Below are 144,179 nucleotides of genomic sequence, written 5' to 3' on the forward strand. Positions count from 1 at the left end.
ATCTGTAAGGTGGCTTATCAATTGGCTTAGAGTTGGGCTCCAAATCAATAGGGTGATCTACTGCTCTCTTGGGAGGCAATGTAGGCACCTCAAACAAATCCCTATACTCCTTAAGAAGAGTTGTTAAGGTTGGATGCTGAAATAATGGACCAATCTTCCATCTCTTTATTCAAATGCAAAATAAATATATGTAAGTGCCTCTTGTATTCCCTTTTAAGTTGTTGAATGGTGATAAGCTAAAAATCTGATCTACTAGGAATTCCCTATAAACGGATGAGCTATCCATTGAATATAAACTCCATATAAATCCATAGTGATTTTGCCTAATGTCATCAACCAATCACAATTGAGTACAATATCTATAGGCCCCAGTTTTTAGCCAGATGTAAAGAAACCTGTGGGCATATTTGTGTGCTAATTTATTCTTCACCATTGGCCACTTGAACTCTTATGGGATGTTGTAAATCACTAGGAAGACAATTCAGCTTGTCCATAATGGACTTATTCACAAAACTATGTTTATAGCCACTATCTATCAGAATGAACACATCCTTTCCATGAATGTTACCCTTCATATAGAGTGTATTAGGGCTCTTAGAACCTGTCCAAGCATCCATAGAAATAGAACAACTAGTGGCAAAAGTGGCTCATGATAAGTTCCACCTGGGTCAAAAGAAATACTCCCACCTGGATCAAAAGGAAAAGAGATGGTTGGATCATAAAAATACACATGCCCAACTTCTTCCTCGAGATCATCATTTTCAACATTAGATTCGATTGCATTAGGTTCTATTGCATTAGCTTCATCAATCTCATCTTCAGGATCCTCAAAGACTAACATACTTTGAAGTTTGGATTTGGCATTTTTGTATACGCACTTTGTGGCATGATCAAGTGTATACTTCACCCCACACTTGAAACATAAGCCTTTTTCCTTTCTTTCTTTACACAGGTCCATAGGGATAGACTTAGGATTCATGTTGGCTAAAATGGATTTAGGCTTGCTATCCTGAAATTACTTTGAGGACTTGAAGCATTGAATGGTGGATAAGTTGGCACTCTTAAGCCTCCAATTGGCACATAATTGCTGCCATAAATGTTACCAACTTGCCCTTGTTTTAAAACAATCATTGTTGTCCAAAACCTGGCTGAAATGAAGACTCTCTTCTATATTTCGTTCCATAGCACTCCGCAAGCTCAATAGCTTTAAAAAGAGAAGTAGGGTTTTGTGCCATGACAATTGCTGATATGGATGGCTCTAAGCCATACATGTACTTGTGGAGCTTAGCCTTATCATTAATGCTCTCTACATACATGGTTAGGTTGAGAAATTGGTTAGTGTAATCTCTTACACTTAGGCCTCTTTGTTCTAAACCATACCATCTCCATGACAATTTCTCTTTTTCAAGAGGAGAGACAAAGACTTCAGCCATAAGTGTCTTGAAAGCTTCCCAATTCTCTACAAGTATGTTTTCCTTTTTAATATACATCCACCAAGTATGCGCAAATCCCTCCAAATGCAAGGAATCAAAATGAATCTTCATGTCATTAGTTTTAGAAAATATGTCAAAGTAAGATTCCATATTGGAGGTCCACTCCTCTAAATCAGATGGTGAAGATGACTGACCATTGAACTTGGCCAAAATGATATTGTCTTTCAGTTCTCTTTCATGGAAGGGTTGCTATCCCAAAATAGACTGATCATGAGTGCGAGGCATTGAACCCTCAAAATGAGATGGAAATCTCCCAATAGGTGGTTGAGAACCACAATGAAATCTTCCCGTTCGTAGAGGACCTCTAGGAAGTTGAGTATTCAACCCAAAAGCTTAGGAGTTGGCACCATTCAAACTGCCCAAATAGTCATCATACCTTTATGAAGTCTCGCCTACTTCCTATTGACTATTTGGAATACCTCTTCGTCCCATAATACCATGACCTTGACCATTTTGGTTAGGTGGCTAAAGTGGGACTAAGGGCTCACTGTTTGAATAAGCTTTCTCCTTGGCTTCTTTAGATCCCATTTGCATTTGCATCCATTGGGAGAATTGAGCCATTAGTTGAGCATTGGATTCCACTAACTTTTCAATAGAAGCCTTTGTTTGAGTTGTTGAATCCACTAATTTCTCAATAGAAGACTTCGTTTGATTAGTAGATAAAACCATCTGCTCCACTCTTGATAATAGGTCCTCGTGATGTTGTTGATGCCTTTGTTCATGTGCACACAAGGTATTATTAAGTGCATTGATTTCTCCAAGTTGTTGAGGCTCTTCAAGGTTCTCTTGGGATACATTCTCTAATATAGAATCTCTAATTTGTTGAGCATAATCATCCTGGACCTTATTTTTGCCTTTATGCCTTGCCATAATAGTGTAGTCCTGCAGTACTCCCCATCAAAAAAATGGCTATAACTTGGGCGAGAAAACTCCGATTCCAAATTTTTTTGGCTCAAATCGAAGCCAAGAATGCCTTCTTCAAGATGAGCTATAGCACGCTATAACAAATTTAGGATAGAAAATTCCGCAATTCAATATTTTATTCTGAATTGTCCAGGCATGCACCTTGTTTTAACCAATGAATGCCCTATTTACACCCTGTAAGGTGAAATAGTAACCCCATATGGCTACCAAACCTTGTAGAAGGCTGAGTAGGACCTGTGAGCACCCTGTAGTACCTACACTTGTATTTCAATAATGAAGTTTGTACCAGTAAGAACCTGTAAATGCCTTGCAGTGTCCTATAAAGTCCCTATTTTACCATATTTTTATCTTAAGATACTTGAGCCTTTGAAAACACTTCAATCTTCAATTCTCCACTCGTTGTACATGTGTGAAGGATAAAATGGCAGGACATGCTCCCTACACGGGCTCGAAATCACAGGGAGGTGAGCAAAGTTCCCCCTGGGTCGGTTGGTTGCACCCCTTCGGGATCTTGAATAGTGAGGGAGGGTCACCTCTCTTTTGTCCCACTATCTCCCTCGACATTCACCTTTTTTCTCGATGGGTATATCAACATGGTAGTAGCATTCTATTCTAATCAACCAGCATGAAATGCATTGTTGAAATATTCATTCAGCCCCTTTCATGAGATGTAATTGGATGAAATCTTGAAAATTTTGATAGAAAGAGGGTCTTACCAATGCAATTCAGTGACTCACTGATTACTAGTACTTACCCTTTTACAATATTTTAGCTTGGGCAAAGGAATTTCAGCCAATCAAATCAAGGTTATGCATCAAACTTGGTAAATAATATCTATGATGAAATATGATTGAATCAATGTTGAAATTCAATTAAATGGGCTCTGATTAATAGGAAAAACACTAATCTCTAATCTATTGATCAATTCAGAGAATTAATCGATAAATAATCTCTCATCAACAAGTGGAAAAGCATAAGCAAGTGGATTATTGAGAGATTTCAGAGATTAAGTAAGAAAAATACATTGATTAAGCTTGAAGAGGATGGTAAATGTCAACTCTAACCCAATTAATGGAAGAATTCTCCATAATCCACCATAAAGCTTGAAAGATCCATGAAATCGGTCCATATAAGCTCCAATATGATCAAATCCGTGAAGACTCAAAGCCTTGAGCTTGCTTGAATACTTGAATACCAAAGATTCAAGCCTCTTGAAGAAAAGCCCCAAAATAAACCTTGAATATGAGCTCCAATATCCTCCACGAGCTGAAATCTTTGCAATTTGTTGAAGAATCCTTACTACATTGATCCCACGGGCTGAATTGATGAAGAATCTTCAAGAAATTGTTGAGAAATGAAAGCTTGGACTGAAGCTTTCATGATTGCCATGGACTATTCATCTAGGGTTTACAGGAAGGCTGAATGTTCACAAATGGAGTACAATCTTGATGTTTATTGTAGGTTTCCTCTTGCTGAAGATTGGAGCAGTCAAGATTTCATGTAAATTAGTTAGAGAGAAGAGAGATGAAGCTTGATGTAGCCCAAAATTTGCATTATAATTTTCGGGACTGTTTTGACCTGTTTGGGTAGCAATGATCCTTCACAATGGTTGTTGACTTGAAGCTAGAGAGTTGAAGCAACCGATTCTCAGCTTGGATGAAGTCTTGAGCACAGATTTGTGTGGTAGGAAGAGATCTTGGCTAGGAGCTCCATGAAACCTCCAAGAAGCTCCAAGAAAGGGGAAAGAGAACCCTCTCTTTTCAAAGTAACCACAGTTTGTTTCCAAACTAAGCCCGGTTAACTCCCATTTAACCTAGTTACCTCCAAATTGCATCCAATTTTGATGATGACCTACTACTTTAGCCTCCCATCGCCATATCTGACCTTGAAGATCTCTAGATGCAATCTCCTGCTAACTATAGATGGTCTGCAACCCTCTACTAGCCATTATCTTTGTCCAAGTACTTGTCCGAAATTGATTTTGATGAAGAAAAATTGGATGGAAATAGAAGGAAAAATGGACCAAAGACCAAGGCTCTAATACCACTTATTAAGAAGTGGACTGGAGAGAGAGAAAGAGGAGAGAGAATACTGTAGAAGAGAAAAGAAAGTGCAGAAGAGAGAGAAATAGAGTGACGAGGAGAGAGAAAGACTAGAATAGGAGAGAAAGATAGGAAAGTGAAAGAAACCATTGAAGATGTGAGCCAGGTGAGAGAAGAAGGACAATAATGTATTAATGTGTCAAAAGATAGGAAAAATTACATGTCCTCTCCTTTTATACCAATGTCAGTGTGATAGGACATAACATCAATATTATTTGCATACTAAATCCTTATTCTTCCCATCTTCTTACATTGAATCCCATCTTTGGTTAAATCGGGCTATGCTATAGCACTCCCAAATCTTAAGCCCCTACCTATAGCTATCCAATCTATTCTTGCATGTTTTTAAGGTCTAGATTTTCATAAGACACTTGTTGATTTTGAAGCCATTACTCTTGAGAATAAATATTTATTTGTGGTAAAATTTGCTTCAATTAATTATTGGATTGGTTTGTTGGTAAAGGTGAGAAAATAACCGAGAAATTTGGTTGAAGGGCTTACTAGATTGTTGGTTTCTCTCCCTCCTTAATTGTGAAGAAGCTAGTGACCTTGATTTTTATATATCTTCCCTTCTTGGAGTTGTGAACAAATTATATTAGATTAGTTCACTTCCTTAAATCCCTCTTCGAGTTAATGTGGTCAAAACTCAAGAAAATCCTATAATTAATCTAGATCTTATTGATCCATAAGAGGAAAAAGCCATTAAATCTTTGACTAGTAATATGTTGAAAAAATATTCTACTAAGATTATCTCATGATTTGCCTTTGCCACATTTAGTCCTTTATTACCTCCGAGATAACTCGAGCTTTATGCTACTAGATTGGAGCATAAGCTTTGGGACTTTGAGATGTTTAACCATTGTATCACTTTTTCCATCCAATCCCTTGCACTTATTTGTAGTCTTTCTTCTAATGCAGTTGATCAATGTCATTCCTCAACATTACAAGCTAAGGAACTCTTGTCTACTGAATTTGTTTTTGACCTTCAACATATTAAACTTTCAGATCTTGATCATACAAAGTGTAGTAATCAGTCTCTTTGATTACCAAAACTAAAGGACCCATCAATTATAATAAGACAACAAAACTAGAAAAGTATACACTTAAACCCTTCTTTAAATGCCAATGTGGATCTTATAATACTTCTTGTTCAGCCTCTATCATTTGGGTTGATCATTTATTGTGGTGTATGTTCCAAAACTTACCAAAAATTTGAGTAGCAATAGGTACTCTATCCCCAAGTTGATTAGATAATGAAAATCACAAAGTGGAAACTTCCAATTCAATAGGAAGCACTGAACTACAAAGCTTGTTGGAGAAGATGCCAAGTTTGCAAACCTAATGGAGTAGCTCACAATAGTAGCTTATCACAAATACAATCACTAGATATCCCATTGTGGCACATAACCTTGCTAGCTTCATGACCTACAAGATGAGATCAAGGCTCTTAAGGAGTCTTAATCGGTAGCAAAAATATGCATAACTCAAGAAGCTTATGCATGAGGAGGCCAAGGTTGCACATGAGGAAATGGTGGGATAAAGCTTTGCCATTATATAGTTATTAAACACCTTGGAGCATGAGCTTCGCATCACTCTTCTATAAAACACTCAACATGCATTAGAAGATGTCATTGGTGACATCCTACCTTCTTGGTCTGTCTACCCTACCATTGACAAACCCATCAAGTACGCACGCCTAATGGAACATCTCACAATAGTTGATGACAAATGCAATCACTAGATATCCCTTTGTGGCATCCAACCTTGCTAGCTCCATGACCTAAAAGATCAAGGCATGGCTTTTAATGAGTCTTCATTCTTTGTTGTGGTAGCAAAAATATGCCTAAGTCAAGAAAGTTATGCATAGGGAGGCCAAGGTTGCACAAGAGGAAGTAGTGGAACAAACCATTGCCATTGCATACTTATTGAACACATCAGAGCATGAGCTTCACATCACCCACCTTCACCACACCCTTCTAGAAAATACTCAACATGCAATGGCAAATATTCTTGATGGCACAATAGTTCCTTGGTCTATCTACCCTACCATTCAATAAGAGACCCATCAAGGATGCAAGAGGCCACTTGACTAAGCACAAAAGCACAACAAAAAATTGACAAGTGGCAACACCTAGAAACCTACACCATCCAATGCCATAAGGCCCTTCTCATCTTAAATTCTTAGTTTTTGTGTTTCCATGAGATCTAGCAACTATGACCTTGGCATCCCTAACAACCAAGCCCCTTCGGAGAAACTCCTCTACCATGCCTCGCTACAAAATAGAGACATTGCTAAATTGGTGACCACAATAAGAGACCACTTGCTATTATAAAATACACCCCTTAACCTACATTTGTTGTCCTCTACAACTATTCTTATGTCTTCACTCAAGCCTCTGACCTCCACAACACCATCCCTCACCCCACTACCATTTCCACCCCTCATTCCCCATGGAATTCATGACCATATCACATTTAACGAAGCACTGAGTTTGATACTACACTTTCTATCATTTGTGCTGCCTATCACTATCTCCTCGTGTTTGTACCTTTGACAAAATATAATCATTGTCAATTTCCCCCCTTGCTCACAATGTGCAACAAGCTATAGTTTGTGCCAACCTTGCCTCGTCCAATAGCAAGAGATCATCTTCATGCTAAGACTAAAGTTGCATTTGAGGAAGATATGGACACCTACACTATAGACCTTAGTTTGCCCTAATATTACTATTCCAAAGTGTTCATGAAAAAGACCATAGGTATCAGTGTCTTCCAATGATGATGGAGCTAGATTCCTTGCACATGGGGTTAAATATGTCATTTAGCTAGGGTTTAGTTAATCAAAGTTTAGTCCATTACATGACATCCAAACTCATAAAATCATCCACAAAGAGTAATAATGTATTTTGCAATTCAAACCATAACATCTTAGATTCTATGGCATATTATATTTTAAATAGCCCATCCACATCCACTCCTCCTATAAAGTTCGTCTTGTTTTACCAATCACCTGTAATGTGAAGGCTTTGGATAGGCAAAGTGTTGTTAAATACTCACCGAAGTTTGGCATTAAGCTGCTCTAGTATGCTTATCTTTGCTTTCATGGTGCTATAGTGTGGGTGTGCCTACTTTTAAAGAGCTTTGCAAGTTGTATGGCCTTTATCAAGCCCTAAAATGGGTCATAAATTTCAGCAACACAAATGCACTTTTGTCATTACCAAATGAGTTCTCCATCATTAGTAGTTATGGTTTTCCCATTCATGGGGGAAGGAGCTAGTGATGTCATCATGTAAGGTTCATAAACAAGTGTACATTAGGGAGAGAAGGTATCATGCCATCACAATTTTGGGTGTTTTGATGGGTGCGTAACTCCCTCAAAGACAATGCCATGCCCAAAGACGTGACTATACTTTCAAGAGTCTAGCAAGTAATAAGTAAATGTTGGGTCACATAAGGGTCAATGGAGCTTTATAAGAGTTTTGGATATCTTGGATACATTTAGGTTGTGTGAGGGTTGCTATTCATCAAAGCTCATGGCATTAAGATAGGCTCTCCCATTTGATTGGCTTGTCATTCGTGTTAGTAGCTTCTTAGAGAATGTGATGGGATAACACTCTTACGTTTGAATTATAACACCCCTTTTCTAGAAGGGTAAGCAAGGTTAGTGTGAGAGGAAAGACATCCCACTACCCATAGTTACCTTGTGTGATAGGGTTATGGTGGGTTGACCTACTTCCACTCCCCTTGCTAAAAACATAATGTGACCTAGCTCTAAGAAGGGCTAGAATGTGCCACATCGTGTTCACTTTACTTTTAAGACTCCTACAAATTCTAGTAAGAGCTAATGGGCCTATGGTGTGACACTAGAAGGATGCCATCCAACGTTAACAAACAACATTTTTGGGAGCAAGATACAAAGACCTTTAACTCAAAATTTCGAAAGTTTATTTGAATGAACTTATATGTATTTACTGTTTTTCAAACAAGATATTGTAAATTTCAAAGCTTTACTTATTCTTTTTAATAATTCAAAGGTATTTTCAAAATTCTTGCAATTCATTTCATATTAAACCTTGATCTCTTATAAACACTAACATTGCCATCGTGGTTAGGTGACATCATCTTTTTTTAAATAACGTGATCATGATAAATCATTGTATTACAACATCATTGATTATATATTAGAGCTTGTTAAACACCCTCCTTGCTTTCTTGTGGATACATTAGAGCTTGCTAAAGGCAACATATGTAATTATTTGCATACGTATATAAAATTTTGTGTGTGTGTTTATAAGTACATATATAGATAATTGAAGATAATTACATATATGGATCATTGAAGATCTTGTAGATAATTGCATATACACATAATTAAAGATACATGTAAGAAGCTGGGAATAAGGATTTAATGTAAATAACATTGATATTATGCCATGTCACTGACATCGGTATAAAAGGAGAGGACATGTAAATTTTCACATCTTTTTGACACATTAATACAATTACAGTCTTTCTCTCCCATCTTGCTCACAGCTTCTATGGCTTCTCCTTCTTTCCTGTCTTTTTCTCTCTAAATCTAGTTGTTCTCTCTCCTCGTCACTCTTCTTCTCTCTTCTTGTAGTCTTTCTCTCTCTTCTGCAGTCTTCTCTCTCCTCTTTCTCTCACCCTAGTTCTATGGCTTCTCCTTCTTTGCAGTCTTTCTCTCTCTAAATCTAGTCTTTCTCTCTCCTCATCACTCTTCTTCTCTCTCTTCCTGCAATCTTTCTCTCTCTTCTGCAATATTCTCTCTCCTCTTTCTCTCACCCTAGTTCTCTCTCTGACAAGTGGTATTAGAGCATTGGTCTTTGATCCATTCTTTCCTTCTATTTTCAGTCCTATTTTCCTCTATCAAAATCAATTTCAGACAAAAATTATACAAGACTGTGACTAGTGGAGTGCTGCAGATCATCTATAGTTAGTAAGAGACTACATTTGGAGATATCCAAGGTTAGATATGGAGGAGGATGGCTTAAATGGTAGGTCGTCATCAAACTTCATGCAAAAATGGAGGTAACTAGGGTAAAGGATGGTTAACCGAGCTTAGTTAGAGGTTAAACTACAGTCCCTTTTCAAAAGAGAGCTTCTCTTTTCTCTCTTTCAAGCTTTTGGCAGAATCTTCCATGGTGGCTGCCAAGAAATCCTCAAATATCTTTCTCTACTGATCATTTCTCACTGCCAAAGAATGGGGCAAAGGTTCCTTGTTGCCTGAGCTTCAGGAGGAGTACCATGGTCAAGTGATGATGCAGGTTATGGAGTAGATAACAGCCCAAAAAATGCGTCAAAAAATGCGTTGATTTCCCTGATCTTCTTCCATGCTTGATTTGCTCCAGATCTTCCACCCATTGATCAAATGCTTTGAAGGACTTCATCTACACTTGCCTACAGCAACTCTCGGTTGGAGGAGAACTCTGATCATCCATTCCTTTGCTCAAAACCCTAAAACACAACAGGGCAGCCATAGCCACAGATCTGGAAGCTCAAATTTCTTCAAATTTTGGACTTCCCCGACCTCCAAGGCTTCTCTAATGCTATGTACAAGTCGGATAGACTCCAAGATTGAAGACATTGAGGAGATTTCAGCCAGTGCATGACATTCGAGCTCAAATGGAAAGATTGTTTTGGGGGTTTTCTTCAAGAGACTTGAATCTTTGATATTCAAGTGTTCAAGCAAGGCTGGGGCATTGATTCCTCACGGATTTCATCATATTGGAGCTTGTATGGACTGATTCTATGGAGATTTCAAGCTTTATGATGGATTTACGATGGATTATGAAGAACTTTTACATCAATGGGATTGAAGCTGACATCCACCATATTCTTTAAGCTTAATTGAGGTATTTCTTTTACTAATCTCTGAAATCTCTCAATAATCCATTTGCTATTGCTTTTCCACTTGTTGATGGGAGATTATTGATCAATTAATTCACTGAATTGATCAATAGATCGGAGATTAGTGTTAACTCTCATTGATTTCAGCCTATTCCATTGAATTTCATCTTGATTCAATCATTACTTCATCATAGATATCATTTGATCAACTTGATACATAACCTTGATTTGTTTTGGCTGAATTTTTTTAACCCAAGCTGAAATATTGTAAAAGGGTAAGTACTAGCAAAATCAGTGAGTCACTGAATTGCATTGGTAAGACCCTTTCCTTATCCAAGCTTTCAAGATTCCATTCAATTGCATCTCATTAAAGGCTAAATGAATATTTCATAAATGCATCTCATGCTGATTGATTAGAATACTAGCCTTTGCCATGTTGATATACCCACCGAGAAAAAAGGTGGATGCCGGGGGAGATAGTGGGACAAAAGAGAGGTGACCCTCCCTCACTATCAAAGATCCCGAAGGGGTGCAACCAACCGACCCGGGGGGAACTTTGCCCACCTCTCGGTGATTCGGAGCCCGTGTAGAGAGCCTATCATGCCATTTTATCCCTCACATAGGTAGAGCGAGTGGAGAATTGAAGATTGAAGACTTTCCAAAGACTCAAGTACCTACAGGTCCAAAACAGGGTAAAACAGGGAATTTATAGGGCACTTACAGGGTACTTACAGGTGGTTACACGTACACCCTTCATTACTGAGGTACAAGTGCAGGTACTATAGGGTACCCACAGGTCCTATATACCCTTTTACAGGGTTTGGTAACCATTTGGGGTTACTACCTTGTACTACAAGGTCAAAACAAGGCACTTACAGGTCTAGACAGGGTGCAGGCCTAGACAGTTCAGACTCAGAAATCTAGCTACAGAATTTTATGTCCTAAATATGTTATAGTGTGCTATAGCTCATCTCGAAGAGGGCATTCTTAGCTTCAATTTGAACTAAAAAATTTTGAAATCGGAGTTCCCTAGCAAAAGTTATAGCCGTTTTTCTGATAGGGGGTACTGCAGGACTACACTATTATGGCAGGACATAAAGGTAAAAATAAGGTCCAGGAAGATTATGCTCAGCAAATCAGGGATTCCATGTTGGATAATACACCTAAAGAGAGCCTTGAAGAGCTTCAACAACAAGGAGAAGTCAATATACTTAATAATACTTTGTGCGTCCATGAACAAAGATATAGGGAACGACATGAGGCCATCTTGTCAAGAATGGAGCAAATGGTTTTATCTGCTGATCAAACGAAGTCTTCCATTGATAAGTTGGTGGATTCAATGACTCAAACAAAGGCTTCTATTGATAAGTTAGTGGAATCTAATGCTCAACTTATAGCACAATTCTCTCAATTGATGCAAATGCAAATGGGACCAAGAGAAGCTAATGACAAAGCTTGTTCAAACAGTGGCTCTTCAGTCCCACTTCAGCTATCTAACCAAAATGGTCATGGATATGGGATTATTGGAAGAAGAGGCATTCCAAATAGCCGGTATGAAGTAGGAGAGGCTTCACAGAGGCATGATGACTATTTGGGCAGTTTGAATGTAGCCAATTCTCAAGCTTTTGGACTGAATACTCAAATTTCTAGGGGTGCTCTATCAACAGGAAGATTACATTGTAATTCTCAACCACCTGTTGGAAGATTTATGTCTCAATTTGGAGGTTCCATACATGCTAATCACGATCAGCCTATTTTGGGACAGTGACCCTTTCATGAAAGAGAGCTAAATGATAAAATTGTTCTAGCCAAATTTTATGGTCTGTCATCTTTACCATCTGATTTAGAGGAGTGGACCTCTAAGATGGAGTCCTACTTTGACATATTCCCTAAAACTGATGACATGAAGATTCATTTTGCTTCCTTGCATTTGGAGGGATTTGCTCACACCTGGTGGAGGTATATTAAAAAAGAAAACATACTTGTAGAGAATTGGGAAGCTTTCAAGGCACTTATGGCTGAAGTATTTGTTTCTCCTCTTCTCACCGGAGACGGTATCGTTTGGAACAAAGGGGCCTAAGTGTAAGAGAGTACACTAACCAGTTCCTCAACCTGGCCATGTATGTGGAAAGCATCAGTGATGAGGCTAAGCTTCATAAGTTTATGTATGGTTTGGAGCCATCTTTATCAGCTGATGTTATGGCACAAAATCCTACTTCCCTCTTTAAGGCTATTGAGCTTGTGGAGTACTATGGAAGAAAGTATAGAAGAGAATATTCATTTCAGCCTGATTTTGGACATCCAAGGACTATTTTAAAGTAGGGGCAAGTTGGTAACACTTATGGCAGTGATCATGTGCCAAATGGAAGCTTATGGGTACCAACTTATCCTTCATTCAATGCTTCTAGACCTCAAAGTAATTTTAGGACAGCAAACTGTCCAAGAGTTGATTTCAAACAGGGGGACAACAAGCCTAAATCCATTTTAGCCAATACAAATCCTAAATCTATTCTTATGGATATTTATAAAGAAAGAAAGGAGAAGGGCTTATGTTTTAAGTGTGGGGAAAAGTATACACCTGATCATGCCTCAAAGTGTGTATACAAAAATGTCAAACCCAAGCTTCAGAGTATGTTAGTTTTTTAGGATTTTGAAGATGGCATAGATGAAGCTAATGCAATGGTACTTAATGCTGAAAATGAAGATCTTGAGGAGGAAGTTGGGCAGGAGTATTTTTATGATCCAGCAGACTCTTTTCCTTTTGATCCAAGTGGAAGTGTTCCGTTTGATCCAGGTGGGACTTGTGATGAGCCGCTTGCTGCCACTAATTGTTCTATTTCTATGGATGCTTGGACAAGATCTAAGAGCCCTAATACACTCCGTATGAAGGGAAGCATATGTGGAAAGCCTATGTTCATTCTGATAGACAGTGGCAGTGCTCATAGTTTTGTGAATAAGTCCATTATGGACAAGCCAAATTGTGTTCCCACAGATTTACAGCAGCCCATTAGAGTTCAAGTGGCTAATGGTGAAGAGGAAATCAGTACATAGATATGCCCACAGGTTTCTTTACAGTTGGCTGAAAATTTTGAAGCCAAGGTAAACCTGATCACTCTGGAAATGGGGCTTATAGACATTGTACTCGGTTGTGATTGGTTGATGACACTAGGCAGGATCACTATGGATTTCTCACAGTTGTATATGGAGTTTATCTCCAATGGACAGCTTATCCATTTACAGGGAATTCCTAGTAGATCAGATTTTCAGATTATCACCATTCAACAACCCAAAAGAGAGTACAAGAAGCGCTCACAAATATTTGTTTTGCATCTGAATAAAGAAACACAGGATCAGCCCAATAATTCAACAAACCATCCAGCCTTGACAGCTCTTCTTGAGGAGTATAGAGATCTGTTTGAGGTACCTACTTCATTGCCTCCTAAGAGAGCAGTAGATCACCCCATTGATTTGGAGCCCAACTCAAAGACAATCAATAAGCCACCTTACAGATTATCAAAGTGTGAATGAGAGGAAGTAGCCAAGCAAATCAAGGAACTTTTTGAAATGGGATTCATTGAACCAAGTTCTTCACCTTATGCATCCCTAGTCCTGATAGTCAAAAAGAAAGATGGATCTTTCAAAATGTGCATTGACTATAGGGATCTTAATAAGATCACAATGAAGAACATGTATCCTATACCCATGATTGATGATTTGCTTGATGAGCTTAATAGGGCTCGATTTTTTACGAAGATTGACTTGAGGTCAGGGTACCATCAGATTCGCATGCGAGAAGGTAAAAAAGTCAAGACTGCTTTCAGGACTGATCGTGGACTCTATCATTTCTTAGTGATGCCATTTGGGCTTACAAATGCTCTAGCTACCTTCCAAAGCCTGATGAATAAGATTTTACAACCTTTCCTCTTTCAGTTTGTCTTAGTGTTCTTTGACGACATTTTGATCTACAATAAGACTTTATAGGATCACTTGGCACATATGAGGAGGGTTTTTGATGTATTGAGACATCATAGGCTTTTTACTAAGGAGAAAAAGTGTTATTTCATACAGACTGAAGTGGAATACTTGGGACATATTGTCAATGAAAAAGGAATACATGCTGATCCCAAGAAGGTGCAATGTATAAAAGATTGGCCAACACCTACTACTACTACCTCTCTTAAAGGATTCCTTGCTTTATCTTCATTCTATCGCCGATTTATTAAGCATTATATGGCAATTGCAGCTCCTTTGACTGATAGGTTGAAGAAGGAGGCTTTCTTTTGGGATGCTCTTGCAGATAGCAGCTTCAACAAGTTAAAGGAACTCCTTACCTCTGCTCCTATTTTAGTATGCCCAGACTTTTCCAAAGAATTTACTATATAGTATGATGCTAGTGGCCTTGGCATTGGGGCTGTTTTGCTTCAGGGGCATGGAGTAATTGCATTTGAGAGCCGTAAGCTTACAGATAAAAAAATGGCCATGAATGTTTATGACCAGGAGATGTTGGCTATCTTGCATGCAATCAAGAAGTGGCACCATTACTTATATGGCAGCCGATTCAGAGTACATAGTGATCACAGGGTACTTAAGTATTTCCTTACTTAGTCTAATCTTACTCCAAAGCAGCGTCATTGGGTAGCTACATTACATAATTATGATTTTGACATCACTCATACAAGGGACAAAGATAACATAGTGGCTAATTCTCTTTCTCGTATGTGGGCCTGCAAAGTTTTAGCTATGACAGAATTGCATAATGACTGGATTGAAGAATTACAGGAGGCATATCTTCTAGATGAGGAATTCAGCCAAAATTTTCAGAAATTACAGCAAGGTCTTATGGAAGAAAACTCGCATTACCAGCTTAAAAATTGTCTTATTTGGTTGAAAGGCAAGATTGTTATTCCCTCTACTTCTTCTTTTAAGCGGAAAATTATGGAGGAGCTATATTCTTCGCCTCTAGCCGGACATTTGGGAGTTTTCAAGACCTATGACAGGATCAGTAAAAGTTTTTATTGGAAAGGACTCTGGAAAGATGTCAAGGACTTTGTTATGAAGTGTATGCCTTGTCAGCAGAATAAGGACAACACCCATAAGCCAGGAGGTTTGTTACAGCCATTGCCTATTCCTACTGGTAAATGGACTCATATTACTATGGATTTCATTATTGGCTTACCTACTACCAAGAAGGGATGGAATAGTATTTATGTGGTGGTAGACAGACTCACCAAGGCAGCCTATTTTATTCCAACCAAGATTCAATTTACTGCTTCTCAACTGGCCAGCCAATTTATGGAGCAGATTTTTAGACTACATGGATTACCGCAGGTGATTGTCCATGATAGGAACTCAAAGTTTATGTGTAACTTTTGGCAGGCAGTATTTATATCTATGGGCACTAAATTGGCTCCATCTACGGCTTTCATCCTCAAACTGATGGACAGACAGAAAGAGTTAATAAATGGTTGGAGACTTATCTTCGCCATTTTTGCTATGATGTTCAAACCTCATGGGATTCTTGGTTACACTTGACTGAGTTTGCTTATAACAATTCTACTCATGCGAGAATAGGAGTTTCACCCTTTGAGGCTTTGTATGGTTACAAGGTGCCCTTACCGACAATCATCTTTAATAAAAAGATCAATCCTCATGGGAAGGAAGAGTTGGAGAGAATACATACCCTTTTTCAGCAATGTAAGGTGAATCTAAGGAAGGCTCAAGATCAAATGAAGATGTATACTGATGAGAAGAGGAGGCCTTTAGAGTTCCAAGAAGGAGAGTTGGTTTTGTTGAAGGTGCCCAAGTCCAAGTACTCTACATTAAAAGATGGATCTAGCAATAAGCTTGCCCACAAGTTTTATGGCCTTTGTCGGATCCTTAAGCGAATTGGCATACAGACTAGAGCTTCCCTCTTCTACAAAGATTCATAATGTCTTCCATGTTAGTCAGCTCAAGCCCTTTTATGGTGATCCAGTGAGTATAGTTGATGAGCTGCCACCTATTGATGAAGACGGTCTTATTGATGAGCTGCTACCTATTGATGAATACGGTCTGACGGTCTTATTCAGTACATTCTAGAGGCTGTTATAGGTCAGTGCGTGAGAAGAAGCTTCGATCACATTCTATTGTGGAATATTTAATCAAATGGAGAGGTTTACCACCTGAAGAAGCTTCTTGGAGATCTAATTCTATATTGGATGAGTTTCCTTTCTTGAGGGATACATTGGTGGCTGAAGCCTATTGCTTATGGAGCTAGTGATGATGTAGACAGGTTCAGGACAACACGCTATTTTAGGATAGTTTTTATCGTGCCTAGTTTTCAGAATTAAGCTATCTACATGGGCTTAAAGTACTCTTCAAGAGCTTTGTTTTGATATATGGTACGTCCCATTTTGACACTTCTACTAGAAGTTATGGGAGATTTGGTCCAGCAGGGTCTGTTTACATAGCAAGCTGTCTACTTTGTTTTGAGATTATTTGTTGAAGACTTTATGGCTCCATATGCTTTTGAAATACCCCAAATCATGTATATAGCTGGGGCTTACTTCCATTCTTCAATTTCAATTCATGTAGTTGGTCATACTTCATTCATTCCCCATTTGTAAAGCTGTAAAAAACAGAGTAGTACTCTGTTATATCCATCTTTTTCTAATTATTTCCAGGTTTGTTTTTGAGGGCAAAAACTTTTAGGAAGGGATGGATTGTAGGAAGCTGGGAATAAGGATTTAGTGTAAATAACATTGATATTATGCCACGTCACACTGACATTGGTATAAAAGGAGAGGACATGTAAATTTTCACATCTTTTTGACACATTAATACAATTACAGTCTTTCTCTCCCATCTTGCTCACAGCTTCTATGGCTTCTCCTTCTTTCCTGTCTTTCTCTCTCTAAATCTAGTATTTCTCTCTCCTCGTCACTCTTCTTCTCTCTCTTTCTGCAATCTTTCTCTCTCGTCTACGGTCTTCTCTCTCCTCTTTCACTCACCCTAGTTCTATCTCTGACAATACATCAAAGCTTGCTAAAGTAAAGGCAAATAATTACACCCCTCATAGGCATTCTTGATGCCATGCTTGTTGAATCTTGGTACCATGTGCAACTTTTTTTATTAATTCCCAATACATGAGACTCTCTTGTCACGTGAGCATGGATGATTGTCCATATCATCCATGCTCAATGTTCATGAAAAGAAGAGGTTTATTGTAAAATTAATAATAAAAATTTGAAAATTATTTTCAAAATTTATTATATAAGATTTAAGACTTTCAACTTTAAAAGAATTTAGTTTTAAGGATGGCAAATCTATATAATTCGACTCGAAAATCCCTTGAAAATTTTGAGTTACAGGTTTTTGTATTTGCTAACAAAAATGTTTTTTGTGAACACTAAAAGTCCATGCCGCTGGTGACCACAGTTTTCCAACTTTTCCCCTCTCGAGGCTATGGCTTTGAAAAGGAACAAATGACATCACATCATCTTAGGACTACAATGACATCATGACACATTCCCTCTTTTGTAAGAGTTCAAATTTCATATAAGCCTGGTTGAAGGCTAGCACACCTTGGAAGCTCTATGATGTGATGGGTTATGGGGGCAGGGGTTCTTATGCGTGCGATAGAAGGACTGCATCGCCATCGCCAGGTCTATTCTCGCGTAAGGAGCTCCTCCATCAGCAGCGGCGGCAAACACAGAACTACTCCCCGTCACAGCAGGGAAAACAACAGGATCCACGAGGACAGGAGCGACCTGGCCCCTCCTCTCCCCGCCAAGAAGCCTTTCTCCCGCACCGCCCATGGCGTCACGTGGGACGACCCTTACCATTGGCTCTCCAGCGCCGACGACCCTGACGTCCTCCAACACCTGGAGAGGGAGAATTCCTATACCCTGGCCACCATGAGACACACCCTCCCCCTCCAGGCACAGCTCAAGGCAGAGATGGCGTCTCGGCTCACCGAGGACCAAGCTTCTCCTCCTGAACGTTGGGGACCTTGGTATGCTTTTTCCTCCGAGCTCCTCTTATTGTTTTGTGGATGTATGTTGTGCATTTAATGTGGGTTTATGCCAAAGCCTACAAGATCTATAAATGTAATTGTTACTTTCTGGATATATGTGTGCATTTTTGTGGGCATATGCCAAGGTTTAGAAGATCTATATATGTAATTATTTGCAATTGACATCCTTCTTAAGTACCCCCAGACGCAATAGTAGACACAATAAGGAAGGCTTTAGATGTATGTAAGGTCTTGCAGTGAGTAGTTTCCAATCTTCCTTCTTAAGCAGTATTTTAGAAGAGCAAAACCCCATGATACAATAGTAGGCACAGTAAGTCCACGAAGGCTTTGGATGTATATAAGGCCTTGCAATAAGTAGTTTTCATTCTTCCTTTTCGACCTAGCTTTTTGGGTCAAGCTGTTTGAGGTTATTTATGCAAGTAATTTAATTCTAAATCCAAAGAGGAGCCCAAGCTCTCAATTGTTTCCATGGAGTTGGATGGTGACATGTACCAACTTTGAATCATTGTCCTAGATGACCTAATAAACACCATTATTCATGGTGGAGAAGATCTCAAGCAAGCCCTAGAAACCTTGATTCTATTGTGGTGGACAAATCTTTTGGAAAAAGCACTACAAGATTGGATCAAGCAAGGGTTTGCAACATGTGGCTCATTAGTAGCTTTGAGGTGAAAGTGAAAACTGCATGGAATGAGTTGAATGCATTGAATTGCAAAGACGTGGAGGAGTGCAACAAAATGTTTGAGGAGGCCTTGCTACCTATAAGCTCTTATAGGGAGGTTACCATGGAAGAACAAATAGAGAAGTATTGTTGTGGGCTGACTAAGTAGGTGCTTTGAAGGGTAAGACCTTAAATGCCCTAGGTATTAAGCCTCATGGAAATGTTGCACTCTCGAGAAGAGATGCATAGTTGGATTGCTTGGTAAGATTAAATTAGATGTAAAGATAGTTACCTTGCGATGCCATAAGTAAGTGATTGTTCATGGTGAAGAGTTGGTTTTTAAGTGATGCTGTTTGGGCTTATCAATGGTCCTGCAACATTCAATCAGATGATGGATCGGTTGGTCATTAATGGTAAGAAAAGAGAGTTCTTCTTGGAGGAGGTTGACTTCTTGGGGCAATAGTCTCTAAAGATAGTGTCATGATGAATTCAACTACAGTGAAGGGCATGTGTTGTAGTTGGCCAAATTTGTGAAACCTACATGATGTTTGTAGTTTCTGGGCTTATGTGCTTGTTATAGGACATTCATCCACAATTTTGAGAGATTGCTTCTCCTCTTCATGTTCTCTAGAAGAAGGGCCAGTTATTTTTACACCATCCCTCTTATGGTGTCTGGCCTTTCCACCAAAGTGAAGATTGATTTGGTAATGCCCCTTCAGAGATAGATAGAAATCAGTTCAAAGAGGACAAAGCATTGACTTTTGGGATTCTACTAAGGGCATCGACAATCTTATTAGTTGCACCTTTATGGAAATGAAATCTCAAAGTCAAAGTCTTGCATAAGCTTCGTCCATGTTGCCTTTTGGCCATAGAAATTAGGTTGATTGTAGAAGAATTTCAAAGAATGGTGGTTAGTCCAAGCAATGAACTGGGCATTGTATAAATAACGATGCTAACTTTTTAACTGCATGGATGATTGGCAGGACAAATACACCAAAATCTCCTATAAATAGGGTATTTTGTGGGCATTATGGTTACTTTTTCAGTCCCTCCCCCACCTATTCTCATTCAAATTAGTCTTTGTACTCTCCAACCTCCTCTCCAACTAGCTAGCACTCTCATTAATTCTATTGCCACTGCTATGTTTGGGCCTTCAACAAGCCACTATGCTATTCATGTCATCCTTCACTGCATCAACTTCTGCGTTTGTTGGTAGGCTACTTTTGCATGGAGATTGTGACATGCTCTAGCATGTAACTGCTTGTTTTGCTAGTAGGAGAGAGTGCATCTACTGGAATTTTCATCACTCACTCTCTAGTTGTTCAAGAATAGATATGACCTTGTTATACCGGTGTTTTGTATCATGGAGGTTTTTTCTTTGTTAGCAACATCATCCTTGCAGTCTTAGATCAGCTAACAACACTCAAATTTGCATTTTGGTGAGCAGCTGTTCTATGGGCAAGAGTCATCATTGGCACACTCTTCATCATCACCTATAGCTCCTAAGGATTACGTTTTGCAAAAGCTCCCTATTGCTATCTATCATGTAATGTTGTCTCTGACATCCTCTTGCGCAAGGGACTATGTTTTGTTTCCTCCACAAAGCATTGCCTTTCATAGGTGCTATTGCTTGATTAGCTAGTACAATGTAGTCATTTGCAAGCCTTGATCAACGCCATTGGCTCAACTCTACTCGTCTCATTACTGGTCCTAGAGGCATATGCCATAGAATGATGAGGCTTCTTTGTATCAACATTGCACGTGATTTATCCGTTTCATTCATTGTGTTTCTTGAGTTTTGTGTCTCATCATTTGTTGTACGCTCTTTGTTGCCTTCTAGATGCTATCATTTTTTTACATGATATTACAACATAGGTGCTCCAAGCTAAAGATCATCCTTAGAGAAGGCGAATGAAGTTGCGAGAAGTGAGAATACTCTCAAATTCCAAATTTTCTTGCATCTTGTTGCATTGTTTGGGAGATACCATTATCTTTCTCCCCCTTCTACCCTTACATTATATGTTTGACACAGTGGTTTTATGGCTTCTTTTCCAAAGGAGAAAGCTCAGATCACTGGCTACATCTATTGCTGCAAGAATGGTCATTGAAGGTTGTCATCATCAACATTTACTCTCTATGCTATTGGAATATGTGTCTCTTGTTGAGAAGTTGAGCTTTACATGAGCTGGCATCCACTATGTGTCTTGGTGATGTGGCACGTTATTATTCAGTGGGGTGTTAGGTGATGGACATGAGAATACGCCAGTGATTCTATAGCTGGACTACACCCACATAGTCCATCCTTGGTTATGGCCCATTCATTGTGCCACCTCTTCTTTCTTAGCGGGTTCACACTTAGTGACTGTGTGTACATATGCTGTGGTACTTTTATATTAGTCTTTTATCATGTTATAGACTTAGTTCTTTTGGGTAGAATAAGAAAAAAAAAGAAGAATAAGATTTTAGCTTTATCTTTTTGTGTGCTCGAGTCTCCATTGCTTTTGTGTGTGTGTTTTTCGTTTCTCCATCTCTTTTCCCTCTTGTTTGTTTTCATTGTATTAGAGTCGTCGCTGTGCAAAGCTTGATTGAAGGCTGAGGTGAAGGCATTGGAGCATGAAAGAAAGCAAGTAAGCAATGGGTAAGAAACTCTTCCACCTTGCTCGGTTTGCTTTAGATTATAGCCACAAGAGGCTTTTGAGGCTGGTAGGGTTGCAATCTCCGATTGCAGTGAAACTTGGTTGAGCAGAAAGAACGGTGTATATACTGCAGATAAGCCTTTAGGCCTTGCTCGCTATGATTTTTGGCATTTGAGATTATTTCAACGTCCATTTTGGACTTGTAAGTGGTTTTGACAATAGTTTTTGGATATACTGCATTTTTGGCTGTATTTGCTATTTACAAGTGTACGAGTTATAGATTTTGAATCTGTAAGGTTTTAGGTGTTTACTAGGTTGGAGACACAAAAGGCATTTGCATATAAATTGCAGATTGCAATTATTGTTGTGTGGCTAGTGAAAAAGGTTGTGTTTAGTTGTGGTGCATATGGTATTAGCTTACTTGTAGACTGTAATTTTTTGTAAGGTTTTCTATTTTATCAAAATGTCTTACAACTTTAATCGGATTGTTAGCAAGAAGCTTGATAACAATAATTATATTGCATGAAGTTTAGGATAACAAATTTCTTGAAGGGCAAAGGTGTTTGGAATTACGTTGAAGGAGATATTGTAGTAGTATCTGAAGTTCCTGCACGAAATGTTACTGCAAAACATGTAAATTCTAAGAAAGATTGGGAGCATACATAGAGTAAAGTCATGTATTGGTTGTCTGTCAGTGTCACAGGTAGCATGATGGGCTATTTGTAGGAATATGAAATCCCCACTATTGTATGGAAAAATTTAGCAAGGCTTTTCAAAGTACATGCAAAGTCTAGAAAGCTGCAACTCAAGTCAGAGTTAAGCCAAGTGAAAAGAGGAAACTTGTCCATTAATGATTATACCTTGAAGATCAAGAGTATTGTGAAAGCTCTTGGATCTATTAGTGTGGTAGTTGATGATGATGATGATGTGCGAGCATGCTTAGATGGACTCGAAGATGAATACAATAGCTCAGGCCATCTATGAATACAAGGGATGATATGCTTAATTTTGTAGACTTCATTTCTATGTTGATACTTGAAGAGAAGAACCTTGGCTTGGATTCCTCTTCTTCTCAAAGTAAAAATAAGTTTGAATAGGTGTTTTACTGTATTAGCAGAGGTAGAGGTTGTGGCAGAGGCCAAGGTGGTGGTCGTGGTTAAGGTTATGATGCACAATAAAATAGAGGAGGAGAGTCTCGAGGAAGGGGGAGTCAAAGAGGCCAAGTTGTAGATTCTAATAGGCAATATAATTTTGGTGATAGCAGGGAGTGTTGGCATTGTGGACAAAAATGCCACATTTCTGAAAATTGCTTCAAAAAGAAGATTGAAATTAGAAATGGAAAAATGCAGCAAGGCAATTATGCATCTAGCAAAACAGAAACAATGATGATAGAAGTGAACAATTGTTTGTTATGCAGCACTTTATAAATACTATGATTGCTAATGGTTCGTTAAAGAATGATCTATGGTATGTAAACTCAGGTGCTTCTAACCATGTGACTTCTCATGGAGAGTGGTAAAGAGAGATGCACAGTCTAGAGTCTCTAGGTTATGTGGAGACAAGGGATGATACATCTCATTCCATTACTCATGATGGAAATGTTCCTTTGAGTATGTAGGATGGCAAAACTAAGTACTTGGCTGATGTGTTGCATGTACCAAATATTACAAAAAATTTGGTTTCTGTTGGTCAGATGGTAGAATAGGGACTCCAGGTTCGGTTCACATTTGATTGTTGCTATGTAGATCTAAAAAATGATTGCAAGTTGATTGTTTACTCTTGTTGTAAATCTGCCTGAAATGGATGCTGCTATGTTTGCATAAGGTTCAGGTGTTGTGGTTGATATTGAAATATGGCATAAGAGAATTGGTCATGTGCAGTGGTTGAAAGATATGTAGTTAAAATAGATTGTGGATGGCTTACTTAAGGTAAGAGTTGATGGGATACATAAAGTATGTGAAGCATATAAGCTTGTTAAGTAAGCATGACATGCGTTTCCAAATGAAAAGTATATATGAAAGAAGCTACTTCAATTAACACATTTTGATGTGTGGGGTCTTACAAAGACTGTAACTTTGAGTGGTTACATGTATTATGTTTCCTTCATTGATGATCATACTCACAAAGTATGGGTTACTTTATGCACGAGAAAAGTAAGGTATTTACTCACTCAAAAATCTTTAAGGCTTTGGTTGAGAAGAAGATAGGGTTGCATATTAAATGCCTAAGATCGGATGGAGAAGGAGAATATCTCTCCAATGAGTTTTCTGATATTTTGCAAAAAAATGGTATACAAAGGCAGCATACATGTAGATATAATCCCCCGCAAAATGGAGTTGTTGAGTTATGTTGTGCCAATGTTTTCAAGCCCTTTCTTTATTGTTTTGGCCTCTTTTCAGGCTGATTTTTAGATCTGCCCCTTTTCTTAGCCTCAATCAACCTTTTATTGGGCTTCTCCCCACTCTGTAGAAAGCCGAATCTTTTCCACGTAGCAAAGCATCGGTTGTAGCAGCAATCTTTATGAGCTGAGATATGCTAGACACAGTGGATTTAATGCAAAAATCCTTGATTTCTTTGGGTAGTCCACAAACATATTTTTCCACTTGCTTATGAAGGGATACGGGGCGATAAGAAGTAATAAGAAGCAATACATCCTAAAAATTCGTATTATATTGCTCCAAAATCTTACATTCCTTAGCATCCAGCTTATTACAAGTTGTCATGATGTCCACCTCAAATGTACTTGTCAACCAATTCGATGCAAACATTTGCTTGAATTGTATCCATGTTGACGGTGCTCTACCTTGCATCAAAAGAGTAGACCACCACTGTAATGCATTCCCTTTCAAGAAAGTGGTTGCCTTCCAAATCTTCGAGGACTCCGTGAAGTTCCCCCTTGAATAGGCTGCATCAAACTATGGAATGAAAGTCATAGCTTTTAGCCTTATTTTGTATACCACTAAAGGACTCAAACTTGACTGGTTTTCCACCCTCATCATAGTCTTTTGCTGTCCCTTTGGGTGTTAAGTTATCATGCACTAGCCATTGCGAAAAGGGTGCATTTGCTGAATTTACATCAAAACCAACGCTGAACGGAGCATTTGCATGACTAACATTCATTCCTTGAGTCCCATAAGCATTCGAGGGTGCAGATACAGTACCAGACATGCTACTTTGTGCCCCAAGCATCAAGGCAATGCTACATAACACATAGGGTTTTGTATATTTCTAGCCATACCCGAATACATTGGGCTTTGCATACCATGCATTGGTTGCTGCATATCATAGAAATTTGTGCCATACATTCTTGTGTGTGGTCCTTGTCCAACGTTAGCATGAAAAATCGTGCTTTCACCAAAATATCCTGGTTGTCCCATCATAGGATGCATGCCCGGCTGTCCAAAATCCATTGGATTGGGACTTCCGTGATGGCCTTGCATTTGCATTTCTTGCCTTGTAGGTACCAATTGTTTTGTTTCATTAGTATCTTTGGGAGCTTCAAATGAAGGGCGGCTTGGCATTATCTTCGGTGCATCTTGCTATCCGGAAGGTGTAGAAGATGTCTTCTTCTTGCCTTTGTTGTCCTTCTTCAGAGCATTCAAAAATCGGGTAAATAGAGGATCCTTTGCCAATCCAGCAAAGAGATTTGCTATTGTCCTCATCTGATTCTTGAATTGGTCATCAAATCCCTCTTTACTTGGTTGGTTATTAGCCTCCTTATTCCTTGAAGGCCGTGCATCTTGTCCAACAACAACATTTTCAGCTTGCTGTCCATGGTCTGAGCCTTGTCCAAGGTCAAGCATTGCATTTCCTTCATTCCCATGTGAATGTTTATACTGAGAGGCATCATCATTGCTTGAGTCTATGTCACTGTATGAAGACATATTGCTGTAATTTCTCAATCGAGAGTAAAATTCAGTACTAGCATAAAGTGTTGGCTTGCAATCAGGTGCCTCGGGCCCACCAAATCAAGGGATTGAGCAGTAACCCGGCAATGAAACCGTGTAAGCAACCTTCCTTCTGTGGATAGGTGGTAATTCCTTGATTACAACTTAGTTACAACAACAACATTTATTATAAAACTGAGAAATGCAAATTAACTTACAATCTTGGACAATGGACACCTTGTTGGTCCCAGAACTGGTGTCCCTTCCGGTTTTTCTTTAACTTAATAGAAGAAGAAGTTGATGGACAATGGGATTCTCCCAATCCCTTTTGATATTCCAGCTCCCCTTGTTGTCTAAAATGACCAGCAAGTCTTTAATTTGATTCGCTCCTTGATTGGGTAGTCAATTAGCCTTCACCCACTTTGATGGAGATGGAAAATTCCCCAACTTCATTGATTTGCTGGTCCCTTCATCTCTTGAATTTGATTGAAAACAGCTTCGGCTTTGAATCCAAGTCTTAGAGCTTCCAATTTTTGTCATGCTTCTGGAGACTGTTGCTAAACCCTAATTTATGTTTTATAGATTAGGGTTTACAGCAGAGAAATCTGAAAATTTTGAGCCTCTGGTGATCTCAATGTTGTAATCTTTGGAGCAAGGCTCTAGAAAGGTTGGGAGATGAGAGAGAATGTTGAGGAGAGAGAAAATTCAGTCTTTCTTTATGAAGAACTGAAGAAAATCAGTCATTTACTGCTGTTGCCTTGTCTCAACAGCTTGTAGATGCAAAGAACTGAAGAAATCAGTCCATCGTAAAACCTCACGGAATCCACCGTGGCACGGAATCCACTGTGTAATATGCCTCCTGGCATCATGGTGCATAGATCAGATGCCGTAAGCGCGCGTAGTGAGCGTTAGAAGGTCCCCAAGAACAAAAGAACTCTACTTTTTGCATAAAACTCAATGTAGAAAGCATGCACGACAGAAAAAGAGACCAATTGGGTGCAATCTCCCCCCATGCCTTGTGTAAGCGCTCATTAATTTCAAGAGCTACTAAACCACCTTAACCGTGCCTCTTCTAGCATAGAAAAAGCTAGCTATATGCTATTTTGCCTATTTAGGGGAGGAACTACCATTCACTGCTATTGCTTTGTCTCAACAGCTTGTAGATATTGTCACTTGGTGTTGATTGGTGTTCTTCTGTCCCCAACTGTCTCAGAAGGTCCTCCAATGGTTGCAAATCAGATGAGCAACATCTCCTTCCTCTCTCTTGCAGGTTGAATGCACTAAAATGTCTCTCTTCAACCTCTAAAGACGTTTTTCAGTCTTGCATCGGCATTTTTGACAAGTGGCAGTCTTTCCAAATGGTTTTTCTAGCATTATCCATAATTAAATATTAAATTTTAGTATTTAAATACTGAAAATTAATCTAATAATTATTTCGGTGTCTAAAAAAGTAATAGGACTAGCCAATAATTAAATTGGCTAGGCAGGTTTCTTTCTCGAGTGTCTTTGCGTCATCTTTGACCATCGGATTGGCATTAGGTACCATTAAACTCCACTTCTCGAGTATCACTAATCGACAGTTATGGCCAAATGAATGACCTAGGCCAACAATTGGCACTAGATACCACCAAGTACCTGTGCGGTATAACTTATAACAACTTTTGCCTTTGACATTCCATGATTTTCTCGGGTTGCGGGCTCGTAAATTTACTCTAATCCCCCGTTACACCTCACATGTGCAACATTTACTTAACCATGTGATTAAAAATTAATCCACATGCTAAGTGAAGTTTCAAAAATACATATTCTCACGAGACAGATGGTCTATAGAATGCTATGAGCATTGAATGCTGAGATCTAGATTGATTTACAGGTTGATAAATAGGTCATTGGCTGGCTACAGTTTGTGCAACGACTTTTCTTCATGCTTATTTGGTGTATATGCAATCAGTGATGCTTGCTTTAGCATATATCAACTCTTAAATGTTGTGGGAAGTATCTAGGATGTATTGAGGGGTTGTTGGGCCGAAAATAACCGAGTTATTATAGAGTTATTTGCTGCTGGTCATAACAGGCTGCTCGCATATCATAAATGATGGAAGAGATTCAGTATATGTCAGTATGGAATTGATGCACCCACTGGTGCCTACATGTACATAGTTGATGCTAGAATGGTGTGTTAATGTTATGCAACATTTATGAGCAGATTTGAGCCTGGTTTAAACTCAGTTTGACTTAGTTTTCATTGTTGTAATATAGTTTATAGCCTATAGACATCTAAATAGGGATCCCATAAAGTGGTCTGCTATCTACTCAGATTATGGGGGAGAAGTGTGACAATAAGAACTTTGCTTTATGGAAATTTAGAATGCAAAACTTCTTGATAGGAAGAGGCTACTAGGATCTTTGCATAGGAGATGAAGTTGAACCGAGACTCCTAGAAAGGAATTCGATTGTAGAGCAAGTGAGAGCTCATAGTTTTAGGCAGTGGTCAAAAAGAGCTAGCAAAGTTTTGCATTGGTTCTCATTATGCATCTCGGATGCAATGACTATGCAGATTACTCGTTGTCAGTCCTTGAAGGATGCTTGGGGAATTCTCATGAAGAATTATGGTAATATTACTTATGCACGGAAAATACAGTTGAAGTAGCAGTTCAATAATATGGCGAGAAATGGCAAGAGCATTCAGGCTTATACGATGGAGATTAAAACTATTGCAGATCAGCTTGCTACTTGGTTCCAAAGTTGTTGATGATGACATGATTGCAGTCACCTTGAATGGTTTGGGAAAAGAATACAAGGCTTTTGATATATCAATCTTTGTAAAGACAAACCCCCTTGATTGGGATAAGTTGCTTGCTTTGTTGTTGCATGAGGAAGTTAAGCTTAGCTTGAGTACAGGTTCTAGTACCTCTCAAAGTAGAGATACTATATTTTACTGGAGTTAGCGAGCTAGAGGTGGTAGAGCTTATAGAGCTTTTCAAGGTCGTGGAGATACTCGGAATACCTATGGATAGTAGCAACAGAATGCATAGCAGAGTCAAAATGCATAAGGCTAGTGAGAATCTGGATCCTTTAAGAGGCAAGGGGAGATCACCTAAAGGTAGAGGTGGTTCTTGGCAATCTCATGATCAGTCTAATAGAGATGAAGATTGTCATTACTATGGAAAGTATGGACACATAGCAAAGGACTGCCACAAAAAGCAAGTTGACATGAAAGCTAAAGGCAGACAACATAGCAACTATGTAAACTTCCGGTAATACTCATGATGATTAGACAGACAGGCTATTTGCTATCCAACATGTTTCTAAAGATATGCCTAAGAAAGACAAGGCTAATGAACATTGGTATATAGACTCAGTTGCATCCAATCATATGATTTTGCATGGTGAATGGTTTAATGAGATGACTACAGGCTCTCATGGCTATGTATGTGCTGGTAATGATACGCAACATAATATTCAGCATACAAGTGTGGTACCATTAGTTATGCATGATGGTAAGAAGAGTCATCTGTATGATGTATTATATATGCCATCTATCACTAAGAATCTACTGTTTGTTGGAGAGCAGAATCTGCAAGTTAGATTCAAAATAGAGATGGCTGTTTCATAGAAGAGTATGTAAATGGCTGCAAACTGATTGCTAGAGGTAAAAGAGATGGTAGGATGTTCACTTTGGATGCATCTATTCTTGGGTTAAAGGCAGCCATGTTTGCCCATGATAATGGAGCTGTTAGAGAGATGAAAATTTGGCATAAACGCATTGGTTACGTAAACGTACAAATGCTGAAAACTATGTAGTAGAAGTAGATCGTACTTGGCTTGCCAAAGTTCAAATATACGGATTTAGGACACGTATATCCCGGTTGTTAGTTTGGAAAGCAAGTGAGGTTTTTGTTTGTCAAACATGTCAGAAACTATTCTAGACCTTTGCAGTTGGTGCATTCGGATGTATGGGGTTTGACCCATAATGCATCTTTTGGTGGTACTAGATATTATGTATCATTTATTGATGATTTCAACAGGTATACATGGATGTATATTTTGAAACATAAGGGTGAGGTGCTAGATATATTCAAGGATTTCAAAACACATGTTGAAAATGAACTTGGATGTTATATCTCATACTTGAGATTTGATAGAGGTGGTGAGTATGTTTCTTGGGAGTGCGACAAGTATTTGGCTAAGTATGGCATTAAAAGATAGCTTACCTATAGTTATACACCACAATAGAATGGTGTAGCGGGGAGAAAAAATCGGGTGCTTATGGAACCTGCAAGGGCCATGCTCAATGAAAAGAATTTGCCAAATGGTTATTGGGTTGAAGTAGTTGTAACTACAGTATTTGTCTTGAACAGAATATGTCCAGTTGGCATTTATGATCTTACACCGTACGAGAAATTGTATGGTCACAAGTTGGATATCAGCCATCTTAAAGTCTTTGGCTGCATTGCTTATGTACATGTGCTTGATGAGAATGTTAGCAGTCATGTTTGTCATGCCTTGTCATCTCCTGCCTGTGAGCCTCAGTCTGAGTCAGACGAGGACATTAGGAGCTCTGACATGTTTGTCATGTGTTATGACGGAGGAGGCTAGTCACAGTCTAGACTGGCTGTCAGTTAGCATTTCTATGCATTCCCTTTATTTGTCGGAGTCCAGTGTGCATTTTTAGGGCAGTTTCTGTATTTCCCAGGCTGCCCACACCTGCCAGGTATTGTCCCCCTGTTTCGGGATTTTTTGGCCCCAGATATGCCACGTCAGCATGTTGCGACTGCATTTAATGCAGTCGGACTGCATTAAATGCAGTCGGCCCATTTTTAGGGCCTCTGGGGCAGGTCGGCCAATTTTGGGCTCTTTTGGCTATATATAGCCAGCCCCCCACACTTGGCTGATCATCTCTCTTCAGCAGGTGCACACTCCGACGTCCTTCTCCTCCGTCTTTGGTGCTACCATCGTCATCAGCCTGATCTGATTCCCTTACTGACGCTTCGGGCTGCGTGCAGGGACTGATCAGTCCATTTCAGTGTATTCAGCATTCATTTCAGTCAGTGCAGATTTTCTTCCTTCATTCTTTGCTTTCTCTCCTCTCCTCTGTGTTCGTATTTCCTCTTCCGTTGCGCACTCTCGCATGGTATCATTGCCAAACTGAGAGCACGGAGGTCTTCATCGACTGGAGAGAGACCACACCTATCATCTGTTGCTGCCCCCCTTCTCTCCAACAGCCAGGCGGCCCCTCCAGGTGGTCTGAATATTTGCGTTTGCTGCATAGGTGGTCTGAATATTTGCGTTTGCTGCATCAGCCCCTTCCAGAGGCTGCCACGTCATCAACCAGCCCTGTCTCCTTGCGTTTTCAGCTGGGCGGCCTTCTCTTCAGCTGGGCGACTCCACTACAGGCTGCGTTTTGCATCCAAGGTGGTCGTATTCCCTCCTGGCGGCTCATCTCCAGTTGGCGCTTCTTTTCTTGGCTGCGTTTTGGTGCTTGGCAACTTTCCCTCCGGATTTTGTGCCCTACACAGCTGCGTTTTCACCTCCTGGTGATAGGCGACCTGATTTCCTGGAGTTTGGTGGTTTTTTTGGTGGTTGGTGACCCTTGTGGTGGTCATTCTTCGGCATCGGCACAGTTTTCTTTGGTGTTTGGTGTTTTGCAGATTGGAAGATGTCTTCTCATCAGTTTACAGGTTTTGATGACTCAGATGATGAGCTTTTGTCTCGACATTCATCTGAACGGAGGCGTGATTTCTATCACGAGGACCGTCGTCCGGAGTCTATTCCTCTTTCCCGTCCCCCTTCTATTCATGTATCTCGGCGATCCCCTTCCAGTGGGCCGAAGATGCAGCCTTTGGTACCCCCTGTACAGGTACCCGTACTTCCTCAGCTGCCCAAAGAGGACCGGTTGGATGGCTCCAACTTTTCTCTATGGTCTTGCAAGGTGGAGTGTATCTTGGACTCCTTCGATCTTTGGGAGCTTGTTTTTGTTCCTATTCCCCGGCCTCAGGTGGATCCCGCAGATGGGACATCTATGGATCGTGTAGCCTTCTGGGATCGGCTCGATTCTAGAGCCAGATCTTTCCTCTTTCTGAATTTGCAGGATTCTGTCCTTGTTCATGTTCACAGGTTGAAGACTGCAGCGGACGTGTGGCAGAAGCTAGCGTCTCTCTATCAACAGAAGACGTTTGCCCACCGGATATCTCTCGAAAAGAAGTTGCGGATGCTCGCTATTGATGATAGTCCTTCCATGAAGGACCACATCAACAGATTACAGGATATGAGGGATGAGCTTGCATCCCTCGGTCGGACGATATCTTCTGAAGACATGGCTATGATTCTTTTGACTCAGCTGCCATCGCCTCGGTTTGATGTCTTCTACACCAGCCTTCTTACATCGAGGACCCGTGAGAAGCTTCTATGGGAGGAGCTATCCCCGCTTGTCTTGGAGCATGACGAGCGACTCAGAGAGGTCAGTGCTAGTGGATCCGACTCCACTAGAGCCTTTGTTGCAGGTTCGGGAGGACAGAAGAAGAAGAAGAAGAAGAAGTCAAAGGCTAAGACGAAGGACAGTTCTTCAGGCTCTGACTTAGATTCAGAGAGACCGAAGTGCCCACACTGTGGGAAAGGGACACATCCCGAGGAGGATTGCTGGAAGAAGTACCCTCACCTTCGTCCGGGAGCGAAGGGTGGATCTACATCGGAGCCTTCTTCTACCTCTATGCCCGCTGTTACCCATGAGTCAGTGTTCCTTCATATCCATGCTTTGGAGGAGGATCCTTCTTCCGTGGCTGCAGTGTCTTCTGCGCAGCCTTGGTTAGTGGACAGTGGTGCTTCGAGTCATATGACTCCCCGAGGTGATTTGTTACAGGATCTCCGTCCATCAGAGGGTTCCGTCATTGTTGGTGACATTTTATCGGTGCCTATTAGTGGTGTTGGCACATTGCCTTTGTTTACAGACCGACCTACGAGCTCCTTTTCACAGGCCCTACATGTTCCGGATTTGGGCCTTCCCCTCCTCTCAGTTTATGGCCTTACGAGGCTTGGCACACGAGTGATCTTCACCGAGCATGCCGTTGTTATTGAGGATTCTTTTACAGGAGCTGTCTTATCTACAGGTTGGCAGGAGAGCGGGCTTTACAGGCTCCATTCCCCTTCTTTGATGCAGGGTCCTCCGAGGCAGTCTATTGCTACACCCGTTTCCGCTTGTGCACCTTCTATTCCACAGGTTTCTTCCCATCCCCCACCTTCTCCTCCGGTGGTTCCCTCGTACCCCCCATCCCTTTCAGAGGGGGACAATCTCGGTGATGCGGCTGTGGATTCCCTGGCCCCTAGTGTTTTAGAGGGGGATTTCCAGGATCGTGAGGAGCTCCTTCAGCGGCAGTCTACATCGACGGACTTCATCGACATTGGCATTCATCTTGCCGCCCCAGGATCCATTTCTTCTTCGGCCTTCAGCCACATCCAGGATCTGAGAGGGGGTGTTAGCAGTCATGTTTGTCATGCCTTGTCATCTCCTGCCTGTGAGCCTCAGTCTGAGTCAGACGAGGACATTAGGAGCTCTGACATGTCTGTCATGTGTTATGATGGAGGAGGCTAGTCACAGTCTAGACTGGCTGTCAGTTAGCATTTCTATGCATTCCCTTTATTTGTCGGGGTCCAGTGTGCATTTTTAGGGCAGTTTCTGTATTTCCCAGGCTGCCCACACTTGCGAGGTATTGTCCCCCTGTTTCGGGATTTTTTGGCCCCAGATATGCCACGTCAGCATTTTGCGACTGCATTTAATGCAGTCGGACTGCATTAAATGCAGTCGGCCCATTTTTAGGCCCCCTGGGGCAGGTCGGCCAGTTTTGGGCTCTTTTGGCTATATATAGCCAGCCCCCCACACTTGGCTGATCATCTCTCTTCAGCAGGTGCACACTCCGACGTCCTTCTCCTCCGTCTTTGGTGCTGCCATCGTCATCAGCCTGATCTGATTCCCTTACTGACGCTTCGGGCTGCATGCAGGGACTGATCAGTCCATTTCAGTGTATTCAGCATTCATTTCAGTCAGTGCAGATTTTCTTCCTTCATTCTCTGCTTTCTCTCCTCTCCTCTGTGTTCGTATTTCCTCTTCCGTTGCGCATTCTCACAGAGAAGAGGAAGAAGCTAGATCCGAAAGTTGTTAAGAGTGTCTTTTTTGGCTATGCATAGGATAGAAAAGGCTATAAGTGCTATAATTCGTCTAATTATGAGATACTAATTAGCAGGGATGTAGTATTTGATAAGTTGGCATCATGGTATGATGGTCAAAATGCAGTGGTTTTTGATGGACCAGTCAGTCATACTCATGCTGAAAATTATCCTTCTACTAGTACTACAGTGGGTGGACCTATAGGTGACGTGTCTTCTATTGTTAGTCCTTGGACAGGATAGTTGTGTAGTCATGGTTTTACGTCCACTAACACGGATATGTCAGTGAGAGGAAGATTAAATAAAGGCAAAGAGAAGATGTTTAATGATGTTATTGGTCCGCTTACATCTGGATATGAGTCACTTGGTAGTGATAGTTTTGATAGTGAATTGGGGGAGATTAGAGAAAGGCAAAGAGAAGATGTTTGATAATGTTACTGGTCCATTTATATATGGTATGAGTCATCTAGTAGTGATAGTCTTGATATTGAATTGGGTATACCATTTGTTATGATGCTTGGAGTAAGGCAAAACAAGTATGTACTACCTCATGAGAGGCAATCGCATAGTGAACTGCAGTTAAGAAGGTCAGAAAGGGTTAGAAAACTTGTTGATAGACTGACTTACAGTTGGTACTCAGCTAGACATTTTACTTACATGACTAAAGTGATGAGTCATAAAGAGTTTACGAAGTTTAGTGAGGCAGTTGGAGATGAAAATTAGTATGTTGCCATGGATGAGGAATAAGTAGCATTGGCCTAAACAACACGTGGGATTTGGTTAGTTTGCTTGAAGGCAAAACACCCATTGGCTTTAAATGGGTTTACAAAGTGAAATGCAAGGCAAATGGATCGTTGGAAAGATACAAAGCTCGGTTGGTTGCTAAGGGTTATGTGTAGCAGTATTGTTTGGATTATGAGAAAACTTTCAGCCTGGTTGCAAAGATGGCAACTATGAGAACTGTCATTGCTTTAGCAGCGTCTAAGCGATGAAAGCTTTGGCATTTCTGAATAGAGATTTGGTTAAGGTATAACAGTTCTGACAATAGAGAACTGTCATTGCTTTAGCAGCGTCTAAGGGATGAAAGCTTTGGCAGATGGATGTCAAGAATGCATTTCTGAATAGAGATTTGGTTAAGGTATAACAATTCTGACAATTGGCACCATCATTCATTGTGTTCTTGTTCTATAGGGTTATGTACACCTTGATTACCCAAATCATGTGTATAGGCTGAAAAGGCGTTGTATGGATTAAAGCAGGCATCAAGAGCATGGAATGCTTGCATTAGTATGTATTTACAACAACTTGGGTTTCGGATGGGATATGCAGACCATAATGTGTTTACAAGAAAAGACAAAGAAGGGTTATGTATTCTTGGTGATTTATGTGGATGATTTTGTTGGGATAAAGGCCTCGTTTAACCTTCTATGTATAGTATGCACATTATTTAGTTGTACACGTGAATGCACCCTTATGTGCCCTAAGTATAAATACATTTTATTCTTTGTGTACTAACACATTGTTGGTACACTCATATCGAATCCTACTTTCACTATGCTCTCTCTCTCTCTCTCTCTCTCTCTCTCTCCAGCTGTCACACTCACGCTCACTCCTCTCGAACTGCTGTCACTCTCAGTTGAGCTCTAACAACTGGTATCACAGCTTAAGGTTTTGTGCGGGCAATCCCAACGCCTCCCAATCCATAGAGGTTAGTAGCCAGCTGACGAGTGCCAGGCGATAGGCAGTCCATGGATGTCAGCAGGCAGCTGGCGGGTGCCAGGAGATAGGGTCAGGATCAGGCAGGCTACAACGGACCAATGGGGCACTGACGCAGCCCACAATTGATGGAATCAGCTAACGAGCAGGCATGACGGCGCAATAGGCCCGTGTGACGTTCAACAGGTGTACGCGGCAACGGGCAGTGATGGCTGGATCGTTGGCATACAAGTCACGCGACCCGCCTGACGGGTCAAGGGACCCCCCACGTTAGTTTAAAAAAAAAAAATCAAAATGTTTCCTTTAGTCTTTTCAATTACCACTTACGTTTGGCGGGAGTTCACGTGCTAGAAGCACATATCTTAAATTTGTGCAAATTTGAGCTCGAAAATTTGGGGTTTTTCCTAGATTTGACCTCATCCATGCCTAGTAGAGATATTCATGTCAGAAATTGCAGACATTGCATGTGGTGACCTCAATTAAATTGGGGATATTGTCAAATTTGTTAGAATTTTGCTCTTTTGAGTAAAATTTATTGACATTGGTCCCAGAAATTTGGGGCTTTTCATGTATTGACAAAATTTTGTTCGATTGGGTCAGATTGGCTGACATTTATGCAATTTCAGACTTGAAATTTTGGGGGTTTGTGTAGAATTTGGTAAATTTCTGCATTTTTGCCCGTGTGGTGGCTGGTTCATGTACAAATAGCAGAGATTTATTCTTGGTTGAGGAAGAACAATAGTATGTTTGCTGGTTCAGCTTGTGCTTTTGCATTTCAATCAAACGGTTTGATGGTCATGGCTTTGACCTTTGGAAAGACCGTATGCAAGGCATTTTGTTCAGTTCCTAAAGGATTGTGAGGATGCTTTGCAGGAAGATAAACCTGCACTAATGTCTGATGCAGATTGGGGCAGAGTAAACAAAAAGGCTGTGGCTTACATTAAGATGGGTGTCAGTGATGACATCTTGATTGACATTAAGGGTTTAGATACATGTTATGCAATATGGGAGAAGTTAAAAACTATCTATGAGATCATGATACCTGTTAATCAGGTGCATCAAATACGCAAGCTGGTGAATATGCGACTGCATGAGTCAAAGCGTGCAGTTGAGCACTTAAGTGTATTTATAGGCATTTTAAATCAGCTCAAGGATGCAAATTTGGACTTTGATGATAAGTTGAGGGCAATCTTTTTGATCATGACACTGCTTGACTCTTGGGAGACCTTGGTGGTTTCACTTAGCAATAAACCCAATCTCTCATATGATGGGGTGAGGGGTTTTATCTTGAACGAAGAAATTAGATGTATGTCTAGTGGGGAAGGCAGCAACTCAGCTTATAATGTAAGAGGCAGGGCTGAAAAGCAAAATGCAAATGCAAGACAGAGAAACAAGAGCAAGAGTAAAGGAAAGGAAAAGAGTGACATTACTTGCTATCATTGTGGTCGGAAGGGCCACAAGAAACTTGATTGCAGGTATTACAAGAAGGAACAAGAGAGAAAGAAGAATGCAGGAGATAAGAAAAAGGAGGATAAGGCAGATGCATCTAAGGTAGTCAAAGGCAAGGAAAAGGCCAATGTGGCCTCTAGTGTGGTCATAGAGGAGCTTTTAGATGATATAGAGGCTGATGTATTATGTGCAGATGATTATCATGCCCTTGTATATCACATGCAGGATATGCAGATTACCAAGGCTGATGTGATTGATGCACTTTTGTCAGTTGATGATGGTGTCACTCAGACTTGGATTGTAGAGTCTGGTGCCTCTTTCCATGTAACTCCTTGCTTGGAGTGTTTTGCTATGTTCAATGCATGCAATTATGGAAAGGTGTCTCTTGGAAATAACCATGCTTGCAGCATTGATGGGATCGGCACTATGCACTTGTCTTAAGACAATGGGCAAGAGCTTGTGTTGAAAGATGTCAGATATGTATCTGGCATTAAAAAGAGTTTACTATCTGTTGGTTAGCTTGACTTGCATGGTTACACTACTCCGTTTGGTGGTGGTTTATGGAAAGTGAAAAAGGGTTCCATGTTGATTGCAAAAGAAACCAAGAAGGGCACTTTGTATTGTTTGCACCGTAAAGCCTTGAATGGCAAGTTTCTTGTAGTTGCTGAAATTTGCAGCCACTTGGAGTTATAGCATAAGAGATTAGGCCATATGAGCCAAAAAGGACTTGATGTCCTTACCTCTCTAAAGAGGATTGATGAAAAAGGCTCTAAACTTGACTTTTGTAATGAGTGTCAGTTTGGAAAGCAAATAAAAAATTCCTTTTACTCTGGTGTCTCTCGTAAGTCCAATGTCTTGGACTTAGTGCATTTTGATGTATGTAGTATGCTCGTAAAATCATTGGGTGGTGTTGCATATTTTATCTCCTTTGTAGATGATTGTTCCAAAAGGATTTAGTTATACCTATTGAAAAAGAAAAGTGAAGTGTTTGCTGTTTTTAAAACTTTTCATGCATTTGTGACCACTCAAACAGGTAAAAAGCTGAAATGCTTGAGAACTAATAATGGGGGTGAGTTCACATCTATTGAATTCAAGTCCTTTTGTGACTTGCGTGGAATTAAGAGGGAGCTTACAGCCCCTTACAACCCTTCTTCAAATGGGGTGGTTGAAAGATATTATGGGACATGTTGTCCAGTGCTAATCTCCCTTATGAATTTTGGGGAGAGGCACTCAAAACCGTGGTTCACATTTGCAACCGCTCTCCAAACAAGACCTTAAATAATGGCATCCTTGAGGAGGTTTGGTTTGGCAGATCGGCCTCATATGATCATTTACGCATATTTGGCTGTGATGCTTTTATGCATGTTAAAGATGAGTTGAGGAACAAACTAGACCCAAAATCCACCAAAGGCATATTCATGGGCTATGGTGATAGGGTGAATTTGGCTACAGAGTGTGGTTACCTCAGTCCAAGAAAATTATTTGCAGCCGTAATGTTGTGTTTAATGAGGCAAAATTGCTGAAAGTTACTTTAGCCTCAAATGAAGATATGAAAAAGGTCAAATTTCAGAGTTTGCAGCCACCTATTACTTTTCAGAAAATGAGCCTCATGGTGCTGTACCACAGGCTGAAACTGATGATCAGCCGGCTATTTTTGAGCCAGATGATAACGGACAGCAAATAGGAGCACAAGAAGGTTATGGACAGCAAGATAGACTTGCTGATTATGAAAATGGAGGTGCTGGTAATGAAAATGAAGGTGTTGTACAGCATGAACAACATGCTGAAAATGGCTTACAGCAGCCAATAAATGCTGAAAATAATATACCTTCAGTTATAGATCAAATTTTTGAAAATGTTGATCATTGGGTACGCAGGTTTACAAGCATAAGAGGGCAACCACATAGGTTTGACCCCTCCTTGCATTATGTGATGCTTACAGATGAGGGTGAGCCTCTTACATACAAAGAGGCCAAGTCATGTGAATTCAGCAGTAAGTGGGAGCTAGCTATGCAGGAAGAGATTAAATCTCTATATGCAAATGATACTTGGGATTTTGTGTCATTGCCCGAGAGAAGGAAGCCACTTCCAAACAAATGGGTGTACAAAGTAAAGACAATTGATGGGAAACCCAAGTACAAGGCAAGACTAGCTGCCAAAGGGTATGCATAAAAGGAAGGGATTGACTTCCAAGAGGTCTTCTCACTTGTTGTGAAGATGACCACTCTACTTGTACTTTTTGCTCTCACTGCTGTATTGGACTTAGAGCTGTATCAAATGGATGTAAAAACAACTTTCTTGCATGGTGACATTGATGAGGAAATCTACATGAAACAGCCCGAGGGTTTTGTAGTTCCTAGAAAAGAGCAGATGGTGTGTAAACTAAAACGCAGCCTATATGGGCTGAAGCAAGCACCATGACAGTGGTACAAAAAGTTTGACACTTTTATGCTATCTCATGAGTTTACACACACCCATGAAGCAACCCTGCAGATGTTCTCACTAAAAGTCTAAGCAAAGCTCAGCATGAGCATTGACCAAGATCAAACACAGGATAACCCTGCAGACGTTCTCACTAAAAGTCTAATCAAAGCTCAGCACGAGCATTGCATACGACTAGTGGGAGTTGGTTAGAGGTTCACTTCGGACCTTTAAGTGGGAGGTTGTTGGAATAAAGGCCCCGTTTAACCTTTTGTCTATAGTACATATATTATTTAGCTGTACATGTGAATGCACCCTTACGTTCCCTAAGTATAAATACATTTTATTCTTTGTGTATCAACACATTGTTGGTACACTCATATCGAATTGTACTTTCACTCTACTCTCTCTCTCTCTAGCTGTCACACTCTCACGCTCACTCCTCTCCAACTTTTGTCACTCTTAGCTGAGCTCTAACAGATTTGATCATTATTGGAGATGGTGACCATGGTATTACTGAAATTAAATCCATATTACAGGCTGAGTTTAAGGTGAAAGATTTGGGAGAGTTGAAATATTTTCTTGGGATTGAGGTTGTGTCTACACTTTAAGGAATCTGGCTGCTACAAAAATAGCATGCTCACGATACGGTGCTGAAATATGGGATGATGGATTGTAAGCCCATGGAAACACCACTAGATTAGAATGTCAAACTTGTAGTTGATGTTGAAAATGAGATAGAGAATGTCACTATGCATAGACAAATGGTGGGCAGCCTAATCTATCTTACTATCACTCGTCTTGACTTTAGTTATTTAGTGGGATTGATTAGCTAGTTTACGCTAAAGCCCGATAAACCACATTTAAATGCAGTTAGGAGGACTATGCGGTACATGAAATGTACTTTTGATTATGGGCTATTTTGTGAGCATGGAAAGCCACTTGATCTGATAGGTTATATAGATGTGGATTGGGCTAGTCATACCTATCATAGAAGGTCTACCCGTGGTTATGCTTTCAGTCTAGGTAGTAGTATGATCAGGTGGAGCGGTAAAAAGCTGTCTATTGTTGCTCTTTCTAGCATAGAGGCAGAAAGTAGAGGTGCAATCTTATTTGCATGTGAAGCAATTTGGCTTAAGAAATTGCCACATGACTTGGATATACAATTGGACAGGAAAGTCACATTGCATTGTGACAACATGACTAGTGTGCTATTGGCTAGTAACCCAAGCACATAGAAGGTCATTATTATTTCATAAGGGAAATGGTACTTGTAGGACAAATTGATCTACTTTATGTGAAGATTGAAGGCCAGGTGTAGATATGCTAGGGTTTGCATTGAGGAAACACAACATGTATGACTAAGATTGAAACACAAAGACTTAGACAGAGACAAGTAAAACTCAAACCCTAAATGCGAAACACAAAACACAAAAACTCAAAACTCAAACACAGAGAGAGGAAACTCTGAAGTGAATGAATGCTGTAAATCAATGTAAGGGTCTACAAAATGCCCAAGGGTAGAGCAATGCAGTGTCAAAGAGAGTAACGTCCACGGGAGACGGATCCCAAGTGTTGTGACCACTAGTTGGAGTGCGGAAAACACTGAACCCTGATCATCAGAGTGTTGGGAAAAGTGAGGCCATATCAGGAGACGTGTTTGCTAATGTAGATGGCCTGTTGGATAGCAAAAACGCAGGTATGGCAGCAGTCACTTGGTGGGAGAGATGGCAGCAGCTAGTCGCCTAGCACCAGATGTTGAAAACGTAGATTGATGAGGTGCTCTGATGACGTAGCAGATGGAGACCTCCAAATAGCAAGGCGATGGCTGAAAACAGGTTGCCTAGGACTGGATAGTAATGGGCTATAGTTGGTGATGACTAGACAACAGATGGTAAGTGGTTGACGGTTGAAATTTATACGGTAGAGAGAGAAACTTGCACTAAAGGATAAGGTTGAATGGTGGGCAGCTTATCTATTTATAGATATTAAAGGGTGTCTTAAAAAGTTAGGATGTTGGGGGTCCATTGAAACTCTCTCGAACTGTGTACCAAATTTGCGTTTTTCATTGATTTAGTATGTTTTGGGGCTCTTTAAAGATTGCTAATCAGCTGTAAAGCATGCTATAGCTCAACACCTTCTCTCAGGCCCAGAATTGAGCCTAAAAGGGAAGGCTTGCAATGTGTACCCCAAGTGTCTGCACATTGGCTGCCCATTGGTCAACCAAGACTACATAGGCGATGGTTATCTTACCAAGGGAGTCCAAGTAGTCACCCCAAAGAGGATAGGACATCGGACAAAGGGTGCTCGTCGACTGCCCACTAGTGGCCTACCAAGCCCTACAAATGCGGATAGGACCGTGTTGGACTTTTTTTTTTTTTTTGATTTGGTGGTGGAAAGTTAATTTTAGGGGTGGTGGTCAATTAATAACAGTGACCAAGAAGACAGGAGTAGAGATGGGACATCCAACACATCACAAAATAGTACAAGGTTAACCAACCACTCGAGGATGTAGATGATGAGGAGAAGGTGATGAAGTATCATGTGAAGAAGAATCGTGGTGTAATCTATCGGTGGAAACAGTTTAGGATCCGTCTAGTGGTGCTCTGTACAATGGGATACATAGTATGCTACATGTTGAAGAATGCCACTTAGACAGTATCCCTTGTAGGGAAATTGTTCACTTGCCTAAACACCCTAGTACAAATATGTTGAAATCATGCAATGCATAGGGGAAGGTACAACGGGGGGGGGGGGGGGGGGGGCAAGGCCGATGTCGAAGACAAATGTCAAAACTTGTAGAATACCAAGAAGAATAGAAATCCCTCTCAACCTTGATGTCGATGCCGAAAGAAGAGGAGACTGGGGATGTCAGTCTTCATGTGGTGTTGAGAACCATGTGGATGAAAATGATAAAGTATTCCTATTGGAAAAGCAATGATAGAAGTCACCGGCATGATAGTATCCAAAGAGATGCTGCATGAACCACCTTGGGAGGGGAAGTGTCATAAGGACATGTATTTTTGAAACCTCACTTAACATGTGGATTAATTTTTTAATCACATGATTTAGTAAATGTTGCACATATGAGATGCAATTGGGGTTAGAGTAAATTTACGAATCCGGGATCTAAGAAAATCACGGGATGTTAAAGGCAAAAGTTGCTATAAGTTATGTTGCACATGTACTTGGTGGTATTTGGTATCGATTGTTGGCCTAGGTCATTCATTTGGCCATAAGTGTTAGTTGGTGACACTAGAGATGTGGTGTTTAATGGTACCTAACGTTGATCTAATGGTCAAAGATGGCATAGAGAGACTCGGGAGTGAAAGATGCCTAGCCAGTTTAATTATTGGCCACTTAGATTATTTTTTTGGGCATCGAAATAATTATTAGATTAATTTTCGGTAATTAAAGGCTGAAATTTAATATTTAATGATGGATAATGTTGGAAAAACCATTTGGAAAGGCTACCACTTGGCAAACTTGTCTATACAGGCTGACAAAAGGCTGAAGAAGAGGAAAAATAAGATCATTCTTGCTGTAGCAAATGTGGGAGAGCAGTGAGCAGCCATGGCCAGCCCATTTTCAGCCATTGCAGCCAGCCACTAGTGGGTTTTGAGGAGGCGATTGCAGATTTAGACCCTCCACAGGTGGGCAATTGCATCCAGGTACAAGGTGACAGTTGATTTGGATGTCTCAGCTGTAGGTGACAGCATCTAATGCTGTTGTGGTAGGGAAGCATCTACATTTGACTGATTTTCAGTCATTCTTTGCGACAAAACTTTGGATTTTCTCTCTCATCTCCAAGCCATTTCACAGCCTTGCTCTGAAGATCTCAACATTTGGACCCTTCGAGGTTGAGAAATTGCAAAATTCTCTACTGTAAACCCTAATTTACAGCAAAAATTAGGGATAAGTAGTAGCCTCGGGACGCGTGCTAGAAATTGGAAGCTCCAAGACTTGGAATTTTCAGGGCTGAAGGTGAATTTCAGCTAAATTCAGGTGGAGGACTAGCCAACCATTGAATTTGGGGCATTTCCATCGTTTATGAAGTGGGTGAAGGCCAATTAAGTGCTCGAATCAAGGGACAAATCAGATTGAAAACTTGCTGGTTACTTTGGACAGCAAGGGGAGTATGGATTGTGAAGGGGATCAGGAGAATCCCATTGTAAATCAACTTCTTCTTCAATAAAGCTAAAGAAATACCGAAAGAGCGTCAATTTTGGGGCCAATCGGGTGTGCATTGTCCAAGATCAATAGGTAAATTTGTATTTTCAGATTTGCATTTATTGTTTGTTGCTGTAATTAAGTTGTAATCAAGGATTTACCACCCATCCATAGAAGGAAGGTTGGTTTCAGGAAGCCTCCATGCTAGTAGAAGAGCAAAACTCCAAGTAGATGGAACCATGAAAGAAATGACGCACATCTCTTGTTCCCAATTTAGAAAGGATTGGTGCAAGTTTGCATGTTAGCCTTAGACTAAAATACAAAGCCTTGCAAAAGAGATCAAAATTTGCAAGCACATTTATGAATAGTGAGATGCTCCAAAAAACAAAACTAAAAATAAAATAAGAGAAAACAAAGCTAAGTGCAATGCAATGAGTATGTAAGTATGCAACGGAAGTCTAAAAAGAGAAAGGCTAAGTGTATGGCCGCCATCGCATATGATGAGGTAGGGAAATGGTCCTAGAGTGTGTAGTGGATATCCTAGAAATGGATGTGTAAAGTGCAATATGCGAGTCACTAGCAATCCAATCAGCCAATCCTTCGAGTGTTGTGAAGGAGATCGGTTGCTAAGATTGTTTGTGTGCCACCTATCCAGTAGCTGTTGAGGCACATGGAGCAAAGGATGCAATAGCAGAAGGCGTAGCCCCATTGGATTGGCCAATTGAAGTGGAGGCAGTTGCAGCAGTTTGTGGTGGTTTTCGACCTTGGGCCTTGGTATGACACTCCTTGTCCATGTTGAGATGACAAGCTCAACACATGCGGACATTGATGATGGACCATTTGGTTAGATGGGTCCACACGTCTATACTTAGCACGTCGGTGGTCATTATGACTCTCACATGGCCACTGACTCATTATTTATTATATTCAGGTTGTTACACCTATTTACAGCTGGCATAGTTATAGTGCCAGTCGACTAGTGTAGTCAGTTATGCATTGTTTGACTTAGTAGGCCACTTTCCTTTATGTTGTATCTTATCTATATTTTGTGTACATTGTAAAGAGTGTGGAAGAAGAAGAAAAAACCAGCAAGAAAACGTTTTGGCCTCCATCTCTCTTCTTGTCTCTTGAGTGAGCTTCTCCTTGTGTATTCTGTGTGTTCGGTGCAGCATCTTGAGCAAGTTCCCCCACCACGCGATGCTTGATAGTCCACATGGCCCAACCTTTGATAGTGTGTGCAAAACCTATTTTTCTTGGGAATTTGTTGCCAAAGGGGTTGTGTTTCTTTGTTTTCGTTGGAGGAAGTGGTGTCACCCTTGTTTTGGGTTGCCTTCGCATCTTGCGAGTTCTTGCCACTGTTGATGTTTTTTTCTTCCAAAGAAGAGACAACCAACCCTCACCCCTTTGAATGGAAGTGTGTGGAGGACTGCTTGTGGACTAGATCATGAAGTCTTGCATAATGCAAGAATTGATACTCCAACTCATAGAAGGTTGGTAATCTAGGTAGTGAGATAATATGTTGGATAAAATGGAAGTATTTGTTGGGCAACTTCTTGAAGAAGAACGTGATCTGATTGTTGTCTAACTTTTGGGAGCCAGTAGTAGCAAACTCAACGAGTAACTGCTGATATTCAGCCAACTTGACTTTCAAATTATCCTCTTTCTTAATGGAAAACTCCTGAAGCTCAAGGGCGGATTGGGTATAGGCATGGTAATTGCTTGTGGAGCCCAAGGTGGAGGGATAGGGCACAGGGAATAGTGGATGGAAATCCTTTTGTAGGAGTGACCTAAGGGATGTGTGACGACAGTCCATAAGCAGAGGATGGATATCCTTGCGTCTGAAAGGTCGTGTGGGGGGTTTCTGAGTTTCTGAGGGTAGTGAGGGGGATGTGCATCACTTTCCTCCCAGAGTGAAAGGATGGGGTAATGTGGGAGTAGGTGGAAGGTACAATGTTAAAGGGTGGCATTTTCCCTAATGATGCACAAGAGGTGGAGTGAATGGAGGGTAGGTAGATGTGTGGGAGGGAGAATGAGAAGGTGTTAGGAGCGGAGATCTAAGATCCAACCCCTAGTGTCCTTTGAGCAGAATTGGAATGTAATCCAAGATTTTGGAATGAAGATGTGAGTAGATCATAATGTGGAGAAGATAGTGGTGGGATGGAAGGGAGTTGAGAAGTGTGGTTTACTTGGTCAAATGAAATAGATGGTAGAGATATACTTGATGAAGGGTATCTGCTTCAAGAGCCTTCTCCATTAAAGTTAACATATTGAAAATCATTCAGCTCCCGCACACTAAAAAGAGAAACAAGAGGGTTTTGGCTCATATGACTCAAAAGGATTATACGAACCTGGCATAGGGCCTAGGTGTGATGGAGGAGATGGATCGTTAGAGGTGCCGCATGTCGTGGTCCCTCCAAGATTAGAGAGATGGCCAGTCTCACCAATTGGTCCAAACGGAGTAGTAGCACTTCTTGGAGGAGTATAAACCGAATTACATGATGCATAAGCACTTGTTAAACTCTTCATTTGTAAGATGACTAAGACAAGAAGAAGGAGATGGTAAAGGTGAAGGTGTGTCTACCTTCTCCTTGAGATCATAATGCCTTCTCAAAGCCTCCAATGATAGAGAAGCTTGATAGGGCATCATAGGATTCGAAGAAGAAGGTGCTTGAGACATTTTGAGTCAAAATAGAGTTGTGTGTGAGTCTCGCACAAAGACTAGCCTCCACAATCATTGCAGGATATCTTTAGAAGACCACTGGCTCTAATACCATGTGAAGATATGCTAGGGTTTATACTGAGAAAACACAGCATATATAACCAAGATTGAAATACAAAGGCTCAAACAGAGATAAGCAAAACTCAAACCCTAAACGCGAAATACAAAACACAAAAACTCAAAACTCAAAACTCAAACATAGAGAGAAGAAACTCTTAAGTGAATGAATGCTGTAAATGAATGTAAGAGTGTATAGAATGCCCAAGGGCAAAGCAATGCAGTGTCGGAGACTGATGTCCATTGAAGACAGATTCCAAGTGCTGTGACCACTAGTCGGAGTGTCAGAGTGTGGAAAACACCAAACGTGATCACTCTATTGGATAGCAAAAACATAGGTACTGCAGCACTCGCTTGGTGGGAGAGATGGCAGCAGCTTGTTGCTTGGTACTAGATGCTAAAAACGTAGGCTAATGAGGTGCTATGATGACACAATAGATGGAGATTTCCAAACAGCAGGGCGATGACTGAAAACAAGCTGCCTAGGGTTGGATAGTGATGGGCTGCAATTGGTGACGGCTAGACAGTAGATGGTAGGTGGCTAATGGCTGAAATTTACACGGTAGAGTGAGAAACTTGCACTAAAGGATAAGGCTGAATGGTGGGCAGCTTGTCTATTTATAGATGTTGAAGGGTGCCTCAAAAAATTAAGGTTTTGGGGGATCACTGAAACTTTCTTAAATCGTGCACTAAATTTTCATTTTTTCGTTAATTAAGTGTGTTTTGGGACTGTTTAAAAATTGCTAAGCAGTTATAAAGTGTATTTTAGCTCAACACCAAGTAGTTGACATCTTTACCAAATCACTTGGTAGAGATAAGTTTGTTCACTTCAGGGAGCTACTTGGAGTAAACCAATTAGCTTGAGCTTGAGGGGAAGTGTTGAGATTCAAGCTCAGCAGTACTTATAATTGACACTAGACAATTATAGCCTAGTTGGACTAGACGTGTGTATACATTCAATAAGTTGGGTAGGTTAACTATAGCTAGTTTACTATGGTCCGTTTTGATAGACCTAGCTCTTTATACTATTGTTACTTAGTTAGTACAATGGAATAAAGAAGGTTTGAGAGTACACCGCTCTCTCAGTTTTAGCTCCATGTCTTTGTCTATCTCTTCTTCCCCATTCTTTTGACAATCATTACTATATATGTGGGTGATTTGATCATTGTGGGTGACACTGAGTCAGAGATTGACAATGTGAAAGGGCTCCTTAAAGTTGAATTTGAGATGAAGGATTTGGGAGAGTTGCGTTATTTTCTTAGCATAGAGATAATCAAGACTCGAGAGTTGTATGGTTGTCACAAAGACAATATGCGTTGGACATGTTGAAGAAGTATAGTATGGTTGATTGCAAGCTTATTTCTATACCTTTGGATGTTGATGCTAAGCTTAGTGCACATTAGGGTGATGATTGAGGGTGTCACTATGTATTGGAAGATTGCGGGTAAGCTTATCTATTTGACGATGACTAGGCCAAACCTAAACTACACAGTTGTGTTGGAGAGTCAGTCTATGTAGCTACTACAGAAGCCACGTTTGGATGCAGTGTGGTGCACATTGTGCTATGTCAAGTCCACATTGGATTGTGCCTTGTTCTATGGTGTAGGTGTACCATTGCTAGGCTATCCTCGCATAAAATGGAGGGTGAAATGATGTGACTTTACATCTTAGCAAAGGTTTTACCAACTTGATCTACCTTGACAAAGATTTTACCAACTTGATGATGTTTTGCAGCTTTCAACAAATGTGATAGATCATAAGATTTATAAATGACTAAAGGTCGGCTATAAAAAATTGTAATAAGATGTGGCCGCAAAGAGATGTTCGTACAAAATGGCATTTTGGCCTTCAAATAAAAGGCACAACAAACTAAGTATAGATGGCTTTTTGGTCCACAAATAAAAGGCACAATAAATTGAAACCTAGCGGACAACTAAGAAAACAACCTAAGATGCCGCATTGTTACTTGTAGAAGGCATATTATGATGGAAGCACAAGTGAAGTGAACAAATAGAGCACTTTTTTAAGGCAAAGTGAAAGCTTTAGATTTAAAGGAGGAGGTTGTTATGAAAACCACATGAAAACATTGCTAGAATCTCATCCGAGCTTTGAGGAAGAAGATTATTATTGACGTTTTTGTCTTGTTTGATTGCTTTGTCACATCATGAATCATGGATTTCTTTTCTTTTTGGTGTGTCACAAACTTACATTGCTATGTGAAGATGTTTAATCCACATTGTAGCATCTTGTTAGAATGTAGTCATACTTTGAAAAAGTAGTTGAATGATTTTCTTCTTTCACACTAAAATAATTCTATCTTTGTTTTAGGCTGTATTATGCTAGGATCCCTTCAGGTGAGGAGTACCCAATTTATTTTAGGAGACATTTGATCACAAAAAGAGAAACATGGATTCAAAGTTTCAAGTCACACATATCAAAGCTTATGGGATCAAATAATGAATGCTTTGGCATAGAGCAAGTGCTTCTTGATTTGAATAAGATTGTTCAAGAACATGGCAAGCTCTCTAAACCTTTCAAAAACATTGCTTTGTGTTGTTTATTTTGTGAAGCTTGTTGGTTTTGCTTCCATAGGGAGCTTATAAATGAGTAAGGGTGAACTGGATATGGTCAAGCAGCATGATAGAATCTTCGGTACATATAGTACATAACCTAGTCATTTATTGCATTTTCATTACAGAATCACAATTATAGGATATTTGTTTTAAATAGTCACATATACTTGATGCTTTGTTCTAATAGAATACTTAAAATTTGTAAGTTGTCACGACTTTGGTGGAATGGTGAAGACATTGTAAAGTGTTTCATGGTTTCATGATTATAAGTTTTGGCTACAAGGAACAACTCCATGTTAGGCTCCCCATCCCACAGTTTGAGGAGCTTTTGGATATAAAATTGCAAATGAAACAATTGTGTATATGGGGTGATGAGGGGAGTCTTTGTAGTTGCCATGGAGACTTTTTGTGTAGCCTCAAGAGCTCTTATCAACTGGCACAAGTCCTATGGATTTTAGCTTTATTACACTTAGTAGCCAATTGAAGACCTGATGAAAGTTTTACTTGTGTCTCCCAAGACACCTCAGCAAGTCATCTGGGCATCAATATACCTCAAAGTAGCAGCTATCATCCTTACGCTTGAACATCAAGTAGAAGCTCATACATTGGGTATGATGAGACTTTCTCTAGTAGGGGTGGCTAACCAAGTTTTTTTTACCGCCATGTTATATATTGCCTCTTGTTGGGCTTCCTTGAGGTTGTTTTATACCGGCCAAGTGGAGTGCTGCATTAGGAATTTCATTTGGTCAGGTGGATACGAAAGTCTAGCAAGGGATAAATTAGAATGTGATGTTATCCTTTAATGTAGATCTAGGAGTAGTCTGGGATCATAGACCTAGATAGTCAAGATAGAGCATGGTTGGTAAAGTTGATTGTGAGGGGCCTTTTTCTAGGCGAGGAGCCATGGAAGCAGTTACCATTGTAGAGATTAGATCTATTGTTCGGTTGATGGAGGACCTTGGCAGCCCAGCATTCATTGGATTTTTTAGCAGATACGAGCTACAAGGCTTGTGAAAAGACTTGAGGTTAGATTTGTTGATGCCATTATTTAGGCTTGGGGATCAGTGTTTGTAGGGCTTCATCAGATTGCCCCAGCCATATTTAAAGGGAAGATGGGACCACCTCTTCTTTTTAATCCGTTATTGAGGACAGAGAGAGGCCACCCCATTATAGAGAAAAGGCACTTATCTTGGGAGAACTTCTCTTTGTAGTTTGCTTCTATAGTGGAGAAGTGTTTCGTCTTTCTAGGACTACCAGCCGAGTCATAGAGATAGAGGGGGTGTGGCATTAGAGGGGCCAGAAACATGATACAGAGCATTAGGGAGGTGGTCTGCCCAAGGGTGAAGTACTGACACAGATACCTCTCAGCCATGGATTGGGCACGTTTCTCTTCACTAGAAGAGACATTCTCATCGCAATTATTGATACCACCAGAGATAGTGTTCATTGTTTTAGTACATGAAGATGGTAGACTAAAGAGAGAGGATTGAGATAAGTCACAGTTTATAGGATGTTTTTGGTAAAGGATTAGGTTTGTGGCTCATTATACTAGGACTTAATATTTAGACCCGGACTTTGCGTCATGCATTGATGGATAGTTGAAGATAGTGGGCATATAGGGGAAGGCATCTTTAGAGATTATGGTGGAATCGTGGGGAGTCCATTTGGAGAGATCCATTTGCAAAGGCACCTAGGGATGCCCCTTTTTTGGATTCAGCACTAGATCAGGGAGGAGAATACATATGTGTAGGATTAGAGTGATGCAAAGTGGTGACTAAGCATTGGCTAGCATAAGGTATCATACATTCTTTCCTTGCAGACTTTTGAAGGAGATTGGAGACTAGCTTTAGACCTAGAAAGATCCCATTCTTTTTGTGGTTAGGAACATATAGGAGCATGGCAGCTGACACTTGGTTTGGCTTGGTTATGGCAGAGATCCAATTGCTTGTGTCAGATGTGGGGAATTGGAAGAGACGGAGAGACATTGCATATAGGATTGCCCTAGGGCCTAGAAGGTATGTAGGAGAGCCCTTAGGATAGTGCATAGTTTTTCCCATACACATATGATTGAAATACCAAACATTTGCGAACGTTTGGTATGGAAAACATATGAAAAACATACTTGGCTTGGCAGAAAAAAGTGACAACTGTTCTTTTTTTGTGGTTTTTTTTGGGCCCCTTAGTTGCCACTTTTGGGTCATCTTTGCTGTCATCTTGTCTCCAAACACTGCTGTACACTGTCTGGAGCCTATTGACTGTTGTTGACTGCACAAACCAGCCCATGGTTAGCTGTTCACTGCACAAACCAGCAGCCTCAAAGTTCACACAGTCCGTCTCTCTTACCTATGCAGTTGAAGCTGAAGGTAATGTCATGCTTCAGCCTGTTTTTGTCTTGTATTCAGTCTGTTGTTAAGAATGAATGCAAACAAACTCTCTTTCATCATAAAAGACTGATTCACCTACTTGCATATTTTCATCCATGATCTGTGGACATATTTTTTATTCTCTCTTGGTCTTTGAATCTGGATTTTGAAGAAGTTTCTTCTTTTCCCCTACAGATTGTGGGGATGGCAAACAAAAAAAGCAAAGAATGGGATTTTTCACCATTCTCCAAAGCCTCCGAAAGGCACATGTACATGGAAGTATTGTACACATACATGGGATGGTGGTCCATCATGCATAAGAGTGCATCTTTTGGGCCTAAAAGGGTATGGTGTAGGAGCTTGTGAAGCTCCATCACCAGATATCAAAGAAGTACACAGGAAATTACCCATGTAGATTCAACCAAGTGAGGCAAATGTGGATGCCGAGGTGGCTGATTTGGGGGAGGCACAAGAAGCTTCTATTGGTGCAGATGTGACAGGTGGGATGTCCTCTTCAATGAGTACACATGCTGTTTCATCATCAAAAGAAAGGGAAGGTTGGTACTCTAGCACTCAAGGAAGCTTGAAATAGGCATGGAATCTTTAGGCAAGAAAGAATGCAACTATTGCTGTATGCATGTTTTTCTGTGCTGAAGATATCCCACACATAAAAGTGAAATCACCTTTTTTATGGACATGGTGAGGGTAGTTGGAGAGGTGGGACCTAACTATAAGCCACCCAGATATTATCAATTGAGGGTTGGGAAATTACTTGATGAAGTTAGGTGTGTTGATGCAAAGTCATATGAAGTGCGTGAAAAATGGGCAAATTAGCAATGTCATATTATCAATTGAGGGGTGGATTCCTATTAGCAATGTCATGGCTATTTCCATTCACGGCATTGGATTATGAAATTTGTCGTCACTAGTGGTCAATACAAATTAGGGGTGGAGACCTATTAGCAATGTCATGGCTATTTCCATTCATGGCATTGGATTTATGAAATTTGTTGACACTAGTGGTCAATACAAATTAAGGGACTACATTCTTTGGCATTCGCAAAGATGTCAAAATGTAGTGCAAGTTTGCATGGACGATGTTGCAAATTGTGTTTTTTGCATCATTAATTGAGCAAGAATGGCCTTCTATCTTCTTTACAAGGTGTACGCCTTCTATCTTCTTTACCAAGTGTACTTGCCATTGTTTGGACTTGTTATTTTAGGACAGAGGTAGTTTGGCATGCGTTATTCCCATTTTGCAGCAAGGTACCAAAATTGTGAGCTTCATTACAATTTACAAAGAAGCCAAAGGTTTTGGCATAGTACAGGGAGTATAACACAAAGGAGCTATTGAAATCTGCCCCTACAAGATTTGTATATATGTGTATTGTGTTGGCAAACTTGTTGGACAACATGGCATTTAATGGGTTGAGAAGAATGGTTATTAGCGAGAGGAATGGCTGAAATTGAAGACTTTTGGCTTTGAAAAGGCTAAGGGAATGAGATCCATTTTCTTGGGAAACAACTTTTGGCCAAATGCAAAAATGATCGTGGAAATTTGTGCACTTGTCTTGAAGATCCTTTGTTTGGTTGATAGAGAAGGAGCCTATGGGTTTGATTTATGAGCTCATTTACGGTAGAGAAGCTTCAATCTCTTGATGATGTTAATGGAACCAAGGTTAATGCATTGAAGAGTCTTTCTTTGGATTGGTTAGACATGTTGCATTCATCCTTGCATTTAGTAGCCTTTGTTTTGCATCCTTTATGGAGAGGAAAGGGCCAAGAGAGTGATGGTTGAATGATAGTGTTAGAGTGATATACAAAGAATGATATTGAGTAGCAAGTGTTAGCCTACCTATGTTAGTCATGTCAGGTTGTCATCTCTTGGTTGTGAGCTCCAGTCAGAGTTTGATGGAGACATAGGAGCTTTGGTAGTTTAGGTGCATTTTCTTTATTTGTCGACTTCCTATGTGCATTCCTAGGTCAGATCTACGTTCCATGGTCTGTCTACACCTGTTGAGCATTATCATTGTCATCTGGGAAATTTTCAGGGTCCCCCCTATTTTTTGGGTATTTTTCTCTTTAGTGACCAACAGATATTTGCTGGTCAGCTAGCATTTATGGGCCCTACAAGAGAAGGTTGGCTAGTTTTTTTGTGTTTTGACTATTTATAGCCGCACCCTCCACTTGGTAGATACACACACTCTTTAGTCTTCAATCTTCCGTTTGCAGGTGCACACTCTGACACTTCGACTCTCTGTGGTTGGTGATGCCATCGTCATTAGCTTGATCTAGTGCCCTCACTGACGCTTTGGGCTACGTGTAGGGATTGTTCAGTCCATTCTCATTGCATCATCATTCTTCTTCAGTCAATACAGTATTCTTTCTTTATTTTTTGCTTTCTCTCTCTTTGTGTTTCTCTCTATGTTTATCTCTCTCTTCCCTTGTGCACTCACGTGGTATCATGGCCTATGTGAGGACATTGTCTGCAAATTTCTTGTAGAAGAGCAGGTTTTCATCATGGAGGAGCAGCCGACACAAATTTGTAGAGGAGCAACAAACACAAATTTGCGTTTTGTAGGCGGCAGTTTTTTTGGCTCAAGCAACAACTTTTTGGCATAGGTGAGAGCTTCCTAGTATAGGCGACACCCTTTTGGTGGTAGGGGACAATCTTTTTGGGTGATTGCACAATCGAAGATGTCTTACTAGTTCACTCGCTTTGATGACTCAGAGGAGGAGCTTCTTTCGAGACACTATCTAAACAGAGACACGATTATTGTGATTGTACTCGGTGAGAGGAGTCCCCCGTTTGCACCCATCTCCCTTCTATTAATCTATCATAGAAAGTTCCGTCCTCAGTGAAGATGCCATTCTTGATACCCTTGGTGCAGGTGCTTGTTTTACCTTCACTACCCAAAAAAGACAAACTTCAAGTATGAATTTAGTCTCCAAAAACGTCTAGCTCCTCTAGCAATGACCTTTCATCCAAAGGAGGAGCTATTCGGCTTGTGAGGGACTTAAATACTGTATAGAAATATCTCTTTGACCCTTTCCAACAATGGGTACATCTCATAGTAACATGGAACGGGAAACGGGAATGGAGACGGGGACGGGGTTGGGGACGGGGGACAGCTAAAAGCAAGGAACGGGGACGGGGGGTGGACGCGGGAGGGAACGGCATACATAAATAGCATTTGAAAATGTATGCATATGATGTGGTGGATGGATGTGTGGGCATAGTAATAGGGGATGCCCATTTTGTAGCTTCCCGTCTCAGTCCCATCCCCATGTTAGAGCCCCCTTTCATGGTAACAGGGGATTACTATTTATTATTCTTGTACCCGTGGGCCCATCCCTATTCCCATCCCTACCCCAAAACCGGTCCCATGTTACTGTGTGTGTGGGTGAATGTATACTACCAAAAACATACAAAAAAAACCACCCTTTAAAAGATACCCACTCTCGGGGGGACGGGACAAGGAACGTCCCCATCCCATTTTGGCGTCCCCATTTGGCCCATTCGTTCGAGACGGCATTCTCGTGTTTCGGGGCCTCGGGATGGCCATTCCCTATTACTATGGTACATCTCCTCTAGAGTAGCAAACACTCTTTTTGAAAACATGTTGAGAGGATTTTTAGTTAACACCTCTTATATTCTTCAAAAAATTCAGAACTTAAAAAGTTTTGCACTTATAATCTCAGATCTCTTGAAATTGTAGAGACGTGTGATAATGTGGTTATTAGCTAGAAAGGTTATCGTGCTATCTCTAGATTATGGTTTAAGAACCTTAAATGCAATAGGATAAGTGCATTTGGGTTACCTTGAGCGGATATAGTAGATGGGAGTTCTATGGACCAAGCAACCTTGTGCAATCGGCTCAACTCTTGAGCTTGGTTTTTTCTCTTTATGGTCTTGTAGGATTCTGTACTTGTGCATGTTCGTAAGTTGAAGACCGTGGTAGAAGTGTGGAAGAAGCTTGCATCTATGTATCAGCATAAGACGTTCGCCCACAAGATTTCCCTTGAGAAGAAGTTGCGGATGCTCAGTCTCGATGACTTCTCATCTTTGAAGGAGCACATTATGAAGATGGAGGACTTGAGGGGTGAGCTTGCCTCTCTTGGTTAGATAATATCCTTTGAAGACATGACTATGATTCTTTTGACTTAGTTGCCATCTCCTCGGCTCGATGTCTTCTATATTAGCCTTTTCACATCGAGGACTTGCGAGACACTCTTGTGGGAGGAGCTTTCACCACTTGTTTTGGAGCATGACAAGTTTTGGAGCATGACAAGTGACTCAGAGAGATTGGGGCTAGTGGTTGTGCCTCCATGTATTGAGCTAAAACATCCGCTGTTTGGCATTTTTAAACAAGCCCAAAACACGCTTAATTAATGAAAAATACAAATTTGGTGCGTGGTTCAAGAGTTTGAGTGGTCGTCCAAAACCCTAATTTTTTGGGGCACCCTTCAACATCTATAAATAGACAGGTTGTCCACCATTCATTGACAGGCTGCTCACTCATTGTTTACTGAACCACTCTTGCACTTCATTGACGTCCATACTCTATTTTACTTCCGCTCGTACTCTTCAGAAGTAAGAGGTCAAGAAGGATGAGGAGGAGAAGAAGCTTAAGTGCCCACACTGTGGAAAGGGCACTTATCCTGAGGAGAAGTGTTGGCAAAAGCACCCTCATTTGAAGCCAAAGGAGAAGGATTTGAAGGATAAGAAGGTTACCCTTGCGATGATAGAGTTTGTCTTTGTGCATGCATTTGCCAAGGAGGATACAACTCTTGCTTCTTCCACTCGGGAGAAGCCTTGGTTCATTGATAGTGGGGCCTCCTCTCACATGATCTACACATAGGATTGGCTTTAGGACTTGAGTGCTAGAAGGGGCACTGTCACCATTATTGACAATTCTACTGTTCTTGTTCTCAAAGTGGGGACTATTCCTTTATTACTGGACATACAGTCTTCTTCAGCCAAAGCTTTCTATGCACTTGATTTCGGTTTTAACCTTTTGTTTGTTCATGGTCTTACATGGCTTGGTACACGTGTGGTATTTTCACAGGATGCGGTGACAGTGGAGGATGCTTCTACAGGTGTCATTGTTTGGATAGGATCCTAGGAGCCTTAGTAGTGAGGTCTTCCCACGAGCTTGGACTACTTTTGCATGCTAATTATGGTCATCTAAATTTTGACACTATATGACGGGCTTCTCGGAAGAAGATGGTGGAGGGACTTCTTGATTTTTCTCCTATTCACACTTTGTGTTCTAGTTTATGGGGAAAGTAGCATAGGCAGCCTCATCCCCAGGTTGTCACTAGGAGGGCTTTTACTTTGCTTGGCTTGGTTCATACCGACCTTTGTGGACCTATGGGCACGGCCTCCCTTGGGAAGGCCAAGTATTCGATTTTGATTATAGATGATTTGAGTTTTTATATGTGGCCTTATTTTCTAGAGTACAAGACCAAGGCATACTCACATTTGTGCGAGTGGAAGGTGTTTATGGAGATACTACTCCCAAAGCTCGTAGTGTACAAGGAGATCATGGTGGAGAGTTTACTTCTAACCTCTTTTCTCAGTTTTGCAGGAATCATGCCATTTAGGTGGAGTATATCCATCCGAACACAGCTTTAGAGAATGGTGTGATGGAGTGCACAAATCGGACTATGCTAGGGATAGCACGGTTGATGTTGGAGCATCGGGGTCTTCCTCATACCCTTTGGGGTGAGGCGGTAGCTACTGCGGTTCACATCCGCAACTGTTCCTTGACTTTTACATTATAGGACATGACTCCCCACGAGGCTTTCTTTGGTTGAAAGCTCTTTGTGTCTCACTTTCGCATCTTTGGATGTGATGCATTTGTCCATGTGGACAAGAAGAAGAGGCAAACAAAGCTCGACTCGAAGTCTAGGAAGCTCATTTTCATGGGCTATAGCACTACCATGAAGGGCTATCAACTCTACGCCCACAAACACAGAAGCTTGAGGTGAGTAGGGATGTGATCTTCGATGAGGTTGCGGCCTATGAGGATCCTGTTGATGGTTCTCTTACAGGTGATTCTTCATCAATGGCTAACCCTTCTCCACCCTCAGTTCCTCTCCTTACTTCCAGGTTGCCTCTTAACACCCTTTTCTTTGTCTTTGGCTCCTCCCTCTCCTCCATCTTAGCGGCCAACTTGTTTCTTTCCCTTGTCAAAAATTTTCTTTTCATCTTTCTGGTTTTCTATTTTTGGATTATTCAATGTAGAGTTGTTAGATGACAAACGAGAGAAACACGTTCTCTTGACTTAATCTAGAACCTTCTGTACCTATGCTTTGTCTTAATATAGAGGTGACTCGGGTTTCTTATGCTTAATGAAAGCCAGTTTTCTTTTAAAATTCTTAATAGGTCTAAAGGTTGATTTCTTTGATTTTTGTTCTGTCTTGGTGGAGTTTTTAGATGCACCTAAGGGCATATTATGTTCATACAAATATGCACTTAATCGTGTCTCCAAGGGACTTAGGTGCACTATGTTTTACTTCCCTTTTACAGGCACTATCTAGTTTTTGTATAATCTTTTATTTTTCTTCTGAGGATTGTTACACAGTGTCTTGCAATATATGCCAGCAAGAGTCTTTTTTTTTAATACAAATAAAGTGTGGCTAATTATATTACTCCAGAAAAAACCTGAGTACAAAGAAGTGCTCATGCTCAAAAGACCAAGCTGGAGCTGGTGAAAGTCACAAATACATCATATATACAAGCCTCTCAAGGTGGTTTGGGGGGGATAGGGGCAAGAAGCCATGGAGGGGGGGTGTATCGCCATCTGGGGCTGCTTGCCTGCATCACGAAGAACAGGTCTTGGCCACTCCAAGTGCACATGAAATGATCTCGGAGCTCGTGACGAGCCTTGGACTCGCCTTGCACCTGATCCCATCGGCCTCGAAGGGAGTGGATGATGGAGGTCCAGAGCTCCGCTAGGGTTGCATGTACTGAAGGTCTCTCTCCGCCGAAAGCCACCTGACACCGTGCCTTCCAGATATGCCAACCAGTAAGACTCCCTATGATTTCCCATACCTCAGAGCGGTTTGTTGTGGGCTCCAGTACCTGGCGGATGGGTAGAGTCTCTAAATCCACCACTGCACACGACCCTGTCTCGATCATGAATATTGTGTCCTGCATCCCGGCCTCATACAGAAGGTGACGGCCCTGGCTGACTGCCTGCCGACAAAAAGCACCCCAAGAGATACATCCAAGGCTGGGTGCTATGCGGCGCAGGATGCGGTATACTCCTCTCCACACGAGCTGTGCTGCCTCACACGACCAAAGGCAGTGCTTTGGGGTTTCCATCGATTGCCGTGTGCAGCACTTACAAACTCCCTCCTTCTGCATCTGGGCAAGTGAGCTTCCCACCGCCAAGCCTCCATGTGCCACTGGCCATAAAAAGTACGAAATCCTCCTCGGCCTCCAGCTGTCCCATAGGTGGCGCCAAAAGGTCCGTCGGAACGGCTCTGTGATGCTGTGCTCCGCCCAGTGCTTGCTACGTGATGGCGCCCAATCCATGTCCTCTTGCATCAGTACGTGTTTGCCAATCCTGGCGGTGTACTCCAGGAACCTCGGTGGCTTCTTGGCGACCGTAGTGGCCGGCCAAAGCCACTCTTTCGGATCCCACTCCAGCTCATCAAGTGGCCTTCCTTCCCAGATCCAAAGGCGCCACTCCCTAAGCTCCTGCCAAAAGACCAAAGGGTCCAGCCGCCATGTCTTCCCCTGAAGGCCAACCACCCAGATCCTTTTCCATGAAAGGGCAACTATCTCCTCGTCCTGCTGCCCTCTGTCAAGAGCCAGACGCCCCCCCTCTTGCACTATGAAAAAGGTTCCAAGTGGAGCGCCACCCACTCTTCCTGCCACCTGTAAGGGGATGCTTGCTAGTGAAAACCTAGCGGCCCATACCTCCTCAGGCTCTATCGGCTCTCGGATCGGGGGAGCAAGCCACTCCTGGGGTATCGCTGCGTCTATCTCCATTCTCCTCAGCTCCACTCGTGGCTGGCAGCCTGATGCTTGCTTTAGCACCTCCTCGTCCACCATCCTGTACACCTCTCGCCATGTCCTGATTGTGCGAGCCAGGCCAGCCTCCCAACCAGCCCACTGGATGTGGGGGCGCTTCTCGATCTATGCCCCTTCCCGGTCCTTGACCTGGGGGTTCCAAATCACCGGTTGATCGTCTATCTCCTCTTGGTAGCCTGGGGGGCTCTAGATAAGGGCCTTATGGAGGCCCGACCACACACGGATCAAGCTGCATAGAAAGGGTGATTTGGGCTGCCGTGACGATCCATCTCAGGGATGGTCTCCACTCACTGCCAAGCCTCGGTCTACAGTCCTGAAGACCCTCCTGCAATAGGACCTTCCAGGTCTGCCCTCTCGGTGTGAGGCCAAAGACAACTAGCTTGCCCAGGAGGGCCATACTCTGATACCCTGGGTCTATGATCCCAAGTCCTCCTCTGACCGATGTCGTATAATGGTCACCCACGCCACCTTGGCCCTGGAGTCCCTGGAGCTGTCTGATTCGGACCAAAGGAAATTTCACACTAGGCAGCGAAGCTGTATTACGCAAGAGGAGGAGAAGCACCAACACGAGGAGATGTACTAGGCCGTTGCTAGGAGGACCTGGTTAACTACCAGGGCTTGGCCGGCTAGTGAGAGGCGAGCCGTGCTTCAGTAGGTCAGCTTCCTCCGAATAGAATCGAGGATTGGAAGAAACTACTAGGCGGGAGTGATGTCGAGTCCCACCTGGAACCCTAGGTACCGGATGGTTTGTCCTGTGCTCACCCATCTAAATCCCAGGTGGACGCCCCACTTTGTGCTAGAGTCTGGGTCTGTGAAGAAACCAACCGACTTTCCCCAATTGATTTTTGGTCCTGCTGCAGTAAAGAACACCTCAAGAGCCAACCTCACTCTCTCCAGCATCAATTCGTCGTCCTCTATGTAGAGCTTTGTGTCATTTGCATACTTTGAGTCTAACAGCTTGGTCTCCTCTCTTATTGGAAGTCAGAGGCCACGTAAACTGCTCACACGTGACCTGAGGAAGTGAGACATCGCCTCTGCAAAGAGAAGGAACAGGTACGGGGCCAAGGGGCAGCCTTGTCGGACCGATCTCTCCAGTTGAAACTCCTCCCCTCGCCTCCCTCCTATGAGAACCCTACTGGTGGCCGATCTCTAAAGTGCAGAGACCCCGGAAATCCAAGCCTGGGGGAAACCCAACCTCACCATGGTGCCCTCTAGGAAATCCCAGTCCACCCTGTCATAGGCTTTCTCAAAATCCAAGAGTAGTACGGCCAGTCTCTGCCCATTGTATTGGGCCTACTCTGTCGCCTCAAAGAAGGTGAAAACATTGTTCCAGGATGCTCCTATCCTGGACAAAGCCTGTCTGTGTGCCATGGATGATGTCTGGAAGTAAGGGGCGTAGTCGCCTACCAATCATCTTTGCTAGTGCCTTATAGGCCACTGACAGTAAGGTGATCGGTCTCCAGTGGGAAAGCTCCAAGCGATCTCCCCCTTTGGGGAGAAGACTGATAAGGCCTGCCGATAGACTCCTTGGCATCTGTCCTGAAGTGAAAATCTCCTGAAAGGCCAATAGTAGGGGGTCCTTCACCACTTCCCAGAAGGAAGTGAAGAAAGCCTTAGAGAGGCCATCCTCTCTCGGGCATTTCTACCCGTCTTGGTATGTAAAGCCTCCTCTAATTCCTTCTCTGTGAAGGGGGCGAGGAGGGAGTGTCCCATCTCCTCTGTGACGAGGGACGGGATATTATCCCAGACCTGTTGTCTACATCGCTATCCTCTAGCTGAGGCTATCTCCTGTTGGAAGAGGCGACTATAGTAGTCGGTTACAATCTCCATCACCTCGTCTGGGCTAGAACGGGTCTTCCCATACTAATTTCAGAGGTTGCGTATCTGCTCTCCAGAGGTGTGAGGCTGGTGCACCTGAAAAAACTCCCTGCACATCGTGTCCCCCTTTCGTGCCCAAAAAGCTGCTGAGGTGCGGAAAGAGAACTCAAAGCGCTTGTCCTCTATGCCAGCAATGGCTGCTCGCGCACGCACCTCCTGTGCGTGGAGAGTGGGATCCCTTGGTGCCACCTGTAATAATCTCTGCGTGGCTGCAAGGTCCCGCCGGAGTGCTGTCTCCTCCTCCCAGCTCTGCTGCCTGGCCTGTATGGTTGCCTCTTGGCAGATTTTGCTCGACTCAGCTAGGGCCTCTGCAACCTCCTCTGTGATTTGGCCCCTTCTGCCCCACTCTCTGGTCCAAATCTGCTCTATTTGTCTCGTCACCTCCTCCCTCCTGTAGATCGAGTCAGGGATCCGACAAGATTGTGAGTCTAGGGCAAATGCTGGGGGATCTAGTGTCAGGAGAACCGAGCAATGATCGGACAACGTGGTGCCCGCCAACTGCCCAATCTGGCCTCCTCGAGAGCCTCCCCACTCTCCCACATAAGACCTGTCCAATTGCTCCAGCAGGACTCCACCTAGCCGCTTGTATCCCCAAGAGAAGTCGAGCGGCCTCTCCCTCCTGTGGAAGGCAAGGTCTCTCTAGGCATTGCCTGCTGCTATTGCCAGTAAAAACACCTCCCATGCCTCTTGCTCCTCCCCGGCCATGCCCTGGTAGTTTCTCCCTTTGCCCTGCTGGTCCTCCAAAGCCTCCAGGTTGTTGAAGTCTCCTCCAACAATCCAGGAGTCCACCTCAGGGAGTCCTTCCGCGATCTCCACCCAAAACCTGCTGCGTGCCCTAACCTCCGTAGGGGCATAGATATTAAGGACTCCAAGGCGCCAGCAAGAGTCTTCCCCTTTGTATAATCTCATTTAACAACCCTTGCAATGTCGTTTGCAATTTCAATTTTGGAAGGAATTCTTTCAGCAAAATAGTTTTCAATTAAGTCCAATCCTTTGGATTTTTCCTTTCTTGTTAAGGGTCCACCATTTATATGCATTCGTTTCTAATTTAAGCTAGCCTCAAGCAGTCAATATCCTTCAGGTGCGTTCTTTAATTTGTGCAAATCTTGCCATTTCTGCAAGAATGAGTAAATTGTGTCTTTAAGTCTTATCTTTTCCTTCCATAGGACAATGAGGTGGTTTCATATCCTTAAGAACTGGATAGTCTGTTTAGGTTAAGTATCTTTTGGCTGACTATCCAAATATGTTATTGGGTCTATGGCCATCATTTAAATTCAGCATGCTGTTGGGTCTTTTGCATGCTTGAATTGAGGATGCGAACCATGCTCCTTAACTTCACCTTGCTGTGTGAAATTTCTGCTGCTGTTTACTCAGAGATTCAATCCAAATTCACCTGAATCAAGTGCCAAATTCCTTCTGAAAACTATTTGTTGCTGTCCTAGAACTGTTGTGCTCAGTAATCGTGATGTGGTTGCTGCTGCTCAGGTCAAATTGCAGGCTGAACAATTGTGCTTGCTACTGGACAGGTCATGGCTGTTCCCAGACTGCCCATGTGGCTGTACGAAGGTAAATTACTGCTGTCTGCTGCTGTAACCAGCATTAGATGCAGTCATGTTTGCCTTTGGGAGCAGTCAATGCAACAGTGGCTGCTCAGGTTTCTTGTGGCTGCTCACGGTTTCTAATGGATGCACATAGGCTTTGATAATAAGGATAGATGGATAGTAGAGCTCGGTGGTCTGATTCTGGAATTAAGGTTTAGCAGAGAGAAAATGTGTGCTTGAGTTGTTGATTCACCTCCCAGCCTTGGCATGATTTATTTTGTGATTAATTTAACAATCTTTTAATAAGTACATCATCAACTTGGCATAAGCCCTTGTTCATGCACATCAAATGGCATGAGCCCATAATTTAAATGGCCTTAGCTTTTGTTCACGTGCTTGTAATAATTGTGCCCCCTTAAGAACTTTGTATCTGTATATTCTATAATGCAGACAGTCAACTCCTAATAATGCTTCCTTGTAATTGTCATGTTCATGGACGTGACACCAAATATTGCACAATTCCTTGCTTTCCATATTGTCCAAAGCTCCCAATCTCTAATCCCAACTAAAGAATTTGGAGCACTTTGATAATCTGGTAGAAAAGCTGCAAAAGTAAAACTTTTCCTAAATCTCTAGGAAGGATTTACACAACATGTGTGTGTGTTTTCTATCGTGAAACAAATGTTCTGGTGGAGTTAAGTTAAAGAGGGGGATGACACCACAGAGGTTCGCACCACAAAAATGTATTAGAAGCATCTATCAATACGACCATGTGAAGACAATCATAAAACGATTGTTATTCAATCATAAAATGATTGTTGTTAAGAACGTGGGGAAAAAAGAGAGACTAAAAAGAAAAGATCCAAGATTGGCATGTTGTGTGTTATTGACATTGGCCAAAATCTGGGCAATGCAAAGGAATAAGATAACTGTGAGTGACAAGAAGGGAATTTGCCAAATAACAAAATGCATTTCTCAAGATTTGTTTTAGGAAATCTGCATTCAGTTGGATAGTGTGGTAAACCAAAACAGTTCCAAATGGGATTGTGGATGTCTTCACATGTTGCTCCAGCGGCCAAGCCTCTTACACCTAACCTTTATAATTTTTCTTACCAGTAACACCTTTCCCAAAAGAGGAAGCTCACTTTCCCATAACCTTCAAAGGTGAGCCACACAACTCATGAGGAGGGGAACAATCACCAATGATGCTAAGAGAAACAAGTGTACAATGATGACATAGATATAACAAATGATTCACATGACTCTGGGTGGAGTAGTGTGTCCAATATGGGTGTCCAAAGGCTAAAATGGGTGCGAGGGTTCTCTTTTTGTTGGCATGGAATTGAAAATGTGTTTCCTAAGAAGCTAAATGAAATTGATCAATCATAGCTCCAAAACACATTAGGCACAAGATTATTATTCTTTTTGCTCTCACAGGTCATGCAAACTAAAAAAGCGTAATAACACTTTTTTCGTAAATATTTCTACTTTCAAAATGTCAGGTTTAATAAAGTTAATTAGTAGATTATTCTTCTGCAGGCTATGTACATCTAGGAATGTGCAAAATCTCCAGAGATCATAATTTTCTTGCGTATACACTGGACTTGTGTGGAAAAGAGTTATTCACACTATTTGTTAAAGATTTAAGGACTGGGCATATATTATCCAAACCAAGAGTCAATGGTGTCGTGAGTGTTGAGTGGGCAAGAGATAGTTCCACCCTTCTCTATACCACTGCTGATGATATGCTGCGGCCTTTCAGGTATCTTGACAGGACATAAATAAAGTTATGTTTGCTGTGTTTTGTCAGATGACTTGGATTACTGCTGGGACCTTTGTAATTTGTGATGCTTTTGGTACGATAGTGTAGGGTCTTTAGACACACATTGGGATCAAAGAAAGAAGACACCCTACTTCTTGAAGAGAAAGATTCACACAATTTTGTGGATGTTTCAAGAACAAAGGATTGGCAATTTATGACCATTAATGTTAACTCAAAAACATCGTCTGAGGCAAGTAAAGTTTTCAGATTCAAGAGATTTGTATATTTGCACCGTAGATGTGCCTTCAGTAGTTTTTCCATTAAATCCTTGTAATGTGTTTATAATTGCTGCTGTGCAGGTCTATTTAGTAGATGCTAGTGGCCACATTGATGATCTGAAAGTAGTAGAGAAACGCAGGCCTGGGCTCGAGTATTTTGTGGAACATCATTGTGGAATTCTGCTAATATTGACCAACTTTTCTGGACCATTTAGCAGCACACCAAGCTCTGACTACAATTTGTTCATTTGTCCTTGTGAAACCCCGGGCATAGAGAATTGGAAGGTGGCTTGTTTATGGACATTCATATTTAAAAGTTGTTTCAGGAATGCAGATTTTTATTCCACATGCTGTTCACAATTGTTAGTGGTTTTCCCCCTTGAGTGTGGCATAGCAAGATGGACTTCTGCCTCAGGATCCAAGTAGAATCTCCTCTTCTGAATTTCGGCCACATTCTGCAATGCTTCTCCTCAGTTGTAATCTCATAATTAGTGGGATTTTGGTCAAGATATATGCAACAGTGACAACTGCTTCAGTCGAGACATTACAGGCTTATTGTTCTCATTAAGCATAGCAGTTCAAATTTTGCTGTCACTTTTTTTTTTGACTGCAATCTCATTTTCTATTGCAGTGTAGTATCTGCAAATATACACTCTTTTGACCATATACTCGTCCAATATATTTCCACCACTGTAGTGCCTAGTTGCATTGTTTTGAATTCTTCAAACCTCTGCTGGTCTGCTTTTGTGCTTTTATAAACCTAGGTAATCTGTTGTTATCAATAGTAAAACAATACATAATTGAACAACTCTGCTGGCTCTGTTATATCATACATAGCAAACTTGGTTGAGCAGCAGGCTGGGGATCCTGTTTTTGATTGGGCAGTTTGTGTCATGTAACTTGCAAGCACATGAACCTGCTGAGGATGTTCAACTTGTTATACCTTTCGACAGTGTCATAGAGCTACTTTAGTTTATGCTAAATGCATGCTTCATGTGGCAACTGTGGTAATTCTGTTTTGCTAATGGTTTTTGAGTGGTACTTCTACTTTACAAACTTACCTTTTAAAGGCTAGTGTTCTTGCTGTGCAGCCAGTAATGATGGAAAACACCAATATGATAACTTATGATATGGACATCTTTGAAACACACTTAGTCCTGTATCAACGGAAAGAAGGACTACCATGCATTTCTGTCTTGGACATGCCTATCACATGTGATGTGGTAAACGTTTAAACCCTGTCAAGTACAATTAATGCATAGTGAACCATCTCTTTGGTGTTGGCAAAACTTTGCAAAAATAGATATGAAGAATGCAGGAACTAGGAGTAGGGTTCTGAAGATAGAAATTGCATAGTTTATAGTTGTTTGTTTCTGGAATCATACATTGGTAGTGACAGTTTCATTGATACCTTTGATTTTGAGTATATCAATGATAGATGGGCCAATTGTTGCAAAATTTCAGAAGTAGGCATGTGAATTAAATGACCAATGACATTTTTTGAGCTCAAGGCATTCACACTTGCTATGCTGTTTATAGGTGTTGTGACTGATAATCTATGGTATGACTGATGGACCATGGTGGTGGGAAGGAGATCAAGCTATGCCTACATCCTCACTACAAGCTCACCCACAATAATGTAGTCTAATGCAAGGTGCTTGCTTATGTGAATCACCATGAAGAGAGCAAACATCTTGGACCTCGAACCATGGCATTGTCAAGCTCACTTCAAACCTCTCCTAGGTCAAAATGCCACTCCATGTGTTGGAGTCAAGGGAGAAGGGAACAGAATAGGGGAGAGGGGAAACACAATGGAGAGCTCACTCTTTCTCACTCACTCTCACTCTCACATAATAGAGTATGCACACTAGAGGAAAGCAAGGGGAGCCAAGGTGGTATTACTTGATGCTAAAAAGTGATTTACAAGGTGGGGATAGTGGCTTTATAGTGAGCCAGCTTTCTCTTGCTTAAGGGTGGTTTGCGCCCGGTTATGCTTATCTTAGTAATTTACAAGGCTGTTGAGGCGGGGGGTTAGTAGCTTACATGACCATTGATGGTAACTGGTTAGTGTTGAGGTGGCACTCTCTTATTGTACTTGTCTCCAACCATAGTTGTTAGGTATGAAAGGTACGATACCGTACGGTACCATAAAATATAGTACTAAATGGTACCTTATGATTTTATAAGGTACGATACGATATTAGTAAAGAACTTGATTTAAAAAAAACTATAAATGATAGAACACATGTTTAAAGTGGAAATAATGATGCCATTACAAAATAAGATGAATACATGAGGTTAAAAGCCAAAATTGGCATATGCTAGAACCTAGGCCCTTGTGATCGCATGCACAAGATGTGATACAACTAGTATATACATGGATCATAGTGGATATAATGATACAAAAAGGCGAGAGGCCTATGATGAGGAATCCATATCATCATCATTATCATCATTAGAACCATCTAAGTGCTCATCAAGAGAGCTTGAAGATGACTCCTTAGCATCGGATGGTGAGGTACTCTTATACTCATCCTTGCTGATGAGATTACGATCATTATCAAAGTATGGCTCCCTAGGCAATGGCTGTGTAGACAAGGGGAGGATGCCATCATGAGGCACCGGATGAGAGCTATTAGAGCCTCGTCTTACATATGTTTGCCAGCCACTCCTTGATATCAGAGGCCGTCGAATGACCATGTCCCTGCTGCCACCTACTCGAACTTTTTACCCATGAGTACGCTAACTGCGAGTGTCACGAGTGCTTGTTGCCACAAGCTCTCTCTAGAGCTTTGCAAAGATCATCTCCTTCTCCTCATCAACCTCCTGATGTACACTTGGAAGAGTGTCGCCTATCAAGTTGAATGTATCACCATGTACCTACATAATGCACATAAGATTGTAAATACTAAATTATAAAATTTAAAGTTCAAAACAACAAATTTTGAATTTATGAATCATCATTTAAAAATTAAAGTTTATGGTCAAGTGTTTGCTTTGGACTACACATGCTCATCATAGCTCTCATCATGCGTAAGTTAGTGTGGTAATACACTAACCGCTCTAATTGCCATATATTGGGTTGATTGTGAATCTCTGTGTGAATGAGAGAATAGACACTCTAGTTTCTCTCACATGTATTTGGAGAGCGATCTTGGGCGAGGACTCTCGTGGCTAAGGGTTGAAGAGTCTCTTGCGCGTATCCAAAATTTTGCTACACAAAGACAGGCTTTGCAAGCGACTCTCTTCTTCATTAAGTGGGAGAAGCAAATCACATGCCTTCTCTAGTCTTAGCATCCTAGCTCCTCTAGCACTGCATTGTGGTTATCCATGGGGACCACACAAGTCAAATATGCAGGTTGGTCTGAACGGAGCTCTCTATTGTCCATGATCATTGGTGACTTGTAGGCTAGGTGTACCAATGTTGCAAAATCATGGATAGGCTTATGCATTCATATCCATCTTCTCTTTGCTATTTGTAGAACATGTGCACGCTGTGTCTGTGATCACCGTGCAAGCTCGTGCCTCTATCTATGCCACTCTAAAGAAGTGAACGAGAAGGTCCATGGTGGACTTCTTGCAATCACTCATATGTAACAATCTATAAAAGGGAGTCACAATAGTAACAATCGCACAAACTTTTTGCCAAAACTGCTCATTGAGGCACATGCGTTGCATGGCTTTGGCCTCCTTTGTCTCATGCTCATCCCACTCATTCCATAGATTGGACACCATTGTTTGGCATAGGGTGGATTGCACCTCATAAAGTCACTCTAGCAACAAGCACATATAAGCGAACCGAGTTGAAGAAGGCTTCTTCAACTCAATTGTGCTATGCTCACGATACATTGCAAGCACCTTTACCTTTACCATGAAGAAGGTGACAACTGATGTAGCTTTGTTAACCACCCTCTTCACCCACTTGAGCTTCTTGATGTCCCCCATAAGAAAGTCCAAACAATGACTCACACATGGAGTCCACACAATCGTAGTGAACTCGGCCTCAAGCAAACGGCCCATGTGTTGATAATTGGATGCATTGTCGGTAACAACTTGCATCACATTTGAGAGGATCACCTACAATCACAAATTACAATGCTTAGATAGAGAAAGAGAGAGTTAACTCTTGAGTCTCACCCCTCGAAAGATTCAAGAATCAACTTTGAAGAGAATGAAAGGCTTGGGGGGGGGTGGGAGAGAGAGAGAGATAGAGAGAGAGGGTTGAGGCCTCATGAATCATCATCATTCGTAGCATCAAGCCAAAAATTTGTGGGTAACTTATTGTATGACATCATACAACATGCCATTTTCATCAAACTGCGATTTTTGCTTTCAGCCGCACCGTTTTTTGTGGTGTGTACGACTGTTGCAGTACCTGCGTTTTGTTGTCCAGCAGGCCATCTACATCAGCAAACACCTCTTCTGTTGTTGCATGACAGTTCTCTGTCTCGGGTGATTAGTTTTCAGCCTTCCTTTGGTGGTACACTGCTGCGTTTACTGGATTTCAGCCTTTGATTGCTGTGTTTTGGTGACCAGCCTGCTGCCCTTCATTATTTAGCACTCTCTCATCTCTGACTGGTGGTTACTTTAGTTGGGATTTTTCTTTGATGGACGTCTCAATCCTACATCGCATTGCTTTGCCCTTGGGCATTCTGTACACTCTTACATTCATTTAGAGTGTTCATTCACTTCAGAGTTTCTTCTCCCTATGTTTGTCCTGCAGTTTGAGTTTTGAGTTTTTGTGTTTTGTGTTTTGCACTTTGCATTTAGGGTTTGGGTTCTATTTGTTTCTGTTTGAGTCTTTGTGTTTTAATCTTGGTCGTACATGCTATGTTTGCTCAATGCAAACCCTAGCATATCTTCAAAACAAATACTTCTAATTTGTGCCTCAAAGCGTATGCTGAACAATGACGAGTAATGCCATCAATGAAGGTAGCAAAGTACAAGTATCCTTCGATGGATTTGACATGCATGGGCCCACAAATATCACTATGCACAAGCTGTAATTTATGAGCAGTACATATAGATCCACCTTTGGGAAATGAAGCATGATGCATTCTGCCAAGTACACAACTTTCACATACATTGTGAGTAGGTGCTTTTAATGAAGGGAGATCAAGCGCCATATTTTTGCTTTTTAGAGGAAGCAAACTGCCATAATAAGATGACCAAATTGAGCATGCCACAACTCAGTGTCATCCACAATGGTGGCATGAACCTGTAATGTGTCCTTTGATAATCTCTTGGCATATAAGTCAAGCTGATAGAGTCCATTGTACAATGTGCCAACGACAATGAGGGCATCTCCATCACTATATTTGTAAACATTGCATTGATCCGTGTGGAATTTAGCCACAAAACCAACACATGCAATGGCTGAAACTGAAAGCAAATTTTTCTTTATACGTGGCACATATAAGACCTTTTTAAGCATGATAGTTTTCCCATCTACTATAATAATGGGAATTCGACCAATGCCTTGAATTGTGAAGCATTGTTTGCACATACAACAGATCCCCCCTTTTGTACATTTGCATCTGATACAAACTAGTCACGAAGGGTGTTACATGCTTGGAAGCTTTGTTGTCAAAATAACCATGTACTACAATTTTCAGCCATTGAGAGACCATGTTCATGTGAAGAAGGATCATAATACGAACAATGCAAAACAAAAGCATAAGACTGCCAAGCTTGCTAAATGTGCAATTGCATCCTTCGCATTTGCTGAATTTTCAGCAATATTCATGCTCGATTGTTTCTTCTTTTCACTTGCCATTCTCTTTTTGCATTTTTCATTAACATGCACTTTTCCTTGCAATAATTGTCTCTCTTTTTCTTAGCACTGTGATCCTTGGTGCTCGAAGAGTTTATAGAGGAAGTTGGTTTGCCTTTACCCTTTAAGTTTGAGGGCTGCCATGATTTTCCTTTGTTTCTATGGTTGGCTGTAGATGCTTGACTGTCCATACTTATGTTAGAGCAATTTACTCTTGATTGCTCTTTTTGCAATAACAATGATACCAATGCATCAGATGTGTATGGATTGGCATCTTCTTTTGTAAGTAAGTGAAGTGTAGTGGCAAAACTTTGACAAGTATTAGGTAGACTAGCCAAGACTGTAGATACAAGAGAGACATTGGGAATTATTTCATCAATATTAGCAAGCTGCTACGTGATGTCCTTGACATGTGTAATGTATGCATCCACAGAATCACCCTTTGTCATGTGCTCCATCTCAAGCTGCTTACGCAAATAGGCTAGATGAGTCTCATTGTGCACCTAATACAATGACGCAAGCTTAATCCCAAGTATCCTTGGCCGTTGTGTATCACCGAATATGTGGGATAGCAAGTATCAAGTAGACCAGCCAAGACTATAGATATAAGAGAGGTATCAGAGTTATTTCATTAATATTAGCAAGCTACTATATGATGTCCTTGACACGTGTAATATATGCATCTACAAAATTACCCTTTGTGTGCTCCATCTCAAGCTGCTTGTGCAAATAGGCTACATGAGTCTCATTGTACACGTGATACAATGAGGTAAGCTTATCCCAAGCATTCTTGGCTGTTGTGCATGATCGAGTATGCAAGATAACTTGTCTCTTACACGAGAGTGCAATCAAAGCATGAGCTGGGGCATCATGCTCATCCCATCTCGACTGATTTTGCAGCAGAAGGTATAGGAATTGAAGTGGAAGATATTGAAGTGGAAGATCCATTGGTGACAATGGATGAGCTAGAAGAACTTATAGCATTTCGTGTAGCTGGGCTTGTAGGCCAAACCTTTGAACCACATACATAGTCCCAAAGTTGCTTGGCAACAAGAACATACCTCATCATGTATGCCCACATGGGATTATTAGTGCCATCCAATTTGTTAGAGTCCCCAAACATATTGAGGAAATCATTTTGCCTTGCCATGGCTTGTTGCAAGTTTTTGGTTTTTTATGACCAGTTGCTATGCAAAGTGGAAATGCAGGGGTAACACAAAAATAAAGCAAAGAAAAGACAAAAAAATTTACAAAATTTTGCAAAATTGATGATGGTGATGAAAAATTTGTAGCTGAAGTGGCTCCAATGTGCATGAATATCGATGTAGAAGGTGTAATTGGCCTCAATTTCTATGAATTTGGGGAAGTTTCACAAAAGCCCCCTAAATTTAGTTTTTGAAGTTTTGTGAAATTTGAGCTCGAATGTGAAGAGCCCCAAATTTTTGGTACGTAGTGGAGCAATGTTTGAGCATCAAATACAAAATATTCAAAATTTTGGTGAGACTTGGGATTCGTAGATAAAAGGCCCAAAATTTTTGAAGAAATTTGAGAAAAATTGATGCCTGTTGCAAAATCCCCAAAAAATTGTGCCTAGATGGGGGCGCACATGAACATGCGTCGGTGGAGATGAAGCAATTGAAGATTAAGGTGTAAAATTGACAAAAAATACGTTGAGCAGTAAGGTTAAGCAAGAATCAACATGTGTATATTGAACGAGGGCGGGCAAGGTGTTGAGAAACCTGTCGACGCTTTGAATGGGGAGCATGATGTGGATGTGGACAGGCTATCCACGACGAGACGGTGTTGTTGAAACAAGAAAGGAGCTGTTGCGGCCTGTGAGCTCAGTGCAAAACTGTCAGGGGCAGTGTGAAGTAGATTAGTGGCACATAAAATAAGATTGTTGGTCAACATAGAGTTTATTAGGGCAGTTTTCAAGGCTGTTAGCACAAGCTGAATCCGACGATTCCATCACAGGTTCGAGTTGATGCAAGCGAAGCAGATGGGTGGTTGGAACAACAATCAATATACAAGAAGGTAGCTGAGCGTGAGGCTTAATGGCGGTAACGGTGGCGGTGACGGTTGATAAGAGGTATGCTCTGATACCATTGTTAGGTTAGGGTTTAGCAACATGCACACACATATACACTTGCAGTGAATAAGTGAACAATAAGAGAGGAGAGAATGCTAATGTCACAACTCTATAGAAACAGAATTTGTATCATTTTTCATTAATTTGTCTATATAATGATTTATTAAAAATTTGTTTCCTTTGCACTAATTAGAAAAGTGCATTGGAGTTGGCCACTGATGAGTGGTCACAGGTTATGGTGGACCCACGTGGTGGGTCAGAGAAAAGATAGTTCACACTTCCACTTATATGGCCCGATTGGGCGCCTGTGACCAGAACTCACGCATATCAAGGTTAGACTCGCACACAGAAAGGATTGATGCCTTGAAGTGTGGACTAGATCCGCGAGAAGAGACAATTACAATCAACAAGATGGCATGATCATGAAATGCTTGTATAATGTGCATGTGTGGGCTGAAAGCTTGAAATGCACATTTCTTTGCATAGGAAAGTCACATGAAGATTCTGATACCGTTTTTGCAATGTACATGGAAAAAGCTTTCATATGACACCCATATTGGGGAGGTCCCTAAATTTTAGGAGCCTCGAATTAGCCTAAAAATGCTAGTCCTAAAAAAATAGGGATGTCATTCTAAAAATAGTAAATTCTATACTCTGACTGTGCTTACTAAATTTGGTTGTTTTTATTCTTGGCAGTATTCAGCCCAAAAAGGAAGGCCATAGAGAAGAGACAAGTGTCAAGACACTTGTCATACAAGTTTCCAAGTGTCCCACCACTTGTCACATCTCATGACATGTGGTTGGACACTTGCCTTGTGCTACTCCACTTTTCCCTTTTGTAGTAGCTCTTTTCTCTCTTATAAATAAGAGCTCGTTTTTTTTCATTCGGCATCATTTTTCTTTGCTGTAAACTCATGTACAACACCCACAGATAGCCAGAAACTGGCCCCATCCATCCCCATCATCATCCCCTACTTCTCCATTATCAAATTTCTCCATATTCCCTCTTCTATCATTGCTGTTTTACAGGACAGCAAGCCTGTAAATTCATTACAACACCTCTTTCTCGAGCTCTTTCTTCCATTTTAGCTAAAAGAAACAAGTCCTATCCATGTACTGCTGATCAACAATGAAGAAAGGCTGATTTTCCCTCTTTCTTCTCTCATACTGTAAAGAAATCAGTTCTATCATTGCATAATAGATAATGCAAGTGTGTTTGTACATCTTTGCATGATCTTGTGAGAGTGAGAATTACTTCTCCTTACTCTCAGGTTGATTGTAACTGAGCTTTTCCCTAAGGGACTTGGGTTGAGCAGAAATACATTTCTTCGGGGGGGGGGGGAGGGGGGGGAAGAGGGGTTGCCCATCTTCAACCCTCAATCTTGTCTCCATTACTTTTATATTTTCATGGCTGTAATTTTGTGAGTAATTTTCATTTTCAGCTTTAAGTGTTCATTCTCTTTTATATTAAATCTCGAAAACAAGCGAATATCATAATTGTTAAGCATACTACGTTGTTCGGGGCATTTACAGTGGTATCAGAGCTTTGGCTTGGTCCTCACCCCAACACTGGTAGTGCTTACAATTATAAGTTTGTTTGTTTTCAGCCCTTGCATTGAGTGCTTGAGCATATTTTTCTTAGAGTCTCAATGGATTAGTCGAGTGCTATCCTTCAAGCCATTCAAAGTCTTAGAGAGGAGAATCAGCAAATTCGTGAGCAACTTCTCAAACTAGAAAAAGTTAAGAATCCCAAAGAATTCAAGGAAAGAAGCCATCTGCTTCAAGGAGACAAAGCCATACCAATGAAAGGAGCCAATCAAGAAGTCCAACTACTTCTAAGAGACGGTCCCATTCTACTTCAAGACAAAGAAAGAGATTGCGTCGAAGCTCATCCTCTTCTTCAAAGTCATCTGGCGCCTACTCTGATGGACTCTCTTCTAGTGACGAAGAGTCATACCCTTCTCGTGGAAGACGTCATCATTGTCAAAGGTGTCGACATTCTTCACCCTCGTCTCCATCTTCATCCCCATCAAGCACTTCATCATCTTCAACCTCAAGATCCGGGCACGGACGAAGGCATAAGAAGAAGAAGAAGACTAAGTCACTATCTCAACTTGAAAAGAAGATCAAGTTCAGTATGTACGATGGTTCCCGAAATCCTGATCTTCTTCTGAAGTTTATTCGTCAATTTTAAATTTTGTATGGTCGTAACAAGTATAAAGAAAAAGAAAAGATTAAGTAGCTTTATATTTGACCGACTTAGCCCATACTTGGTGGACTGGGTTGGAATATGATCATGCTGCCCCAAAATCATGGCGGTCCTTTGTTCGCATGATACAAAGCCAATTTCTTTCTGTTCATTTCAAAAGAGATGTAAAAATGGAATGGGATCGGCTTTGGCAAAGGAAAAATGAGTCACTTGGTGACTATACCAAGAGATTTTGGGAGCTATTTTTGAAGGTCCAACATTTCAAGAAGATCAGCAGTTCGAAAAAGCTTAGGAAGTTTCAAGGAGGTTTGCATTTTAAACTTCGTACTGCTCTTAATCATTATCATTGTTCTAGTCTCAGGGAACTCATTGACCATGCTGAGACATGGGAAATGGAGCATAATGGCAACAAATCATTCCAAAAGAATGATAAGAAGAGAGTAGTTGATGATGAAGAGTATTCAGCCCCAAATGAAGGAACAAAACAGCGGCAAAAGCGGCCATCAAATCAAAAGAAGATGAAGGCCTATGCACCTCCTAATGCTCCTCAATTTCGCTCCAATCTATACCCACAAGCAAAGCAACTTTCCGAAGAAGAAAAGCAGCACTTCATGAAAGAAGAGAAGTGCTTTAAATGTGGACAAATAGGCCACATAGCGAAGCAATGTGCAAACAAAGGACAAAGCAATGTTTCTGACAACAAGCCTAAGTCGCCAATGAAAATCAATGCTATCAGTGATGTAGTTGCAAACACAACTCACACTCCAGAGATGCGTAAATTATTAAAAGCTTGGGGACAGTTGCAAGGTAAGCAAGCACTATTCTTGATAGATCTTGGGGCGAATGAAAATGTCATTTCCTTGCAATTAGCTAAAGAGCTTGGATTAAAGAATGAAGAGATGGACACTCCGACAGAAGTTCGCCAAGCTTTAAATGCTGATGAAGGTGACACAGTGAAAATTGTGACACCCTACATTGGCAAGCTCAAGTTTCAAATTCAAGGCTACAGTGACGAAGATACCTTCTGTATCGGAGACCTTGATGGTTGCGATGTGATTCTTAGCATGCCCTAGAATCATAGAGTAGATTCAATCATCCTCTCTCAGAAAAAGAAGGTAGAACTCACCAACAAAGGCAAGAAGTACGAGATCCAAGCTGGAGTTTCTGGAGACACCATACCTATGGTAAGCCATATGCAAGTCTCTAGAGCAATTAAGAATTGTGTTCAATGTTGTTTGCTTTATGTCACTGATGTAAAAGATAATATGAATGCTGAAAACCAAGAGCGACTTCAGCTCTTGGAAAAGTATAAAGATTGTTTTTCGGAAGATCTTCCTTATCAGCTTCCCCTAGAAAGGCCATAAGACCATCATATTGATATTATTCCGGGCAGTTCTCCTCCTAATATAGCACCATACCGTGTGACCGTTCTCAACAAGAAGAAATCAGAAAGCAAGTCGAAGACCTACTCAACCGTGGGCTAATTAGGCCAAGTAGCTCACCATTTTGTTCACCGGTTCTTCTTGTTCAAAAGAAAGATGGCACATTCAGGATGTGCATTGATTATCGAGCCCTCAACAAAATCACTGTGAAGAATCGGTTTCCTATTCCCAGAATTGACGACATTTTAGATCGTCTAGGAGGCTCAAAGGTTTTCAGTCGCATTGATCTAAAGAGTGGTTATCATCAAATTAGGGTAATACCACAAGATGTACACAAAACTGCTTTCCACACTTCATACGGTCTTTATGAATTCTTGGTGGTTCCTTTCGGATTAACCAATGCACCAGCCACCTTTAATCGAATGATGGAGCGCATCTTTAGAGAGCATCGATAATATATTGGTACTTTCTTTGATGGTATTCTTGTCTTTAGCAAGAATGAAGAGGAGCATCATCAGCACTTGGAGATTGTTCTACAATTACTTTAACAAAATCAACTCTTGGTAAATGGTAAAAAAAGTAAAATTTTCATGCATAAAATAAATTACCTTGGGTATGCCATCTCTTCTGAAGGGATTCAGATGGATCTTGAAAAGATCAAGATAATCCAAGAATGGCCTCATCTTCATGATGTACATGAGGTGCGATCGTTTCTAGGCTTATGCTCTTATTACCGCCGCTTCATCAAGCATTTTGATCATATGGCTTCTTCACTTCATGACCTTACAAAGAAGAAGATCTCTTTCCAATGGAAGGAAAAAGAGAAGGCAACCTTCACAAGGTTAAAAACAGCTCTTACTTCTGGACCTGTTCTTATCATTCCAGATTTGGTAAAACCATTTGTAGTGGAAGCAGATGCTTGCGGTGATTGTATTGGTGCAGTGCTAAATCAAAAAGGCCATGCCCTAGCCTTTGAAAGCCGTCATCTAAATGATGTGGAGAAAAGATACGACATTTATGAAAAGGAGCTCTTAGCAGTGGTTCATGCTTTGAAGATATGGAAACATTATCTTTTAGGCAATGAATTCCTTATTAAAACTGATCATCAGAGCTTGAAGTATTTCAAGACTCAAAAGCATTTGCAAGAGAAACATGCAAGATGGGAAAATTTCTTGTCTATGTTTTATTTTTAAATTATGTACACTCTAGGGAAACAAAATGTAGTTGCTGATGCACTTTCTAGAGTGCCTCGCATTGCAACTATTACAGTGGCTCATCATGAAGATTTTCAAACGATGAAGAATACTTATGATGAAGATATTGATTTTGTAGCAATTTGGTCAAATTTATAGCAAGGAGGTTCTCATCCAGATTATTCCATCAAAGACGGTTACCTTCTCATGAACAATCGCCTTTGTGTCACTCTTCCTGTTCGACAAAAGGTGCTTAAAGAAAGTCATGAACCCCCTTATGCAGGGCATAGAGGGAGGGCAGCCACTCTAAGTGCAATTGAGTGCTACTTTTATTGGCCAACATTACGAAGAGATACACATAACTTCATTGAGACTTGTCTAGTATGCCAAAAATCTAAGTATAATGGGCAGAAGACTCCAGGATTGTTGCAACCTCTTCCAGTGCCCAAAGATCCATGGGAATCTATTACAATGGATTTCATCTCAGGTATTCCAAGAACACCTTAAGATCATGATATGATTTGGGTCATAATTGATCGATTCAGCAAGCGATCATATTTTATTCCATGTCATAAAACATTGAAATCCGCACAAGCTGCAAGACTTTTCATTCAACATATCTTCAAATTACATGGTATGCCTTCTGAGATCATTTCAGATAGAGACTCCAAATTCACAAGTAACTTTTGGCGTGCTTTATTTGAGAATTTGGGAACCACTTTAAAGTTCTTCTCAGCTTTTCATCCTCAAACTAACGGCCAAACAGAGGTGATGAATCTCACTCTTTTGGATATGTTGAAAGCTTATGTTAGTGAACATAAGTCACAATGGGAGAAATATCTTCCATTATTGGAGTTTGCTTACAACAATACAGTGCACTCATCCACAAGGAAAGCTCCAAATGAAATAGTACAGGGTAAAGTGATTCCTCCTCCAATTATTCGCACTAAAGATAAGATTTTTGCTGTTGATGAGTTTGCTTCAGATTTAAAAACAGCAATGGATCAAGTTCGAGCCACTATCAAACTTGCCCAAGAGCGACAAAAGAAGCAAGCAGATAAACGAAGAAGACCTTTGGCTTTTGAAAAATGTCAATATGTCTTGCTAAAGTTTGATAAAAGTAGGCTAACAAGGTTCCGGTCAAAATTCATCTTTTCCAAAGCTCTCCAGTAGATACTTTGGACCCCCCTTCAAAGTGATTGAGAAAATAAATGAAGTTTCTTATCGACTTGAGCTTCCTACCCATTGGAAAATACACAATGCTTTTCATGTAAGTTTGCGCTAAAACCTTACATAGGACCAGAACCAAAGGAACCCATTACTGAAGATCCCCCAGAAGTTGAAGAAACAGAGCAACTCTTGGAACCTGAACATATTTTGTTTCACAAGGATCGAACCACGAGAAGTGGCCTTGTGACACGAAAATTCTTACTAAAATTCAAGAATCTACGCACAACAGATGCACAGTGGGTAGATGAAAAATTCATGAAGGATTACCCAGACATTCTTCAGCCATAAAAAAAACCTTTTCAGCTGAGGTCAGCTGAATAAAAGCCCGAGGGCTGTCACAACTCTATAGAAACAGAATTGGTATCCTTTTTCATTAATTTGTCTATATAATGATTTATTAAAAATTTGTTTCGTTTGCACTAATTAGAAAAGTGCATTGGAGCTGGCCACTGATGAGTGGTCACAGGTTATGGTGGATCCATGCGGTGGGTTAGAGAAAAGATAGTTCACACTTCCATCTATATGGCCCGATTGGGTGCCTGTGACCAGAACTCACGCATATCAGGGTTAGACTCGCACACAGAAAGGATTGATGCCTTGAAGTGTGGGCTAGATCCGCCAGAACAGACAATTACAATCAACAAGATGGCATGATCATGAAATGCTTGTATAATGTGCATGTGTGGGTTGAAAGCTTGAAATGCACATTTCTTTGCATAGGAAAGTCACATGAAGATTCTAATATCGTTTTTGCGATGTACACGGAAAAAGCTTTCATATGACACCCATATTGAGAGGGTCCCTAAATTTTAGGAGCCTCGAATTAGCCTAAAAATGCTAGTCCTATAAAATAGGGATGTCATTCTAAAAATAGTAAATTCTACACTTTGACTGTGCTTACTAAATTTGGTTGTTTCTATTCTTGACAGTATTTAGTCCAAAAAGGAAGGCCATAGAGAAAAGACAAGTGTCAAGACACTTGTCACACAAGTTTCCAAGTGTCCCACCACTTGTCACATCTCATGACATGTGGCTGGACACTTGTCTTGTGCTACTCCACTTTCCCCTTTTGTACTAGCTCTTCCCTCTCCTATAAATAAGAGCTCGTTTTTCTTCATTCGGCATCATTTTTCTTTGCTGTAAACTCATGTACAGCACCCACAGATAGCCAGAAACTGACCCCATCCATCCCCATCATCATCCCCCACTTCTCCATTATCAAATTTCTCCATATTCCCTCTTCTATCATTGCTGTTTTACAGGACAGCAAGCCTGTAAATTCATTACAGCACCTCTTTCTCGAGCTCTTTCTTCCATTTTAGCAACAAGAAGCAAGTCCTATCCATGTAGTGCTGATCAACGATGAAGAAATGTTGATTTTCCCTCTTTCTTCTCTCATACTATAAAGAAATCAGTTCTTATCATTGCATAATAGATAATGTAAGTGTGTTTGTACATCTTTGCATGATCTTGTGAGAGTGAGAATTACTTCTCCTCACTCTCAGGTTGATTGTAACTGAGCCCTTCCCTAAGGGACTTGGGTTGAGCAGTCGGGGGAGGGGGAGTTTTGCCCATCTTCAACCCTCAATCTTGTCTCCATTACTTTTACATTTTCATGGCTGTAATTTTGTGAGTAATTTTCATTTTCAGCTTTAAGTGTTCATTCTCTTTTATATTAAATCTCGGAAACAAGCGAATATTATAATTGTTAAGCATACTACGTTGTTCGGGGCGTTTACAGCTAAAATGTCACATCCACTATGTGAGAATACTATGAAAGTACAATCCTTGAAGTACTTAGTACGACATGCATTGATGGGTGTTCATATGGGGGAGAAAACCCTTCTACAACTAGAAGGTAAAAAGTGTCCGTAGATAAGAGTGTTCACACTAGAACTTAGTAGGAACACGATAAGTGTAATAGAGGACGAGATAGCTAGGTAACTTCAAGACTATTTTGCTAAGGGTTTTATTGAGCCAAGTAAACCCCATGAGACATACATGTCCTTCTCGCTAAAAAAAAGAATGACACTATGCGCTTTTGTGTCAATTACAAAGGTCTCAATAAGGTGATCATAAAAAATAAATATTCATTAGCTAGGATGGATGACCTTATAGATTAGCTTTGTGGTGTTTAGTATTTCACCAAAATCGATCTCAAGTCCAGTTACCATCAGATATAGATAGCTTTGGAGGATGACTTGAAAACTGCGTTTCGAATGGAGTACGGATATGATCAATTTTCGGTCCTATATTTTGGATTGACCAATGCTTTTGTAAGTTTCTAGTAGATAATGAATGATTCATTTCATCCGTATCTTGCAAATGGATGGTCGTTTTTGTTGATAACATTCTTGTTTATAGTGAGTTGTTGAAGGAATATGCGAAACATTTGCATATTGTCTTACATCTTTTAAGACGAAAACAGTTGTTTGCTAAACTATCCAAGTGTAATTTTTTTTTCACGAAGTTGTTATATCTTGGCCATATCATCTTGATTAAGGGTATTAGAATCGATCTTGAAAAGGTACGAGTATTGATTGATTGACCTATTCCGTGGACCATAAGACAAGTAAAATCTCTTTAGGTTTTATTGGGGTTTTTTGGAAATTTATAAATGACTATACTTATATTGCTAAATCCTTGTCACATTTGCTTTAGGGTATTCAAAGCAACAAAAAGTACATTTGTCTACCGGTTGTTTGGACCGGTGAGCTCAATCAATATTTTCAAACATTGAATTGACTTGTTTACTTGTGTACTGATGTTGCAGATTATCAATCTGAATAAATATTTTGAGGTTCATATGGATCCAAGCAACTATGCTTTAGGTGTTGTACTTTATCAGAATGGCCAACCTATCACATTCAAGAGTCGTAAGCTCGTCGATGTCCACTATTGGCGGTCATCCATACACTTCAAGTATAGCATCATTATTTGTATGTTGCCCTGTTTATTATTTGGATAGACTACCATTCACTAAAATACGAATGTGGTCACCCGGATCTCTGTGGCTACAAGACGAGATTGATAGAGCTTATGCATGAGTTTGACTTTGAGATTCACTATAAGAAGAGCACAACTAATATGGTTACCAATGCTTTTAGTCGAATTATTGAAGTCAATGCCTTATCCTTCTCCAAAATTTCAATTGATTTCTTTTTTTCACTCAAAGGGTGTTGCCAAAATGATCTTTATTTTGGTAAGATCTAGCAACTAGTTCAAGAGGGAGGTGGTAGTTTGGGAAGCATTGGTGGTTCACACGTCTGAAAATTGATATTCAGAGAGAAAGCAAAAAATTATTCCATTTGTAATGAACTACTTTTTAAACAAGATAAAGTATGTGTGTTCAATGATTAATATCTGCAAGAAAATTTTATATGAGTGTCATAATGCGTAGAGCATAGGACATCTTGGCATACAACGGACTTTGGCCTTGGTTACTCGTTATTTTTATTGGCAGCATATTAAAACTATTTTTGAGTCTTATGTACGTGAGTGCCCACACTATCAGCTTAATAAAGTTGAATGGCATACACATGTGGAGATATTGCATCCATTACAAATTCGGGATAGGAAATGGAGTAACGTTTCTATGGATTTTATAGTAGGTTTGCCCCATATGAATTGAGGTCATGCCGCAATGTGGGTTGTGGTTGACCGATTCACAAAAATGGCTTGATTCATTCCTACAAAGACAATTGTGAAAAGCCACGAGTTGGCTGGTCTCTTTGTTGAACACCTTTATAGACTTTATGGTTTGCTCGATGAAATAGTTAGTGATCGGGATTCTAAGTCCATTTGCCATTTTTGGCAATTGATTTTTCCAAAATTGAAAGCTTGATTGTCCATGCCATCCTTGAAACATCCTGAAACCGATAGGAAGATCGAATGAAGGAATCAAACCATGGAGGATATGCTACGTGCTTATGTCTCCTGTCGACAACTTGATTAGGAGCGTTACCTTCCTTAGATTGAGTTTGCATATGATAGTGCTAAGCACTCGGCTATTGGTTATAGCCCATTTATGCTTATGTATGGTTATGAGCCGAAACCATTGATTGCCACTGGGCCTAGGGGGGGGGGGGGAAATATAGTGCGTATTAGTAGATATTTTACATGATATGCATGATATATTGATGATTGCTAGGGAAAGCATTAAAATGACCCAGATTATGCCATGTTTTATGGTAACCAACATTGTACTCCTAGAGAGCTCTAGGGAGGTATGTGGGTTTACCTTAAAGTCCCAAAGGACTCTGATTGAGTAACTACCGGAAAGTGCTATAAATTATCTTTGAGGTATTTAGTCCTTTTTTGATTACCAAGAAGATAAGTAGCGTGTCCTATGAGTTGGATTTACCATTTACCTTAAAAAAATCCAAGTTTACCTTGTGTTCCATGTGAGATGTTTGAAAGAACGACTGGGAAAGGTGAATTGATTACTCGATTGAGGAAGTCTTGTAGCTTGAGGATACTACTCATGATGTTCCACTTGGAGTCGAATTGGTTCTTGACCTTAGGACTAAACATTCCATCAGATTGTTTATCTCAACTATTTGATTAAGTGGAAAAACCACTTGAAGGTGGAGGCTACTTGGGAGTTAGTACATTTGTTGAAGAGTTGTTTTTCTCACTTTGTCCTTGAGGATATTGCTGAGGACAGCAATCATTCATAAGGAGGGAAGTGTTACGTCCTTGGACATTCGGATGGGTGCTAGTAGCTTTGGTCATGGTGGTCTTAGTGCGAATACATTAAGAATACTTTGGGGTTGGGGCAGCCAAGTCCTATTTATAGGACTCAAGGACCTATTGTGCACATTCATTGTGTGATCACTACTCTTGGACTCTTGGCCCGCTGGTCGATACATCCGTACACTTCGATGGTGTGGGATGGCAGAATGGGATGCCAACTCTTTTGATGTAGTTGTGATATAGAGTGTTGCTAGCTCGTAGGCTTGGGGGTAAGCCCGTTTGGCTCTATGGCTTGGAGGTGAGTTTGATGTCCAATTCCTTTCATAGTGAGTATGGCTTGCATTGCATCTTGTGTGCAGGTTGGATGCTAGGGGGATGCTTCAACCCCCCCTCTAAATCCATCTTTGAGAGAGAGAGAGAGAGAGATAGAGAGAGAGAGAGAGAGAGAGAGAATCCTAAAAAACTCATGGATCATGGCCTTTGGAGTGTTGCATGGTAAAGAAAATGTTGTTGGCAGTGCCAAATAAGTGCCAAATAAGATATTGGGGCTCCAATGGACCAAAAACTAAACAAGTGCCAAATAAGATGTTGGGGCTCCAATGGACCAAAAGCTAAACAACACTTAGAGGTGGTCTCTTGAAACTGAGTAGAAGAGGGGTGGGAGGGAGGTTTATCACACAAATTCCTTGATGCCCACATTGAAGTCCGTGTCTAGGGAGCCATACAAGGAATGGAAAAAGGTAGCTCCTATGGAGCCAGAGGTGGGCAACAACCTGTGTCTCTCGGTGGAGAAGATCTTGGAGCTGAATGAGTGCAAAGAGTCGAATAGTCACTGTCTCTTGAAGGAGTGGATTGATGAAGAGATAGTATCCAATAACCACTCTCTCTTGGTGGAGTGAATTGTAGAACTACAGGCCGTAGAAGCCATTGGACTTGAAAATGGGTTGGAAAAACCTCCATTGTCTCAAGGAGGGCTTATCGCCTCATGGAGTCTCAAAGCTTCCTTTTGCTCTCAATGGGCTTAGTGCACAATGGATGTGTCTTATCGCCTTGAGCATAAAAATCTAATAGCCAAAGCAACCACTCATGTCAATATTCTTAGAAATCATGTGTCAATATCAGCACTACTAAGACATCACCAAACCAAATGAAAATGGTTTTCCTTAGTTGATGCCTCTAGCATCTTGGGGATTTCTCTCACTCCTTTCAACATTCTTAGAAATCACATATCAACATCAACATCAGTAAAATGTCACCAAACAATGTGATAATTCATAATCTTAATGGGAATGATTATTATGCTACGCATTATAAATGTCATGTTTGGGATGAGGTAGATTGCTTGGTGCCTATTATGGTGGGTGATGATGGCATGGATCTCTAAGTGGTAAGGTTAGTGGGGCCATCTTAGGAGGTGTGGGGCATTTTGCTCCACTTACAACCATGGCTTTCTCCAAGGTGACTCCTAGTGATGGTGGTCGGCTCGAACCTAGAGGTGCAATATCTTGCAATGGAATAGGGAGGGTCCTCGTATTGGTGCATGCCCTAGACAAGAAGGCACTTATACAACTCTTTTCCTAGGTTGGTTCGATGGCGTTGCCCTCCATCTCTTAAGAGGGTCGCCTTTTCTCTAATAGGAAGCTAGAAACATCTTTGATCCTCAAACTCCATGATCTGATCTAGAGATTTGAAACCCTCCCTAAAGAGACATTAGTATCTCCTGTTGATCTAATTTTACACTGCATTAAGGCGTCTTGTAGTCAACATCCACTCCAAAAGCCGGGAAATGTGGTTCCCTTGGGGGTATATCCTCAAATCTCTTTGTCTCTATCCTCAACTGATGTGAAGATTTACGGATCTGGCCTATGGCCCATCTAAGGCCAATGCTGAAATAGATAAGAGCTTGTGGATTCATATGTTGAGTCTCGTGCCAGTGGCTATGATGGTGATGATAAAAATGCCACCAAGCACATAAAGATGTTGCCAAGCATTGCAACTTGAGAGAAGATACTTTAGGATTGGGCATCTTGGAGACCCCCTTGTAGGAGGGAGGTCCTCATTCTCCTTCAATAGATAACATAGAGAGACCGCAAGATTTGTTTTCACTTCTAGGGGCTGATTTGATGTTGCAACAGATTGCTGCATTCCATGAAAGAGCTCCATATTTGATTTCCTAATATGGATGCCCTTGATTGCTTGTATCCAAGCTTGGGTGGAGACTTTGATTTTGAATATGAATTTGTTGAGTTATGATGGCCCTAGAGGCTTTCTAGATCCTATTTCACACCTTGGACACTCATGCTCAGATATTGTAACAAGTTCCTTTATTTTCTTAATGGTGAAGTGCATGTTGCTCTATGGAAGAGTTTCAGGTTGTAATTTTGCAGGTCTGCCCCCAATTTGGTTAGAAGTGGTGACTTTTCCCTCCTAGCTGTGGCACCTTCGGCCATTGGCTTTGTACTTGCTTAAATGGGTTTTGGTATAGCTGAAATTGCCTTCTAGGAATTGCCTGTTGTGGGATATTGGCAAGCCTTGTTCCACAACGCTATGTTTTGAGTTTCTTGGATGCAACCATTAATTAATATGGGGCACATTTGCAGGGCATTGCTTTCAATGTGGTCAGCTGGGTCACTTATTTCTGAATGTCCATAGCTGGGGACAAATGTCCTAATGTTGGTGAATATGCCTTAAGGCCACAGAGCAACAAGCAACCATTAAGTAATATGGGGCACATTTGCAGGACATTGCTTTCAATGTGGTCAGCTGGGTCACTTATTTCTGAATGTCCATAGCTGGGGACAAATGTCCTAATGTTGGTGAATATGCCTTAAGGCCACAGAGCAACAAGCACATGGTAACCCTCTTACACGAGGGTTTGGATGAGCCTAATAACAAGGCTCAAGAACAAGCCTATGGAAACTAACTTTAAAGCCATGTTGAAAAGGACGGTCTTTGGGGTGCCCTCCAAGCATAGTATGAATCTCCTAAATCCCATTTGTATAGGAGGCACACTTTTTGCATATTTCATGGAGCAATGCTCACTTTAATGTCGTGAATGTGTCCTCTATAAATTCCTTCTTTGCTTCTACGCGTTTGTCACATGACATTGCTTGAAAAGTCATTGATGGATAACATGTATATTAGTTCTCTCTAAAGTTTCATTGCAGTACCCATGTTGTATAAGCATACTTAATTGTAAATTGTTACCAATGTAAATTTTGAGGAACAAGATTCTTTAAAAAGGAACACAATAATGTCAAGGGATCAAGGGAGATGATTCCTTCTCAGTTACCTTTACGAAGGAGGTGTCGAGTACAAGACTAATGAAATGATCAATTACATGGGTTGTAATACCGAATGATGTGGAAGTTGTAATCTGCTTAGCAATTGAAATAATGGAAGTGTCTCATCCTCTACGTGGATGAGATTGCCTTTGATTACTGCCTACGAGGAGGGGGGAAGGAAAGAGGTTGAGAATGAAGAAGAGGAGAAAGATTAGCAAGAGAAGAATAATAGGAGGGAGAGGAGGAGGAAAGAGTATAACCTAAAGGCAGAGGAAGGAAAAGGGGGAGGGGGGGGGGGGGGGGGAGGGGTGGGAGGGATGATAGGGAGAAGCTGGAGGAGACGCCAAAGAAGCAGATGGAGGAGATTAGAAAAGAGGAAAAGAGGGAGAGAGATCACAAAGGAGGAGAAAAAGCAGTATAAGAAATAGTCGAGGAAGAAGAAGAGAAGGAGAGATAGCAGGAGGCAGGGAGGAGAGAAGAAGAATCTCCATAACAAAAGGGATCCTATGATCACCAACTGTCACTGGTGACCATGCACCATTGGGAGGCCGGCTGTGATATTACATTTGCAAGCAAGGCAGGTAGAGTGGTTCCATATAACGCTCAAAGTGAGCTAATATTAGAGATTTAATTCCATTGCAAATGGCCCCTTAGCCTAAAATGGTAAGAGGTTTGAGAATACTTCAGTGACTGAGTTTATAGAATCCATAAATCAAATTTTTGCTGAACTACATTCAGGGAATCTAGTATGTTTGTATCAGCTGCTGGTCCTTTTTATTGAGTAAATGTAGCTGGAAGGGTTGTGTCTATGTATACATTATCTTATCTATCCATAAAGTTAACAAAAAAAGAACTTTGCAGGAAAAAGATAATGTTAAAGGCATGCAACCATGCATCTTATCCCTTCCTAAAGGAGTGTGCACGATCACACCAGGCTTGAATCAGGATTTCTACTCATCTACTTTGCGGCTGAGCATTTCATCCCCGATTGTAAGTTTATCATCGTGAATTTATCTCTTTAGAATCTCTATTCATGTACCTTGTGGATGAACATTGTATCTATATGAAGAATTCTGTACGTCTCTGACTTACTTTGTATGGACGCTCAACTTTAATATGTTCCAATTATTTGCACAAGCTTGAGTTGACTACTGTACTTGTGGCTCGATCTTTTGATCACGTACCATGATTTCTCACCCATTAAAGAAAAGGCGCTAAGTTTTGAACCTGACTATTGTTGAGTTTTATTTCTGTTTCAAAAGGCTATGCTGTCTTCATGGCATTTTGTTTTTGATGTCTATAATAGAGGAACAAGAGGTACAGCCCGTCTGTTTTCTAATTCTGTTTTCATGGCTGTAGCATATGACCTTATAAGATCTTGGAGGAGAGACTGAGATTGCTTTATGACTGTATTCCCTCCATGCTTCTTTGTGTTCATTTCTTTGTGTCAGTATATATGCTTTGTCTTCCTCGCTTCTGATCATCTATGCATTCACAAATTGCCTCAGACAACTAATGTTACTAGTTTTCCGTTTTTTTGTGCTGTTACTTATAGTGTCAGCTTGGAGCTCTTACAGCCCCAAAAAGGGCTGGGCACCCACATTCTGGGGCGCCACTCGAGACTACCTGTCCCTATAACTAGGGCACTGATTCCCCTCATCACACACACAGTCATTCTTCTCTTCTCTCCTCATCCTCTCCGCTATTGTTCACACCCCTGACACAGAGGACATCACAGTTCGTGGATCTTCTACCCTGCTGCCAGGCGCCCTGTCTACACTTCTCCAGCCTGCGATTGGGGCAGATCAGCAGGTTGGCTGGCAACCATTCTCTCATACTACCGACTGCATATTGCTGCCAGGCGACTGGTTTATTGGCTGTTTTTACCTGCGTTTTGCAGTGCAGCCCCTTCTTGCATCTTTGTTGACTCCAACAGACAGTTTGCTGCCTCTCCAGGCTTCATTTTACAGCTGAGATGTCCTCTACTGCTGCGTTTGGCTGTGATGCAGGCCGCCCTGTTGATTCTCTCACTCCGGAGCTCGTGGTTGCTGGTCATCATCTTCTCCTCTCCAAGGGCATCTGAGGATTGTGTTTCACTCCTTCTACAGCTGTCCTTTACCATACAGCATTTATCTTCGATACCCTAGTGCTCGGAGGATGGTGTTTTGCTCCCTTCATCGTGCAGATTTTCTACAGGTGCTGCCACTTGATCAGCTAGGACAATGTAGTCATCTTTGAGCTTTTGCTCCATTGTATTAGCTTGATTTGTTTAGCATAATTCAGTGTTCATCATTCATCATCTTTTTTTTTTGAGTTTTCTTATCTCAGTGTTTGTCATAAACTCTCATGTTTCTCCCCACAAACCCTACTGTATGTCTGATATGGTATGAGTGCGTACTTTCCCATCATTTCTTCTTGACATGGTATTAGAGCAGAGGTGCTAAGAGAGTTAAAGATCCTCTTCATTGGAGAAGGCAAACAAAGGTTGTGGGCTTGGCATCACCTTCAAATTTCCTCTATTTCCATTGCATCATCAGGAGATACCCTTATCTTCTTCTTCCACCTACCCTTTATAGGTTTGCCACATCGGTGCCATGGAGAAGAATTGACCATTGGGTGCACCTCCTACAGTAAGAATGGTCATACCACCAAATTATCTACCTTTACTCCCTATCCCACCAGAGTGTATGTGTCTTTCCCCCATCACTCCTTGTGCCGCCTCATCATTCTGGGCCACAGATCATTTTGCATCGGATATTAGATTTTTATGCTCAAGGCAATAAGATGCACACGATGTGAAGTCCTTGCGAGCAAAAGGAGGCTTTAAGACCCCACAAGGTGATAAGTCCTCTTGAAGACCATTCCAATGCACTATGGATATCTATGCTCAATTAGTTTTTTGGGTGGAGTGGCTTTCCCGACCATTGGTTCTATAGTTTGCTTCACTTATAGACAATGGCTGTTGGGTACCGTCTCCTCGTTAGTCTGCTCCTTGGAGAGACAACGGTTGCTCGACTCCTTTCGCTCCTTCAGGTCCATAGTCTGCTCCATTAAGAGAGAGGCTATTGCCCACCTATGGCTCCATAGGAGCTACCTATTACCTCACTTTCTTGTATTGCTCCATGGTCATCGGATGTGGGCATTAGGGAGATTTTGTGATACCTCTGCCTCCACTCTCTTTTCTCCATAAGTTAGAGAGGCCACCTTTGGGAGTTGCCTAGCTTCTATTCCATTGGAGCCCTAGGTACCTTCTTTGGCATCGTTGGTGGCCTTTTCTTCACCATCAAACACTTCGGAGCGTAGCAACTAAGAAACACATTTCTTTGAATTTGAAACTTACGAAATGTTTCTTAAAGTACGAAATGTTTCTAAGAGTAAAAACGTGGGCCTTTTTTTTTTGGTGAGTTGGAACCTAAAACATGGTTTTTTTGACAAAAACTATTGGATAATGTTAAATATGATGATGATGATGTGTAATGACTCCTGAGTGCTCAAGATTTTGAACGACAGACTGATTTTTTTGTGATTTTGTTTAGTTATTGGACTTTGTCAATTTAGTATCTATTCTTGTCTTGAGAGTTGAATATTATACAACTTTAGTCTCATTTATGAGTTATTTATGATTATTATGATTCATTCTTAATTTTGACATTTTGTCAGTTTGTTTTGAAATGAGAATCATGATGTTGCAACTTGACTCAGTCCATATTGTAGATAGGCTATTTACATGTTAATTTTAATTTTCTTCGTATGATATGCATGGATCATAATGTTTGTGTTCTCTAAATCATAGTATAACTTTTCCAAAGACTAACTTTGGCATAAGTGACAAGTCAATAATGGATCATGGATATGTAACATATTATTCTTAATTGACTCTATTATCACTCAAGCTCAATTGGCCATTCTTTGTTTAAGAGAGTTCCATAGAGATTTAGAACCTCTTTCCCTAGTCAAAACTATTAAAAATCCCTATATAAAAAACCCCATGTTTCTTATTTTATCCCCTCTTGAAAGAAACTTACAAAACACGTTTCTGATGTTTCGTTTCTAAACATTTCTGACGTTTCTGGCTGCTATGCTTCGGAGGCCATGACCCCTGAGTTTCTTGATTCTCTCTCTTTCTTAGAGGGGGATTCGGCACATGCTCATTTTCCTTCTCCTTGAGAGGGGGATCCCATTTCTTTAGCTTTAGAGGGGGTCCCTCCTCATCATGCAGTTCTTCACACATCCTTTATCTTCTTGGGGTGGTTATCTCCATGCTATCTCACTTGTTGATTTTCATTGATACCCAAGATCTACAGGTTCTTTCTAGTTCCAAGCCTTGGATGTTTCAACCATGGCTTGGTGGCTAGATCTATGTATTCCTTCTAGCATGGAGTTATGAAGCTTGTGATTTCTCTTTCAAGGTTGAGTTTCAAATATTGTTAGCTCATCATGTCTATTGTACTTCACTATAGGTCGCCTTATAGGTGGTACAACTAGCATTATGGGGTGAATCTTCTTCTCTTCTACTTCTCTCTCTTACATCTCTTATGGCTCCTTTTTGGGCTTGAGAGAGAGTGTTGAGAAACCCATTCATTAATTACATTTTTTTTCCTTAATTCGTTCTAGTTTTGGATCTATAGCCCTAAAAAGGAAACCCACATTCTGGGGTGCCACTTGAGATTGCCTCTGCCTATAAATGGGGGATCGACTCCCCTCATTGTACACACATTGTGATACATTCGTCCGTCCTTCTCTTCTCTCATTATTCTCTTTGCTGCTGTTTACACCCTTGACATGGAAGACATTACAGTTTACCCTGCTGCTAGGTGCCTTGTCTATGCTTCTCCAGGATGCATTTTGGGGAAGATCAGGTCGCCCAGCTGTCCACACTTACCAAGTTGGCTAGCAACCATTCTCTCATACTGGCGATTGCATATTACTGCAAGGTGACTAGTTGATTGACTTATTTTACCTACATTTTGTAGTGCACCCTCTTCTTGGTATCATTGTTGCCTCTCCAAGCTGCATTTTGCAGCTCAGAGGCCCTCTACTATTGCATTTTACCCTTGCCCTCTTGTTTCTCTCACTCTAGAGCTTGTGGTTGTTGGTCATCATCTTCTCCCATGGCATCTAAGGATTGTGATGCTCTCTCTACAGCTGTCCTTCACCATTCAACATTTACCTTTGATACCCTTGTTGAGCTCCGAGGCGTGAGAATCGAGACATGCAGTGCTTGCTAGCAGCAGAGAGAGTGTAGAGTAGAGAGGAGAGTGAGCACGACTTGTGGGTACAATGATGAGTGTATCTCTTTAGGTTTTTAGATAGATATATATATGGAAGTGCAAGTGTACTAAGGGTGTGTTCACACTCGAGCATATATAAAAGGAACGAGGGCTCTTTATTCTCAACAATCTCCCACCTAAAGGCAATGTGCCTTAAGAGGAGGAAATAATCAGCTAAGTCTAGGTATGTACAAAGCTGAATACATATATCTATCGAACTCCAATCATCTGTCAGCAATGAGCAAACCACTCTGTTGGAAGACCCTTCGTGAGAAGGTCTGTAGGATTATCATTTGTATGCACTTTGACAAGCTCAATGCTCTTGCTGTCAAGTACATCTCTAATGAAGTGGTACTTCACTTGTATGTGCTTTGTCTTTGTATGAAAGATAGGATTTCGTGCTAGCATGATAGCACTCTGACTGTCACAATGGAGAACATGTAACTCTATAATGCCAAGCTCTCCTACTAGATGTGAAAGCCATAAAGCCTCCTTGCATGCCTCAGTGGCAGCCACATACTCTACCTCTGTAGTAGACAATGCAACACACTTTTGTAGCTTGGAGATCCAAGAGATTGCTCCTCCTGTGAAGATAAACACATACCTAGAAGTGGACTTTCTGCAATTTGCATGACCAATATAGTTTGCATCTGTAAAATCCAATGGCAAATGCCTTCTTCTTTCCAAAGCAGATGCACAAATCCTTTGTGCCTTTGAGGTATCTCATAATACCTTTCACTGCTTCCCAATGCTTTTGACTAGGGTTTGCCATATATCTGCTAACTACTCCCACTGCAAAGGCAATGTCAGGACGTGTAGCAACCATAGCATACATCAAACTGCCAACAGCTGAAGCATATGGTATCTTGGCCATTTTAGCCTTCTCATCATCAGATGTGGGGCTGTCCTTTGCACTGAGTTTCACATATGGAGGCAATGGAACCTCAATTGTTTTTTCCCCCTCCGTATTGAAACACTGCAAAACCTTGGAGATATACTTTTCTTGAGATAGATAGAGTAATCCTTTTGACCTATCTTAGAGTATTGGCATATCAAGAATGTGATTTGCATCACCAAGATCCTTTATGTCAAAGCTGCCATGAAGACTTTGCTTCAGTGAGTCCAAGGCATGAGTATTCCTGTCAACAAACAATCAGCATGTCATCAATGTACAGAACAAGATAATCAGGCTGCCATCTACGGCCTTCTTGGTGTACAAGCAGTGATCCACTTGACTTCTATGAAAACCTTGAGACTGCATAAATGTATCAAACTTATGATACCATTCTCTTGGTGCTTGTTTCAGCCCATACAAACTTCTTTTAAGTTTACATACCATCTTCTCTTTCCCTTTTGCTACAAATCCTTCAGGTTGTTGCATATATATGTCTCCATGCAGATCACCATGTAAGGATGCAGTCTTTACATCCATCTGTATGAGCTCCATATCTTCAGCTACAACCAAGCCCAAAATGGTTCTCAATGTAGTCATCTTGACTACAGGGGAGAAGATCTCATCAAAGTCAACTCCATGTTCTTGCTTGTACCCCTTCATAACCAATCTTGCTTTGTACTTTGGTGAGGAACGAGAAGTGACCTTCATCCTGTAAACCCATTTGCATGGAAGTGTTTTCTGCCCGTTAGGCAACTGCACCAAGTTCCAAGTGCCATTTTTCTCAAGAGATTCCATTTCTGACAACATGGCTTTATACCATTTCTTGATGTCCTGCCTGTCCATTGCTTCCTTGAAGCAAGACGGTTCACCATAGTTTGTCAACATGACATAATCGGCCACATTGTTTGTACCAGGAATAAATCTATCAAGTTGTCTAGTAGCCCTAGACGATCTCCTAACCCAATGATCATTGTTTATTGGCTGTTGAGCATTTTCAGCTTGCTATCTTGGCATTTCAGCTTGCAAATTAGCATTAACAGCTTGCTGTCCTGGCTGTTCATGCACATGTAGTGGCTCATTATCATGGGCAATAACTGGCTGTTCATTTCCAGCATTATTTTCTGCATTTGCAGGTTCATTCACAGTAGGTATTTGCTGCTGTACAGCGGGCACATTTTGTTGTCCAAAATGTATTTCTTCCTAGAATAAAACCTTACAGACTCCTTAGTCTTTTCGGGCTATTTATGCATGCAATCTTCCCGGAAGATAACATCATTGTTGAGTACTATTTTCCTTTTCTCGGGATTCCATAATCTATACCATAATCTATACCCCATTTCACCCTCGTCACCATATCCTAGGAAAATGCATTTATAGGACTTTGGCTCAAGTTTGCTACATTTTTCTTTACGAATGTGTAGAAATGCTTTGCATGCAAATCCTTTCAAGTGTGTATACGAAGGTGGCTTGTCCGACCGCGCTTCTTGGGGAACCCCCCCCGGCCAAAAGACGTGTTTGGTGATTGATTAATTAAGTGTATGGCTATCATAACAACCTCTGTCCAAAAACCATGGGGTAGTGCAACATGAGACAGCATCATATGGACCTTATCCTGTATGGTCCGATTTAGACGCTCTGCAACTCCATTTTGGGGTGGATTATGAGGGGCACTGAGCTTCCTCTTTGTCCCTTTGCTGTAACAAAATGCTTGAAAGGCCTTGGATACATATTTCCCACCATTGTTAGAGCGAAGACACTTAAGTGCTTTATCAGTTTGGTTTTCAACCAATACTAAGAATTTTTTTAACTTGTAAAGCACTTCATCCTTGCTACGAATAGGGTAAACCCATACCTTCCGTGTAGCATCATCGACAAAAGTTGACAAAATATTTCTTTCTCCCTAAAGATAACCTTGGCATGTGGCAAACATCCGAATGTACTAACTCTAGAGGAGAAGATTTCAGCGAAAGAGACTTCTTATGAGACGTATGTACATGTTTATCATAAACACAATGATCATAATGCTCTAAATCAGCATAACGAAGACAAGGCAAGTAACCGAAACGAGAAAGCACTTTTATTTTAGTTTGACTCATGTATCCCAACCGGCCATGCCACAAAGAAACACTTGGTTGCTCGGTCACGGCAACAACATGATCACTCACACTAGATACATGGAGAGGATACAAGGTATCACTTTTACAACCTCTGGCAATCACTCTAGATCCCTTACAGATCTTCCATTTCCCATCACCAAAGGTGGTATGAAATCCATTGTCATCTAGCTGTCCTGTGGTAATCAAGCTCTTCTTGAGCTGAGGTACATGCGGTACATGCTGAAGTGTGAAGACAGAAACATTTTAAAACTACAAGTGCACAATGCCAATATCTGTAATGTTACATGCATAGTTGTCTCCAAGATGGACAATGCCATGTTGATTCCCTATATAGTCAGAGAACCACTCACAATGAGGGGTGACATGAAAGAAAGCACGTGAATTGAGAATCCAAGTATACATGTCATCATCTGTATCTGCAAGTAAAGCATGTGCACTAAAGTGTGAAGAGACCAAGAGTTCGCCATTCTCACTATCACTGTCATGAGTGACTACATTCACCTCTTTAATTTTGACACTGCTTTTCTTAGGTTGACTCTCTTTCTTCTATTTCTTGCTATTATCAGTCTTCTTGCCCTTTCCTTTTTGTTTATTCCATTTGTAGCAGTCACGTTTAAAGTGACCCTTCTTGCCACAATGATGGCATTCAACATCCTTGCCACGTGATTTATTGCATCCCTTGCTATCAGATTTGCCTTTCTGTTGTGATCTGCCTCTAGTATGCAAAGCACTAGAAGACTTACTAGATGCATTGCTCTGCCGATTCATTTTTTTCATGAGCAGAGCACTCTCTACATCAACATACAAAAGAATTGCATTAGAATTGCTCATAGCAGTCCTGAATGTATCCCAACTCTCTGGAAGAGTGCAAAGCAAGAACGTAGCCTTAAATTCTTCATCAATCAAGAACTTCTATGCAACCAGTTGGCTGAAAATGGAGTTAAACTCACTCAACTGAGTAGACATTGGTGTATCCTCTTTCATACGCAAATCCATAAGCTTTTTTAGCCAATACACTTTGCTTGTGGCACTCTTCTGTGCGTACCGTTCTTCCAGTTGAGTCCAAATGGCATATGGAGAATCCAAACCTTCAATGTTAAACAACAAGGCATCAGAAATCGATAGCTCGATGGTTGAGCGTGCAAGCTCATTTAACTCATCCCGGTCTTCCTGTTGCATATCTGCAGGCTTTGCCCCTTTGGTCTTAATCGGCTTTGCCTGCTTCTTCTGCAACAGGATATTGTAGCACTGTTTTTGCTAGACTGCAAAGTTATGTGCTCCTTCAAGCTTCTTAATGTGCATGAGATTACTGCTGGCATTGCTGCCAGCCATGATTTTCAGCCCAAATGTGACAAAAAATTTCAGCAAATGCAGGCCCAAACTGTCACACAAGTGACCAAGGTACGAACAAGTACCAACCAGCAATAAATGACCACATAGAAGCAGAAATTTCATATCTGCAAATAAATTTTCAGAAGCCTTAAACCTTGTGCTACAACACTCCACAACTGATCACAGCTGTCTCAGGGGCAAATACATCACATTACATGAGAAGTCCCAGATTTTAGCTGCAATTTCTGTTGTACATGCACCCACAGGCATAAAATTTGACACGTACGGTCAAAAGCCCCAAAATTTTTGTGCTCAAAGCATCAACCATACATCTCCACTGTCTTTGACATGCACAGAATAGGCCAATTTTGCCAAAATAGAGCAATTTCAGCAAAACCCCCAAAATTTTCCAAGTGCTAGGTGTCCAAATTGCATGGAATTAAACTTGCATGTACATAAAATGACCAAATGGCGCACAAATTTTGCCCAAACAGCAGAAGCTCCAAATTGCATGGGGTCCAATGTGCATCAATGTCGAGAAATTGGGTAAATTTCAGCCTAATTTTTGCATGTACATGAAAAGCCCCAAATGTCGGAAGCAAAATGTCACAATTTCTTGCAATTTTTGAGACAAATGGTCTTGCTTTGCATCACAATCCCCAAATACGGGAAAATCCCTAAATTTTTGGGCCATGATTGCACAAATCTGCACTTTTTGTGATTATGTGCGCGAACCCTTGTCAAGAAAGAGGAGTAGAAGCTGATTTTTTTGAAAGATTTTTTTTTTTCTACGTGACATGATGTGGGTCCGTTGACCTGTCAGCGTTGTGACGTGACAACCCGTTGAAGCCCGTCCCGTCTGTCGCGCGCCGTGGTCCCGCCGTCAGTAGCCCGCTGGTCGTCGTGCAGTTGTCAGCACGTCTGACTTCGACGAGACACTGTTTCTGCCCGTTTGCCTTCGTCTCACAGTCAACTCTCGCGTGACGGCAACTGTCCCGTCGGCACTGTTCCTTCTTGTTGAACCTGTTGACTGCCTCCCCTGCATATGAGCTTGCCTTCGACTTATCTCACATACTTGCTTGTGACCTGGAATTGTCAACTTGGCAATCGCCTCCTCACCCAGCTCACGCTTGACGTCTCGAGAAGCATGTAGAACATGATGGCTTTGGTACCAGTTTGTTGAGCTCTAAGGCATGAGGATTGAGACACGCAATGCTTGCTAGCAACAGAGAGATTGAGAGAGTGTAGAGTAGAGAGAACAGTGAGCACGACTTGTGGGTACAATGACGAGTGTGCCTCTTTAGGTTTTTAGATAGATATATATATGAAAGTACAAGTGTGCTAAGGGTGTGTTCACACCCAAGCACATATAAAAGGCACGAGGGCCCTTTATTCCCAACAACCCTATTGCTTGGAGGATTGCGTTTTACTCCCTTCATTGTGTAGATTCCCTATAGATGCTGCTGCCTGATCAGCCAGGACAATTTAGTCATCTTTGAGCTTTTGCTCCATTGTATCAACTTAATTTATTCAACATGATTCAGTGTTCATCATTCATCGTCAACATCTTCATTTTTGAGTTTTCTTCTCTCTGTGTTTGCTGCACACTTTATGTTTCTCCCCACAAACCCTTCTACATCTTTGATATGGTGTGAGTGCGTACAATCATGTCACTTCTTTTTGACAATTCACTAAAGTAAGACAACTAAAAATGCTTGGGATGTACTTGCACTCTTGTATCAATGAAAAAATAGAGCTTGTATTATTTATTTGCGTAAGCACTTAGAGAGAGAACGTATGGATGAAGGTGACTCCATGTTTTTTTTTGTGACAAAGATTAAAGATCTTAAGGAGTAGTTGATTGTTGGACATGAAATTTTACCAGAGAGTTCACTTTTGCAGAATGTTCTCAATGGTTTTCTTGTTTCTTATTAGAGTCTTGTATCTAGTCTTTGTTTGATGATGAAAGGCAAACCAAATGCTTTATTATTTAATGATTTGCTTTTTGTTCTGTTGCAAGAATAATCTGAGAAAAAGAGATCCATTATGTGCATTTTAGATTAAGCTTTTATGACTAGTTTGAAAAGTAAGGGAAAAGCTATCTTTTTCTAGTAAGCAAACCCTTCTTTATATGATTCTTGGATGTTTGTTGTGGATTCAGATGTATGGTCCTTTGACAATGGTGCCATTGAACATATTACTTCTCAACACAATATGGACACACTTTGAGTTTGCTCCCAAAGGGAATACTATCACATGTGTGCATAAATCCACTTATCTTGTTAAAGAAGTTAGCAAAATTGTATGGACTATTGCTAATGATAGTATTTTCACTCTTACAGATGCATCGCATGTACTAGAGATAAATAACAATTTACTCATGATCTTGTGTGGTAATATAATTATTGTATCAGATTCACTATGCCATGGGTTGTACAAACTCAATACTTATGGTAAATGTGTGAAAGACATGGTATGTATAGTTGCAGATTTGTAGGCTATTTCAGATGCAAAACTTTAGTCTTTGACATGCATGTTTTGGTCATCTAAAACTTACTAGTTTATTGAGCCTGTAAAAATCTGATATGATATGTTTATTGCCTATTTCTGAGAAGGTGTATGTATGACTCAAAAAGCATTGGAATACGAGCCAAAAATTGACAATTTTCCATGCCCTTTTTTTGCAAATTTTTGTGCCAAGAATAAAGGTTTTTTTTTGGGTGGTGGGGTTGAATTTTTTGGATAATTCGTGCCCTTCAAATTGGCACCCAAAGGTTGCATAGAAATGGGTCTTTTAGTCCTTGAAACAACTAGTTCTTTCTCATTGCAGTGCGAACATAGAAATTGTGAACGAATTCAGCAAAATAACTAGTCCCACACAATGCGAAACTAGTTCAACAAATATCCAGTTCATGACATGCCTGTGTGAACACACAAGGGGAAACTAGTTCAGCCCTTCTCAATGTGAAAGGAGATAGTTTGTTTTTCGCGCCGGGGGGGGGATGGCTGGTGGGTTAAATTAACCTTTGGCTTAGAGAGGAGGCTTAATAATACAGCCTATGGCTGTTTCAAAATGGCAATAGATGACGTAGGCCTCCTACATTGGACGATGGCGTCGATTCTGGCAAAAACGTCCTCTTGTCCTGTGCATTGAATTCAGGAGCTTCGACCTCCATTATACTCACAATCCATAATGAAAAGAAAAATCTCGTCTTTCTCTTCTCTGTCTATCTGACATAAACCCCTTGGTCTTCGACAAGCAGGTCCTGTGCTCAATTTGCAAGCTGCCCTTATGCTTCCGGGCACAAGCAAGCCATGAGCTTAAGCAACCCCCAAGTTTCTAGCATAAGCATATATCTTGATTTCTGATCCCAAAGCAAACTAAAACTTTGCTTTCATTTATGATTTTCAGCCTTAAATGGCTTCCTAAATGCATTCAAAGCGAGCAATGTTTTGAGTTGATTAGATGATGATTTATACCTCATTTAGTGGTGGACAGCAAGCTTTGAATCTGATGTAGACCTCCATTTGTTGTGCTTCTCAATCCAAATCTTCACTCTCGCACTCCCGCTCTGATACCAATTGAAAGGATTCGATTTAGATGCATGACGGAATGGAGATGGCACAAGATATGGAGGCTCAATCCATCTTCTTTTTCTTCACCTTCATTCTTCTCTTCTCTCAATACACACACAATGAGTATCTCCCAAAGTGGATAGATACTTTGACTTTAGGACACTTTACGTACAGCCTCTTTTCCACTATAATAGTATAAGCTAGTTTATAGATTGATTGGCCTTGCTTACTGTGTGGTGCAGTCTGTTTGTTTGTTCATCAAAAGCGACTCAAAAGGAAACATTTGATTATGATCATGAGCATGCTTAGTGTCTTTTGGTTTGATCTTGTCAAATATGTTTAATGACTATTCAATTTATTCATATCTCTTGTGGTCCTTGGTGCAGATGCCTGATGCATTGCTAGATTATGACCTATCGTCCAAATTTTATACTGTCCTTCAACAGGATGAATTAGATGCTGCAAAATTTTCTCCATGTGAATGTCTGAAGGGACATGGCAAAGTGGCTTTGAGGGAAGAGATTGACTTGATAGATGAGACAAATAAGACTAGTCTATCAGGCGACACTCACAAGTATGTTTTTGACTTGTCAGCTCACTATGTTTGTGATCATGTCAAAGTCCCGTCAGTTGGCATGGCTGATGTACCATTAACAATTGTTCATCCTCGCAAGCTGAAGAGAAATGGAAAGAATCCAGCCTTGTTGATAGGTTATGGCTCCTATGGGGAAGTCTTGGATGTTAAATGGTGTAGTGACCATTTTAGCTTGTTGGCCCGTGGCTGGGTTTTGGCGTTTGCACATGTCAGGTGTGTGAACCGGTGGTCTTTCTGCTACCATGGGACACGTTATTTATTGTTTGCCTTGCACATTAAACTCTTGTGCACTTGACTTTTTGTGGTTGCTGCAGGGGTGGTGGAGAACTTGGGAAGTCCTGGCATCATTCAGGAAGACTTTTTGAAAAGAAGAATTCAATCATGGATTTTCTTGCTTGTGCTGATTTTCTCATCGATAATGGTTATGCTCAGAACGACTGCTTGGCTGCTAAGGGGGTCAGTGCAGGAGGCCTACTGGTGGCTGCAGCTACAAACATGAGACCTGACTTGTTTTCTGCTATCATTTTAAAGGTGTGTTGGTGGCTGATTGCTACTTGTGACTTGTTGTGGCCAACTTCCATCTTCACTGGGAATACCAGGGTATCAGAATTTGTTTGAATAAGTTGAGAACAACTGACAGAAATGGTTCTTCACAGACTCGATTTAGCTTGCTTTGGAATGGCATTTTAATTGTGGTGAATCTGTGCTCCTCTACTTTGGTTGTTAGTGAATAAATCGCTTCTCGCTTCTATGTTTCAGACCTTGTAGTCTTTCCAGGCACCATTTGAGAAAATTCCTGTCTAAGCTAATAAGCTAATAGAGCACCCATTTATTGATAAGCTGACTGCTTTGTTAGACTTGATTTTTTCAACCTGTGTTGTGCTTGATTGAATCCATATTCAGGAAACCCAGTTCATTAACATGTTCACCTTATAAACGTGAACGAGATGATTCCAGGTACCTTTTCTCGACGTTTGCAACACTATGCTGGATGAGAACCTGGCACTAACGGTGCCTGAATATGAGGAGTGGGGTGATCCAAGCAATGTGAATGTTTTCAAGTATATTCGCAGTTATTCTCCATATGACAATATAAAGGAGGAGGCAGTCTATCCTTCAATGCTGGTGCTATCTTCCTTTATGGATACAAGGCAATAATCATGGTGCATTTAGCAGACTGCTTGATACACTTTGAGGTGGATAAACGGCTTCTAACATTTTCTCTTACAACAGGGTAGGCTACTGGGAAGCTGCTAAATGGGTTGCTCGTGTTAGGAGCGATACAGTCTGCCACAGTCACCATCCTATTCTTCTGAAGATGGATATGAACTCTGGGCATTTTCGAGAAGGGGGGTTGTATCGACATTTAGATGACAGTGCCCTGGAGTGTGCTTTCCTTCTGAAGATGGCAGATGGTAGGAGACCTGGGCCTGATGTTTCATGGGAGTAATATTATCAAACTTGTACCGATTAATTGTTTGATCCCCTCTTCCACCAAAGCTCTATTCACCTCTAACAAACACTTTTCCAGGTCTGTATGATTACCATTAAGTATCTGTCATGAATACCATTATGTATCTGTCATGATTACCTTTAGAAATTGGCCACCCTTTCTAATCGACTCATCACATTCTTTTGAGTATTTAACCTATGTGATTCATACCTATATGGAATGTGCAAATGTTTCAAATGTTTTTCCTATAGGTAAGAAACACGTTTCTTGGTAATTGTGCATTCATGTGAAACACAAATTCTTCCTAAAGAAGTGTGTCCCTTACATGTAGTGGGACTCGCGGATTTGAAAATCGAGAGTAACTATCCCCCGTGGGAATGCTGCATTTCGATCTACGTGTATTTAACCTTGTTTGTGGGTGGTTCAAAGTCCCGATGCTCTTTAGTGTATGATTAGCCCATTAGAATGGTAGAAAACCAAATTTGGGAAAAACAGTGCCTCTTAACAAAAAGGTTGTTTCATTGAAGATATTTCATTGGAGTGCTAACAAGGAAAGGGTCCGAATGCCTTGGATCGCTTGAGCAAGCGTACCATGTGTGCTTTGATGTTGCCTAACTAGTAGGATTTCTTTTGGAAAGATTGTTGAATCATTTGCATGGTAGATTTCTTTATAGAGGTTTGGGATCTAAATGTAGGTTAGGAGATTTCCTTGTAGATTATTGAAGTGCTCCAAGTTTTGCAATTGGATAAGACATATTAAGCAATTTATACACCCATGAAAAGCAAGAAAATACGTATTCCTTGGAGTGTCTTTGATGTTTGTAGTTTCTAACTCATTGCAACGATGCCAATATGATAGTTGCTATGTTGACATGCAAATATCTCAAATGGATGCGTTTCACCACTATCTCGAATGAAATTTTTTGAATAATCATCGCTATGAAACTATCATTTGTTTAGTGTTGTCAATAGATCAATTCTCCTCAAATGAGAGAGAGAGAGAGAGAGAGAGAGAGAGAGAGAGAGAGAGAGAGAGAGAGAGAGAGAGAGAGAGAGAGAGAGAGGTGTTGGGCCCTCTGAGACTTCATCCAATATCTAGTGAATTGAATTACAAAGGCCTTAATTTATTAACATTTTGATGGTTTTCCTAAGATTATTATTACAATGTGGATGAAACCTTATTTCAATTTATGCTTGATTCCTACTAATTTCTAATAGATGTCTTACTTAAATGGTTTTAAAATAATAAACAAAGCATATCAATTAGCATGAACACACACATGCATGTGTATATGTGCACACATGCACATGCGAGTGCATGCACACATGTGCACACACCTTGCACACATGCATGCAAGAGTTAGATTTTGATCCCTTATGTATTGATTTCATGTTAAGTATACAAACATTACATGTATTTATGGGGCACAAATAAGTTTAATTATCAATCGTATAGTTGTGAGGGTCATTTTCCACTTACAAATGCATGGTTTTCTAAAACACTATGTATTATGTGGAATATTTGCTTTATAAGGAGTCACCCCTAGGCTTGGGTGGCATTAATTAATAGGAATACTCCTTATGGGCCATGTCTATTGTTTGGTGTCTATTTGGACCTATGAGAGCTCAAGTGAGTTTTCCTATGCTATTTGACTTTTGATGCATACTTTTGACATTTAGAGAATACTCCCCATCTTTGGTCTCATGCAAATTCTTATAGGGAAGGTTGTAGAAGGGTTACCAAGAAAAGGATTAATGTAAATGCTTATAATGGACATGGAGGAATTGGAAGTATGAAACAAGCCTAAGATAAAGGAAAGGACTTGGAGACTTTTGCAAGTAATGTTTTAGAGTATGACGATTGCAATATGGAATGTGAAGGGATAACTTGCCAAATTAAGCATTATGGGATCTTGCAAACTATTTATGATAGAAATTGGGATGTTTCTTTTACCATTGATTACAAATAATGTAATGTGAGTGGATGGCAAACGTAATCCTTTGTGGATACGAAATTGTGCGATTATGAAAAGTGGTCATAAGTGAGAATGATTGTTATTTGATTAGGCAAGGTGCCAATGGTAGATCTCTCTTTATGAAATGCACATGTGAGGATACATTTTTATGATTGGTGGGTATTTATACTCTACATTATGCACATGAACATTGTTGACCTAAATGTCTTTTTTTGGCTTGTCCATGTTTGGTTTTTGGAGAGTTTAATATGTTTGGACATTTAACTCATGCTACATTAGTTGATTTGTAATGGAAAGACCCAAGCACAAAGCATAGGGTGCAACATTATGTTTGAAACAAGACATGTAGTCCTAGTTGCACTTAGAAGCCTCTGTATCACTCTTCAACAACACACTAGCAATTAACATATGGTAGATGATTTTTCTTACTAGAAGAAACGACCATGTAGGTGGAAAGATGTGTTCTTTCTTATTATTAACTAATAGTATTGAACCTATGATACATTCAAAAGGCTTAAATGCAAAGCCAATATTCAACTAGAATTCACAAAATTTGGCCTAACGAGAGTGGGACATAACATGCTTCAATCAAATAAGAGCTCATTCTTAGCATTTATAGTTTTTTGGAAAGTATCACAATAATTTGTGTAGGTTAGTCTTTCTTGTCCAATTTTGGAATCTTGTTTGTAGTGGTTGACATGTCAAGTTGGATCTGTGAGAAGGATGGTATGTATAGCATAAGATAATGCCTTTTAAGAATGCTTTAATAGATATAATGATTAATCATACTTACTTCGCTACATGGCATTGGGAATCATGTACAAGTGATTATTTTGGACTCCTAGGTTTGATTGTTCTATAGCCATAGTTTGATCTTGACACGGATTGTTTCACATTTTGTTAATGAATCTTGAACATATCAGAACTGGTAAACTCACACATCAACGGGCATATGCTTTGAATGTAAAGCTGGGAGTATGTTTTGTCACATCTTCCTCATAGAAAGAGCATTGGTTGAGATGGCTTACTACATGAGCTATTTAGTGTTTACATGGAGGATCTCAAAGCTCCCTTCATCATGATGTGTTTCAAGGAATGATGTGATGCCACCTCATTAGTTGGTCTTGCTTTCTTTGTTGTCCAAAGTGGTTGCATTATGATGGAGTTAAAAGTAGTGGATGCTAATATTTGAAATGGTACAAAGGTTTTAGCAAATAGTTTTTGAGAAACACTTTTCTATTGTTTCATCCACCATTATATACTTCCTTGTTAAATATTCTCAATGTAAAGGCATGACTTGATCTTGCTTGGGCATAGAAGGAAGTAGCAATGGTCCCACTAGACATAGATACATCTTATGATCATTAGCAGCCATGGGTTTTGACCCTCAAATGACTTATGCCAATCAAGGTGGGTTTGCATGGATGAAAGACTGTCTAAAGAGCTTGTTCATTCTTCTTTATTGAAATGATGTCCCTTGAGTGATTTATTAATTTATTTAATCATTGATCCCCTTATGTTGAGTGTTTTAGATAATCTTGGTTTGAATAAAAATGTTGCAGATCTCACGCTTCCTAATTGTGTGAAGTTGATAGCTCAATCATTGATTTGAGACTATATTGTGGAAAGGACCATGTACTTGAGATTTCTTGGTTAGCTTGAAATTTTTGAAGGATGGAAAGGACCATGGAAAGATATATGTAGCCATAGAACTACAACCATGTATCTGTTTGGGCAAAGCAACAGTTAGTATCACCTTGTAATGCTAGTTATCTAGATGAATTTAGAGCAAGTCTAGAGTATGTTTATCCCATAAAAGGATCCAAATCTTGTGTATAAAAATCAGTATAGAAAGGGTTCTTAGTCATAAAAGGTGATGCTCCCATCTCTATTCTATCTCATATGGCATAGATGACTTACTCCTAATTATCTTAGAGATCATCATGACTAAGTATTGGTAACCAATGTGTCAAAGAGCTAGAATTTTTTTTTTTGGGTTCTTGGAACTACATATATGCGCATTGGTTTTCCACCGATTGTAATGCCAAATAGCTTTGGGTCCGCTTATCCTTAACTTCTCTCCTTATAGTGAATCTCAGCTTCATGAAAGTAATCATCCAATAGATGTATCTTTAACTTGGCTCCATTTTCTCCCCATTGTATGTGTTGAGGGCTGAATTGACTTGTTTTTTGGGCTGATTTTTGTTGTTTTTGTGAGCTGAATGGTTGATTTTGAGGGTTTATTGATTGATTTTTGTTGTGTTGGAAGATTTTTGGAATGTGTTGGGATGGGTTGAGTATGTTTAAGAAGCTCATGATGGTTTTTGATTGAGATATGATGTTCTGATAGGTTTTGTAATGTGTCTATTTGGTTCTGATAAGGTATGTTTTGCCTCTGTTTTGATTTGTTTTCTTTCTATTTGTGAGATTAGGATTGTGAATGAGTCTTTTGAGGACTGATTGAGAGTGTGTCGGATGGTTTGAAGTGGTTTTGGTCTGAGTTGTATGGTTTTTATGCCTTTTGTTGACCTTCTATAGCAATGTTCTGTAGAGATTTTGTCTTTGTTCTGTAAGCCTCTGTTTGCTTCTGTGTTTGTTCTGATGGATGGATGTTAGGATTGTGAAATGTTTTGCAATCTTGGAAGAGGAAGAATACAAGCTCGAAATAGAAGAAGTAGCTAAAGAAGACTTGAAGTGAAGACTATAGTGACAGTGACATTAGTAAGCTCTCAAGGGACATTGTAGTGGCTCAGGTGACTCTTCATATCATACATACCTCTTGGGAGGGGTATCCATGACTAAGAGAGTATTGTTAAGAGTAATTCATTGCAATTTCAATGTACTATTAAGAGAGAGCATATATGAGAGATATAGAGTATGAGAGAGAGCCAATTTTCTATAAGAAACATTGTATCTACATGAGAGAGAATGAGAGAAAGACTATTAAGACTATGAAGATGATGAAAGATGGAATTCCATTCAAAGTTGATATTTTCTTTGTGTCATTATGGTTCTTTGATGGTTTCTATGAAGAATATGAAGAATGTGTTGAAGATTTGTTGTGATAAATCTGTGGGAGAATTGCTATCTGCTGTTGCTGTGTGGAGATTTGTGAAGTTTGGCGTTGTTTTTCTTCTTGTGTTGATTAAAATATGAAGAAGATGCTTGTTGGTGTGACAAGATAGATTTTCTCTTGTAGTAGATTCCGTTTTTTTCTTGGTGTTCCTCTTAGGGATGCAGTATGCAAAGTGAGGCATTGATTGTTTGATCCTCTAGATGGAGGTCTTAAGAACCATAACCTCGGTCTTTCCAAGGCTTAATGTATAAAGTAGTACAATTAGGTGGCATTGTAACGCCTCTAGGATACCTAAGATGATCACAATACCATTGGCATACAGTAGTACATGTATCAATACTCCTCCAAGGCAAAGCCCAAGGCTAGGTCCCATCTCATTCCAATCCATTAGTACAGTTTGATATCTCATCAATGTATAGCCCAAAGAGAGTGGGTGAAAGGGAAAAAACATGCTTTACTCATAGTGCTGATGGTCTATTCCAACATTCCTCTTGGAGCATGGACCTGTCTAGTAATTGACTCCTCATACAATGCTAGGACATCCCACCACACCTTAGCAGGGGTCCCTAACTCCTATCATCTTTGCATGAGCCTAGCTCATTGCATTGTATGAGAGACTTTGTGAAAGTTTAGAAAGGAGTAATAAATTCGTCTCCCCTATGCTCTACCCTCCTCAATGAAAGCTTAGAATGTGGTCAAGTGTGGAATACCCTATCTTGAACTACGCATGTTCACATACTCAATGTCGGTGCATCTCTACCCATTTTCTTAGCTCATGCTCTAATTTGGAACCATAAATCTTAGCTAGTGCATGGCCACTCACAATGATTCTATAGTTAGTAGGAACCATATGATCTCCAACTTTCAAGATTTGTACTATAATATTAGCTAACAAACTCGAAATGTAGCATTCACAAAGGTCCCAATTGAAGAGGTGGGCTAGGAGTGGTAACAACATGTCTTTGGCATATGAGAGGTGCTCTGCAACTAGTCCACGATCTTATGCTTGACCATTGTGGAGTTGTGTTGAAGAAGACGGAAGAGGTGGCTTTGCTATTTGGTGATTGGGGGACATGGGACTATCTAGGCACCTAGTAGAGTGATGTAGCATATGTGTTCCTTGTCTCTACAAAGGTAATAGTAGGGGTGTGGGGTTTGGACTCTAGAAGTCCATTCCACACCACCTTGTTGTCATATTCTAAGAATAGTTCATAAAAATTATGCTTTGCCTTGGCCAAATATGCCCTCTTCTTCCTCTACACTACGTAGCAACCTACCCATGTGTATAGGTCCCTTGTGCCTCCCATTGTTGTACGTGAGTACAAGTTTCCTTACATTCCTCATCATACCAACTATTATGTGGGACATTTTTCTTGAAGGGATGAAAAGAGGGTGATGGAAATACATGATTGCCAAGGTATGGAGTGTAGAAGCAAGTTGGGTTGTGAGCTCCCCCAAGGGTATGCATGGATCCATGTCATGGAAGGCCCAATACAAGTAGCCTCTAAGTATGCACTTGCCATCTCTCTATATTAAAATGGTGCTCGGGGAATCACTAGGAACATCTCTAGGATGACAACAAATCATATCGACAAGTGATTCTAAAATGGAGATAAGTATGGTTTGCAACTACTACAACAGGACATAGTAAAAGACTCTAAATTTCTGATGAGAGATAATGAACAAGTGATTCTAAAATGGAGATAAGTATGGTTTGCAACTACTACAACGGGACATAGTAAAAGACTCTAAATTTCTGATCATATCGACAAGTGATTCTAAAATGGAGATAAGTATGGTTTGCAACTACTACAACGGGACATAGTAAAAGACTCTAAATTTCTGATGAGAGATAATGAACTTAATATTTAATCCACTATGCTTGCTCCAAGCTTCTATGCATGTCTTGTAGAGGGGCCTCCTCTCGATCATCTAGATGCATGCTTATGTGGGAAGTTATGTGGAAAGCATGTGAGAGCATGCAATCCTAGTACCATGCCATTCAAAATGGCTGTCGATGTGCATCTCCTAGATCCAAGGGATGGTCTCCATAGTTTGTTCACTTTATCATCTAATGTCCTATTGAGTTCCATTCCTTTGATGCTAGCTATCTATACATAAGATCCTTGCTCTCAAGGAATTGCATGTATTTGTTCCATGCATGCATTAAAATCTCTAACTAATAGACCATTCCCTATGCTAGAGTAATGCACAATATCCTCATATAGTGATAGGTAGAGTGAATCCTCCCCTTGCATAGCATATGTAGAGCTTGCTGGGGTAAAGTAAGACACTACAATATGTATATGTAATGGGGCCAATGTATTTGTATTTGAATCCACATGAAGTGATCCTCCTCATCTCTCCTCATAACCTACACAATGCACTTTAGTTCCTCCTTGTATAGAGCTACCACCCCTCATGACCCTCTGTCATGATTGTGCCCAATGACAGCTTGTCATCTCCCATCTGTAACCTCTCACCTGCATTAGGGAGGCATTTGGGCTTTGGTGGGTTTGTATACACAAGATGACATCCTTGTGTGTTAAGGTCTCTTGAAAGAGGCCTACGTTCGTTTTCATGACTCATTCATACAATGCACCCGATCATGAGCACCTATCTATGATGATGATCCAATCGCCTTTGTAAATGACACATTTAGTCACTTTTTTGGTCCTCCATGATCCATGGCATGCATTCTCAAGAATTTGAAGTGGCCAAGAAAACCCATTAAAATCATGTTCTCCTCATGTGATACACGATGGGGATTACATTTTCATCTCAATGACATTTAGTATGAAAGTGTGTGTGTTGATTTTCCTTATCGAATCAAACATGAAACTAGGCACAATCTATAGACTCACCTTGCTAATACTCGAAAAATTGTAAGACAGTTTGATTGTTGGAGGGGAATTAAAGCACACTAGTACTAGTTCAAATAATCATAAAGGTATTGGAGGCAACTGTCATAAATGTTATCATAATTTTTAGGAAGACAAGATGGAAACAAATGGTGGAATTTCTCAAAAGGCTTGTAAGAAAGTACATGTACCATCTAATTTTCGTCCATAAAATTCGAGCTCTTGTATGTATAGTTAGGGAAAAACTACCCTAAAACCATCATAGATGTCTTCCTTAATATCATTTCAATGTTGCTACCATCAGTCTAGCAAGGCTTAGCCAAGCTTGTGAGTAACAAAATCCAAAAGCCGCTAAGCTTTGTATAGCAGTGTCACACCATTTCAAGCTTGGAAAGTGCACCTATTTGGTTTACAAATTTTTATGAGCATAGGGAAGCCACATTGCAGCTTGCATCTGGTCTTAAAAATATCAAGGCAAGTAGCCACCTATGCTTTGCATGAAATAAGGCCACACTTTGATTGCAAATAATCAAAACACGTAGGTGTTGAATTCAGATTCAACATAATCTTTTCTTTTTCTCGTTCAAGGAAATACACTAGATGTTCCAAATTTAGATAAGTAGTCCTACAAAAAAACATTTGCATGTTAGATTATTTGTACAATTTTCAAGATCTTCCCTTCGCGGGTGCTTTAAAAAGTAGTCTTGGTCATCCATAGCTATCTAAGTACTATTCAAGGAAATCAAAATTATAAGCTATAGACTCCATTCTTTATAGCAATCTCTTGGACCTGAAAACACAATCATAAGCTACAAAATTTAGATCCCTGCTAGCTTACAATAGTTGACTTGTTGTAGGAATGTGTAACCAAATGTTTTTGCTCAATTGATAATGTTCTTGCCCTACATCTTGACAATAGGAAGATCCTTGATCACTCTTTAAGTAGTGTTGGTTCATTGACTCCTTAGTAGTAATGTAAGATGATGTTCTTTGGTCTCCTTCTCCTAGCCTACCTACCACATGATCCTTTCTCCATGTGGCCCTCTTTCTTTCACTTTTGTAATCACATGGAGTAAACAAATCCCTTTATGACCCCACAAACATGGGTTCAAAGTGTGTCTTTTTCCCTATTACTAGTAGATAACCATATGACTGTAGGGATGAACACCGGGATCTTTTAGTCACCATGTTTTCAAATTACCAAAGGGGAGCTATATCCATTTGAGAGAGAGAGAGAGAGAGAGAGAGAGAGAGAGAGAGAGAGAGAGAGAGAGAGAGAGAGAGAGAGAGAGAGAGAGAGAGAGAGAGAGAGAGAGAGAGAGAGAGAGAGAGAGAGAGAGAGAGAGAGAGAGAGAGAGAGAGAGAGAGAGAGAGAGAGAGAGAGAGAGAGAGAGAGAGAGAGAGAGAGAGAGAGAGAGTGTGTGTGTGTGTTGTGTAAATACAAGGCTATGCTTCTTGCCTATGCTGAGAGAAAAATCCATGGTGAGTTGAAAAAATTAGAAATCCATGTTGAGCCAAACCATGGATGAAATAGTCCCATAGACCATCTTGGCCTATAGTTGGCATTTTTATGACACAAGTATGTGTTTGCATATAGGTGCACATACAAAGATTCTTCTATTACATAGTAATGTTGAGAGAGAAGACTAATGATCACTAGACACAAACCTTGATACATAATGTACTAGTAATGTGCACTCTAAGGATGAATCATCCCAACCACCTATGGGAAGTCTCTCTAGGTCATGAGCATCATCAATTGTATTAAGAGTGTAAGCACTGTTAAAATAAAACTTGCAAGTCAAACAAGTCTTGTCGCATGCCCATTTGATAATAACACCATTGCCATGAATCATTATAGGGGTCATTTCCTACAAAATTGCATTATATGTGTGATATGCTATAGGAGTCCTTTGGTGCAAAGATGCATTATGTGGGAGATGTACTATAGACCATCGACACTACCAAATACTTATGTTTCAAAAAAAAGAGTGAAAAACATTATTTGATTTGCTTAATGCTAACCTTTCTCTGAGCCACAAAACTAACTTAAAGTGACTTAAGTGGCTAAAACATATTTTGCTTATTCGATAACTTTCACATGTACAACCAACATTTTCAAGGTAAATAAATTTTAGCTAGTGATAATTTTCCAAGGATCGTAAGACAAGTGGATGGGAAATGGATATGATATTTATAAAATCTAGTAGCTGAAATGATATATCCTAGAATGAGATGTAAAACATTATAATAAACATATAAACAAAGAAAAAATTAGAACAACAAGAGGGAGATTTATTGCACAGGGATCCTATACCACACACCTTATATTGTGATCATATATCTCATGACATACAAAGGTGTAGCAATGGAAGAGAGGAAATGAGCATCATTAGATATATTTTCAACAATATTTATGGACTATTAGAGCTTTAAACTATTGAATTACCACTTCCTTACTTCATCAAAGTGCAATGTGGCTTATTGGTAAGTAATTGAATTAATAAGCTCAATATTTTGAATTCCATTTTTGAGTACTAGTCAACTTTACAGCCTAATATTCACAAAGTTGACTTATGATGATCACAACATGCTTGCTATGATGTATTTGGTCCATAATTGTGAAGTTGCCTTCCAAAAATGGACTCCTTTCACACGTTTTATTGATTCTTGCAAAGCATGCACAACATGGTACAATGCATTAGCTTCACTTACTAGAAAAAACAATGCATTACACACTATGTAATGTGTCTACACTAGAAATGAAGGAATGTTATTATGGCATGTAATGTGTTTTGCAAAATTATAAATGGCATGTTGTGGGTGATATCATGATGTAAATCACACTATGTATGGTAGGTGTAGAATAATGAATTTTTCTTATGAAGGGATTACTTTACTCACTTTTCATTCTCAAAGCTCATGAATTGCAATATTATAGTAGCATGCACTAGTTGTAATTTGCTCCTTTCATGTTTTTTGTGTGCAAAGGGTAACAAGACAACTTCCATTCACTCATAAATAATAAAGCATATCAACATGTATGCTTTTCTCTACATATTTATTAGTGGATTATTAACCCTTGGAACTATTGTAACAACAGAAGAACAAAAGTGAGGAGGAAAAGCCCAACCACGCGATATTGAGAGGACAAATGCTTTGGAATTCTGTCTTGCTCCAATGATTAGTGGTTAGCTAGTGGAAAGTAATCAACTATGTAAGTCATTTTGTGAGAGCTAGGCTCACTCTTGTGTGAATTGTAAAGAGCTCTTGTTAGAATTTTATGCATGAAAATCTATGGTTCATCAAGGCGAGTGCTTTAAAGAAAGGGTCAACTTAAAGACTTAATTAGAGAATGGGTGCCCAATGGAGAAGGGTGCCCCAAAAAATAAGTCCATGCATAAATTGTGGAAAATGGACTAGAAGTTCATTCTTGTGTGTGTCCAAATTGCTCTCAAGCACTCTCTTGCTCTTGAGCACTTTCTTACTCACATTTTCTTTCTTGCTTGTTCCAGAGAGAGAGAGAGAGAGAGAGAGAGAGAGAGAGAGAGAGAGAGAGAGAGAGAGAGAGAGAGAGAGAGAGAGAGAGAGAGAGAGAGAGAGAGAGAGAGAGAGAGAGAGAGAGAGAGAGAGAGAGAGAGAGAGGGGTTTGTGTGTGTGTTAGTGAGTGGGGATAAGAGTGTGAGGAATAATGGTGAAGTACTCATTGGCTTCACAACTTGCATTTGCATAATCTTCTTTTCCATCTTCTTTCCTTCCTTCACCTTGCAATGGTGGACTAACCTTACAGCAAGTTGTGAGCATCGATTAAGCACTTGGAGTAAAAAAACCACACAAGGATCATAAGGCCATCTCTAGCTCTAAATCAGATCAACTACAATGAGATAAAGTAGTGAACTTAATGGTTTGGAGAGGGGAAATAGAAACTAGGTGAGAGCTCTCCAAATTACTAAATCTCATGTGAGGTTCCTTTTAAGTTCATGGATTTGGTTTTCATTTCAAGGTTTAGTGTTTTTGGTTCTTCTTAGATTTGCTTGATTCTTTATAGGTGTTTTTTTAGTTTAGGCATTTCTCACAACTTCAATCAATCACTTAATTCAAAAAACCCTAATTGTGCTCTTGTGCTCAAGCAAGCTTTCTTCCTTTTGCAGTTCAAGTGTGATTGAGCACAAAAGTCTTGTTAATGTGTTCTCTCTCTTACCACTCTTTTTGGTTTCTTGATTGGTCTATGTTGATTCCCACTTACTTAGGTCTCTATATTTAGTGGGGGTTCAAGTGGGTGTTGCACTTGAGTGTGCCTCACCCAAGTAGGTCATATTACAAATGTTCAAGAACTTCCTCGATTGATATTGTTAGTTCCTAAAAGCTCAATCTTGAGTGCTTTCCTCAAGTGGTAGGTTGTGGTAAACAAGCCTTTGCTTTCAATGAGCATGACTGGTTACTCAAGAAGAAGAATGGAAAGTTATCTTGAGTGTAGACTCAAGTGACTATCATTGGAGGGTCAAATGGTCAATCACTTGAGTGCAATGATGCTCGAGCAAGCTTGAGGGATGCCTAAGAATTAATTTTAAAGGTGTAAGCTTGAGTGGTCAAATCAAGGGTGGATGATCGATCAAGTGTGTTGGTACTTGAGGATGAGGTCCTAGCCAAAAAGGTGCAGTCGTGATGCCAGGAGGCATATTCCACGGTGGATTCCGTAAAATTATATTTATTTTTCAGGGCTCGTACACAAGGTGGATTCCTTGTGCAAAAAGTCGATGGGGACGCCTGTCCTTTTCGGATGTCTCGTTAATTTAATGTGCAAGTGGGTGATTCCGTAAAATACATATTTAAATTAATAGACGTTTATGAGTTTAGAGTGCACACTCGTATTAAATTAAGGTTAGGACAGAGTTCTAATCTATTTATTTATTTTGTAGTTGAAGACTGCTAGGTATTCACTTTTGTCGGTTTAATTTTATTATTTTCTAACAATTGTGAATGCTTCAATTGATGTGTAGAGCAGGCGGCGGTGGCGCTGGGAAGCACTGGGCGATAGCGTGTATTCAAGCTATTTAGAAGAAATTATCATTTTTGATGGTCGTGCGTCTTAGGCGTGGTGCCAACATTTATTTTGACGCGCTTATTTATTAAAGCGCTTGACATATATTTATTATTTTGTATACGCATGGGCACACGATTTAAATATTTATTGTTGGTCATTGTATTTGGGCACAGCCCGACTCTTGGGACACCCAACCGCTTTATTCTTTATTTGGACAATAGTAAACACAAAAGCTAAAGCGTGCTAATTGTAAATTTGGGCTATTTTTTAGCTTGGAGATGAATAATATATCAAATACATGCTTTGTGGAGCGCTCACACAAGGTATGGGGGAAGATTGTACCCAATTGGTCTTCTTGCTTCATGTTGTGCTAGTCTACTCTCTTGGATTTTGAGCAAAAAGTAGTGTTATTTATTCTTGGGGATCTTTCGGCGCTCGCTACGTATGCATATGGCATTCGATTTGCGCACCAAGTCGAGAGTGCTCACTCGAAGGAAATTGGATAAGTTAAGCATGGGTCTCTTGGGGATCAATTGGATGTGGACTCAATGAAGCGAGTATAGGGTCATTTGAGGGCTCAATTCAAGCAATTGAGTGTAAGTGCATGTTATAGTGCATTGGGCTCCTGAAAGAATAAGAGTTCCACTCATGTCTTTCTATTGAGCATATGAAAGACTCAACATTTTTGGTTCCATTATTGAAACGTGAGTGAGATCAACCAACCGATGTGCTTGCTTCTCCACCATGCTACCTAAGAATAGGAAGCTTGCAAGGTTGGGCCATAAAACAAGCATGATCGATATAGGAAGATTGAGATTGCGGAATTTTGAAAAGTATCTTTACATTTTAAAGTAGAAGGTTTAAAACTTTCAATTTTAAAAAATTTTAAAGTTATAAGAGCGGCAAATACACATAATTTGAGTCAAAGACCTCTTCAAAATTTCGAGTTAAAGGTTTTTGTATCTATCACCATAAATGTTTTTCATGAACATAGGAGCGAGCAATTGCTTGAACTTGAGTGAGGAGAAAAAGCTAAAGGGAGAGAAGGAGGCATTTAAAGGTAATGAGAAAAGCCCAATGACAAAGTATTAAGAAGGTGCATGCACTGATTGTGTTTGAATAGTCAAACACTCGCCTGTGCCTCTCAAGGTCATAAATGATCCTAGTGAATGCCAGTATGTCCATGGCCTCCGACTCGACCACACAGGAGAGCTTGAGTGCTGGGAGAGGACCAATTTTAGGCTAGTAAAAGTGTAAGGGGAAATGAGAAGGAATCAACCTTAGGTGAAGCCCAATTTGAGGCTAGTAATATGCAGGGGAGCATGGTGACACACAAAAGGTCTTAAGGGGAATTAGAAGGAATCAATATCTTAGATGAGTAAGAAACAAAGAGAGCGAGCGAGCGAGAGGTTGTTGCAGAGGGCGCGAGGACACCATAGCCATGCAAGGGGCAGGCACTGAGGCAAGGATGGACTGAGATCCGCAGTCCATGGGCACCGGCCTCACCATCCCCGCCACCACGCTGTCGACGCCGCTGTCAATGCTCGGGTATGGGTATCGCCTCGCCTCTCGTCTGTGCTTTCTTCGAAGCTTCGGGCTTCCATCGCCGGAGGACTCTCTTCTCTTCCGTCTGTGCTTTCTTCGAAGATTAGGTCATCCAAGGGCCATGCTGTTGTGCAGGCGCATGTGCTTGTCAGATAGAACGAGGAGACACCACACCAGTCAAGCAATCGGCCGTTCGCAGCACCGCATAGTCCCCACACCTCCTAATTCAACAACCCAAGGAACCCAACACCCACAATCGAGAAGCCATGGATATATCTAAGGACATATTTGGGGACTTGAGTAATGCATTAGATGGCTTTCGAGCTATGGCTCAAATAGATACCTCCAAGTTGGCCAAAGTAGAGACATGCTAGATAAAATCATGGACTCCATCATAGCCACCATGCACCATAAGCAGAGCATTAGAAGGTTGCTACTAAACATAGGGTTCATAGGAACTTTGAGTGAGTCAATCAACAATTTAGTGCAAAGAGAGTTGCTCTTAGCAACATCATTGACTTCCTGATTGGACCCCATGTGGCATTCATTGCTTAGGTGCGAAATTAGGTAGTATAACTAATTCCAAGGATTAAGTAAATATCCTTTTGGTGGCAAGCAACTAGAGAAGTATATGTCATAGGAAGCCAAGGACGAGGTCAATCTCATTATATGGCTTATGAACTTAGAGCAACTTGAAGAGGGAGACAGCATGAGAGAACTACATCTCCAAGATCTGGAGCTTGCACAAATTGTTACTATATTTGATATGTATATATGGGAACTAGGTGTAAGACACTGGATAGACATGTGGATGGATAAGGATGGATGAGTTGGCACCCAAAAGAGGCTATCTACAATGTATAGAATGTATCCCATAGGCAAAGAGAAGGGAGAGTGTGCAAGCTAAGAAGCTATAAATTCATGTACTTGCTCAAGCAGAATTCAATCATCTTTCTCGCATATATTCTTACTATGAATGGCTCTCTCTCATGCTCCCCATAATTTTTAGTTGGTATCAAAGCCTCATCCTTGAGGCTTTTGACGTAGAAAGGCATCCATAGCTACACAGAGAAGCTCAAGACAAGGAAGCATTGCCCACTTCATGCCAAGTGGATAAGCATTGAATTAATGTGTTTTGCACTTCTAGTGAGCAAATTATTAGTAGCTAGAGTAATGCAGATTTAACAATTTTTCTATATTACCAATGAAGTGCCTTTGATACAGTGGCTTGTTATTTTGGGAAACATTAGTATTCGAATTTAATTTTTCACTCATATGCGAGCCAAAGACATAATTTTCAGATTAAGAAAACACTCTTAGCCTTTTCATGTGAAAATGACTTATGCAATTGTGTGAAGGTATAGAAATGAGTTATGTGCAGTTACATGTAATTGAGACTTAATCTAATAGGTTCTAAGTGTGAAAACTCATGTGAATTCTTGCCATGTGTATGTTGTGTTATCAAGGCCATCCATCCTCAGGGTGACTATTTGGCAAAGACATTACAATATGGCCAACGGACAAGGTTCAACTAGTTATTCCCATAACAGAAATCTCTATGACTTTTTTTTCATAAAGTTTATCTAATTTGTTCTCCAAAAAAAAAAAAACAAGTAGTGAGATTATAAAGGCCAGATGCTAATCACCAAATCATTCAACATACATAGTCATAATGCACTTTCGAGGTCATGGTTAAAGATTATCATATTTCTCATAAAGAGTACAAGAGTAGTGTATGGTACCAAAGACTTGGGGGTGGGAGAGATTGGGCTTCGTCACATGCCATTTTTCCATATGTAGAAATGTTAGGAAAAGTGTGGTTGGGAAGTAGATTTGGAAGATAAGTAATGCTCATGATAACCTCCTCCCAAAATAATGAAGTTAAGTTGAAGGATAGCATCTCCATTCATCAAATTTGTAGTTTTTCCTTTCAACAAGGTCATTAGATAAACTAATATATATTGATAAAAAGCGTCAATGAAGGTTAGAAATTAGACATGTCCCAAAAGATATTCAAGGGGCTAGTGTGTGCATAGATTTTGAGTGAACCAACTTCAACAAATGTGTGGTTTGAGTTTCAGATTATGGAAGTTTAGACCATGTAAACTTCCCAAAGGGAAATGGGATGAATTGCAAATTGAAAACCATTGACCTTATGATAGTGCTACAACTTTTCATAGCCTTGATATGAGGGTTGCAAAGACCATTTTGCTAGTAGCCACCTTAGGGTGAAGTTTGATTGGCATCAGCAATGTGGGTCTTGCTTGCTCTTGTTATGGCAATATAACTCAAATATACCAACAGTGGTGGTAGCAACTAAACTCTAGTCTAGACACAAAAGAAATATGAAATAAGATTACTAGTTTAGGTGTGGAATCTCATGCAATTCTTAGGCATTGGAATTTAGTTTCTTTCATGAGGAACAACTCACATGTAGGAGATACTAGGCTACTTGTTGAAATTCAAGCTAGAAAAGATTTATAAATTGCCACAAGTGAGTGGATGGTAGATGCTACTATATTTTCTAACCCTCTCATTAGAAAACTAGACAAGTTGTCCAAGCCAAGGCTACTAAGGGTGGTTACGCACAAGCTCTATTCATGGACAACATAGCAAGGTAAGGGGGAATGTTGCCACACTTATGATACAAGCAATGTGATATGATTTTTAATGTCTAAAGGTCTAAAGCAAGTAGAGATAAATTTGTAGCTTTTAAAATCACTCCTTTTGATGATGCTAGCTAGGCTACATATATGCCATGGGTTGATATATATATATATATATATATATATATATATATATATATATATATATATATATATATATATATATATATATATATATGGTGATATTTGAACTACATTATTGGGTTGACAATCTTAGTCAAGTGAGAGTCAATTAGAAATTTTAGTGTTTAATAAATAAGACTAAAAGAAAAATAGATGCTAGAAAAACGAGACCCTCTCCTTATCTAGAACCTTGGTTGCTTTGATGCATCTTATGTATCTTTGGTGGTATATGTTGCAACCATCTTATCATTTGCTAAGACTTCTTCAACTCATCTAAAAAAGAGAATTTAAATGTTACTTATGTTAAGAGATGTAAATCAATCTTGACATTCGATAGGTTAGGATGAGGTCACTTCTTCCACATCTAATGATTTTTAAGGTTTAAAGGTGGCACATAAAAACTAGTGGTTGCTCATATAGTTGGTTTGTGGACTGAGACAAAACTACCACTCGAGATTAAACCATGGTCGAAAATGATTTTCATTTTGGGTAAAAGGAGTTGTTTGGGCCCTTATAAGTAGTATTCTCGCACTGCATATGTTAAGGAAGAGTGGTTTCTTGAGTCATGACCCATTGGATATTGCAAAAATCCACTAGAAAAAAGGATAATATCTATTGATAATGATGATGGAGCCTTCTATGTATAGGATGAAGCCTTGCTTGATGTTCACAATCTATCTAGTTAGCCTATGATTTGATACTAATGTTTTCATACTTCGCTATACTTTAACAATAATAAACCACAATTGAGAAATCACAAGACGGCAAGAGAATAATAGAGATGAATGTGCACATAAGACAATAGGTACAATCTCCCCCCATGCATGAGTGAGTACCTCCCTCATGCATGTATATATATTTTTTTGGGTGCTCTAAACCATGAAAATCATTCTTTTTTTGTGCTCAAAACCATGACAAACATTCTTTTTACTTGAATGACTTTTTTTTGGGTAAATAATTGCAAAAGCGTATCTAATTATTTCTAAGGCCTAGACTGTATGCCTAGCCTTACAAAAAGAGTTGTCTTGCCCTAAGGTCATCATAGAAAGGTTACAACAAGAAAATATAAATAGTCCATGGTATCTTCTAACAAATCTATTTAAAGTTCTATCCCATAATCACTAAGACCCCAAGCTTACACACCACAAACAAACTTGCAAATAGTACATGCAATTGCTTGCTTTTTTGAACTAATAGTGTCTTCCATCTAGCAATCCCTTCACTGTGCAAGCTCTTCAAATATGGGACACATATCACTATTTCTTGATGGCACATACCTTATTGAATAACTTAGAAGCTCTATAAACTATAAAAAGCATGTAGCAAATAATAAGACCATCCAAAAAAGTCTATGTTCCTACTAGGTGATGGTGCTTGCAACATGTAAAGCATGTCTCTTACCCATTGCACATGTTGTATTTTGTTCATGCAAAACTTTATTGTTCTCTTAACAGAGGATTAGTATCAACTAGAGCACTTGGTCTTTCTATTTCAAGGACTTACCCCAAATTGGTCCAAGCTTCAACCATGTTGGGTAAGAATATCCTCAATAGGAAACAAAACAAGGTTGAAAGATGTTCCCTCAACATGGAAAGCACAACAATGAGAGTAAGTTGAATATTGGATATCATGCTCAAAGAAATCCATTTTAAATCTCTCATATATCACCAAGACCCATAGGCTTACATAAGACCAACAAAATTGAAAAAAAACACATGTAGTTGGTTGCCTCTTTAAACTAACATGACTTTTTCTAATGTATAAGCCATTCATGGTCCCTCTCCAGTAGTCCATTCATTATGTAAGTAGCTTTAAACCTTGGATACACCATTCCATTAATCATACATAGATATATAAATGACTAAGAGCCTTTATATAGTGTAATCATCATGTCTAAGTAATATATCTCATCAATAGTAGGAGAAACTTAGAAAACATTACAATGTGTGTTTCCTTTTTAACTAATCCTTTATTGAAGCATTCCAAGTTGTAGCTCATTAGCATCACGTTTATTTTTCTAATTCCAAACAAATCATGTTATAAGAGTAGTTTCATACATTATCAGTTTAAATCATATATTTGAATGCATTGTTATCATGAAATATTGCCACATCTTCTCCAAAAAATCATATATGCAAATGCTTTTTGTATACATACTTATAAAGGTATTTTGCTTTGATAATATTCTACACCAATTTGCAAACCTTGATAATAATGTGTGCATTGTATGTCTTTTTAAATATATGAATTACGAGGCACAATCCAATAATTATCAAGATGCATTCCCTAGACCATAACATGTTTTTGATTATATCTCCTCATGAATGGACTACCCATCATAATCTTTAATTGTGGCAACTTGCATGGATAATGCCTACAATGTTTTCCATCAACCATTATTGGACTATTGGAATTAATGTAGGAAGAATGTGAGGATTGCAAGGGGATCTTGGAATTCATAAAACAACAGGATAAAGTAAATGTAGTCTATGTAGATTCAAGTAGACATGGAGGACAACCATCATGAAGATGTTGTGATACAAAAGGTTGGTTTTGCAGACACCACCAAAACAATTGAATTGTAAGTTCAAATCACATGGTATACCACATTCATTTATTAGTAATACCTAGCTATATTGAGAATGCTAATAAGTCTTGGATGTTGATGCCATTGCGTGAAAGTAAAAAGATTTCTTCCAATATATGGGTTTATCAAGGAAAACATAACTAAAAATATCATGGGTGGATCAATTAGTGGGTATAAGGTTAGGCTTTAGATCCAATTTCATGCATGGCAGAAAGATGAAGATAAGATGTACAACCCATTGATTACATGTGAAAAAGGTAGATACTGAGGTCTCAGGTTGTTAAAATGATGACTTGATTGCTACATATAACAATAACCCTAGGCTTTGTTAATCCTCAAACGAACAAAGGTGGAAAACCCGAAAAAGCTAAAGCAGAAGACAAAGGCCAAGGCAAAGTGAAACGGAAGACAAAGACGCACAAGAAGAAAAGTCTTAAATAAGGGAGAAAGGCGCACAAGGAAAAGTGCAAGTCAATACTTTTGTAAAAGAGCGCAAGCGCATCATGGTTTAATTCAAGGAGTGTCGGGCTCTCACCCGTGCAATTTGTAAATGTAGACGGGCGGTAGGAAGGAAGCTAGGAAGATACAATAACAATGGGAAAAAGGGCCTAGGCCACAGCCGGCCATGTAGAAAAGGGGATAAGGGGATGACCGCCCAAAAGGGATTTAGGGTTTTGTATATAAAGTTGAAAAGTGAATGAGAAGCTCATTCTTGTGTGTAGCCAAAAGTGGGTCTCCTCTTCTTCTTCTTCTTCTTCTTCTTCTTATTCTTGCTTGCTTGAGCTTGTGCTTGAGAGAGGGAGTGTGAGAGTGTGAGGGAGTGAGTGTGTGAGGGTGAGGAACCGGGGAGGAGAAGCTCTACATCTTCTCCTCTCTTCTTCTTTTCTCTTCTCTTCTCTTCTCTTGCTCGCGGTGATGGAGCTTGGAACATGGAGCTTGAGGATGGAGCTTGCTTGAAGCTTGCACTTGGATCGTGGAGCTACCGGAGTGCGCAAGAGAGGAGATAACTCGATCAGCATGGAGGTAAGCTCACTACACCCTTAGATATGGATGGCGCGTTGGCTATGTGAGAGGTAGCCATTAGTGCTCGGCTTGGAACGCTTGAAACAATAAGCGGTCCGTAGGTCTTAGCGGTTGAGTGAAAGCTCCCACATTTTGGTTCCGTTGTTGCCGGGACCAACGGATTCAAGCCTTGAGCGCTTGCGCGCTTTGAATCGAGCATTGAAGTAGGGTTTTCCCCAAATCGGTGCTTGAGGTAGATAGGTAGGAAGCGAGGGAGTGATGGCAATCCAAGTGACGGCGATCCCGGGTCGAGTCCTAGAATCGGCCCTCGGACCGCTCGAAAATTCGGCCCTCGGTCCTACCGACTCGGCCCACTTGACTGAGACACCCACTGCTTGGCCCCTCCGAATTGAGCATTCGGACCAACTTTGAAATTCGTCCCTCGGCCCACTTGACTCGGCTCACCTGACTCGGCCCACTTGACTCGGCTTTTGAACAACCAAACTTGGACTGGCCGAATTTGACATTTGGACCAGTCACATTCGACCCTTTCTACTCCGCCCTCGGACGGGCCGAATCGGACACTCGGCCCCTGCAATTCGGACCTGTTGGGCCGAACTTAGATTTTTTCAAATTTTAGCATGAAGACAGTGAAACAGACCGAGAGACCATATAGAGCCGAAACCATATCATAGATCGATCAATGGGCTGAAACTTAGAGCAAGTAGTTCAAAATTTGGTTATAAACGGTCTCAAATTACGTATGGCATTTACCATAATGGCCCTACGGGCCGAGGGGGACTGCCCCCCCCTCGGACCCCCGTAGAGGGGGCTCTGTCCCCTCCGCACCTCCCCCGAGTAGGTTGGAGAGAAAACGCGTGCCATGACAAGTCCTCCAAATTAGACTCTACTGTAGTAATGGCTCTACATGAGCATGGATTCTCACTTGCAAAAGAGCGACCAAAAGCCCATACCCGAACAGAGACAAACAAATACCCTAGAACCTCAATGGGCCAATCTAGCCAACAAGGGCAAAAAGGCCACACTGCAAAAACACATACGTGTTACATTCAGACTGCATCTAGTCAAAGCAGAAATCAACAACATCAAGCTACAACAGCGCGAGGATGACTAGATATGATAGTCCTGGCGATAGATGCTCCTTGAATAGCACTGCACTGACGATCCAAGACACCAGTGGAGAATCCACATCTGGTCATGCAGTTGGGGACTCAAGGGCATTTATCAGAAGGCTTAAATTTACAAGCCAAGACCTAGAAGATGAAGACATAGTATCACCTGCTTATCTTAGGGTCAAAATCACCGCGAAAAGAGAGCATACTATCGATGCTCTGATTGATAAAGGAGCAGATTTTAATGTCTTGAATGAAGCATGGACCCTACTAGGCCAACTAGAGCGCACACCGACTAATGCAACTCTTAGCCCTTACAGGGGACATCCACAAGCACTCATAGGGAAGTGCAAAATCCTTGTGACAATTGAAACTAAAAGCTTGCCTATCCTATTTCATGTTCCTCCAAATAGTGCTAATTGCGAGAAGGGAACCCTCCTTGGAAGACCCTTCAGAAGGGTGACAAAGTGTGAGGCCGACTATGTAGCACAGAGGATACACCTGACACTACCGGGAGTGAGGATAGTCACAACCTTTAGCAAGGGTGACCTCATCAAACCTCAAGGGAAAGGCAAGGAAGGTGCTGACATAATAGTCAAGCCTACTAATAACGAGAGCAAGGACTTGTTGGAAGAGTTGATGCAAGCATAGGTCGAACAACGAGAACCAGTGAGTGAGGCCATGTCTGAAATAAGAAGGTCAGGAGACAATGCCAAGGACGGGCTTTGGACTTACAAATATCGTAGAAGATCCCAAAAGAAGCCCAAGCCTTATAGACGAAGGCATCGATGGAGGGTCAGCACAACGCCATGATGGATATCCAAAGCGTTGCTACGTGCTCAAGGATATTACGTAGGTAACCGATGGATTTGGGTGCCAAAACCCCCTGCTAAGCCTCCTTTGCCAATTGAAGCCCAGATCGCATCAAGAGCAAAGAAGCATAGGAGGAGATCTAAACAAAAAACCAAGTCTCGAGCCAACAACAGTAGAGTGACCGAGCTCCCCATCACGGTCGAAATCAAGAAACCAAACCGGACCACTCGGAGGGTAGATCCTCAACCTAGCATGCTTGACAAGAAGATATCATATGTAATCGATGAGGATACGCAAAAGCCACTAGTGCCCAAGGAGCCTTTGATTCCCCAAGAGGATAACATGCATCATAGGCACAACATTGCTCATGGCAAGGTTAAATGCTCAATCAAGCAAACGTCGAAGCCAGTGTCAAAGCCACTTAAGAGTCCCAAGTCTCCTACATCCTCTTTCCCTAAACGGACAGAGGAAGCACAATAGCAATCATCAAGGGCGGCTGCTCAGTCCCAATCCCTATCTCCATCTAAGCTTCCAAATGTCCAAGAGGTGGGACATGACACCATCCGTAGCTCTCGGCCCAAGGATGTGCATGTGCAACCTAATGTGACTAGATCAACTCATGCATCTACACATGTGAATGCTCAAAGGGCAATAAAAGACATGACCACTTCCGATCGCCCTAGGGACCTGACACCACAATCCACCAAGGGTAGCCAACCCATAGGACTAGCCGCTACTACTTCCAATCAGGGATCACAGCAATCACAGCCCTTGGCCGTGACAATGCCCCTTGCGGAACATGTCCTTAGCAGTTCACCTGTGGAGGAGGTGCTGCAACCATCATCCTTGACAACTCCAACACTTCCAAAGTGCTTAAAGCCTAGGCTGGAGGAGTTAAATAGAAGGGAATTGGCTGAAGAGCACCCGCACAACCTAGCGAGGCTATTCAGCAGGCCACGGCTATGTCCCATGAGGGCACACTAGAGAAAGAGAAAGCTGAGACCCAACCAAGCACATCAACGGCTGACCTAGTTCAGGGTCCTGAGTTAAGTTATGCACCTTCATTGACCAAGAAAAAGAGGAGAAAAGAGCGAAAACAATAGCAATTACAGGTGGTTGTGGACCCCAAGAACATTGAGACCAAAAGCGTTGGAGAGCTAACGAATAAAGCATCGAGTCCATCCACCACCAATGAACCCACGGTGAAACCTCAAACACATCCGTGTGCTCTAAAAAATCAAAGCAGTCATTACCATCAATGGTTTCTTTCAACTCTCAATCCACCGACAATAGAACTCGCATTGACCAATCAAGAGTGGATACAACACTGTCACAACAGGGTGACAAATTTATACCAGTCACATCCAAGGAGAAATATGATGCAATAACAAAGCCTCAGGAGAAACATGGAAACCCCGAGAGCATAAGAAATCCTAGCGTTGACCAATCTTGCTCAATTAGGCCTGAGCCCCCAGCTATGCTAAAGCCTAGGCAAACTCCTAGAACCTTGCATGAGATAGCAACTGAGTAAGCCCTCGTTGAACATAGAAATGTCGCAGAATGCTTAACTGAGTTGGATGCTAAGATCAAGGTATTCGCACGTGTCTACATCCTTGCAGACATGGGCGCATTCCCTAAGGAGAAGCTTGGAGAATACTTGCCATTTTCCCTATCCTAGGAAGAGCAAGAACATCTTAACGTGCACTATGACAGGCTCCTGCATGAACGCATGCGACTCATCTCTGACAAGGAAGCCGACGAATTACGCTTAAGAGTAACATTCAATGAGGTGCTCTACCAACCAAATCTTTTAGAGATAGAGCGGCTAAAGTGACAATTTGAGGGTCGAAGTCAATTTGAAAAACGTTGGTTTGAAAGCCGCATTGCAACGGTCGAACTAGGAGCATGATAGTCTCAGAGGAGCGATTAGCCAAATGGTGGTCTCAAAGAGACCCAACCTATGTGGCACCAACTTCTTTTCATGTGCTGACTGCCATTTGAGGTATGGACTTAGTTGGAACTAGCCAAGAGAACTCTCTGGCTGATAAGGTTCTCACTGAGGAGGAGCTACATGTTGCAAGTAGACTCGATCAAGGTTCCATGCTACTCAATGTTGCAAAATATCTATCGGTATTGAGTAAGCTACCACGAGTATTAGATGCATGTGCCACACTCCAGTACAATCCCAAGTTCTACAATTGGTTTTTATCCTCGTAAAGTGATGTGGATTCGTAAATATGTATATAAATAAACAATGACTTTTGTGACTTGTATAGATAAGATCAACACACACAAGCAATGATAGTCAAGCGCAGGGAGAAGAGTTGGGTTTGATAGGCTGAGCTCCTCGGGTTCTCCTCTCACCACACATTGAGAAGTCGTGTGACCATTCTCCCCTCCAAGAGGAGGACATGCAACCCTCATTATCGCCATACGAAGCTCTGACCAACATCTATGATGGTGTAGATGGGTCACCATCCCTTTCTATACACCTTTCCCCTTTTTCGATCTATCCTTCCGAGGATGAGCCCTGCCCCACTCCATGACAACCAGTCCACGCAACTTAGCATGAGCCAAGATCTGCTAATGGCTGGAGGCAAAACGAACATCATCATGGGGGCCATCCCTCTACATCAAACATTGCATGCCTCACCTCTCCCCTTCTCGTCATATGTGCTTGATAACCCACTGTATAATCCCTTCCATGCGAACGGTTTTATCCTGTCTCAAGGCCTAATCCTTGGTTCGCATTTTGCAGGTCCCCCTATGTAGCAGACATGGAGCACCGAGTTCATCTGGCTTGCAAAGATGCTCTCTGTCAAAGGGAGCATGCAACACAAGCTCCTCCGCGGAAACGCTACGTACCTAGCCTCAAAAGGTATGTAAAGAAACGAGGCCCCAAGAGACATCACCTCGGACGTAGGCCAAAAAATCCCCAGGCCAGGGGAATAGAAGCTCAAGGGAGCACACAAGGCGTGGCAACACCGGTTGTGTGGGCCCCCAACAGACGCTCGGGCACTAGGTGCTTGAAAGAGGAGAGGGCACCTCGAGAGACAAGGAAGAATTTGATGCATTGTTCAAAAGAATTTTGGAAACGGTTGCAGCCAGGGACTACACCATTCAGGTCCCGACCGACATCTTCCCTTCCCAACCTCACAGGAGCCCCTCACCAGCAGAGCCTCAATCGCCTAACCACCCAGACTCACCCCGTCTCGTGCAAATCAAGTAGCCCCTATGATATACAAGCAACTTAACAAAGGCCATCTTGCCATAACTTTTTGTCTTTAATGGTTAAAGGGGCAGGTTCCCACTTGTACGCACTTCCCTTACCTATCGCTAATATATGCCACGTCTTTAACAAGCACCAAAATAGGCATTGCAATCAGCATCATAGGATTTTAAAAAAGTAATATCTTGACATGATTGCATTTGTTCGTTGTACTTGACGCATGCGACTTGCATATACTCTCATGAAGTGACAAGTGGATGAAGGATGACACAGGTCTTCGTGCGAACGTGTTCAATGTCCAAGTCACCGCAAGACCACCAACCTCACAAAGAACCACGACAAAGCCACGTTGCCGAATGCAAAAAATCACCCTTGTGAGTGCCCACATCGCATGACCCAAAGCATAGTCATGGGCTATGCTCTCTTTTTGGGTTAAGCTCTACAGTTGGCTCACAACAGTTGTTACCTGAATTGTACTGACATCGCATGTCGTAAAGAGGTTTGCAATATCTCAAGTGTATCTCCCCATCTCAACAACTGCTTCTCTAACAATGAGGCTAGGGCACAATCATCACTATAATATCCCTTTCCTGAGCCTTCGAAGCTTGACATTTCCCAACCCATTGAAAGGCTAATAGCCTCAACATATTGCAATGGTTGTACTCAGGAAAATTTAAAAGAAAGAAAGAAAGAAAGAAAAACGCATAAGAAAAAGAAACAAAAAAGCAAACAACAAAGGAAAAAAAGAAAAGAAAAGAACGAAAAGATAGGAAGCACCCACGATCACAGCACAGCACCTAGGGGTCCTCAAATTAGGTGCGCTGAGTGACCTTGGTCGGCTGGCTCCGTCCCTAGTCCCCTAGCCCCTTAGCATCACCCACAATTGTTCAGGGCACATCAAGGGCAAGACATACCTAGGGATCTTGTCTCGCCTATGGTTAGACCTGTCACCCTGACCATTCACACAATCCCCTCTTGCACTTTGCCTTAATACCATTGCAATCACTTGTGGTAAGCACCGCACGAATGGCCATGAAAAGTATACTGTCCTCATCATGCAGGTCCAATAAGCTACTAGCTGCCGATAGTGCAGCGTCCCTATGTTCAATTCGGCTATGTCGTGCAGTCATAATGCAAAGGATGTCTCATACACCTTCACGTGTACTTCTTCTCAACATGGACAACTTTGCTTCATCCACACATTGTTACGAGAAACCAGTCCACAGTCTTCTAACTACGTAATATCTAAGTATGCACGAGCACTCACATAATATCTGCACCAAAATATATACACAGTTTGGGTCCTCAAGTGCAGGACAATACTCTCAGCTTGCTTAAAGTTCGACCTGTCTCCCAAAATATTGAACTATGTCTTGTGCACGATAGAGAAGACTACCACTACCCCTAGGGAGAGACCACCTATGAGAGGTTTTCAATTGCAGGTATTGAAGACTCCAACAACAGTGTCGTTCACTCTTCATTGACACCCAAATTTTAATTCTTATCCTTTATCATCCTGCAAGCCCATCAAGAATCGTCATGTGCAGGATCCCCAGCAAACCAACACTTGTGCTGGCCATCCATGCAATCCCCAACAAAGAACAGCCCTACCACCAACTCCAACAACCCTACCACCCGCCACCAACGTGCTCCCAACGACCTTCTTCCACACCACCACCAACACTCCTCCACGACAACCACCGATGTCCCTGCCACCCATGTCTGCAGTGCATGCCAAAGCCTGCTACCTACGACAGTGAGTGCCATGGGACTGGTAGTCATCTAGAAGGAGGGTAATGTTAATCCTCAAATAAACAAAGGTGGAAAACTCGGAAAAGCTAAAGCAGAAGACAAAGGCCAAGGCAAAGTGAAACGGAAGACAAAGACGCACAAGGAGAAAAGTCCTAAATAAGGGAGAAAGGCACACAAGTAAAAGTGGAAGTCAATACTTTTGTAAAAGAGCTCAAGCGCATCATGGTTTAATTCAAGGAGCTCCGAGCTCTCACCTGTGCAATTTGTAAACGTAGACGGGTGGTAGGAAGGAAGCTAGGAAGATAGAAGGACAATGGGAAAAAGGGCCGGCCATGTAAAAAAGGGGATAAGGGGATGACCGCCCAAAAGGGATTTAGGGTTTTGTATATAAAGTTGAAAAGTGAATGAGAAGCTCATTCTTGTGTGTGGCCAAAAGTAGGTCTCTTCTTCTTCTTCTTCTTCTTCTTCTTCTTGCTTGCTTGAGCTTGTGCTTGAGAGAGGGAGTGTGAGAGTGTGAGGGAGTGAGTGTGTGAGGGTGAGGGACAGGGGAGGAGAAGCTCTCCATCTTCTCCTCTCTTCTTCTCTTCTCTTCTCTTCTCTTCTCTTCTCTTCTCTTGCTCGCGGTGATGGAGCTTGGAGCGTGGAGCTTGAGGATGGAGCTTGCTTGAATCTTACACTTGGATTATGGAGCTACCGGAGTGCGCAAGAGAGGAGGTAACTCGATCGGCATGGAGGTAAGCTCACTAAACCCTTAGATATGGATGGCGCGTCGGCTATGTGAGAGGTAGCCATTAGTGCTAGGCTTGGAACGCTTGAAACAATAAGCGGTCCGTGGGTCTTGGCGATTGAGTGAAAGCTCCCACAAGCTTCAACAATATTACATAAGCTTGGATTCTAAAATGTAGATGAAATTGATGGCCTCATAAAAAAATTCTTATGAAGAAGTTTGAGATTAAAGAATAGGGTGAGCTATGGTACACTTTTAGCATTGAGAGACACTATGAGGGAATGTGCTATGTTGGGGGTAAAGGTGCATGTGCCTATGCTACCTTGTATTCACTACAAACACCATGAATGTACAAATGTACACTACTGCAAATGGTAGGTATCCATCACTATCACTTTATTCTTTATTCTTTTAGTGACTATTGAATAAGGAAAGGCTAGTTACACACTATGACTATTGGAGTTCCTAGATCTTGTGTCTCTCTCTCTTGCTCTCTTACTCCATCCACCATAGCTCACATCTCTCTTCTGCTTGCTCGGGCATTAACTTGGGCTCCACCCTTCAATTGGTATTAGAGCCTACCATTCAATAAGCTCCTTCATCATTCACTTCATCTCATTATAAAAGCTTCAACTTAAAGGTTTCATGGTGGTTCAACTCTCTTCTTCCCAAGGTATGCATTGTGCTTCCACTTGTTCCCACCTATTGAGGTTTGATCTAGGGTTCAAAGGACTAGTGAGCAACAACATTCGAGCATTGGCAACTCTGATGGCTCTTATAGAACTTGGAAAAGGCTTGGAAGCTTCCCTAGCATTGTTTGGGACCCATTTGAGCACTCCTTGCAAGTGGAAACCTTAGCCATTGATTGTATACTCAAGACAACTTGTTGTCACAAAAATAGGGATAGCAATTTCTTTATTGTTTGAGCTCCATTGATACTCATGCATTTATGTATCGATGCGAGAATGCTTGATACATGTCTTTAGGTGATCTTTGGATTTTCTGAGCTTATTTTTTAAGCAAGGCTCTTTATTTTATACATTATCAGTAGCAAGCTATTAATAGTGAGCTTTATGCATTTGAAGTCTACATGCTCTACGAGTATACCACTTGAATGTATTGATGTTTGAACCCAAATATGATTATGGAATACTTTGGGACTCATTTTTGAGATACAATTGATATATTGGAGATTTTGCTACCTGCTTCAATGATTGTCATTTTACAGGTTTAAAAACTTATTGGATTTTATGCTTCTAGATGTATTGGTTGATGTCTGTGGGCATCCAAATGTTATGTACTTAATGTATTGAGCCTTACATTGCTCTTTTACATTCCATATACAATTCACTATATGTGCCTTTGAGATATTTGCATTTACTTGGATACATTGCATTAGAGCTTTGGATCTTCTATGCAGTTGAGCTTAATTTATTGAGATAGTGAGACTCTTGCCTTATGTACATGGTCTCTTGGATACCCTTGGATGTGGTTACACCTGCTAATGGGCTAATTTGATTTACATACTTTAGAAACTGGCACTTATCTCTATAGAGCAAGATTCAATGATGTATTTGCTTCTTGGTTATGTATTGAGGTTCATCACTCTCTACTCAGTCGATTGTGTTTTTGACAGATCTCTACACTTGAACTTGAGGTCTCTTACATACATGATGTCTATGCCTATAAGATGTACAAGTTACTCACTCCCTTGAGCTCATGCATGACAGACTTTAGTACCGATCGTATACCTATTTGCTTGCTAGTTGCTTTTACATATCTCGACTGTAACTCGAATATTCCTAGTAATGGGAGCTTAGTAATTCCTGATTATTTTCCCATAGTGGGCTTGGTCATACTGCTCCATTTATTACAACAATGATGTACTTACAATTTTCAACATTGTCTTAGAGACCAGACATTGTACTATGGTAGTCTATTGCTTGCAATCGGTGAACAACTCTCTACTTTGATATTTCCTCCTATTGTGCCCTTATTTTGGCTCAACTTCGATGTTAATTTGTAGTCATTTCCAATAGTCCATTCTCTTGGATTTTGCATTGTTATACTATCGTGATGGCTAGTTCTTTGAATGATAGTGCTATCTTCAATATTTAAAAACTTGACACTATAAAAAATCATACATGGAATTTGGTTCCAATGGAAAACATGCATTGCCATGCAAGTGGGTGTACAAGCTGAAGAGTACCCCTAGACACCCCAAGCTAGCATACAAGGCTAGATTGGTTATTAAGGGTCTTAAGAAAGACCGTGGTGTTGACTTTGATGAAGTATTTTCCCCTATAGTCAAGATGACTATCCTAGGATTGGTTCCGGCCTTGGTTGCATAGTTAGATTTGGATTTTTATTAGATGGATGTGAAAATAGCTTTTTTGCATGGGGACTTGCATGAGGATATCTACATACAACAATCTAAGGGCTTTATGGAAAAGAGAAAGGAACACCTAGTCTGTAAGTTAAGAAAGAGTCTTTATGGCCCTAAGCAAGCACCTAGAAAATGGTACCATAAGTTTGATGCTTTTATGCATTCATAGGAATATACTCACAGTGAGATGGATCCTTGTCTATACTTGAAGAAGGCCTGTAATGGTAGCCTTATTATATTGGTAGTTTATGTCAATGATACATTGATTGTTGGGAGAGCTCATGATGAGTTGGATGCTTTGAAGACTTAGGTTAAGAAGAGCTTTGAGCTGCTGAAGAACATGGGGTAGGCCTCACATGGGCAATTTTATGTATGCCATAATAGCCACTGACCCTAAATAACATTTGCGGTGGGAGTTGTGGCATACTACATCTAGCTGGTGACATTGGGATGCCATGAAGGGTATCATGAGGTACCTGAAAGGCATTGCAAATATGTGCATTTACTATGGTGGCCAAGATACTACAATTATGGGTTACACTAACTTTGACTATGCACAACATGCAAATAGTAGGAAGTCCACACTACATTATTGTTACTCCTACACTACATTTGGATTCTATAAGTCCTATTCAGTTGAGAATGCAATCTTCCATGCAAAGACAAAGCAGATTGAGGTGCACTATCACTTCATCATGAAGGTGGTAGATAAAAATTTTGTTGAGCTTGTCAATGATGAGAATCCTACATATCTACTTACTAAAAGTCTCTCAATGGAATGTTTTGCCCTTCCTTAGGAAGAAGATGGGTATAGTATGAGATGACATCTATTGCTCATCATGTTCTACTTTATGTACATTTGTACATTGTTACTTTTTTCTTGTTTACTTCTCACTCAAGGTACATTCCTCTTTAAGTGGGAGTGTTGTTGGGGGTAAAGGCACATGTGCATATATCACCCTGTATCCATTACACACACCATAACTGCATACCTATATACTACAAGTGACGGGTGCCCATCACTATCACTTTATTATTTATTCTTTTAGTGACTATTGAATAAGAGAAGATCGGTCACACATTGTGAATATTGGAGTTCTCATATATCGTGTCTCTCTCTTGCTCTCTTGCTCCATCTGCCATAGCTCTCTCTTTTGCTTCCCCTTGCTCATGCTTCCACTCGGGCTCCACCCTTCATGTTGATGCAAAGGTAACATGGTTTGAATATACAAAGGAAATCCAACCTATTGGAGAAAACTAAAGCTGAGTAATGATGTAAGAGAGTTGTTGAAAGATGCCACTATGTGCAAGTAGAAAGATAGAGTTTAATGGGATTTGAAATATGAATGTGGGGATATTGACACAAATATCAAGAAATTCTTAGGAAGATGAGGTATATTTTGACTTAGTTCACATTGCATTGTATGATGTTAGTAGGTAGGTTTGAGCTACATGAATACAAATATATTGTAAGGCTAGTTGTTTCAAATAGAAATTCATCTTTGTAAGGCTAATTGTTTCAAATAGAAATTCTAGCGATAGTTTATGGTCACATTTAGAATTGGTGATGCAATGTGAAGCTAGAAAAAGCAACCAATAGTTGATTTATCAAGTATAGAGTTGGCATGAAGAGGTCCTCCTATGGTTGCTTGAGGTATCCTAATCGCATGAGGTCCCAATCGATTTGAAAGAGAAATTGCACTCTCTTGTTACAAATAAAATATCCTAACAATTTGGCATGAATAAACACAGAGTGTCTAACAAGTAACATGTTTGCAAAATACTTTGGCTATGGATAGGTTTTAGAAATGTAAGAGGTTACTTGGAGTATGTGTTATGTAGATAAGCTTCAAAGGGATTGCATCTTTACAAATGGGTTAGATGGTTTTAATGAAAGCCTATTTAGTTTTCATTGCATTCACACTTTGAAACCCCTCTTTGATCTCTTTTAACTAATCTAAATTATGAAGTGTGTGAAGAACAAAAGAAGGGGGGAAAAAAGGTTTGAACATCACTTGTGAAAACCATATTATGCAAATGTCAAAGTTGAATTCAATTCATGCTTCCATCATATCTTATGGTTTTGTATTTGAATATTTCGTTGCATATAGGATGAAAACCTCAAGTAATTCTATGTGCTCTCCAAGTGAAGGTACCAAAATCCCACCTTAACAATTGTGAGGGACACTATGCAATATGCATAATGAATGCCTTTTAACATAAGTAATGGTGTCATTCCTATCTTATTGTTTGGCTCAACATTAGAAACAAGAATTAATTAACAAGTTGATTTTGCCAAAAATAGCGATAAGTTGATGGATTCACATATAATCACCCAAATAAATTTTCTAGGGTGTGATTATATGTATGGATGTCCTCTAACTTTGCCTTTAAAAATTTTTCCAAATGGAAATAATTAATTTCTAAAATATACAAAATGGAACTAAATCAAATATGAAATAACTCAATCAAATGTAAGATATAAATTTGAATGCCGACAAGGCACCCCTCCAAATATTAGTTAGAAGAGTTGAAAACAACCACATTGGCATTGTACTATGCATATATATGACAAATTGCAAGTTGAATGAATAATGAGGTTTGATCATGATAGGACCCTCCTTTGGTAACCTTACCTAGGAGGAGGACCAATTGACTCTTTAAGTGGGTAAGAGTCAAGACTTACACAAATTACACCATGTAAACACAGTTGTCCAACCAAATAATGCATCTAGTGAGTTTTGAACCCATAATCTCACAATCATAAGCCTTAGTGTCAACTCTTAGGCGATCACCTTTGGTACTAGAAGATGAAGCTTTTTAATTGTTTGAATACAAATGAGTCCAAAAAAACAAAATTCCTAAATGTGGTAAGTTGATATAGGCTCACATATTAATGAATTTGTACAATTTAAGAGCTACTTAAATCCTCTAAAATCCATACATTTGTTTGACTACTTCTCAATGCATCTAAGGCTAACAAAACCTAATCTACTACGTGTCCATATTCCAAAGCACTTGGGAGTGTGTCAAAAATGAATGTGACATGTAACGGGGTGTAGAGAAAAGTTTTATAAGTAAAACAACACTAAGAAACAAGCAATATAAATACTTTTCCAACATGACACCAATGGGAAGGCAAAGATACATTATCACAACTCACCTATGAGAACTAGAAAACTAGAAAAGAAAAAGCTCAAACAGAACAACTTGAGAACTCAAGCAAGTGAATTTAGCTAACTCCACCTATTGAGATGCAAACTACTTGCCAAATCTCAGTCACATTGTCCATAACTCATTCTTCCATATCAATGAGTCTCTTTCAAGCATGATTGAAATGCATCTAGTAGATAATATTTCACTTGAATGTGTACACAATCCATTTTCACACTAATGGTCAATAGATTTAAGTAGTTGTGAGGTCATACTCTCTTCATTTCCATTCTCTTGCAATGAGGTTAGCTCTCCTTCTATGCTCCACTCATAGATTTCATTTTGAGCCACCATCAACAATGAGAACTAGCGGAGAATCCAATTAACAAGATATTGTGAAGCATAGTCATGCAACACCAATGAAAGAACCAATATAAGAGGGAGAAGATAATATAAGAGGGTGTGATATCTTCTAGAACGACACCTCAAGTACATGGCAACATTACTTGGCCTATAAGGCACTCTTGACTAAAGAATTTAAGCATGGGACTAAAAAAGTTTTGTTAAAGATATAAGGTTGTACTACGATCACAACGAGGAGTTAAGTTGAGCCCCATTTGAGCTAGTGATCTAGTCTCTCTTCACTCTCACAATAGACGACATCAACTTAAAGAGGGCTTATCACTTTTTAAGAGCTTAGTTATGTTGACAAGATTTCTTCTATTGGCAACAAGATTGGCATGGTTATATGTCATGGCATGTTCTTGGCATCATTTCAATGCCTATTGATGCTATGATACATCATTCACCACCACACTAGCTAGAAAAGACAACTTCATGCTCCCAGTATGATGACCTAGTTCATCTCATTAAATGCCCACCCCCATCAACCTTGAGTATGTAGCCCTCTCTATACAAGACCCCACACTACTAATAAAATGATCAAGAGTAATAATCAGAGAAATTCCCAAATTTACTATTATATCAAGGTTGAAATTGCAAATAATATCCACACTAAGGCTAGAACAACCAATAGTATAGATGTGCAAAAGACAACAATCTACAATGCATATAAGAAAGCATCAGATATGGGCCTAGATAATAGTCAAGTTATGGTTTTTCCAATTGGACTTGCACTGATCCTTTTTTTTTTCTAGTGCTTTTGGATGGCATGATGGCCCCCAAAAAGTGCTACTATGCATATTAAATAAAGATTCTAAACAATTTAGTATAGGTAGGTAATACTAGTTATGTACTCCAACACTCCAATGTCATAAAATTTAGTGAACTTAACACTCCAATTGTTGGGGATAAAGGCACCTATGCCTAGATGCCCATGTATTAGTTACACTGACAATACCCACACAGTGTATTAGTTACTTGCACATATGTACACTGTAGGTGGCGGGCATACATAACTGTCACTTTATTCTTTATTCTTTCAGTGACATATGAATAAAGGGAAGGCCAATCACATATTGTGAGTATTGGAGTTCCCACATTGTGTGTGTCTCTCTCTCTTGTGCTTGCTCCTTCCACCATAGCTCTTGCTTCTACTCTGTTCTTCCACTTCAAGTCTCACTCCCTTCAATTGGTATCAAAGCCATCTTTCCCAAGATCTTGAGCCTGACCTGTAGCTTGTGGAGAATATCTTCACCTCATAGTTCGAATGGCAACATGGCTCAGCTTGAAGTGGCATGTATTGTTGCATACTTACTTCCAAGGCAAGTTTTGGAGCTGCATTGAGGTCCCCCCGAGCTTCCCTTGAGCCATATTGACCTTAGCCCACCCAAGATAGCATGTGCCATTTGCAGATCAAAGTTGCTTCATCTCACCTCATCTTCAACTCCTGGCATTGCTCCCAACACTTGACAACCTTGTTACCTGCATTGGTATTGTGATTCTAGGCATCATTTGAAGCTCTTTGGATCATCCATTGACTCACAGTTTGTGATAGTATGCTGTCATACTATTCAAGTCAACACTTACCTCATTGTCTAGAGGTCACTTATGCTTCTTGAGATGTTTATCGGATAATCTAGGGATGCTATGGCAATGTATTGAAATGCTATGGGACTGATTTGATAACTCATTTGCTCAATTTTATAGAGGCTTTTTACTGTTGTAATAAGTAGGGTTGGATGCTAGTTAGAGAAACTTCATGCTTATTTCTTTCTTGATGCTTCCCGAGCACTTTGAATGCTACAATAGGGTATACCATTGATCTTACATGCTTGGCTATGCTCTTTACATGTTCTTGAGCTAAGATTAGAGCTTTGACTCTTGACACTGGTTGTCATTCACTATTATGTACTGTCATTTGTTGCTAAAGTAAGCGCTTTGTAAGTTACTTGGGTCAACTGCTCCCGAATATATGCTACTTGGATCTTGGAAGTATGAATACCTTCCATAAGATGTTTTGAGCTTTTTTTTCTCGTCTTGCATTCGAATTTTTTTCGATGTTTTGTTTTCTCGTCTTGCATTCGACTTTTTTTCGATGTTTTGTTTGCTCATCTTGCATTCGACTTTTGTTCCAGTGGGAGCCACTACTTAACACTTGGATATTACATTGAGTATTTGGTTATGCAATTGAGCTTGAGGGTCTTATAGTGAGACCGTGGGACTTGGTGACATATGTATGCTCTCATCATGCTTTATGTACAAAGTTGATGTTTAGTGGGCTGATTTGACATTGCTTTTGGGTGGGTACCTATCTCTATCATGATATTGTCAGTGATATATGCATCTTGGTTGGCTATATATTAAGCTTCTGTTACATTGCTCAGTCGGTTGTGCCTTTGGTTGGTCTCTTCTATTACCCATGAGACCTACTCTATGCATGATGGTTATGCCTATGGGATATATCTCAGTTTGACACATTGAGTGCTAGTCACATATTCACTAAATGCTAGTTGGAGCTATTTTTCCTAGCAGTTGTAGTTTGTCTCGTGTCAATGATTGTCCCTCTTTGGCATTGATTTCTTACTATTGTACTTTATTTTTAGCATGCTATAATTGCAAAGTACTGCAATATTTATGTAAGGAGTCACCTGCACTAGTTCTTTGCATTGAAATTATGGACAACTTCTTACTTGGTCAGTACCCCTTGTTTTTAGCTTGATTTGGTAGAGGTTTTGGGGCTAATTTATAGGTTATTACAGAAGCTTATTTTGCCATTTTGTGCATTTTCTTGGTCACAATATGGCTAGTGGTCCCAATGATAATGCTATCTTTAATATTAACAAGTTTGATGGCACAAATTGGCCCAAATTGGGCAAGTTTTGATACAAAAAATGCAGGTTAAACCTTTGAAACATAAGGGTATCAAGCCCAAATGTATTTATGCAAAGGATTGGGCTAAATTAGATGAGCTATGTAAGTCCACCATCATTTTATCTCTCTCTAAGTAGGTGTTCTATAATATTGTCTTTGATGGGGAGTCCGCATGGAACTTATGGGATAAGATTCACAATGTTTGGGACAAGTAGAGCCTTGCTTCTTGGTTGTATTGGTTGAAGCAACTCATGGACCTTCACATGAAGGAGAGCACTTCCATGTTAGCCCACTTAAATTAGTTTCATTTTATTCTCAACCATTTTCCTTCGCATGGGATTGAATTCGAGGGTAATCTTCCCCCTTTTTTCCTCTTGGTTATACTTCCTCAATGATGGGATACATTTTGTACATGCCTGCTGATGGGCTGAAGTTATAGGATGTAGAGGATGCATTCTTGAATGAAGAGGTTAACAAAAAGAATGTCGATGCTTCCAACACCTCTCATGCTTTGATAGTTAGAGGAAGGTACGAGCAGTAATGACTACTATGTAAGAGACTCTTAGCAATCTCATTCTCAATCACGTGGACAATCTTGCAATAAATCATGTGGCCATTGTGGGAAAGCACGACATATTTGGCCACAATGCCATAACATTCATGAGGATAAGCACAAGAAAAAGGGCAAGGGTAAAGTACAATACAAAAATGATGATCACAACATTGTCCCTAGCAAGTTCAGCATTAACATTGAAAAAATTAATATCATGCCAATTGATTCTAATAATGATTTCATACTTGCAGCTTCTTCTCTTAATACTTCATAGTAGTTGACTTATGCTTTATTAGGTATACTCAATGTTGGTTGATAGATTCAGGGGATTTCTTTCATGTGACCCCTCATAAAGAGTGGTTCCACTCCTATCACAATTTGACTGGATCTGTCCATTTGGGTAATGATCTAGCACTAGAGATAGTTGGTATTGGTAATGTCCATGGTTCAGGTAGCACATTTACTCTTGTACATAATGTGCTAGCACTTTGGATTATGCAAGCTATTTTGTTTCTTTTGATGATTCCTCATGGAAGATTACCCATAGGAATCTTGTCATTGCACATGGTTCCAAGTCCAATACTCTCTACCCCTTGCTTGTATCTAGGTTAGTTGACCATGTTTTGGCAATGGATGCAATTCCACATGTATCTCTCTAGCATCATCACTTTGGGTACATGTCCTTGAAAGGAATGAAAATGCTTACATGTTTGCAGTATCTTCCGCTTCTTGACTATAAGTGCCTTGAGTCTTGTGATCATTGTTTACATGGCAAGCGGACATGTAATATGCATAAAAAGTTTAGTATGACACACATGGGTGAGTCTTTGACTCTTGCTCATTCAAATGTATGTGGTCCCATGCCTCCAAGTTGTTAGGTGGCACGAAGTATTTCGTTACCTTCATTGACAACTATACACATAAGGTATGGGCATACCCTATTAAGCAGAAATCAAAAGTCTTGGCTATCTTTTAATGTTGTTAGGTGGCACAAAGTATTTCATTACCTTTATTGACAACTATACACTTAAGGTATGGGCATACCCTATTAAGCAGAAATCAGAAGTCTTGGCTATCTTTTAATGTTGACTTGCTTTGGTTGAGAACTAGTTTGGATATAGGATGAAATGCCTAAGGTTAGATAATGGGGTTGAGTATGTCTCTAATGCCTTTGAGCAATTTTGTGATAGAGGGGAATTAAGCATCAATTAATCACCCCATACATTCCACCCCAAAATGGTATGGTTGAGCGCATGAATAGGACAATTCTAGATCAAGTTCACAACATGCTTAGCCAAACCTTCTTACCACAGTATTTTTGAGCTGAGGGAGTTGCTACTGTGATACACTTGATAATCAGTACCCATGTATTGCTCTTGACTATCAGGTTGTGCAAAGGAGATATAGTTTGAAAAACCTCCCTCATATGCCCATTTGCATGTCTTTGCTTGTGAGGCTTTCTACCATATACCCAAGGACAAGCGCAGTAAGTTGTATCCTAAGTCTAGGAAATGCAGATTTCTTAATTATGGAGATGCAAGTGAGATGGGCTATCACCCATGAGACAACCACGATGTTGCTTTCCATGAGGAGAAAATGCATCAGCAGCCTGATCATGTCGTTGAGGTACATAGGGTGATATTTTAGGAGGAGCCTCCTACTACTATACAACTACCTAGACAGCCTTCAATAGTGGCAACAATAGTTTAGATGATGCTCTAATGGCCTAGTTCCCTAATGCTCCACAAGATGTACATGCCCCATAGCTTGTTTTGTCTAGACGATACCCTCTGTGGTTTGAGCCCTCTATGGATTATGTTATGATGATATATGTTGGTGAGCCTCTTACTTATGATGAAGCCATGTGTAGAGGTGATAATTGTCAAGAATCGCATGGCAGGGGGACTTGCTTGAGCTATTGCGCCAAACACACACTGTATACACAAGAGGAAGCTCACTCAAGAACAGAAGAAGAGAGATGGAGGCCAAAAACGTTTTCTTGCTGATTTATTCTTCTTCTTCCACACACTATACAATGTACACAAAGTATAGATAAGATACAACATAAAGGAACGTGGCCTACTAAGTCAAACAGTGCATAACTGACTACACTAATTGACTGGCGCTATGTCTTTCCCAGTTGTAGGTAGGTGTAACAAACTAAATATAATAAGTGATAAGTCAGTAGCCATGCGAGTATCATAATGACCACCAACATGCTAAGTGTAGACGTGCGGACCCATCTAGCCAGGTTGTCCATTATCAATGTCCGCACGTGTTGAGCTTGCCATCTCAACACTCCCCCTCAAGCTCAACTCTATCTCTGCAACTCCAAGTAAGCTTCGGAACTTTTGAAGCTTCTCTGCACCCAATGCCTTTGTGAAAATGTTACCTATCTGATCCTGTGTGCTGACTGACATATACCAAGTCAATCTCTCCTGCAAGTACCTTCTCTCTCACAAAGTGGTAGTGCATCTCATTCCTAGCTAGTTGTATGTTGCTTATGTTGTCACAATGAATGACAACTGGACCATCTCCCTGCACATCCAAATCACTTAATAACTTTTGTAACCATACCACCTCACATGCTGCCATAGCAGCACCTCTATACTCAGCCTCTGTACTCGATAAAGCAACTGTAGGTTGCTTTTTGCTGCTCCATGTAACTGTTGCACTACCAAGGGAAAACATGAATCCCCTTGTAGATCTTCTATTTGACATGCTACCAACCCAATCTACATCTATGTATCCAAAGACCTGTACATCCTTACCCGCCTCATAAAAAAGTCCATAATGTAAAGTGGACCAAGCCATACTGCCTTTGGGACAGCCATATACCATCATCACATCTGATCACCTCAATACCAAGAAAGTACCTCAACTCACCCAAATCTTTCATCTCAAACTTCTTCTTCAAGAAGTCCTTAACTTCAGCAATCCCATTGTCACTGTCATCTGTAATAATTAAGTCATCCACATAGATGACTATGATGACCAACCCTGCATCTCCCTTTCTCACATAAAGTGAGTGATCAGCATCAGAAATACAAAATTCAATATTGACAAGATACTCTCCAATCTTGTCAGACCATACTCTAGGTGCTTGCTTCAGCCCATAGAGCGCCTTCTTTAACTTGCATATATATGTGGGATGCTCTAAATCCTCATAACTTGCAGGCTGCTCCATATACACTTCTTCTTGCAATTCACCATGCAAGAAGGCATTCTTAACATCCATTTTCTGCAAACTCCAACCTTTGGCTACTGCCAAGGCAATCACACACCTAACAGTTGCCATCCTAGCAACTGGACTGAATGTCTCTTCATAATCTATGCCATATGTTTTAGCATAGCCTTTTGCAAACCAGCCTAGACTTATACCTGCTAATTGAACCATCTGCATTATGCTTGACTTTGTAAACCCACTTACAGCCAATAGCTTTCTTACCCTTAGGCAAGGGTACCAAATCCCAAGTCTTGTTGGCCTCTAATGCAGCCATCTTCTCATCCATTGTTGCATCCCAATGAGCATGACCAACAGCATCCTCAAAAAAAGTGGGTTCAACATCCTCAACTAGTTTCACCATATAAGCATAATGGTGAGCTGCATAACCTTCAAAACCAAATCTTTTAATAGGGTATCTGACCCTGCTAGATCTGCGTACCACCAGATCACTCAATGGAGCCTTTACATTACTATGAGCTCTCTGTACACTTGGTGTCCTAACTGAAGGAATACCAATCTCATCATCCAAGCTCTCTGAACCACTAGAATCTCCATCAAATCCCAAATGACTAGTAGATGCATCATTACCATCCATCACTTTCTTATTTCCTTTGTCCTTGTCAAGATTGTGGGAGAGAAGGAAGGAGTCTCACTTGTAGCTTTCTTGCTTGCACAATGGGGGAATACACACAAAGGTGGAGGCTAAAAACAGTTTTCCTCTTCTTAGTTGTGTAAGCCAAAAGAACTCAAGTACATAGAAATAGAAGAACCCTATATATGGGTCTCAAACCAAACTCAACTAACTAAGGTGGCATACTAACTGAGCCACAAACTAGAGTAGATAAGGATAGCTGTTATCTAGCTATTATTCATGGGCGGTGTACCAACCGCATCTGCAACAACTGACAAGTTGGTGACATAAATGCACAACGGTCACCCTGGCATGTCACGAGTGGAGCTGGATATCTCAACACTCCCTCTCGAGCTCAATCCCAATTCCTACACACCAAGCAAGTCTCTGAACCTACGCAGCTTCTCTGCGCCCAATGCCTTCGTAAATGTTAACCCCAACACGAAGAAAGCAAAAGGAAATAAAAAAGATGCAGGGCAAAGGTGAAAAAAAGGTAGTCCGACTAAAGAAAGAATAGGAGAAAAGGCCAAAAGCGCAAGGGCAACCTTAAAAGTCCAAGGCAAATGCAAAAGGGGAAAGGCGCATTTTTAAATAAAAAGGCGCACCCTGAA

At 40.6% G+C, this 144,179-nt stretch overlaps 1 protein-coding gene across 1 annotated transcript; it reads left to right on the forward strand.

Moving 5' to 3' along the window:
• The first annotated feature begins 17,920 nt into the window (after positions 1 to 17,920).
• On the forward strand, positions 17,921 to 102,019 carry LOC148017171 (uncharacterized). The gene is made up of 11 exons (XM_087662580.1): positions 17,921 to 18,380; positions 48,606 to 48,793; positions 64,219 to 64,441; positions 64,550 to 64,691; positions 64,801 to 65,004; positions 65,811 to 65,942; positions 87,436 to 87,564; positions 100,151 to 100,572; positions 100,674 to 100,890; positions 101,317 to 101,510; positions 101,593 to 102,019. The coding sequence occupies exons 1-11, from the start codon at positions 17,977 to 17,979 to the stop codon at positions 101,807 to 101,809; spliced, it is 2,472 nt and encodes an 823-aa protein (XP_087518706.1). The 5' UTR covers positions 17,921 to 17,976; the 3' UTR covers positions 101,810 to 102,019.
• Positions 102,020 to 144,179: the final 42,160 nt, after the last annotated feature.

Source organism: Lygodium microphyllum, chromosome 22, assembly GCF_053477565.2.
Source record: "Lygodium microphyllum isolate KBCC chromosome 22, Lygodium_microphyllum_v1.1.10, whole genome shotgun sequence".
Classification (NCBI taxonomy): Eukaryota; Viridiplantae; Streptophyta; class Polypodiopsida; order Schizaeales; family Lygodiaceae; genus Lygodium; species Lygodium microphyllum.

Excerpts from the sequence above, each read along its gene's own strand:
- LOC148017171 (XM_087662580.1), top strand. The coding sequence starts at position 17,977 with ATGGGGGCAGGGGTTCTTATGCGTGCGATAGAAGGACTGCATCGCCAT. Across the intron at positions 64,692-64,800 it reads ACTCAAAAACATCGTCTGAG|GTCTATTTAGTAGATGCTAG; the intron begins GCAAGTAAAGTT and ends GCTGCTGTGCAG. Across the intron at positions 100,573-100,673 it reads TTGGCGTTTGCACATGTCAG|GGGTGGTGGAGAACTTGGGA; the intron begins GTGTGTGAACCG and ends TGGTTGCTGCAG.